This window comes from Bufo gargarizans, chromosome 6, assembly GCF_014858855.1.
Source record: "Bufo gargarizans isolate SCDJY-AF-19 chromosome 6, ASM1485885v1, whole genome shotgun sequence".
Lineage (NCBI taxonomy): Eukaryota > Metazoa > Chordata > Amphibia > Anura > Bufonidae > Bufo > Bufo gargarizans.
The window spans coordinates 176,238,657-176,382,835 of NC_058085.1; the positions used below are offsets into that span (position 1 = coordinate 176,238,657).

At 44.4% G+C, this 144,179-nt stretch overlaps 1 protein-coding gene across 1 annotated transcript; it reads right to left on the bottom strand.

Annotated features, from left to right (window-relative positions):
* Window positions 1-25,293: 25,293 nt before the first annotated feature.
* WAPL (WAPL cohesin release factor) lies at window positions 25,294-116,716 on the bottom strand. Its single transcript, XM_044298645.1, has 20 exons — window positions 116,466-116,716; window positions 100,057-100,592; window positions 77,727-78,803; window positions 72,317-72,426; window positions 71,940-72,035; window positions 70,477-70,629; window positions 67,380-67,516; window positions 64,249-64,360; window positions 63,314-63,538; window positions 61,640-61,751; window positions 60,504-60,601; window positions 57,224-57,300; window positions 56,938-57,113; window positions 56,634-56,749; window positions 49,939-50,097; window positions 42,685-42,892; window positions 41,797-41,885; window positions 39,675-39,770; window positions 35,280-35,345; window positions 25,294-25,429 (listed from the first exon to the last, which is right to left on the bottom strand). Exons 2-19 carry the CDS (start codon window positions 100,568-100,570, stop codon window positions 35,280-35,282), a joined length of 3,621 nt encoding a protein of 1,206 aa, XP_044154580.1. The 5' UTR covers window positions 100,571-100,592; window positions 116,466-116,716; the 3' UTR covers window positions 25,294-25,429.
* Between the last annotated feature and the right edge of the window lie 27,463 nt (window positions 116,717-144,179).

Sequence of the window (144,179 nt, forward strand, 5' to 3'; positions counted from 1 at the left end):
TGAATACTGAGTAATAAGGTTGCTACTGGCAGTTTATATGTTACAGTAAATGAATAGATGTGGGTTGCACTCATGTAGAAAACTATGGACAATACAATACTGTATGAAATAATTAAAGAAAATTTTAAAAGACATGACTATTGTTTACTCCTTTAATGTACATCAGAGATGTGCGAACTTCTTGAAATTTGTTTATTGTCTAATTCACAGAATCGTAAAAAGAAATTGATTTAGGTCTGAATTACATCTACCTGAATTGAATGTGCTCCAATTGGCCTGAAAATTGGTATATGACACTCTGAGTTCTCCTAGGACTAACATTTTTTTTCTTGTCCTTCTCCCTTTTTTAGATTTTTTTTCTTTCAAAATGTTGCCCCCGACCCCCCCCCCCCCCATCAAATAAACACTTTTAAGCTCTTTAACCCCTTCCAGACCAGCACCGTACATGTACAGCACTGGCCGGGATTCTAAAGATGGAGCGCGCTCACGAGTGTGTTGGGTGCCTGCTGAGTGCCTGCTGTTTCATACAGCAGAGACCCGCGGCTAATGCCCACGATTGGCGGTAATGCTGGTCCCAGACTTTTATCTATGGTTATATTATATCATGAAAGTAGGGCATTTAAGTAGAAGTATGCAAGGGGAATTTCCTCATCTCAAACAATTTATTTATTGAAACAAAAGCCAATAACAGTGGTGGGTATACCACTACAAAAATGTCAATGTCTTAATAACTTGTCATGTGGCCTTGAGCATCAATTACAGCTTGACAACATCTTATGCTGTTCACAAATCTACTTATTGTCTGCTGGGAATGGCATCCCGCTCTTCTTGAAGGGCAGCCCTCAGTTCATTGAGGTTCTGGGGTACAGAGTTACGAGCCTCTACATGGCAACTCAGCTGATCCCATATGTTTTCAATGGGATTCAGGTCTGGAGAAAGTGCAGGTCACTCTATTTGAGGTATCCCAGTCTCCAGCAGCCGTTCCCTAATGATGCAACCTCGATGAGCTGGCGCATTGTGATCCATGAAGATGAAATTAGGCCTGTGTTATTCATGCAGAGGCACAATGACTGGATTAATGATGTTATTCAAGTAGTATGGGCTTGTCACTATACCATTCACAAAGTGTAGGGCAGTTCTGTATTGACTAGACACACCTGCCCACACTGTAATACCACCACCACCAAAGTCTCGTCTGGTGACAACAGTGGCTGATGCATGCATCTCCTTGATGTCTCCAACATCATTCACTGCCATTTTTTCTGCTCAGTATAAATCGACTTTCATCAGTGAACAGCACTGAAGGCCACTGGTCCCTCATCCAGCATACATGCTCCCTGGGGCATGCAAGATGATGATGCTTATGCTTGGCGGTATGGTCAGGTATCCTTGCAGGTTGTCTAGCAAGCAGACCACACTAATGTAAATGATTTTAAATGGTGTGGACGTGAAACTTAGGTGCCTCTTAAATGTGTCTGGAGTTGTGTGGCATTCATCATCTGGTTCCACAGAGCATTTTTCACAATTAGGCTGAAACGCCGCCCCCTTGGGCAGAAAGACAAGCAATTCTATCAGGTTATAAAACATCATTTTACAGTCTTCATAAGGTGGACAGGGGTTAGAATTATATGTTTTTATTACACAATAGAAGACCTGTGCATACATATATACAGCTAATTATGCTTATTCGGCCTGTCAGTGTCCCTTTAAATACCAATTCTAATTGAACCAGGAAATGTATTGGGGCGATTCATGGATCAAACACCTGTTGTGAATTTTGTTGTTAAGCTCCTTGTTAGAGAACAGCAGGTTGTGCAAAAAGTACTGAAACATTGAAGAGCTAGACATGTTCATTCAAAAGTTTACAGGTCACATTAAGTTCATCTGTAAAGGTTAGAGTTTATCCTGAAATTTCACCCACAAGCCAAATATCCCCTACTTTTTGTGAGTAGTGTATACAGCTACAGGTAACTGCATGGTTGAAGGTGGTAACAGCGCATTTAAAAACATAATTTGCTTGTTTGTGTGTTTAGTATGAATGAAGATGAAAGGAAATTAGCGGAAGAGAATACATTTTAATTAGTATCTGACATGTATCTGTATCTGACATTGCAGAATTTTTTCCTTTTTTGTTACTGGATTGTAAAAGAAATCATGTCATATTGTATTTTGTAATAATTCTTAATGGATTAATAAAGAGTATATTAAAAGGAAAAAGAAAAAAACAATGCGCAATCACATTTGTTAGGCTTTTTAATATTAGAAACATTCCCAAAAATGTCCCTTACGCTGGGTTCAGACCTGAGCGTTTGCGATGGAGCGCTCTGTATGCGCGATTGTACCGGCGTTTGCAATCGCGCATACAGAGACAAGCGAATGCCCATTGTCTTGCATTCCCGAAAGTCTATGTACGGGAACGCATGACAAGACGCCCCAAAGAAGCTCATGTACTTCTTGGGGCGTTGGGCGTTTTACAGCGCGATCGTACGCACTGTAAAACGCCCAGGTGAGAACCATGCCGATAGGGAAGCATTGGTTTCTCCTTGTTGAGCGTTTTACAGCGCTTAGGAACACGCTGTAAAACGCTCAGGTGTGAACCCAGCCTTACTGTGGACACCAAAGATATACTTATAGGGAATTGGATTGTGAGCTCCACTGAAGACAGCAAGCAATAAAGCACTGCGGAATATGTCAGTAAAATAAATAAATACATTGTGGCAGATGGTGTTCAACCCATTTCCGACTGCCTTAAGTATATGTTTGTCTACGTCCGTTTGTCTACGTACAATGATGATTGGTCATCATAGCCAGTGTCGTCAGCATCATCATTATGAGTCTCTTCCTTCAATGGTAGCTCCTCATCTTCCACTTTCTTCTCCATGGAACCGGAACTATTGGGGACAGTGTGGGTCCCCAATAGCTACAAGGCAGGCTGCAAGATGTGTAAATTGTTATTCTTCCACCATTGCTTGTTGCATCAGCATGACAATTTGCACTAATATAACTTCAGGGGGATGAAATCTTTGATGCTGCAGTTGTCCCTACTAACAAATCTAGTGTCCTCTTCGAAGTACGCGACACGCGTCTCTGATGAGCTGCCACTGCCTGACTTCAAAACAACCAGATGCTTCTTGCTGAGGTGGTCTGGTGCATGAATAAATTAATAACTCTCCAGCATATGCAGGGTTGAATTCCAGTAAATTGCAATGCTGCAGATCAAGCGGTGCAATGTAGACCATTCTGTCACTGCAAGCCCAGGAGGGAGTTACTTGCCACATAAGAATGACTGAAATATAGGGAAAGTCTCCCGGACATGGCCTACAGCTTCTGCAAGCCACACAGGGCCAGCCTTAGGGTTATACGACCTCCATGGCTGCACAGGATGCATCACCCATCACTCCTGCACAGGACATCAGATGGTTCCCTCCCCTGGGCCCCCGGTCACCAGGCACCCCTGCACTCAATTGTATCTGCATCCATAGGATGCAGATATAATTGAGCACTCTGCTCAGCCCTTGTAGGACAAGGGAACTATTGGTTTCTTGCCCTTCCATGCGGCACTTTGTTGTGACACAGGTGGCACAATGTCATCATTGCACCACCTGTGACATTCTGCAGATGTTGGGCTGGCCTGAAGAGCCGAGGACTGCATCACTGGAGGATGTCCTGGGATCAGGGAAAGGTAAGTATTACAGTATGTGCACTGTATACTGGGACAAAGAGCATGGGGGCACATAGCATGGGGGAAGAGAACAAGGAGGCACAGAGCATGTAAGACTATATAAAGGGCATGTGGCACACAACATTGGGGCAAAGAGCGCGTAGCACTATATAAAGGGCAAAGGGCATGTGGCACTATGTATGAGAGCACAAAGCATGTATCACTACATAAGAGGACATGCATGTGACACAGTATCAGGGCACAGAGTGTATGACACTATCTATATGGGGGAACTACCAATTCGGGCACTGTATGGTACATTATTTTCAGGTGGCATAGTATTTGACATAATCTTATTCATGGTTACAATGTATGTTGCTATAATGTCAAGATCACAGCGTGTGGCACTAAGATGGGTTTGTGTTACTAGGATGCACTGGATGAGTTGGTTAAGCGAGTGGCTGAATACATCTGCAAACTCTGCTGCTATGAATTGTAGCTTGGAGAAGCCAACTATGATGAACTGAAGAGATAGAAAAGGAAAGAGAACTTACATCACCTGTAAGTCACTAAATGCAAATAATTATTCTGCCAATGACTGTGTCTGATCAGTGCTGCAGTTGTTTGTATGGTCCCCAGCAAGATGATGGATGGTATCTTTCTCTTTTGTGAGAAACAAATCCCAGGATACTTTTACACCTGTTCAGGACATACTGGGAGCTGAAGTTTCACACTGTACCATGCTGTACTTATGTACCGTGCTTGGGTCTGGTGCTGTACTTATGGTCCAGTGACTGTCTTCAGCGGTGATGTGCTGCTTGTGGCCATGTCACAACAGAAGCCCGTCATTGTGACCATGCCCATGCTGCGACAGATGTCAACACTTGCGGAGACTGGAGCGCCAAAGATCAGGTTAGTATGAATCTTCTGTTTAAAGAAGCAGGCTGCGGCACTTGATAAAAACTTGTTATCCCGTAGAAACCATTTAAAAGTTATTTGATTAGCAAGTGCAACATTTTAATTCCAAGTTGGTGTAAAATGGGATAAAATTTGAGACCAAAATGTCTAAAAATATTGTAAATTTGTCTAAAACAGACTGAGACTGGACACATCCTCTTAATATGAGGGTGATGGGGTTTAGTAAGTTTTATTTAAATGTTCCTTCTAGTGTCCTGTCCTGTAAGTGTGCCATAGTGAACCAAAATTTGAGACAAAATCTAGTCGCATAATCAATAGTAAGAGCTGATTCATACAACAGCGTTTGGTCTGGGAAACGAGGACCGTGTATCGGCTGCATCTTCCGGGCCAACCACGGCTCCCCTGACCTAAACTGACTGTATCATAGTAATTTACGATAAAGTCAGCTCATAACTAATTGCGACTATTTTACTTGCTGGGTCAGGAAACAGTGTCTACACAAACCATCAAAAAGTGTTTGCATGAAATTGGACTACATCCAGCTACAGGTGTTCCATTGACCTCACGCCATTGTTCTCAAAGGCCCTCTTTAACAATGAGTCTCACTTTTGTTTTGGCTGCAACAATAGTTGTAGATTGGTCTGGGGACCACGTAGACAACGCCATGAAGAGGCCTTCACTATGGGAATGTTACACCAGTCCTACTCCTGGGATCAAGGTGTGGCATAATGTACAGTAGCTGAACCCTTCTAGTCTTCATTTCAGGTACACTTACAGCCCAGCCTTACATTCATTTGGTCATGGAACCAGTTGTACGGCCAGTTCTCCAAAGCGTAGTTTTTCCAAAAGGACACCACCATGTTTCTTGCGTGCACTACTTTGAGCAGTCTACATGGTCTGCAGCGTCTCCAAACTTTTCTCCCATCGAGCACATTGGGATGTCATTGGTTGGCAATTGCAAAGGAAGCTGTATTTCTGTGCATGGCTGGCATATTCAATACTGGATAAATCAAGCTGTTTTGCTTCAATTTTTTTTATCATCTGCATATTATTAACATATCTATCAATCCATAACTCCACAACCTTCTTTTTGGTGTTGTGGTGTATATTAAGGTTGGTGTATTAAATATCAGTCTTTTGTAAATGAGCTCCAATGTCCCAGCCCAACTGCAGGTCTACTTACACCAACTCAGACCATCATACAGATCTTATTTTTGGGGTAAAGTTTAGCGGAGGCGTTGCAGGGTAGCATAATAAAAAACGAGCCGTCTTCCATAGTTTACATGCTCACCAAGCGGTACCCAAGAGTTATACTTTTCTGGGTAACCTATCCACTTTACAAAATAGAGCGTTTTTCCCCTAACCTTCTTCTTTTTCACGATTATTTATATCAGGTAAACACAACGTTTATCAAGGGGTACTTTTTGGACTTCATCCGCGTAGAACGATCCTTCACTGATCTCATTGGCTAGGTCTTTCAACTTATAAAGGGGTCTGAGCCCCCCTAGTGTTTACGGTGTAAATGGTAAATATCTCGACAGTATAGGTTTGTTCATAGCCCTTCGCAAATTTCCCTTATAGCTTACAATCCTGACGTGGTCGACTATTTTTAATAATGGTTTAACTTTTCTAATAGCGACATAATCGCCGTAGATATTTTTCCAAATGGGTAAAGAGTTTTCTTTTGTTACAGGTCGACACCGTATGGTTCTGTGGTACGTGCGATTATAACTATACACCAGGTCTTGTAACTTGTCAATTTATCGTATAAGTTTTGTTCTCTAATATACTGCTACACTCTTGTTTTCAGCGTTCTATTAAAATGCTCCACCAACGACACTTTGACCGTATTAAAAATTAAAATAAGTTATGTATTTTAAAGGCTTCACAAAGTTTTCTCATAGGTTTGTTTATAAACCCTCGACCCCGATTTGTCTGAAGTTTCCTGGTGGACCGCCCGTTTAACGTAAATATCTGTTCAAAAGCGGCTGCCACTGTCGCCCCGGATTTATGGGCACCCAAGCGTATTTCAAAAGAATATCAGCAACTGTTAGCAAGTATTTTACACCGTTATTTTCTTTAGAAAAATCTATCATCGACACAAGATCGGCTTGTCATTGGTCATCTATATCAGACACCAAGACTTTGTTTCTTTTAACCTCTTCAGGACACAGCCTTTTTCACCTTAGGACCAGGCCATTTTTTGCAAATCTGACCAGTGTCACTTTAAGTGCTGATAACTTTAAAACGCTTTGACTTATCCAGGCCGTTCTGAGATTGTTTTTTTGTCACATATTGTACTTCATGACACTGGAAAAACAAAAAAAATATTATTTTTTTGCATAAAAAATACCAAATTTACCAAAAATTTAGAAACATTTGCAAATTTCAAAGTTTCAGTTTCTCTACTTCTGTGATACATAGTAATACCCCCAAAAATTGTGATGACTTTACATTCCCCATATGTCTAATTCATGTTTGAATTATTTTGGGAATGATATTTTATTTTTTGGGGATGTTACAAGGCTTAGAAGTTTAGAAGCAAATTTGGAAATTTTTCAGAAATTTACAAAAACCCAATTTTTAGGGACTACTACAGGTCTGAAGTCACTTTGCGAGGCTTACATAATAGAAACCACCCAAAAATGACCCTATTCTATAAACTACACCCCTCAAGGTATTCAAAACTGATTTTACAAACTTCGCTAACCCTTTAGGTATTGCACAAGAGTTATGAAATTTGAGAATTTAATTTTTTTGCCTAATTTTCCATTTTAACCCATTTTTTTTTCCACTAACAAAGCAAGGGTTAACAGCCAAACAAGACTGTATATTTATTGCCCTGACTCTGCTGTTTACAGAAACACCCCATATGTGGCCGTAAACTACTGTACGGCCACACAGCGGGGAGTAGAGTGAAAGGTGCGCCGTTGGGTTTTTGGAAGGCAGATTTTGCTGGACTGGTTTATTTACACCATGTCCCATTTGAAGCCCCCCTGATGAACCCCTAGAGTAGAATCTCCATAAAAGTGACCCCATCTAAGAAACTACACCCCTCAAGGTATTCAAAACTGATTTTACAAACTTTGTTAACCCTTTAGGTGTTGCACAAGATTTAATGGAAAATAGAGATACAATTTCAAAATTTCACTTTTTGGGCAGATTTTCCATTTTAATATTTTTTTTTTCCAGTTACAAAGCAAGGGTTAACAGCCATACAAAACTCATTATTTATGGCCCTGATTCTGTAGTTTACAGAAACACCCCATATGTGGTCGTAAACTGCTGTACGGGCACACGGCAGGGCGCAGAAGGAAAGGAATGCCATACGGTTTTTGGAAGGCAGATTTTGCTGGACTGTTTTTTTTTACACCATGTCCCATTTTAAGCCCCCCTGATGCACCCCTAGAGTAGAAACTCCAAAAAAGTTACCCCATTTTAGAAACTATGGGATAGGGTGGCAGTTTTGTTGGTACTAGTTTAGGGTACATATGATTTTTGGTTGCTCTATATCACACTTTTTGTGCGGCAAGGTAACAAGAAATAGCTTTTTTGGCACCGTTTTTCTTTTTGTTGTTATTTACAACATTCATCTGTGAGGTTAGATCATGTGGTAATTTTATAGAGCAGGTTGTCATGGACGCGGCGATACCTAATATGTATATAATTTTTTTTATTTATGTAAGTCTTACACAAGGATTTCATTTTTAAAACAAAAAAAAATCTGTCTCCATAGTCTAAGAGCCATAGTTTTTTCAGTTTTTGGGCGATTATCCTAAGTAGGGTCTCATTTTTTGCGGGATTGGATGACGGTTTGATTGCCACTATTGGGGTGCATATGACTTTTGGATCGCTTGCTATTACACTTTTTGTGATGTAAGATGCTTTTTTTACACCGTTTTTTTTTTTTTTTTTTTTTTACGGTGGTCACCTGAGGGGTTAGGTCATGTGATATTTTTATACAGCCGGTCGATACGGACGTGGTGATACCTAATATGTATACTTTTTTTATTTATGTAAGTTTTACACAATGATTTCATTTTTGAAACAAAAAAAATCATGTTTTAGTGTTTCCATAGTCTAGGAGCCATAGATTTTTCAATTTTTGGGTGATTATCTTGGGTAGGGTATGATTTTTGTGGGATGAGATGACGGTTTGATTGTTACAATTTTGGTGTACATGCGACATTTTTCATTACTTTTATTACCTTTTTTGGGAAGGAAGGTGGGCAAAATCAATTTCATAATAGTTTTTTATTTTTTATTTTTATGGCGTTCACTTTTCGGGTAAAGTAACATGACCGTTTTATAGATCAGGTCATCACGGACGCGGCGATACCAAACATGTGTAGGGAATTTTTTTTTTTTAATCAGTGATAAATGTGTTTTTAGATTTTTGCTTTTTTTTTTACCCAGACCCACTTGGTTCTTGAAGATCCAGTGGGTCTGATGTCTAAATAATACAGTACAGTACCCTATTTAGTGTACTGTATTTTAAGGACCGCGGTATGGAAAGGGTTAAACGGCTGACATCGCATCACAGATGTAAACCGTTTATACTAGGGTGTCAGCAATGTGCTGACACCCTGGTATACCCACTGGCCACCAACGATTATTCAAGGGGAGGCAGGAGGTGCAGCAGGCGGGATCGCGATCCCGCGCCGCCCCCCAAGGGACCGCGGGGATCAGAAACGGCAGAAAGCGCATCAAACCGCAGGTCTGAATTGACCTGCGGTTTGTTGTGATCGCCGACATGGGGGGGTCACGGGACCCCCCCCCCCCCCCCCCCGCATTTAGCCGAGGTGCCTGCTCAATGATTTCAGCAGGCACCTTGTTCCGATCACCGCCGGGCGGCTGTGATTGGAACAACACATGACGTACCGGTACGTCATGTGTCCTTAAGTACCAGGACATCATGACGTACCGGTACGTCATGTGTCCTTAAGAGGTTAAATGATTTTTTAACCAGTATGTACAATGTGTAAGTATCCTCGTTGTTCAATCAATTTTTTACAGCGTCTTTTCTTATTCCAACTTTTCGTACTTCTCTGAATAAGGGTCCAATGCCGCCATAAGAACTGACAGCTTTTGGTGTCTAGTACTGTTTTCTCAATATTTCTGCGTTTGCGGTCATTTTAGCAATGTTTTAAGTACCTGCTATCACTGGTGCTCCCTTGCGATTTATGCAATTTTAACTAATTAAGATAGTATAATTATTGTAAAAAAGAAAAACAGACAAAATTATTATTTAAAAAGTAATTTTATGTAAAACATTATCAGGCACTACATGCAAATACATTCAAAGTAAAAGTTACGTTAACCAAGACATCTGTAACAAAGACGGCGTTCTCTTTTTAGGTAAAAAAAGAGCCGCTCATTAAGACAGGGGTTGTTGTTACGAACAGCTGCTACCTAAAAGGGGTACGAACCGCTTCAAAAGATTCACCGGTCGACCCCTTTTTAAGATTATCGTAAAGTTTTCTCGTTCTTGTATTACCGATCACAGTTGATGGCACGTTCAGGTCGGCGATGGTTTCTATGAAGAAGTCCCACCCGCGAGGCGTTTTAGCCTTAAGCAAACTGTGACTCTGTGTCGCAACGCGAATGTTGGATGTTGGATCCTGGTATAACTTTGTAAATGAATTCACCCCTAGCGTTCCAGTACAGCTTGTTACCTGATTGTCACAGTTTGTTCAACAAAAGTTCAGCATTTTTCCTATACCTTATATTACCATTGTCAAGTATCTCTTTAACATCGTCTCCGCTAGAAGCGTCATTTGTCTATCGTTGTTGATCGGGTTGCAGCTACGTAATCAAAGTTAGGGTTGACATTTCTTTACCGGTCTGTTTGTTGAGCATCAAGTATCTCTGTAACACATTAGTGTATCTCTTAATTTTTTTTATCATCTAAAAGGTTATTTCTGTGTAGTATTTCGCTAATTTCGACGTCTAAACGCTGCGTAGCGGTTTGGCGAATGTCTGGTGTTTCTATAGATTTTTTTTTTAGGCGGTCCAGCTCGTGTTTGTAAACCAGGAACATTTTCTCCGCATACTCCATTATGAGTGCCGACTCTATTAGCTATCAAGCTAAGTGATTAAAGGTATTTCAAAGCCGAGCAGCAAGACTATAAAACTGACGCTCTGGTTCACATTGCGCTTATTGTCTTTAATAGGGTGACTTTTATTGCTTCATGTCTTTATAGCCTTGCGCCACCTTTTCAGTATACAGGGAGTGCAGAATTATTAGGCAAGTTGTATTTTTGAGGATTAATTTTATTATTGAACAACAACCATGTTCTCAATGAACCCAAAAACTCATTAATATCAAAGCTGAATATTTTTGGAAGTAGTTTTTAGTTTGTTTTTAGTTTTAGCTATTTTAGGGGGATATCTGTGTGTGCAGGTGACTATTACTGTGCATAATTATTAGGCAACTTAACAAAAAACAAATATATACCCATTTCAATTATTTATTTTTACCAGTGAAACCAATATAACATCTCAACATTCACAAATATACATTTCTAACATTCAAAAACAAATCAGTGACCAATATAGCCACCTTTCTTTGCAAGGACACTCAAAAGCCTGCCATCCATGGATTCTGTCAGTGTTTTGATCTGTTCACCATCAACATTTGCGTGCAGCAGAAACCACAGCCTCCCAGACACTGTTCAGAGAGGTGTACTGTTTTCCCTCCTTGTATATCTCACATTTGATGATGGACCACAGGTTCTCAATGGGGTTCAGATCAGGTGAACAAGGAGGCCATGTCATTAGATTTTCTTCTTTTATACCCTTTCTTGCCAGCCACGCTGTGGAGTACTTGGACGCGTGTGATGGAGCATTGTCCTGCATGAAAATCATGTTTTTCTTGAAGGATGCAGACTTCTTCCTGTACCACTGCTTGAAGAAGGTGTCTTCCAGAAACTGGCAGTAGGACTGGGAGTTGAGCTTGATTCCATCCTCAACCGGAAAAGGCCCCACAAGCTCATCTTTGATGATACCAGCCCAAACCAGTACTCCACCTCCACCTTGCTGGCGTCTGAGTCGGACTGGAGCTCTCTGCCCTTTACCAATCCAGCCATGGGCCCATCCATCTGGCCCATCAAGACTCACTCTCATTTCATCAGTCCATAAAACCTTAGAAAAATCAGTCTTGAGATATTTCTTGGCCCAGTCTTGACGTTTCAGCTTGTGTGCCTTGTTCAGTGGTGGTCGTCTTTCAGCCTTTCTTACCTTGGCCATGTCTCTGAGTATTGCACACCTTGTGCTTTTGGGCACTCCAGTGATGTTGCAGCTCTGAAATATGGCCAAACTGGTGGCAAGTGGCATCTTGGCAGCTGGACGCTTGACTTTTCTCAGTTCATGGGCAGTTATTTTGCGCCTTGGTTTTTCCACACGCTTCTTGCGACCCTGTTGACTATTTTGAATGAAACGCTTGATTGTTCGATGATCACACTTCAGAAGCTTTGCAATTTTAAGAGTGCTGCATCCCTCTGCAAGATATCTCACTATTTTTGACTTTTCTGAGCCTGTCAAGTCCTTCTTTTGACCCATTTTGCCAAAGGAAAGGAAGTAGCCTAATAATTATGCACACCTGATATAGGGTGTTGATGTCACTAGACCACACCCCTTCTCATTACAGAGATGCACATCACCTAATATGCTTAATTGGTAGTAGGCTTTCGAGCCTATACAGCTTGGAGTAAGACAACATGCATAAAGAGGATGATGTGGTCAAAATACTCATTTGCCTAATAATTCTGCACTCCCTGTATATTTTTTTCGCTCTATAAGAGGTATCTTCCCTTTAAGGATGTTGAGAGCGATCTTGCCAATAGCGGATATCAAATCATTACTGGTGATGAGGAATATTGATCCCAATTACGTCGGCTCCTGTTCGACATCTTTACAGGAGCGACAACGCTACCAAGAATGACCGTTGAGATGCAAAATATCACATTTTAGAGCTTCTTTTTGCACACACAAGCCGCCGGAAGATCTGGCGGGAACCTACTGGTTCTTAGCCATTGTTCCTCGGGCGTATCAGATCTTAAATCTACGAGTAAATGGCCATAAGGCACGTGTGTAGCATCTTCAAAAGCTAAAAAGAAACGTGTTTTACAGAGGCACATTTGCTGAGCCAACGCAATAACTTGTAATTTATCACGCGGGTTCTTAAAAACGACCGTGTATTTAGTGTTTAAATTTATGGTCCTGCTTTTCTTACCACGACAAAAAACATTTTGAACGAGATACAGGATGCTCAAATTTCGGTAGTGCACTTATTTGGTGAAAATGTTTTAACTTTGTTGTCTTGTCGCCATTTGCGCCTAGACCCTCTGCTGCTCTGCCTCCTTAAACAGGGGGCCTCGCAGCATGGAACCCTGAAACATGAAAACCAATGCAAGGGGGAGAAACCGAGCCCAGACCAGCCACAGCCTCCCCACAACCGGACTATTCGCTTCAGACTGATATTCTTCCTGTGCCGCCCTGAATCACTGGTACTCCCGGCATCACAGCGCCAGCAGAAGGAAATACTGAGCGATATCTGTAAGCACCTGCCTGCAGGAGGTGCTGTGGTCAGTTGGTTATGCTGTCTGGCAGTAAGGTGAATGGCCCGGTGAGTGCCAAGTCTGCGGTGTCCACTCTCCTCTCCCTACTCCGCTCCATCTTCCTGGTGACCGCTGAAGTCTGGGCCGCCGCTCTCACACCAGGACACGAGGAGAGCTGTCGACAGCTCTAGATGGCGGTGTGTGAGGCGCTCACTGCGGCAGGTAGGAGAGGATGGTTAGCAGTTGCCTTTGGCAACCAATGGGACCCGTTCATGTTCTCTGAGCTGCAGACTGACTGGTTGCTATGGGCAATTGCCGCACAGAAGATATGACACCCCAAAATGTTCTGGTCTGGTGGAATAATTGGGGGTGACTGTTTAGGCTGGACAGCTGCAGTCTTTGGTGCACCTCAGCGGTGATGTGTGCACTGGTGCATAATACACTGAAACCTACATGCAGCCTTATGAAGGTTTTATGATTCTAGAAAAACCCTTAGGGGGTAATTTATCAAATTGGTGTAAAGTAGAACTGGCTGAGTTGCCCATATCAACCAATCAGATTCCACCTTTCAATTTTCACAGCTCCTTTGGAAAATGAAAGGTAGAATCTGGTTGCTATGGGCCAGTTCTACTTTACATCAGTTTGATGAACTCCCTTAGTTCTTAGTAAATTCTTTACAGTAATTCTGGTTTACAGTAATTCTGGTGTTTAAGGGTGTGTTCACACGTGGCAGATTTATTGGAGACATTTCTGTGACTGTCCCATTCAACTGAAGGCAGTAAACTATGCACCTGCTGCAAGAGCAACCCCATTCAGCTAATTGGAAGTGCGTTTTGGTCACAGAAATTTCTATAACAAATCTGCTGCGTGTGAATACACCTTTAGGCTACATTCACACAAACGTATTTTGTTTCCATGTCCGTATTTCCGTTATGTAGCCCTGCAAAGAAAAAATAGAAATTGTCCGCTTTGCGGACAAGGATAGACATTGTTACAACAGATCCGCAAAAAAACGGATGCCATCCGTTTTGAGGATGCCAGTGCTCCAGATGGTGACTAAAATGTTAACCAATGTGACTTAGAATTGCAAAAAAGCGACAAGACGTTGTTGTTTTGTCGCCATTTGCGCCTAGACCCTTTGCTCTGCTTCTTTAAAAAAAAAAAAAAAAAAAAAGCCTTTCATCCAGCAGACGTCGTTGGTGGAGCATTTTAATAGAACGATGAAAACAAAAGTGTGGCATTATATTAGAGAACAAAACTCATACAGATACATTGACATCCGCTCCTAAGCATCCCAGATATTAACATTAAGCGGGCGGTCCCCCAGGAAACTTCAGACAGATCGGGGTCGAGAGTTTATAAACAAACCTAGGAGAAAACGTTGTGAATCCTTTAACCCCTTAAGGACACGGCCCTATTTCACCTTAAGGACCAGGCCATTTTTTGCAAATCTGACTAGTGTCACTTTAAGTGCTGATAACTTTAAAACATTTTGACTTATCCAGGCCATTCTGAGATTGTTTTTTCGTCACATATTGTACTTCATGACACTGGTAAAATAAAGTAAAAATAAATAAAACATTTTTGCATAATAAAATACCTAATTTACCCAAAATTTGGAAAAATTAGCAAATTTCAAAGTTTCAAAGTTTCAGTTTCTCTACTTCTGTAATACATAGTAATACCCCCAAAAATTGTGATGACTTAACATTCCCCATATGTCTTACTTCATGTTTGAATTATTTTGGGAATGATATTTTATTTTTTGGTTACAAGGCTTAGAAGTTTAGAAGCAAATCTTGAAATTTTTTAGAAATTTACAAAAACCCAATTTTTAGGGACCACTACAGCTCTGAAGTCACTTTGCGAGGCTTACATAATAGAAACCGCCCAAAAATGACCCCATTCTATAAACTATACCCCTCAAGGTATTCAAAACTGATTTTACAAACTTCGTTAACCCTTTAGGTGTTGCACAAGAGTTATTGGCAAATGGGGATGAAATTTGAGAATTTAATTTTTTTGCCTAATTTTCCATTTTAACCCATTTTTTCCACTACAAAGCAAGGGTTAACAGCCAAACAAGACTGTATCTTTATTGCCCTGACTCTGCCGTTTACAGAAACACCCCATATGTGGCTGTAAACTACTGTATGGCCACACAGCGGGGCGTAGAGTGAAAAGTGCGCCGTATGCTTTTTGGAAGCCAGATTTTGCTGGACAGTTTTTTTTACACCATGTCCCATTTGACGCCCCCTGATGCACCCCTAGAGTAGAAACTCCATAAAAGTGACCCCATCTAAGAAACTACACCCCTCAAGGTATTCAAAACTGATTTTACAAACTTTGTTAACCCTTTAAGTGTTGCACAAGATTTAATGGAAAATAGAGATACAATTTCAAAATTTCACTTTTTTGGCAGATTTTCCATTTTAATATTTTTTTCCAGTTACAAAGCAAGGGTTAACAGCCAAACAAAACTCATTATTTATGGCCCTGATTCTGTAGTTTACAGAAACACCCCATATGTGGTCGTAAACTGCTGTACGGGCACACGGCAGGGGGCAGAAGGAAAAGAATGCCATATGGTTTTTGGAAGGCAAATTTTGCTGGACTGTTTTTTTGAACCATGTCCCATTTTAAGCCCCCCTGATGCACCCCTAGAGTAGAAACTCCAAAAAAGTGACCCCATTTTAGAAAGTACGGAATAGGGTGGCAGTATTGTTGGTACTAGTTTAGGGTACATATGATTTTTGGTTGCTCTATATTACACTTTGTGCGGCAAGGTAACAAGAAATTGCTTTTTTGGCACTTTTTTTGGGGTTATTTACAACATTCATCTGACAGGTTAGATCATGTGGTAATTTTATAGAGCAGGTTGTCACGGACACGGCGATACCTAATATGTATACAATTTTTTTTATTTATGTAAGTTTTATACAATAACTTCATTTTTAAAACCAAAAAATTGTTTAGTGTCTCCATAGTCTAAGAGCCATAGTTTTTTACAGTTTTTGGGCGATTATCTTGAGTAGGGTCTAATTTTTTGCGGGATGAGATGACGGTTTGATTGGCACTATTTTGGGGTGCATATGACTTTTTGATCGCTTTCTATTACACTTTTTGTGACGTAAGATGGCACCGTTTTTATTTTTATTTTTTTACGGTGGTCACCTGAGGGGTTAGGTCATGTGATATTTTTATAGAGCCGGTCGATACAGACACGGCGATACCTAATATGCATACTTTATTTTTATTTATGTAAGTTTTACACAATGATTTTATTTTTGGGGCGATTATCTTGAGTAGGGTCTCATTTTTTGTGGGATGAGATGACGGTTTGATTGGTACTATTTTGGCATACATGCGACTTTTTGATCACTGTTATTACCTTTTTTGGCAAGTAAGGTGGGCAAAATTTCAATTTTCTCATAGTTTTTATTTTTTTAATTTTATGGCGTTCACCGTGCGGGGAAAGTAACATGACCGTTTTATAGATCAGGTTGTTACGGACGCGGCGATACCTAATATGTGTAGTGTATTTTTATTTTTATTTTTTTTCAGTGATAAATGTTTTTTTTTTATCTTAACTTTTTTTTCATTTTTTTGACCCAGACCCACTTGGTTCTTGAAGATCCAGTGGGTCTGATGTCTTTAAAATACAGTACAGAACCCTATAGGGTTCTGTACTGTATTTTACTTACACTGAACAGATCTATGCTTTTAGCATAGATCTGTTCAGCACCATGGACAGCAGGACACCTGCACCAGGCGTCCTGTTGCCATGGGAACCTTCCCTGTCTGCCACAACTTCGCAGATGGGGAAGGGTGAGGACGGGGCTTCGGGGGGTTCTCTCCCTCTCCATCGGGGGGGCTGCAAAGGCACAGCAGCCCCCTGATGGGAGAGGGAGGGAGCTCCCTGACCGATGACAGTTAACCTTTTCCATACCACGGTCCGTACGGACCGCGGTATGGAAAGGGTTAAACCGCTGACATCTGCACAGATGTCAGCCGTTTATACCAGGGTGTCAGCAATGTGCTCCACCCTGGTATAACCACTAGACGCTAACGATTATTCAAGGGGAGGCGGGCGGGGGATCGCGATCCTGCCTGCCACACCGCCCGCCTCCCGCAACACCCCCACCGCCTGCGACACCACCCGCCGCCATCAAATCGTGCAGGGGTGCAGAGGGGGTGCAAAATCTCTAATTTAGACACTCTCAAATTTCTGATCCCTGCGGTCAGGGACCGCGGGGATCAGAAACTGCAAGAAGCGCAGCAAACCGCAGGTCTGAATTGACCTGCGGTTTTCTGCGATCGCCGATAAGGGGGGGTCAAATGACCCCCCCCTGCGTTGTTACGGGATGCCGGCTGAATGATTTCAGCCGGCGTCCCGTTCCGATTAACCCCCGCGGCGCCGGAATTCCGATTTTACCGGTACGTCCTGGGTCCTTAAGGACTCGGGAAATAGGGCGAACCGGTACGTCCTATGTCCTTAAGGGGTTAAAATACATAATTTTTTTACTTTTAATACGGTCACAGTGTCATTGGTGGATCGTTTTAATAGAACACTGAAAACAAGAGTGTGGCATTATATTAGAGAACAAAACTCATACAGATGCATTGACATCCGCTCCTCAGCATCCCAGCTATATTATATGTATTTTAAAATTGACGACTACAAATTTTATTTGGCTCCTAAATTTTTAAGGTTAGGAGCCAATGGCTCCTTGATATTTTTTTTTGTCTGGAGCACTGACATGTATAAACATTGTTGGCTTCTAAATTTGGTGGGTGTTTGTACAAATTGCTGGAAGGCCGGTGTATTAGAAGATAGATACGTGTTATCGACACCCGAGAAAGTTGGGTGCCGCAATTAGCTATTTTTAGCATTTATAAATGCTACATATCTGCGTTAAATAGCTATATAGAATACCTGCGATAGATGCGACTATGAAATAGGACAAAATGTGAAGACAGAATCTGCACCCGGAAAAGTTGGGTGCCGCGGTTGACGCTCTTAAATAGCATCTTAGAGGACATCTGAAATACTGACAGTACATCTTAGGACATGCCCAAAAATGTCTTTGACGTGTTATTGGCAACCGGGAAAGTTGGGTGCAGCAATTACCTATAGTTAATATTTATAAATGATATATATCTGCGTTAGACGTGGTGATCAAATATTTAGCTTAAATCACGATTTTTATTAAACACGATCGTATATAATTAAAGCAAATTTCATACATCGCAGGTCCACTAACAAAGGGAATGCAACAGTTAACTTTTAAGGACTTGCGGTGACATCAGCTTTGGGCGGGGCTGTGTGGGTTTATGGGCAGGGACAAGGACTCATCAAAGGTCCTTTAGCTAATAGAAAGAGAGATGCTGGATAGATAGATTATCTAGATAACTTCATATTTTGTTGATATATTTTTGCTGAAAATTATGTACACCTTCGGATTTTTATTAAACACGATAGTATATAATTAAAAACAAATTTCAAAGATCGCAGGTCCACTAAAAGGGATCGCAACAGTTAACTTTTAAGGATCTGCAGTGATGTCATCAAATGTGTTTTAGTTTTAGGATCCTAGATGGATCAAATAGCTATTGTCAATATTTATAATGGCTTTTATAATGCCTTAGTAAGAGGTTAATTCAAGCGTAATATTTTAAAGATACTAAAACTTAAATTACCAACATAATATCAGATCTAACAGAATTAAAGGGGCATTGAATGGGCGGTGTTTAGGCTTAGTTTGGGAAGGGTTGTGGGCGGGGAAAGGTGCATGTCAACCTGTCACTTTTAGTTTGATGAGAACAGTGGCTCTATACTACTCAGGCTTCAACTGAAATGCCTCAAGACAAGGAAATTAATCTCAGTAGGGTGTGTGGCCTCCATGTGCTTACAACGCCTGGGCATGCTCCTGATGAGGTGGCAGATGTTCTCCTGAGGGATCCCCTCCAAGACCTGGATTAAAGCAGTCAACTCCTGGACAGTCTGTGGTGCAACATGGTGTTGGTGGATGGAATGGGAGACCTGATGTCCCAGATGTGCTTTAGTAGCTTCAGGTCTGGAGAACGGGAAGAAATGTCCATAGCATCAATGCCTTCTTCATGCAGTATCTGCTGACACACTTCCGCCACATGATGCCTAGCACTGTCATGCATCAGAACTAACCCAGGGCCCACTGCACATACATATATTCTCTCAATGGGTTTGATGATCTAACCCTAATGGCAGTCAAGGTACCTCTGGCTAGCACAGTGAGGAATGTGCAGCTCTCCAAATAAACACCTCCCTACACCATTACTGACCCAGCATGACCGGTTTGGCAGTGGAGGATGATGCAGGCAGCAGAACATTCTCCACATGTGCTCAGTGCGAACCTGCTCAATGTCAAATCTGCCAATCTTAGTGTTTTCTGGCAAATGTCCTGAACGGTGTTGGGCTGTATGCACAACACTGACTTGTGGATGTTGGGCCCTCATGGAGTCTGTTCCTAGCAGTTTGACCAGTTAGATGGATATTAGTGGCCTGCTGGAAGTCATTTTGCAGGGCTCTGGCACTGCTCCTCCTTGCACAAAGGAGGACGTAGTGGTTCTGCTGCTGGGTTGTTGCCCTCCTATGCCCCCCTCCAAGTCTCCGGGTGTATGGTCCTGTCTCCTGGTATCTACTCCATGCTCTGGACACTGTGCTGACAGACACATCTAACTCATGCTACAGCTTGCATTTGTGTGACATCCTGGATGAGCTGCACTACCTGAGAAACTTCTGTGGGTTGTAGACACCGCCTTATGCTACCTCTAGTGGTGAGAGCAATGACAAAATGCAAAAGTGACCAAAACAACAGCCAAAAAGGAGGAGAACAGAGAAATAGTCTGTCGTCAGCACCTGCAGAACCACTCCTTTATAGGGTTTGTCTTGCTAATTGACTATCATTTCTACCTGTTGTCTGTTCTTTTTGCACAACAGCATGAGAAATTGATTCCCAAGACCTGTTCCTTCATAACTGGACATGTTGATTTCACAGAAGTGTGGTTGACTTGGGAATTACATTGTGTTGTTTAAGTTTTTTATTTTATTTTTTAGCAGTGTATAATACCACAATCAGTACTATAGCTGGTGCAGTTACCAATTCTATATTTTGTACCATTATTAACTAGGAGATTTCTTTCAACAAAATGGCACTGGGTAGACAAAGTTTGCCCAGACTAAACCGAGCAACCTCCTCAAATTCCTGGCTCATATGCACTAGCATTAGAGGGGGCAGTGGGACGAGACATGCTTGCAGCCTGAGAATAACGCACTGCTTTTCTAATTTATTACTCATGGTCAAACTGTGGTATCTGACGTAGGCCTCATGCACACGACCATTGTTTTGGTCCACATCCGAGCCGCAGTTTTTGCAGCGCAGATGCTGACCCATTCACTTCAATGGAGCCACAAAAGATGCGCCGTTCCATGGCCCTACAAAAAAAAAAAAATATATCTATATAACATGTCCTATTCTTGTCCGTGCTTTGCAGACAAGAATAGGCAGTTATATTAAAGGCAGTCTGTGCCGTTCCACAAATTGCACGGACGACATCCGCAATTTGCGGACCACAAAACACCCCCCCGGTCGTGCGCATGTAGCCTTAAGGTACTATTACACTAGCAGATGTACTACAGATTACAATAAATGATGCAGTGATTCTTCAGCGACAACTTTCACTTTATTATACACAAAGATAATCATTTGTACCTGCGATCATTCCTCATTCGCTTTTAAGTCGTTCGTTATTACATGTAAAGATGGTGGACAGATGCTTAGTCAAGAGGTTGGTTTCAGGTGGAATAACAAGATTTTTGTAAAACTTACCAGTAAAATCTCTTTCTCGCTCTTCATTGGGGGACACAGAAAACGTGGGTATAGCTATGTCCTCTAGGAGGCGTTAACACTAGTAAAAGCTGTTAGCTCCGCCCCTGGCAGCTATACCCCCTCCAGCCTGGAGAGAGAGCTTCAGTTTGTGAGAAGCAGTAGGAGAAGCAAGTAAACCAACAAAAAAAACGTGCAACAGCAACAATGCTAAGAACTGAACTAGGTTCTAACCAGCAACAGCCATAACTGTGGCCGAACAACCATACTGGGTGGGTGCTGTGTCCTCCAATGAAGAGCAAAATAGATTTTACTGGTAAGTTTTACAAAAATCTCTTTTTCTCACCCATATTCATTGGGGGACACAGAAACCGTGGGGCATCCGAGAGCAGTCCACAGGAGGGAAAACCACAGTCCCATGGAGCAAGCGCTCCTGCAGGCAACTAAGAACTGTCGCCTGCAAGACCACGCAGCGACTGTCGATGCACAAGTATGCACCTGGTAATTTCTTGTGAACATGTGTAAGGAGGACCAGGAGCCACCTTACACAACTGTGCAGCCGAAGTGCAATTCCTCCAAGCCAAAGATGCGCCCACCGCTCTGGTGGAGGATTCGTGACACCTAAGGTCGGAACCCTGCCTCGGGCACAGTATGCTTCAGCAAATGTAGACCGAATTCTGCATGCGATTGCCACCTTGGAAGCCGCCAAACCCCTCCGAGGACCCTCCGGAATGGCAAAAAGGGGATCCGTACGGCGGAAGGGACCGGAGGCTGTTAAACAGATCTTCAGAGCTCTAACAACGACCAATGGTGTAACTCCATTTCCTTAGGGTGAAGGAGATGGGCACATTGGGGGGAGGACAATTTCCCGGTTTATATGGAAGTCAGAGACCCCGTTCGGAAGAACAGAAGAGACAGGCCAGCGAACCACCTGGACCCTATGAAGAAACAGGAAGAATTCTCTGCAGAGAGCGCCGCCAACTCAGACACCCGTTTGATGGAAGTGATAGCGACCAGAAAAAACTACCTTCCAGGACAGGAGTTGGAAAAGAAAATCCCTCCCACAAGGGCTCCAGGGAACCTGAGAGCGCTGGAAAGGATAGAAGGCGACGACGCCTGACTCTGCAAGAACTAAGGGCCAGACCAAGGTCCAACCCTGATTGTTGGACAGGACCGTGAGGGACAAAATATACCCTCCATCCTGATCTTCCGTAGCACTCTGGGTAGGAAGGGGAAGGGGGGAAACGCAAGGAGGGAGAACCCTAAGGGCCGCTTCACACGAGCGGATGCCTTGCGTGGCATCCGCTCCGTGACAGAGTGCCAAGACCCGCTGCAGACTGCAGAGGCACGGGGCAGTAACATGACTGTTAATGCTCCGTGCCTCTCTGTGATCTCTTTACTACGAAATCACAGTGACAACTGTGATTTCGTAGTAAAGAGATCACAGAGAGGCACGGAGCATTAACAGTCATGTTACTGCCCCGTGCCTCTGCAGTCTGCAGCGGGTCTTGGCACTCTGTCACGGAGCGGATGCCACGCAAGGCATCCGCTCGTGTGAAGCGGCCCTTAACAAGAAAATCAGGGCATCCACGCCGCAAGCTGCCAGATCTCTGCTCGGGAGAGAAAGGTGGGAAGCTTCCAAGTCTCGAAGCCAAGTCCACAAGTCTGGGTTTGAACATCTTCCGCAGTCCAGGAATACAGAAGGAAGAGGCTGGCAGCTGTTTGTTCGAGGGGGAAGAAGAAATAGACGGGTGTTCAGTACCAGGAATGAAACATTTATCAATACGGCAAGACGTGACAGCAACCGCGCTCCGTCTGGTGTGGGGAGTCTCACAGTCTACCCCCGGAAAGGGCGGTGGGAAGTATGATCACCAGAGGGCTGATGTGACCTTGACATTAGTGATGTCTTGAGAGGTAATAAATATATACAGGTAACGCACCCAGGACCAATGGAAGGATTCACCTGCAAAAGGAGAGATGTGGAGCGTGCCACATCTCACCAGCCGGGTCCAAAACTCTGGAATAGAAGGCCACTAAAGAATACCCTGTGCAAATGCCGATGTAGCCAAGGATTGAGTGGCTGTGCCAAAACTCCGCCAGAGAAGGAAGTCAAGTAAGGGGAGCCACAACTGTATCACTAGCCCATATTCCAGCAGAGGAGGGGGCCACACCGCAGAGGCCACCAATTCAGATCTAGAAGAATCCGACTCGCTGAAACATACTCCCCAGAATATGCGCAATGCATTAGGTATTGATAAGGACAATGTCCTGAATGACTGGAACCGAAGAGGCCCATGGAGAAGGGTGGTCTCTAGGACACAAGTGTTGCTAGGCAACCCCTCAGAGACACAGAGGATGTCACAACCATGCTCCAAACCAGCACCAAAAGATAAGGATACCAAGTGGAAACAGCGACCGTATCCACTGGCGGCACCCATACACCGCAGATGCAGAGCACCGGCATCCGCGGGTATCGACTGTTGCTACGCCTCCCCAAAGAAGCTAAGGCATCTAGAGCTGCAGCGTAAATGAACTGTAGCAATCTAAGCTGCTCAGGTATGCCCCTGTAAGTGGATAACTCGTGGAAGGGGAATGCAACAGGAAGCACAGTGATGGGAGAAAAACTAATGCATACAGCAGGGACAGAACCCAGAGGAGATGCAATGCCGCCGCCTACAGAAGGGGGATGCATAAGTCCAGCACTAAACCCAGTGAAACTGTACTTGGTGCACCTACCGCAGGGGGCAGAACATAAGGCAAGCACTGTATCCGTAGTAGTGCAATTACTCCACCTATGGAAGGGGTGATGCCTACAACAAGTGCTGCCAGCGGAATTGGTCATGCTTACGGCAGGAACAGAATGCAACGGTAGGGAGATTGCGCAGTTTATGGAAAGGGCAATGCATATGGCGAATCCAGTACCCAAGGAAGGGGTAATGCCTACAGTAAACACTGAGACCGTAGGGAGGTAAGGGAGGGGGGGGGGGGGGTGCGGAGGTGGCCGAGGAGACTGTTCTGTAGGGTGAAGTGGGAACTAGAGGTCCGTTCACTGGAGTGCCTCGGCAGAGCCTGTATCAACCAAACAACCCGGAGGATGGATGGGAACTTCCAGAGGTTCTCCAGTGGATCACACAGGTGGAGGATTATCAACCAGACGACCCCAGGAGGATGGAATGGGAACTTCCAGCGGTTCTGTGCTGGATGGCACAGGTGGATTTGATCAACCAGACTACCCCGGAGGGTGGAATGGGAATACTCCGACTGTCCTCCCAGGATCTGCGCAGGTGGAGGATTATCAACCAACGACCCTGGAGGGCGGATATGGAACTAGGAGAGGTCCTCCTGCCCAGCTTGGTACCACTCAGACAGGAAGGGCGGGGAGGCCTGCAGTGACTAGGCAGAGTAATGCAATACCGTCCCTGTAGGTGGGGCCCTTATGAACGCGCATCAATTTTTTTTTTTTTAAAGAAAACTAGGATGCCCAAACGACAAGTGGGCAGAGAGGCAGGAAGCGGTTAACTAAGTTTTAACTTACAGGCACCTTGTAATGAAAACATAATCCTCATATCTGGAGCAGGCTGCAGGAGGTGGCTGGCCAGAAAGGGTTAAGCTGCCCTGAGGAAGGGGGGCTGGGCCCAGCGCTTCGGGGAATGGGGGGGGGGGGGAGAGTGTGGCGGGAATAATTTGCGCCTGTTACTAACACCCTAGTGCTCTGACACCTGCGATCCTACAGAGGGGGGGGGGGGGGGGGGGGGGGAGCCTCGCGCCGCTCCCTTTCCTGTTTTTCCACCGGTGCATGAATCCCCCCACAGCGGGGGTGGCTGGATCCGCATGTTGCGCACGGCCGACCGGAGTCCGGCAGAGGGACCGGAGCAGTACTCCAGCGAAAAAACCTCAATGCGGGCCAACAGGAAAACACGCGGGCTGCTTCCAGGGCAGGAAAAATCTTCAGGAGTTTCCCTGCAGAGGTCTAGCCTCCTATTGGCACTAGAAAAAACAGAAGCTCTCTCCAGGCTGGAGGGGGTATAGCTTCCAGGAGGAGCCAACAGCTTTTATTAGTGTCAACGCCTCCTAGAGGACATACCCACGGTTTCTGTGTCCCCCAATGAATATGGGCGAGAAAAAAGGTGTGACAATGGATGACCCACTGCATGGCTCAGGGGAGTGGCAAAAGGTAGTTGGCGACTAGACCATTACATATTATACAAACAGATCCATTAATGACTAACTATATTTTTATGAGGAAAATTAGGAAGAAAAATGATGAAAAATAAACACACAACAAATCAAGTACTAAAAGTAGCAATTTTTATTTGAGTTAAAATTATTTACAAAAAAACCCAAAGACATACTTCATGAAACTGGTACAAACTTGATTTTATTTTCCTGCCGTAGGCTTTTGCTCCAAAGATCACAGCTGAGAAATACTGTATAAAATAAAAATAGGATTGGATTCAGAAAAGTACTTTACCATTCTAGTCTCCAATGGCTTATATTTACAGAAATATATACATACAGTGGAAAAAAGTTACTTTAAAAATTTAATTTGCAATTAGGATTCAAGTACCCTTAAAGCAAAATCTTTGATGGGGATTTTCAGCAAACCAAGGTACTGTAATTAAAGTGGCTCCTGGCTGAAACCTACTAGTAAGAGACTGCAACTAGCATAAGTCACCAACATGCCAGAGCACATCCTAAGAACCAGAATTAAAGAGAACTAAGCAAGCATTAATTGAGCAGAAACCCAGCTGGCAAGCCTTAAGTGTTAGTCGACATGTGCAGTGTTAACACACTGCTGATGCATTTGAAAACCATGCGGTTTTACACGTGAAACAGCTTTGATCATTTAGCCATTTCAGAACTTAAAAACCGCAGTGTACGCACAGTTGTTTTAAGACATATCACAGCCATGTCAAGGCTACCTGTGTGGCCTCACCTTTAGACTTCATTGGACATGCCCATATGCATATTTTTATCTGCTAAGAAATGATCCACAAAATATAAATACCTTTCTTGCGCATTCAGTACTTTTCTTTTTCTCACTTTCATCAATTGAAAGGGCTATTCTTGTCTTCAATACTGACAAGAATAGGACACGTTCTATAATTTGTAGAATGGCCATATGGATCTGCCAAAAAATACGGATGTGTACATGGCCACATAGAAATTAAGGTCACTGTGCTATCCACCCAAAAAAAAAATATATGCAGATAGCACATAGATAAGTGATAGTCATGTAGATAAGGCCTTAGAAAAAGACGAGCTCATCTTTTTCATATGCATGGTTAATACAAGGGGCTCTCTGCTTGTTAAAGGGGTCAAGTAGCCAGTACAGGATAGGTCACCAATATCTGACCTGCAGGGGTTCGACACCCTCACTGATAAACTGTTTAAAGAGGAGACTGCTCTCGTACAAGTGCTACTTCCTCTTCAAGATTACAATGTGCATCTCGCTTGCAGTGTAATTACAAATGCTTGTTTGAGTGACGTGAATGGAACAAGCACTTATTACACTGCACCTCAGACATCTGAGCCAATGTGCAGTGTAATCTTGAAGAGGAAGCAGCACTCCTACGAGTGCCGTCTTCTCTTTAAAGAGCCGATAGGCAGAAGTGCCGCGTTTCGGACCCCCACCCAAGGATAGGTCATCAATATGTATTGGCTGCAAAACGCCTTTAAATTACGACAAGTGAATACTATAGTAACGTGGAATTTGGTCTAAATCAGAACCTGTTAAGTTATATAACCTACAAATATAAGTCTTGTAACAACCAAGGTGTTAAGACAATGCACCTCTGATGAGATATTCAATAATATACATATAACTTGAGATGAAAATAGTGAAGACCAAGTGTAATTTGTGGAATATGAAAAAGGTGAGCAGGAAAAAATAAAATGTAATAGGTTCACAGTTTCAGTTTTCCTGATCCATCAGGAGGAAAAAAAAAAAAAAGGAGCAGTCATTTAAGTAAATTCTGTCTGCGATCTGTTATTTTGAAGTGAGAAAAAAATCCTCCACAAAGGACTTCTTCCTTGTCAAAAAGAACAGATCTCAGATGGGACTAAAATGGATGTGAAATGAGCACAACGGATGTTTAAAAAAAAAAAAAAAAAAAAAAAAAAAAAAAGGGACCCTTTTTTGTTCATCTCACAGATCAGAAGAACCGAAAACTAGACAGTGATGTGAACCCAACCCTACAGTGGAAGAATTTTATGTTAAGGGTCAGACATCTGTGCTGCAACTACAGAAATTTGATGAAGAACCCAACAAAAACTCAGATAAAATTTGGTGGCGAATAGTATTCAGTGCTGCATGATTAAAATGGCTCCTGTCCTGTAGCTGAATACTCAAAACACTAGCATAATTATATACATTCTACAATTAAAGGGAACCTATAACGTTGCTCAGTCTGAGGGCAGCAAAAGGAGCAGAGCAGAATGATGTTGGAAAGGATTCAGCAAAACCTGTATTTTATTCATTTAAATCCTTTCTCATTCGATGATTAGGTGAGTCATCCATGACTGGGATCAGTGTGCATACAGAGGTTGCTGTAAATCATGAGTAGAACCCTCCCACAGGACTCCTAACGCCATTGCGGACAGGAAAGTTAATACAAATTATATTAAGGGTAACTGAAAGCAGTGAAGATTTGAAAAAACACACAAATCTATTTTTTGTCGTTTTTCAAGTGGATTTTCAGTGTTCTTTAAAAACCCCATTGAAGTCTATGGGGAAACCATAATAAACTAACCACAATGCCACACAAATAATTGATATGCTGCAGATTTTTAAAATTGCAACCCAGGTCATAGAATATGCACCACGTACACGAGATTTGTAAATTCTCATTAACTTTGCTGGTACTGTACTATGTAGCAAGAAAATCTGTGTGGAAAAAACGTGCCTAATCCCCACTGGAGGAAGGCATCTTATATAGATTCTGTAGACAAGATTATCATTCTGTTCAGCTACTTCTCTGTAACAAATGACCTCAGATCAGACTGCATATTTAAAGTGAAAGTCACTTTAAATGTAGTACCCGTTTCTTCAAAGTATGAATAGAAACAAACTTCAAGCAGCAACGAAGATTCATTTTTTCCAGAAGCAGCACTATTGGTCATGAGTAGAGATAAGCAAATTTCTGCTTATGAAATTCGTTCACGCTTCATTTGGTGGTAAAAGGTGAATTGCGTTATGAATTCCATCACCACGGACCATAACGCAATTCTATGACGGAATGCCTTTAGAGGCATTCTATTATTCATTCCATCATAATAGAAGTCTATGGCCTGCAAAATGATTCCATCTTGTCTCCGTTATGCAGGAGAGGACTCCCCTGCATAACAGAAACGCAAAACGGATTCGTCCCAGCTCATAGACTTCTATTATGCCGGAATGAATAACGGAATTCATCTTTTACCACGAAAAGAAGTGCAAACAAATTTAAAAATATGAAATTCGCTCATCTCTAGCCATGAGCCTCGTCTGGTAATGCAGCTGAGCCCTTTCAAGTGCTCCAGATGAAAGTTTAACTGTACCTACATATGTAGAATATAGGATGCTCCTTAGGTCCACAATGGCATTCATTTCCTGGGAAATGACTGGTCAGTCAATTACTACTGCCAATGATTGGCAGAGTGGTAATTTCCCATGTGAAGAAGAACCAGGAAGTAGAGAGCAGTGGGAACCAGGAAGTGTGAAAAGGAGCACAAGGGATCAGAAGGGGAGACTTTTTAATAGCATTTTTTGGCCCTTTTAAGAATAATTTGATCATCCAGACAGCCTCTTAAAGCTTCAGATACAAAAGCAAAACTCAGCTCTATAATTATAGACTTCAGGTGCGGTAGTCAGTCCATGCACAGACAATGCTTTAACGTGCCTGTATATCCAGCATGAATAAAAGCTTCCCCTTTATTGAAGCATATTAAAACTCCATCAGACACCACCAGTTTCCACTTAACTGCTGACGTGTTTGACGCACACTGCGTCCTTAGTCATGGCGCCATAACTGGAAGTGGTGGCGAGTCCAAAGTTGGAGTTATTACGATCTAATAAAGGAGAAGTTTTTATTCATGCTGGACGAATCATTTATTAAACTTTTCTATTCTGTGCATATACAGAGGTACCTGGACATATGTAGGTCTTCCTCTTCCCATATAATATTATGCCAGAGGGCAACTATCCATTCTTTACCAGGTAAAAAGCTACAAAACAGGATTTTACCCAACAGCAATAATAATAGTGACCAGAACCTACCGACAAAAACGAAGCGCTCAAAAAATGTGATTGTATCTTCTAGACCATCAGAATTTAGATATGGAATCAACGCCAAAAACATGACAACCTGAATATGTTCCATATGCAACGGAATAAAACTGTGGAATAATGGATAAAACGGAACTGCAGAGTTTAGCCCATTGTGATCTGAAGGAACATTTGTGACAAAATTTCGGCCTTAGATTTCTGCTGCAAATTGTTTGAAAAAAATCCACATAGCATTTGTCTGTAGCAAAGCCAACAAGAGTAAGGCTACTTTCACACTATCGTTTTGGCATCTTTAACATTGCCAAGACGGATCCGTCATTAACTCCACTGAAAGTAAATGGTGGACGGATCAGTTTTCTATTGTGGCAGAGAAAACTGATCTGTCCCCATTGACTTGCATTGGGGGTTATGACGGATCCGTCTTGCATCCGCATCCCAGGACGGAAAGCAAAATACAACATGTTGCGGTTTGCTCTCCGGTCTCGGAACGCAACTAAACAGAATGGAATGAATTTTGGAGCATTCCGTTCTGTTCAGTTTTGCCCCCATTGACAATGAATGGGGACAAAACTGAAGCTTTTTTTCCCCCCGGTATAAGGCCCCTATGACTGATCTCAATACTGGAAAACTTAAACGCTAGTGTGAAAGTAGCCTTAACATGATACATGGCGTTATGCCCAGTGTCCTTGTCCTTCAGTGACTGCACAAATGACATTACTGCCCCTTCATGCCTTGTACTAGCTATAAAAAGGTTATAACCCACCACCTTCCAATCTGGGCTGCCCAACTATTTTAATACCATAACAGGAAGCAAGTGCTTGACAGTGAGTTATAGTCTTGCAAGAGTTGGAAAGCCACAGGTTGGAAACAAATGGCCTATGTGAGATAAGAAACCCTCCATTTTAAGAGTAAAGCTCAACTCGCATGGAATTATTAGGGCTCACAGACCTATATATAAAAAAGGTTTTTCCCATCTTCAGAATTTGATCCAATCCAATTTTAGGCACAAATACACAGTCTTTCACTTGTCACAACAATAACATGAAAGCTGGCCTTGTTGCTCAGCACAACCAATCAGATCTCAGCTTTATTTGTAAACTACTTTGGAAATATTAAAGCTGCACTGTGACTGGTTGCTATGGCCAACAAATCCAGTTTCTGTTACACTATTTGGACAAATGAGTCGCAATTTATATGACCATACAATTGTTTACTCGGGAATCAGAGGGCAGGTCAAATAATGGAAAGCATGGAATGACCGTCAAAACAACTTCTTACTTAAAAACACTTAATAAATAAAACTATATGCAGACATTTCAGGTGTCCGACATCCACAAAACTATGACTGGTGCATCAGACACCAAAATAACAGATCTTGGAAAAGTAGGTGTATTAGGGTGGGTTCAAGCCAGAAGTGGGCCCGGCAGTAAGGAGAACTTCTTTTAAAGTTTAAAATTCCCTTCCAACCCACTTTTGGTTTGGCTCACAAAATCTGCTACAAAATCCTGCATGAACTAACTCCAGTAATCCGCTACATGAAAGAGAGCCACGCCCCGTTCCGGACAGCAGAGACTCGGAGCATTAACATGATTGATAATGTTCTGTGCCGGTGATCTTTTTACTGCAAAATCATGGTGACAACTTTATCTCACAGTGATTTTGTAGTAAATGAAATAAAAATCAGAGCGGCATGGAGCATTATCAATCATGTTAATGCTCCGTGTCTCTGCTGTCCGGAACTGGGCTTGGCTGGCATTCATGTAGCAGATTACCCGCACAGAATCTGCTCGTGTGAAACAGCCCTTAAAACTGTTCCTAAAAGGATCTTATTGTAGGCTAAACCATATGCTTTTGGGGGTGGGGTGGGTGGGAGACATGGTCCTCAGTTTCAAACAAACACAGTGGAACACATTTATCAGTGCTGTCTAACCGTTCACATTGCTTTTTCTCCCAGCGGAATTTTAGCACAGACACTTAAAATTCAGCTGATGGCCGTCTAGTTTCTGCCTCCCATTCTTTTCAAAGGGCAGCAGAGCTGTAGATCATGGATCAGCCTTGCCGAGAAGGAACATGTCCCTCCCCAGCATGGTTGCAGCTATAAACTGCTGTGGCGCCCGAAAGAATTTCAGGAAGGTGTCCACACCAAAATTCCACTGGGAACAAATACCCAGTGTGAACAGCCCCCAAGAGGAAAACTGGTCTTGTTGCCCATAGCAACTAACCCCAGATCTGTCATTTTTTCATCAATATTCCAGAAAAATAAAAGCTGCGCTGTGATTGATTGCTATAGGCAAACAAGGCCAGTTTTACTCAGACAGCTTTGATCAATGAAGCCAGTATTTTCAGCCCACGAGATTTTAAAATACCAAAAGCTCTACAATGGTAAATGAGACACTTGTTACAATGAAAAACACAAGATAAGTCCATTTAAAGGCTACCTAAGCCTTTATTGAAAACATGGATGGTGCAGCAGCTCTTCTCCTAAACCTTTACTGAAAGCACAAAATGTTGCAGCATTGCTGCTCAGCACGCTCTGCACCTTTGACGCGAGACGGCTCTCCTCTGACGGCAGAGTGCAGTACGGATCCCATATACTTTCAAAATAGCAGAGCTGATGCAAGCTGGAGCTGCAGAGTGCCCAGAAAAGGACCATTTTACCTTCTGTGCTTTGAGTAAAGGTTTAGGTACTCTAAAGAGGGCGTCTCAACATAGAATTCAGAGCAATCTGGAGGCAGAATGTTCTAGAGCAGGAGAGAGAGTGAGCAGCTTCAGTAAAACTTGCAATTTATTTAAACCTCTACTTTTTCTGAACCACTCTATGTACAACTATCAGCCACTGACAGATCTCTGTATATCGCTGATAACACCTCCCCCGGGAACAAAGTGTAGCGTCAATATTTTCTAATCTGTAGGGGCAGTGATGACCACTTTTGTAGTATACTTTAATTACTGAAATTGTACATTTCTATTAAAAAAAGCTGTAAAGTGGTCCATTTTGTGTCAACGCTCCCTGTCTGTCTCCTCAAACATATATACACATACATATATGTGTATATACAGGAGAGACAGTGGAGTGCATCTCCACAGTTAAATGAACAATACGGGAGCATTGCTAAGGCACAACATGGGCAACTTTTGAGCCCATTTGTAATAGAAATGTACGATTCCAATAATGAAAGCACATTACAAAAATGGTCAGCATGACTGGCCCTACACATTACAAAAAAAATGCAGGAGGTTGCCTGCAGATTGCACTGTGGTGACAGGTTCTCTTTACATGGTTTTCCAGGATTTTCCTTTGCTTCAAGTGGACATGGCTGAACTGCTGGATCCTGTCCAGACCCCTTGATGAGCAATGAAGGTGCTGCTTTGTTTTGCAGATCACCGCGGCTGAAGGGCTACAACACCTGAAAGCCAAATGGTTCTGCTTATCGTGTCATAGCATGCACCCTGTTGTATTGTGGGTATCTGAAATGGGCCTTCTAAAAGACTGAGCTAAAAAATTTATTTGCAACGGTATCTTAGCAAGGCTAATATTAAGCAATCTCGACAACTAGTCAAAGACAAACTTGTATGGCAGCTCCCCTTCGATGTTAACCTCCTGGAGATACGAGGCTACCCTTGATGTCACTTCTAATGTCTATGGCAAGCTTAAGGGCCATGCAGATAATTTCTGTTTAGGCTAGTTTTTACACTAGTGCTAAAACATGCCATCAGGCTGTTCAGGTAGAGGAACAGCCTGCTGGAGTTCATCACAGCCGGCATAGCCAAAAACTGCCAAAGCAGCACCAGGCCCCATTGTGTATAATTTTTCCGGTATTCGAGCAGAGATTCAGCCAAATACAGCTGCAAGCAGCAATTTTTGCCCGGTAGAATCGCGGCACTAATGGAAAGGAACAGCCTGCCGGAACTGTTTGGCGCAAGTGTGAAACTAGCCTTACGTCACTAGTGGAGACATGCTAATTAGATTGTTCTACAGCAAAATGTTCCAACATTTTCTTATGTACTATAATAATGCTGCTTGTGGTTAACATAAAAATTCCTCAAAGAATTAAGCTTCACCATTCTTTACAATGTTCTAACCATACAAGTAAATTCTTGAAGTTAAGAGTCTTAAATTAGGGTCCTCAGAATAATATTACTTCATTGATAGCCCAGACTTTTGACTGAGGAACTACTCAACATCTGGGCCTGTTTATATACAAATGAACCAAGCTATAACCTGCAAATAAAAATGTGAGTGAAATAATTCCAACACGTATATAAAGCCACTCTTTGGAAAGTTAGAATTTCCTTGTGACATCCCCCAAAAATGAAAATCATATACAACCTTCCCTTACTCTTGTTTTATGAAGAGTATCATTGTTTGCAAGAGTGCAATATTAGCCGATTCTATACAGTCTGAAAATTAATATATCTTATTAACATTTTCACATAAATATTGCTAAGAAACTCAACAAATGATTTTTTATTTTTTTACACAACCTTAAACTACCTACATTGCTTCTCTTCCTTGAACAAAAGGCAGAGATGCCGTTTGGCTGTTAACTATATGGCTTAAGAAAGATCTCCTTGTTACAGTCATTCTTGTATGATCAGGGGTACCCTGGTAGAGGAAATGGAGTCTGGGATTATGTATACAGATGTAAGCTCTAAGTTTGCCTCAAACGTTCAACCTAACATAAATGATCCTCATGCATCTTAAGTAGGCTATCAAAGAGCTCCCTTGCTTTGAGCTTTACTGGACTTTATTAAGGAGTGGCATGAATAGGTCCAACACCAAGGCTTGAATTTCGTGTGAAGAGCGTCCAGTGTTTATGCAGGTTGACAATAAATTTGCAATATGAATCTATCTAAAATGTGTGAAAAACCTGTGCGTTTCAGCCAAATGTAAGAGTCACAAAATGCATCCAGGACCCTTAAACGCAGCTGAAGGCATTTTTTTCCTTGCCACACAAAGCTTTGCAGGTTATTGTGGCTAACACATAGTAACAAGGAAAAAAATACTCCCTGAAAGTAAAGTAAGGGCACAAGCCTTCTCGTTCATATTAGTCCAAGATGACACCTGAGATGGACCACCTGAAAATATAAAAATAGATCCCCACCAAGTTCATTCTGTACAACTGAGCTATTGACATACGTATATCTTAACTAGCGGTCTGGCCGAGCCAACCCTTGCCCCTTCCGTTCCAACTACTTTGAAATTTGGTGCTGCACAGCTTTACAAATTTGACAACAGAACTGCTTTGAAGGTATTCATAAATCTTAAATTAAAGAATAAATGGGGAGGGGAGTCTAGGTGGATATATACAAAAAATACATTTTTGGAACAAAGTGTTATGATTGGAAGCATCTAGTACAAAAGAGTAAGCAAAATAGCCAAGAAAGAAAATCTGTTTACAGTATCCTAAAAAGTTTTACATAACTCTTAACATTTTGGAAGCATTGAACGCCTATTACAAAGCAAAAAAAGAAACATGAAAACAAGAGGGGGAAAATAGAAAAGAAAAAAGGAAAAGCAGCCTTCTGTCCAGAAAGAAACGGCTCGAGCGTTGTTTGGACTCACACCAGCTGAGATATTGTACCTGGCTGCCAAGTTATGCAGAACTTCAACAGTAAAACAGCAGTTGCACGATCAGCAGCAAATAATTCTTTGCAAGTTTACATTTCTTTTAACTGGCCGTGACCAAACCTATCGAGAGGAAATAAATAGAAAACCCCCAATTCCATTCTATACTGATCTCAAATACTGCGGTGATTAAAACAGCCAGGCTTGATTCATCTACAGAACCTCTGGTCCTTATATTTCTTATCCCACGTGTGTTCGGCTGTAATCTGGTTGAAGTGGCAAACTCCAGCTCAACAAGATGGCTAAAAGGGAGTCCTGTTTGCCTTTTCAATGTAAGTCGCACAGAAAATTGCGCTCAGTGCATCTTCATGGACTCTTATACAGGACTTTCCTTCCACAGAAGGAGTTTATCCAGCATTAATAAGTCTGTCAATGTAGATACCTAGCAGTGTTCCAAATACTCAATGACTCTGGAGATTGACTTCTGCCCTGTTGTTCCCACTGCGCACTAAAAGACAAAAGGAAAAAAAATAAACTATTGAAATATCATATTTACTAGATAACACCGTAAGAAAAACCCCTAATACACATTATTATTTTTTTTAAGCTATCCAGTCTTGATTTTGCAGCTGGACTCAACACTGACCCATTCATTTTAATGGAAACGTGCACTACAGCATAGATTTTTCTTTCATTGACCATGTATTTATTCAGGAAAAATTGGAACATTTTTCATTCGTTAGTCAAGCAGGGTTAAAACAAAGGATTCTTTATAATAAGAGCAGTGAGACTATGGAACTCTCTGCCTGAGGTGGTGATGGTGAGTACAATAAAAGAGTTCAAGAGGGGCCTGGATGTATTTCTGGAGCGTAATAATATTACAGGCTATAGCTTCTAGAGAGGGGTCGTTGATCCAGGGAGTCATTCTGATTGTCTGATTAAGGGAAAAAAATCCTTCCCGACTCCAAAGTGGCTTCTACCTCAGTTTTTGGATGGACAGATGTATTTTTTCAGCTTTAAAGGGCTACTTTCACACCTGCGTTACCAGACAGATCCGCACCTATAATACAAACGCTTGTATCCGTTCAGAACGGATCCATTTGCATTATTCTGTACAAAAAAAAAAAAAGTCAAAACGGATCTGTCCTGACTTACATTGAAAGTCAATGGTGGACGGATGCGTTTTCAATTGCACCATATGGTGTCAGTGAAAACGGATCCGTCACCATTGACTTACGTTACATAAGTCAGGACGGATTAGTTTGGCTCCGCATTGCCAGGTGGACACAAACACTGCAAGCAGTGTTTTGGTGTCCGCATCCAGAGCGGAATGAAGGCGGAACGGAGCCAAAACTGATGCATTCTGAACAGATCTTTATCCATGAAGAATGCATTGGGGCTGAACTGAACAGTTTTGAAACGGATCTCACAAACTGAATTCAAAACGCCAGTGTGAAAGTAGCCTAAATTATGTTACTATGTTAGGACTGGTACATTCAGGTCAACAGGTCAGTGAACAAAAAAAAATAATGCACAGAGACGTCAAATCTGTATGCAGCCCATTTTCCGCTGTTGGTTGCTAGATGTGTTATTCCTCAGTATGCATAAAACATTGTCCAGGCATGCTGGGAGTTGTAGTTTTGCAACAGCTGGAGGCACACTGGTTGGGAAACACTGGCCTAACCCAGTCTATCCCGGGAATTTTTTGCAAATCTGACGTGTCACTTTATGTAGTAAACTTTGGAACACTTCTTTATCTAAGCCATTCTGAGATTGTACTTCATGATGGTCATAAATTTGAGTCAATATATTTTCACCTTTATGAAAAAAATCCCAAATTTACAGATTTTTTTTTTTAAACTAGCAATTTGAATGTATCTGTTTTTAAGGCAGATCGTAATACATCATAAGACAGTTATTACCTTACATTCCCCATGTGTCACTTTCATGTTTGAATCATGTTGTAAATGTTATTTTATTTTTTAGGAGCTTATAAAGCTTAGAATTTTAAAAGCAAATTTAAAATTAAGAAAATTTCCAAAACCCATTTTAAAGGACCACTTTAGTTATGAAGTCACTGTGGGGCTTACATAGTGGAAACCACCCATAAATGACCCCATTGTTGAAACAACACCCCTCAGGTGTATTCAAAACTGATTTTACAAACTTTTTAACCCTTTAACCCACAAGAATTAAAGGAAAAAGGAGATAAATTAAAATTGAAAATATGCCCAAAAAGTTATTTCCTGTAACACATCAAGGGTTAACAGCCAAATGAAACTCAATATTTATTACCTCCGATTCTGCAGTTTACAGAAACACCCTATATGTGGTCATAAACTGCTGTAAGGGAACACAGCAGGGCGCTGAAGGAAAGGAATGTCGTATGGTTTTTGGAGGGCAGATTTCACTGAGATCATTTTAAGTTGCAATATGACATTTAAAGACCCCCTGATGCCCTACAGTTAAAACTCAAAAAAACTGACCCCCTTTTTGGAAATTATAGGATAAGGTGACACTTATATACCATAAAATAGTAACAATAAATTACTTTTATTTGCTCTATATTATGCTTTTTGAGAGGCATAAGAAGCAAAAAATTGCTATTCTGGCACAGGTTTTATTTTTTGTTTTTTTTACTGTGTTCACCTGACAGGTTAGATCATGTGCTATTTTTATAGAGCTGGTTGTTATGGAGATGACGATATCTAATCTGTCTACTTTTATTTTGTTTCAGTTTTACAATATATATAGCATTTTTTTAAAAAAATTAAAAAAAATCATGTTTGTGTGTTTTTTTTCTGAAAGCCATATTTTTATTTTTGGGGCGATCTTGTGCAGGGGCTCCAGTTTTTGCGGCATCAGGTAAGGCTACTTTCACACTTGCGCTTGATCGGATCCGTTCTGAACGGATCCGATCATATTAATGCAGACGGAGGCTCCGTTCAGTACGGATCCGTCTGCATTAATAACTTAGAAATGTTTCTAAGTCTGAAAGTAGCCTCAGACGGATCCGTTCAGACTTTCAATGTAAAGTCAATGGGGGACGGATCCGCTTGAAGATTGAGCCATATGGTGACATCTTCAAGCGGATCCGTTCCCATTGACTTACATTGTAAGTCTGAACGGATCCGCTCGCCTCCGCACGGCCAGGCGGACAGCTGAATGCTGCAAGCAGCGTTCAGCTGTCCGCCTGGCCGTGCGGAGTCGAGCGGAGCGGAGGCTGAACGCTGCCAGACTGATGCAGTCTGAGCGGATCCGCTCCATTCAGACTGCATCAGGGCTGGACGGAGGCGTTCGGGTCCGCTCGTGAGCTCCTTCAAACGGAGCTCACGAGCGGACCGACGAACGCAAGTGTGAAAGTAGCCTTACGGATTGGGATACATACTACTTTTTGATCATTTGGTATTACACTTTTTACGATGCAGGGTGACCAAAAAAAATTCTATTTTGGCACTTTTTTTTAGGGTTTTCACCTGACATGTGATATTTTTATAGAACAGGTCATTACGGACACAGCGATACCCAATGTCTCTTTTTAAATATATTTAGATTTTAAACAATGAAAGCATTTTTTAAACTAAAAAAATTATGTTATGTCTCCATTTTCTGAAAACCATATCTTTATTTGTTGGCCAAATGTCTTATGTAGGGACTCATTTTTTGTGGGATGAGATGACGGTTTGATTGGTATTTTTGGGTACATATGACTTTTTGATCGCTTGGTATTACACTTTGTGATGAAAGGTGACAGAAATGGCTTTTTTTTAGCACAGTTTATATTTTATTTTTTACGGTGTTGACCGAACGGGGTGGATCATGGGATATTTTTATAGAGCAGGTTGTTACAGATGCGGTGATTCCTAATATGTGTTTTATTATTATTATTTTTTTACAATTTTATATGTCTCTTTATGGAGTAGGGGCTTTTTTTTTTTTATTGAAACAATTTTTTTGTTTGTTAAAAACACTTGCACTTTTTTATATTTCTCCCACTACGGGACTTCAATATTTCAGGGTCTGATCCCTGTTTCAATACATCTATATTGTGCTGTATTGAACAGTCTTACACTGTAAGATGCTGACAGTTGCCTAGGGGAGACTTGGGATCTCCTGGGCTTCTGCAGTTGGCAGTCCCGATGCCTGTGCAAGGCATCGAGGCTGCCACAGCAACCATCAGGTCCCCGTCACCGCAACACAGGGACACAATAGGGATGTACAAGCTTCCGCAAACTCCCTGTATCAGCGGTCAGCGTGACTGCGGCATACAGGGGGTAATCGGCCAGCATCGGTGTTTTCACTGATGCTGGCGGATACAGCTGGGGCCTGGCTGTCCGTATCAGCCGGGCCCCTGCTGCTAATCGCGGCAGCACGTGTTGGGCAGCCGGTTAACCCTAGGACGAGAATGCTCGTCCTAAGGCGTAAAGTACCAGCCAGTTAGGACGAGCATTCTCATTCTAGGTTGGAAACCTGTTAAATAATTCCATTATGTAAAAAAAAAAAAAATACAAACCCTCACATGGTTATGATGCAAAAAAACCCACTTTTTTTTAGTTATGACATTTTTCAATGCCAGGAAGGAAAAAATAAAATACAAATAATTTAGCTTGCTCTTTAAGGGGTTTAAAGACAATTAATAAGCACAAAATGCATGCCAACTGTAAAAGTGAACTAGATTTCAAGTAGGACCAAAAATATTTGCCCCCCTGGTAAACTATGGGCGGCTGAAATTTATAGCGAACACAAGATTCAATTCACAGTATCTGTAATCTGTTACTTTTCAATGAATAATTCATCACCTGGCTTATCTGTTCAATTGGAAAAAAATGTTACTTACTGTAAGATTCATGAAACTGAGAAACTTCTTCAGCATTTCAGTCATTATTGAGAAGTCTCCATTGGGTAAATGGCTCCGCACAGTAGTCACATTGATCTGAAAGGCACCAAATATGTTACTTTTACTTCGCTGACAATTAAACAGATTTATTAATCCTGTAGTCGATGTAAACTTAGCTGAACTGTCTAGACATGCAGCAGATTTAGCACAGGCTGGATGATAAATGTCAGGCTGGGTGATATTGGAAATTTGGTGCAGGAATAGACACTTGCTTAACTTTATACCAACCATTGGCCAGCTTAGGCTTCTTTCACACTAGTGTTAGGCTTGTCCAGCAGGCTGTTCTGGCAGCGCACTAACACCCGCACACGTGTGCTGCCAGCCCAGGCAGGCCCCATTCACAATAATGGGGATGGGCTGGAAATGCAGCCATGGTTAGTACTGATCCGGCAGGCTGTTCCCCTGCTGGACAAGCCTGAACTTTTCTGAATCAGCTAAAGCATTCATATCCATGGCAAAGGTATATTGGGGACAAGCTATAGGAGATCTGGCAGACCCTATAAACGGCTGTGTGCAAAATCTAAGGGATGTCACATCTTAGGCCATGAACCTTGGTGGGCTAGGCACAGTGGATATTTCTAAAACTGGAGGAGTTAAAAAATGAAATTGCACTAAGGCTGGCGCAGGCTACAGCTATAACTTACGCCAGTTTCTGCCACAAGTTATAGTAAATCCAGCAGGCCAAGCTAAGCCCCGCCACTTTAGAAAAGTAGTGAGAGGTTTAAAAAGAAACTGTGGTGTACATACACCATGCCACATGTAATGTCTTTTGAACCACAATAGTGGCGTAAAGAGCTTTCTAAATATCGCTCACTGTATTTGTGATGCAACCTTCACTTCAATTCATGTCTGTGAAAGTAAATGTATGGGATGCTGGCGGACATTCTTCAAAGAGCTGAACACTCAAAAAAGGAGCAAATGGATGCTTATTTTGGGGAGGACATTTGGCTTCAAAAGAATCACCATAAAAATCCAATTATTTTGACAAGTTTTCTTTGGTGAATTTTATTTATTTTTTTGGGGGGCGGTCTAAATGCTTTTGTTTAAGATTTTTTTTTCCCTGTAGAGAAGCCTAGAAAAAAAAAATTTGCAAGAAAAGTGTCTCAAAAAGTAAACAAAAAAGGGTATGAATTCTGAAAAAATAAAAATTATAATGTGAAGCCAACTATAACACAACTGAATTGCTTTAACCCCTTAGTGACCACCCATAGGTGTTTTTACGGCGGTCACTAAGAGGTCTTGGGCTGGAGCGCCACCTTTTTACGGCAGCACTTCAGCCCAAGCTAGCACAAAAAAAAAAAAAAGGCGCAGAAGCTCCCTGCCCGCAGCTACAGAAGGTAGCTGAGGTCTGGGGGCAGTGATCAGAGACCGTGACAAGCAGTCTCTGATCACGTGATCGCCATGATAGAGTATTACGGTGATCACAGAAGATGCCGGCAGTATGTGACGAAAAAACAATGTCAGAATTACTTTGATGTGCAAAACATTTACAAAGTTATTCTCTGCTAAAGTGACACATTTCAGATTTCCAAAATCTGGCTTGGTCATTAAAGGGGTTATCCCATCTTAGACAATGGGGGCATATCGCAAGGATATGCCCCCATTGTCTGATAGGTGCGGGTCCCACCTCTGGGACCCACACCTACAACGAGAACGGAGCCGGGGAGAGTTGTGGCTGGAGGACACCGGGTTTCCCAGGGTCCGACCACCACCAGGCGCAGCTCCCCGCCTCTCCCATTGAAGTGAATGGGAGAGCACCGCACATGCGCGGCCAACGCTCCCATTCATTTCTATGGGGCCGACAGAAATAGCCGAGCCAGCGCTCGGCTATTTTCGGCGGCTCCATAGAAATGAACGGAGGGCGGCTGCGCATGCGCAGTGCACCCCCCTCCACTTTCTCTGCTCCGTTCTCCTTATAGGTGCGGGTCCCAGCGGTGGGACCCGCACCTATCAGACAATGGGGGCATATCCTTGCGATATGCCCCCATTGTCTAAGATGGGATAACCCCTTTAAGGCACAAATAGGCTTGGTCACTAAGGGGTTAAGTAAATATAAACTTACCGGACTTTCCTGACAGAGGCACCCCAAAAGCAAAGCTGTGTAAGAGGCAACAATGCAGTCTTCCATGTGCTTGCCGGCATGCTGGAGGGCTGCAAAGAAAATATCAATATTAAAGTAAAGGGGTTGATCAGATCTGTACCCAACATCCCTCCTTCAGCTAACCAGTAGAACGAGGACACACTGACCAGTAGTTAGCCGTCTGTTGCTCCGAAGATTATGTGATGCCGGCTGCAGTCACCTAACCTCCTCTGATGCAACGGTCGGATGTGCTCCCCTTTCTTCCTGTTCTGCTACAATTACATTATGTAGCTCAAAAAGAAGAAAGAGGAGCATGTCCTGTCACAACGTCAGAGGGACGGCCACCAGCCAGTCAGATGATCCCAGCACTGCTCAATGTGTCTTCTCTCCACAGGTTAGCTGAAAGAGACCTTTTAGGTACAAGCCTGTGGAACCCCTTAAAGTGTCTAAGCAATAAGAAAATCTATATGGTTACATATTTCTGTAAACTAAGCTGCGCCTATTGGTGGGAATATTGGAGGTAATGCTGGCCGCACAGTTCCTGTGGGAAGCCACAGGTAATGACAATGCAAGTTAACAACACTGCTTTATTTCCATTGCAACCTTGTCCCCACTGAAAGCATTAGGACAATATAACAAATGTCAAATATAATGGAGTCTGTATGTGGCTTTAAAAAAATATATATATAAAAACCATGAAACTCATGAAAACATTCTCAGCGTTAATGAAATGCTGGTGTTCCCACAGCATAAAGGAAGTACAACTTTAACGTCAGTAAGTCTCCACTTTCCACAACATATGGTTTTATAAGCCCCTTTCTACAAATTTCTTAGTACACCACTGCAACTTCATATCACTGGAAAAATTACCTTTATTAAGGTCAAGTTCTTCCTCCTCCTCTTCCTTCTTTGGAGGTTCCTCTGAGTTTGGGCTCTTTTCCGCTGAGACCCACTGGATCTCTCCGCTGGTTTCCTTCCATTCACCACTCTTGTCATGCTGCGCTGTGGGGACTTCTTTGATCAGCTCATCTGTTTGACTTTCAGCTAACAGGGCAGCTTTCTCCCGCTCCAGGAAAAGCTTAAGCAAGGAAGTTTTTTTATTTACTTTACTGAAGATTTTCATAGTTATGTCAGAAATAAACGCAGAAACATTCAACTCTGACACCTCTCCATCCCCAAAACACAAAGCTAATGACTGTTCACAAGCTTTATTTCAATAGTATACCCCTCAAATGTAGTACTATCGTTTTTGTTTTCACTCTTAAAACCATATATTAGGTCCAAAATTCGGGCATTTTATAATTCTTTAGCAGATGGGCTATACAAACAGCCTGCATAGAAATTGCATGATGAACTGGCAGGTTAGGAACTTACTATACACCGTTTGTCAATGAGTTCAGTGTATAAAAACAGCACACTAATGGACGTCACCAAAAATGTTATCTGCCAGTTAAAAACGAGATTTTTGTATAACTTACCAGTAAAATCTCTTTCTCGCTCTTCCTTGGGGGACACAGGAACTCTTGGGTATAGCTTATCTCCATAGGAGGCGTGACACTAAGTAAAAGACTGTTAAGCCCCTCCTCCAGCAGCTATACCCTCAGCCTGGAGAGAGAGACTTCCAGTTATGTGCCCAAGTAGTGCAAGACAAAGGCAAGGAGTAACCAAAACCAATACCAACAAGCCAGAAAAAAACACCCGAAGGCCAACAAAAAAAACAATGGGCGGGCGCTGTGTCCCCCAAGGAAGAGCGAGAAAGAGATTTTACTGGTAAGTTATACAAAAATCTCGTTTTCTCGCCCAATTCCTTGGGGGACACAGGAACTCTTGGGACGTTCAAAAGCAGTCCACAAACAGGGAGGGACCACAATCAAACGCGAACCAGGCACCGTAAACATCAAGGCACCGCCGCCTGCAAGACCAAGCGGCCCAAAGCAGCATCCGCCGAGGCATAAGTGTTCACCCTGTAAAACTTGGTGAACGTGTGCAAAGAAGACCAGGTGGCCGCCTTGCACAGCTGTTCAGCCGAGGCACGATTACGCTGAGCCCAGGAAGCCCCGACCGCTCTGGTAGAATGAGCGGTAACACCAAGGGGCGGATCCCTGCCCCGAGCACGGTAAGCCTCAATGATAGCCATCTTGAGAAAGCGGGCAACAACCACCTTAGACGCCGCCAGTCCCCTGCGCGGACCCTCCGGAACCACAAACAGAGAATCCGTACGCCGAAAGGGTCTGGTCACATCCAGGTAGATCCTGAGAGCCCGAACAACATCCAGACGGTGAAGCTCCCGCTCCCGGGGATGCGACGGGGCCGGACACAGAGAAGGAAGGACAATATCCTCATTCAGGTGAAAGGCGGACACCACCTTCGGAAGAAATTCCGGAACAGGACGAAGAACCACCTTGTCCTGGTGAAAAACCAAGAAGGGCTCCACGCAAGAAAGAGCCGCCAACTCAGACACACGCCGAAGGGACGTGATAGCGACGAGAAAGAAAACCTTGCAAGACAACAAGCGAGGGGAAACCTTGCGCAGAGGCTCGAAAGGGGAAGATTGGAGAGCCGCCAACACAATGTTGAGATCCCAAGCAGGAACAGGAGGGCGATAGGGGGGAGCACAGTGAGCAACCCCCTGAAGAAAGGTCTTAACCGGACCGAGCGGAGCCAGCGGACGCTGAAAAAGGACCGAAAGAGCCGAAATCTGACCCTTCAGGGTACTGAGACCCAAGCCCAGAGCCAGACCAGACTGCAAAAAGGATAAAACCGTAGGAAGGGAAAACCTCAGAGGGGGAGTCCCCAAGGCCTCACAGAAAACCAAATAGGCCCGCCAGGTACGATAATAAATCCTGGCCGAGGCCGGTTTTCGTGCACGAATCATGGTACGGACCACGTCAGCCGAAAACCCCCGCCGCGTCAGGACCGCGGTTTCAATAGCCACGCCGTCAAACGTAGCGACCCTAAATGCTGGTGGAAGATCGGCCCCTGAGAGAGGAGGTCCTCTCTGAGAGGCAGAGGCAAGGGAGCGTCTGCCAGAAGCAACATAAGGTCGGCGTACCACGGACGACGCGGCCAGTCCGGGGCGATCAGGATAGCTGGCGTGCCCTCCGCCGCAATCTTCCGAAGGACCCGCGGAAGAAGAGGCAGGGGCGGAAACACGTAGAGGAGCGAAAACTCCGTCCAGGGGAGGACGAGCGCGTCCGCGCCGTAAGCGTCCGGATCTTTGGCCCTGGCCACGTAGATGGGAAGTTTGTAGTTGAATCTGGAGGCCATGAGATCCACGTCCGGACGACCCCAACGGAGACAAAGAGACTCGAAGACGTCGGGGTGCAGAGACCACTCCCCCGGGTCGATCGTCGTCCGACTGAGGAAATCCGCCGCCCAATTGTCCACCCCCGGAATGTATACGGCCGAAAGGGCCGGAACATGAACCTCCGCCCAGCGAAGGATCAGAGACACTTCCCTCATCGCCGCCGCGCTGCGAGTGCCCCCCTGGTGATTTATGTACGCCACAGCCGTGGCATTGTCCGACTGGACTCGAACAGGGCGACCCTGCAGCAACGAAGTCCAGTGTCGGAGCGAGAAAAGAATGGCTCTCAGCTCCAGAACATTGATCGGCAGTCTGGACTCCGACGGAGACCAAGTGCCCTGGACGGACCGGGGAGGAAACACTCCCCCCCACCCCCGCAGACTGGCATCGGTGGTAATCACCAGCCAAGTCATTGGCAGGAAGGACTTCCCCTGAAGAGGGGTCCGCAGCCACCAGAGGAGAGAGGAACGAACCTGGGGGGAAAGGGGAAAATGCCGATCCAGACTCTCCTGGGACTTGTCCCAAGCGGACAGAATGGCCGTCTGAAAGGTGCGGGAGTGGTACTGCGCGTAAGGAATCGCCTCGAAGCAGGACACCATCTGACCCAGGACACGCATGCTGAACCGGAAAGAAGGACGGCGGTGGGACAGAAGGCTCCGAACCGACCGATGGAGGAGCAGGCGCTTCTCCAACGGAAGACGAACCACCGCTGAATCGGTATCCAGCAGCATCCCCAGAAAGACCAATTGCTGGGAGGGAACCAGAGAGGATTTGGGTAGGTTGATAACCCAACCAAACTGGCGCAAGGTCTGCAGCGAGAGATCCACGCTGGCTGAAGTCAGTGACAGAGAAGGCGCCTTGATCAGGAGATCGTCCAGATATGGAAGCAGAAAAACTCCCCTGGAACGAAGTAAGGCGAGGACCGGGGCCAGGATCTTCGTGAAAACACGAGGGGCCGTCGCCAGCCCGAAGGGAAGGGCAACGAACTGGTAGTGTTCGGACCCCACTGCAAAACGCAGAAAGCACTGATGACACCGTGCGATTGGAATGTGAAGGTAGGCGTCCTGGATGTCGATGGAGGCCAGGAACTCCCCCTGTTCCAGAGAGGCCACCACCGACCTGAGCGACTCCATCCGGAACCGCTGAAGACGAAGGAAGCGGTTCAGTCGTTTCAGATCCAGAATGGGTCGCACCGAACCCTCCTTCTTGGGGACCACAAAAAGGTTCGAATAGAACCCCTTGAACCTGTCTCCCATGGGAACCGGGATGATGACCCCTTTGTCTAGAAGAATCTGAACGGCAGCAAAGAAATCGGCCGCCCCTCGGGAATCCCGGGGAACCCGAGAGCGAAAGAACCGAACTGGGGGAAGGGACGCAAGCTCGAGTTTGTATCCGGAAGACACAACCTCGAGAGCCCAGGCGTCGGAGACGTGCGCCTGCCAGAAGTCCCTGAACAGGAGGAGACGTCCCCCCACCCGGGTGGGTGGGGGCGCACCTTCAGGCGGGGGGCTGCTTGGTCGCGGGAGCGCGAGCAGGTTGAGATTTGCGCCAGGAGGGCTGGGTCCGAAAAAAGGGTTTCTTACGCCTGTCCTGGACAGGATTAGTGGACGGACCAGAAGCGGAGCGAGGAGCGGAAGCCCTACGAGAAGACCTGAAACGGGGGAACGAGGGACGACCACGAGTGGAGCTCCTAGCTTTGGATTGGGGAAGATGAGTACTCTTCCCCCCCGTGGCTTCCGAAATGATTTCATCCAAACGGGTTCCGAACAAACGAGCACCAGAGAAAGGAAGGCTAGTAAGAGACCGCTTAGACGCGGCGTCCGCCGACCAAACCTTTAACCAAAGCTCTCTCCTAGCCGACACGGCCAGAGCAGATGAACGGGCAATAAGAGCTCCTGCATCCAGGGATGCTTCGCATACAAATTTTCCAGCCTGAACTATAAGTTGAGTCAGGGCACGGAGGTCTTGAATAGGGACGTCAGATTCAAGCTCCAGATCCAGCTGAGATGCCCATTCTGAAACCGCTTTACCCGCCCAAGCGGAAGCAAAGACTGGCCGAAGTGCGGATCCGGAGGCCGAAAAGATACCCTTTGTAAGGGTCTCTACACGGCGGTCTTCAGTGGATTGTAATGAAGAACCATCTGCGACGGGAATAGCCGTGCTCTTGGACAAACGGGCCACAGGGGGGTCGACCTTGGGAGGAGACGCCCAGTTTGTGATGCAATCCGCCGGAAACGGATAACAAACATCCAACTTTTTTGGCGGGGTAAACCGTGCATCAGGACGGGCCCAGGCCTTAGAAACCACTGACGAAAAGTCAGCATGGAGGGGAAAAACCGCCGAAGCCTGTTTCTGGCGAAAGAAGGAAACACTGGTTTTCTCAGGATCAGGAGGATCATCGCGAATTTTAAAGGTATCACGGATACTGTTTATAAGGTGGCCCACAGCAGAAGCCAGCTTTGAAGGCAGCGCCGAATCCATATCCCAATCGGAATCAACCAGCTCCCCCTCAGAGGGCAAATCCTGCAAGGAGGAAGGGCCCGACTGAGAACGCACCCTTGGGGGGGATACCGAGGCATCCGAGGATGACCGGTGATCCACCCTAGGCCGCTTCTGGGATTGGCGGGCTCTAGAGGAATCGCCTGCAGAGAGAGACTCAGACGGGTCGGCCAGGACAGCGGACCCGGAGGGCCCAGCAGGGGAATCATCCGGCTGCGACAAGGGCAACGCATCTGCAAGTCGGCCCACAACGCTAGTGAGACTAACCACAGCCTGGGAGAGGGATCTAGCCCAGTCAGGGGGATCCAAGAGGCCAGGGGGTGACACAACAGATGGCGGACCCTGCGATGGGTCTTTGCAAAGCGAGCAATGCGGATCAGACTGCCCTTGAGGAAAGGGCGCCTTACATGCGGTGCAGGTATGGTACCAAGGTCCCACTGGCACTAAGGGGTCAGACATGTTGGTAGAAGCAAAGAAAAAAAACCCGAGTCCAGGCCAGGGGGCTACAGTGAGGAAGGGTCAACAGTCCTACCAGGTCACAGAAGGAAGCTGCAGCAGCAGAAGAGCGGCGGTGTGCAATCAGAGCAACGGTCCGTCCTGCAGTGAGCTCCCAGAAGCACGCCGGCACGAGAGTGGGCGGGACTAAAGAGGCGCGGGAAGAAAGTCGTGCGGCCTCTGAATGAAGATCCGAAACTCCGCCCCCCGCCGAAAAAATTATCGCGCGCGCGCGCGCGATTCAAAACCCGCGCTCCACCATCACAGGACCCCCGAATGGCCCCCGCCGAGCGGAAGCAAGGTAGGAGCCCAAGGAGGAGGGCCGGGAGCCGGCGTCCTGCCATGCAACGGCACAGCGGTCGCATACCCGGCCGCCCTCAAACAAGTCTCCCCCATGAATCATTGCCGCCGCGCCGCTCCAGACAAAGCAGGGCGCCCGGCCGCCGAATCGCGCCTGCAACAAGGCCATCAGTAAAGGGGAGTCAGAGAGGAGCACCGAACCCTCCGGAGAGGGGAGAGAGGGAGGGGGGGAGGGGGAGGGGAGCGGAACGGCTGCACTAGCCACCTCACCTGCGACGTCTTCACCCTCTAGTCCATCCAGCTGGGACGCCCCTTCAGCCACTGGCACAGAGTGACAGTAGCTGGAGAGGGGCTTGCAGGTGGGCGACCCAGAGCTGGCGGGATACAGGGGAGCATGAGCTGCCCTGGTCCTCCTTTTCTTCTGTGGGGGAGGCAGCAGGGCGGATAACCGGCCCTGGTGCAGCTCAACCCCGGGAAAACAGAGAAGTCTACTGCGACTCTGTTGTCCCTGTGGAAAAATCCAAGTGAAAAAAAGTAAAAATAAAAAAATTAAAAACTCTAAGTCTTCACAAGACAACTCTGCAGTGCAGAGAGTGTCTTGCCTCCTTGACACTAAGCAAAAAACTGGAAGTCTCTCTCTCCAGGCTGAGGGTATAGCTGCTGGAGGAGGGGCTTAACAGTCTTTTACTTAGTGTCACGCCTCCTATGGAGATAAGCTATACCCAAGAGTTCCTGTGTCCCCCAAGGAATTGGGCGAGAAATCAAAATGGTACATCTACTTTTTTCTAACCTGTTTTTATTTTCGGACTACAGATTTTTGTAATCCATTTCCTGGACGCGATTATGGGGGCTGCCATCTTGCTGGAGCTTTCGCCATTAAAGGGGTTGTCCGAGTACAGAGCTGAAGGCGGACATAAGCTGCCCTTCACACATTTAGCCTGTATCAGTGGAGCATCACAGCATTTCTTGCTCCAATGTGGTGGTAAAAGCAGAACTGCGTTATGGATTTCGTTACCACGTACCGTAATGCAATTGTATGACCAAAAGCATAACAGAATGCCTTTAGAGGCATTCCGTTATTAATTCGGTCACAAAAGAAGTCTATGGCCTGCACAACGGATCCGTTCCATTTCCGTTATGCAGAAGACTCCCCTGCATAATGGAAACAGGATGGATTTGTTTGGCAGCCCATAGACTTCTATTATGACCGAATGAATAATGGAATGCCTCTAAAGGCATTCTGTCATAGAATTGCGTTATGGTCCATGGTAACTGAATTCATAACGCAATTCTGCTTTTACCAAACGAAGCGTGAATGAATTACAAAATTCGCTCATCTCTACCTGTTAACCTATCCTGTTTTAGCAACTACTTGAATTTCCCATATAATAACTGGGAAACATCTACTCTTATGACTCTGGTGTGCTATTCGTTTATTATACCTTCCAAAAGTTATAACTGAATTACTGGCAGTTTGCAAGGTTAACATGGTCAGACGTGCAGTAGTAAAAGGGAAAATCTCTTACCTGAACCAATGCGTGCACTGCACCAATGTACCTAATTTCCACAGAGAACTCCTCTTCTTCCCCACTAAATGAATCGTATGATTGTATTGTTTGCATGTTTACAAGGCAGTGCCGATTTCTAGCGCTGTATTCCACCAAATTGATTAACAAACCTAATCCCTGCAAGGTAAAAGTAAACCATGTAAAATTAAGCAGCTTTTTTTGGGCCTTAAAGGGAACCTGTCACCAGGATTTTGTGCATAGAGCTGAGGACATGGGTTGCTAGATCACCGCTAGCACATCCGCAATATCCAGTCCCCATAGCTCTGTGTGCTTTTATTGTGTAAAAAAAACGATTTGATACATATGCAAATTAACCTGAGATGAGTCCTGTATGTGAGATGAGTCAGGGACAGGACTCATCTCGGGTTAATTTGCATATGTATCAAATCGTTTTTTTTCCACAATAAAAGCACACAGAGCTATGGGGACTGGGTATTGCAGATGTGCTAGCGGCCATCTAGCAGCCCATGTCCTCAGCTCTATGCACAAAATCCCGGTGACAGGTTCCCTTTAATGACCAAATTATTTTGTGGTTCAGTCTCTTATTCTAAGAGCTATACCTATTTTTCTGTTTATATACCATATGAGGGTTTGTTTTTTGAGGCACAAGTTGTAGTCTTTAGTAGTGCGATTTTGGAGTACACAACTTATTAACTTTTATTAACTCTTTCTGGGAGGCGGGTGGAAAAAAAAAAAAAAAAAAATGCAAATATGCCAGAGTTTGTACATTATAAATTTTGCAGTGTTCATTTTTTAGCATAAAAAAAATAAAAAACACAAACTATTTTCCGGGTCAGTACAATTACAGTGCTACAAAATAGTCATGTTTTAATACTTTTTCACAATAAAAAAAAAAAAGAAAGTTGTGTCAGGAAGTTTTTGCATCACCGCATCCCAAGACCTTCGTTCTGAGGGACGACATGTAGTTTTCATTGGTATAATCTTGGAGTACATAACACCTTTTCATCGCTTCTCAAATAAGCAAACTGCATCAAACATAGTAATTTTTTTTTAAGGTGTAAATTACACGATAATTATGTAGTGCGGGTCATTACAGAAGCAGCAGCAACGAATACCTGGAGATTTTATTTTTACTATTTTTCCCATTACTTATTTTTCCATTGAAAAAGCTTTTCTATTTTTTTTTTTACTACAAAAACTAAAATACAACAGCAGCACAGTTAGAAAAAAATGTAAAATCGGGTGAAAATCCTCAGGGAAGGTAGGCAACCATTCCTCTGTCCAATATTTCCAAAAAATTAGGCCGCATTCCAAACCAAAGTGAAAGGTGATGACCCAATTTTTTCCCAATTATTTTTTTACTAGGAATTTTTTTTCTTCATAAAAGTTCAAGGGGTTGTCTCACATCAGCAAATGGCATGTATCGTTGTAGAGAAAGTGTCACGGATGTTCCCGTGACAGGAGATCAGCGAGTCTGGAGCACCTGGTTTGATCTGCCATGTTTTCCGTTTGGATCAAAAGATTCATCTATAAAATGTCCCCTTTGTCTGCAGAAAAACAAAAAAATCCTTCCTACGACTAATACGCTTAAAAGCGGATCCAGGAGCAGCTCCCCCTAATTGCATGGGTTCGTCCACAGCCATAAACCCAGGAGTATCGTCACCCAAAGTGTCAGAGAAAGACTATACATTATGTGACAGTACGTTCTGAGAGCGGGGGTCCCTAGATCTCTCTCAGGTGTCGATCGATGTGTACTGCAAGAGACATAGCGGCTTCCAGAGACTCAGGATTCTCATGAAAGGCCAAAGCGTCCTTCAGCCTCTCTAATACCTGACAAAACGGACCACAGAGAGCCGGATCGTTCCATTCAGTATCCGTAGCCCACCACCTAAACTCAGAGCAATAGATCTCAGCAGAATGCTCTCCCTGACGAAGGCCACGTAGCTTGGTCTCGGCCAGGGAGGTCCGATCCGAGTTATCATAGATGAGACCCAGAGCTTTGAAAAATTCATCCACTGACAGGAAAGGCTGCGATCCGGTCGGCAGAGAAAAAGCCCATGACTAAGCGTCCCCCTTTAAGCAACAAAATAACCACACCAACTCTCTGAATCTCATCCACAGATGAGTATGGACGTAGTCTAAAATACAATTTGCACGCCTCCCTAAACAAAATGAAATGATCACTTCCTCCAGAAAATCTGTCCGGGAGGGCAACTTTAGGTTCGAGACAGGCCTAAGACAGGTAACCACCACTAGTACCAGCAGCCTGTGGTCTCGGGATCTGCGAGACAGTCGCACGGAGGTCAGCTACCTCCAAAGACAGCCCCTGCAGCTGTCCGGCCAGTGCAGCAATAGGATCCATGGCTGTACTGAAACATGCACAAAAAAAACACGTTTCAGCGGTTTATTATATGACATTCAGGTGTGGGAGGGAAAAACACACCAAACATAGGAGGGAAAGTGAGGGAATAAGGCCTGGGAACTAGGGACAGGAGATGGACACCTCCTAGTAAAACCATAATCAAAGTCCTGACTAACTACCAGTATGAACAGACTCCAGAGGTAGGTGAGTTCATACACAGGAATACCTAATGTCCTAACTCATCCTAGTACTCACTATTAAGAGCTGCTTAAGAGTTTTCCCAATATGTTTTTATGTATTTTCGCCACTTATACAGGGCTCCGACGGTCCCGCACGCATCGTTTATCATCTAGGTTTATCTTTGCCTAACTTCCTGCCGCACTGCCCTGTGGATCCCAGCGCAGTATCACGTGGTTACAGCTGACGATCTCCACCGTAACTCCGTCTACTCATTAAATATTCCACCTCCTTCATTCATTAGAAAGTGCCATGCCCAGTGATGTCACCGAGGGGTGTGGCTTATCACAATGTCTTCCAGCCAAGTCACCGCCCCTCCCTACAATCACTGTGGCGGAGGGGGCGTGGCTTAGCACAATGTCTTCCAGCCTAGTTACCGCCCCTCCCTGTGATCTGAATAATTACGGAGGCTGTTGGTGACGTCACCGGGCTCCCTGCGAAGCGGAAGAGGCTTCGCTCTGCAGCAAGGGACCCGGTACGTCACCGTCTATGAGAAAATAGGCACTTCCGGCTGAGAATTTGCTATATTGGCACTTTCTGCCTATACTCACACAGGACTGTAGTCATCAGCCCTCACTGCAGCACTACTGCCAGAGCTTCTGCAGCAATCTCCATAGCCACACCCCGAGGGCGTGGCTTACACGGCTCTCCTCAGCAAGCTGGGGAAGAAGACTGAGGTCGACGCTTCCACTTGCAGGAGTTGGTGACGTCATTAGTGACGATCCGTCTCCTGCTCAAGCCAGGAAGAGAGGAGTGGAAGATAAGACGACGGATTATTCCGGAAGCAAAGACAAGACATCTTGAGGGACCACATGACCGGAAGGCAGATCTCAGAAATGGCTGCACTTTGGAAGGTAAGTATCTGGTAACTAATCTTTCCTCCACAGGTTTGATTTTTTTTTTATGCAAAAAAATAAAAAAGATTAATCCCGGAGAACCCCTTTAATACAAATGACAGGGAAAGGCAACACACAAAATAACAAATAAAATACAAAAGGTTAAGAAAAAAACTTCAAGTGGCTATGGCAGCACCAGGAACTCCACAACTCAAACAGAAGCTATAAACCGCATAGCATAGTGGGAGAAACAACATCAAATAGAGAAGGTTAAATGACCCTAATAGCCACACCTGGGGAAAGAAGGTGTGGCAAGCACCAGAAACAACACAGACGTCATTTGATCTAAACTGAAAACATGGTAGATCAAGCCACGCGTTGCCAGTCTCCCCGATCTCCTGCCACCTGTCTCGGGAAAGTCCATGAAAGTTAATACAAGACAAGACACTTACTAATGTATTGTTATAGTCCTTATTATTTCCTTTGCTGGGTTGATTCATTTTCCATCACATTATACACTGCTCGTTTCCATGGTTACCACCCTGCAATCCAGCAGTGGCGGACAGGCTTGCACACTATAGGAAAATGCACCAGTCTATGCTTACTCCCGCAGCCCCAGCCACCCGAGAAGCCAGCAACTTTTCCTACAGTATGCAAGCACGACCACTGCTGATGGATTGCAGGGTGGTCTTATCCCCTGGATACGAGCAGCATATAATGTGATGGAAAAATTAATCCAGCCAGCAAAGGAAGCAATACGGACAATTACAATATATTAGAAAGTGGTTTGAATTAACTTACTCTATATGATACATCCACCAGCTAGCTGCGCCAAAGAGGCAGGCCTCAAGCCTTCAAGGAGTTGTCCGGGCTTTTATTATTTATTTATGACCTATCCTTAGGATAGGTCATCAATAACAGATGACCTTTGCCATAAACGGTAGCAAAGAACAGGAAAACCAAAGGAGACAGCACATGCGTGCCATCTCCTACAGTTTATCGATGGGGGTGCCATATTGTCAATCCCCCGCCAATCTGATATTGATTACCTATGCTGAGGATAAGTCATCAATAGTTAAAGCTCAGACAACCCCTTTCCCTAAGCGCTGGCCTGCATGCACAAACAGCACCCCATGATCTCATTCAAGGGGTGCCAATGGCTATAATCCACTCCCTCTGTAGCCACTTACATGATGCTATTCCCCGTGGAATCTAATAGGTTAAACAGCCTAGATCGGCACTTCTGCTGTTCCCGGCCTTTGGAACAGGAAAACGGCTCTCATGCATCCCAGCCTAAGACCCTTTAGTGACCTCCATAAAAAGACGTACTATGGTCACAAAAAAATAATAATATGAAACCTCACTTAAGCTCCAGACACCAGAATACTCATAGTGAGAATCTGTCGCTGTATTTCCTACATTCCTTAACCACGTAAGGACTGAGCTCATGCTGCATTTGTTTTTTCCTCTATACATTCCAAGATCCATAACTTAATTTTTCGTTCACATATATGCAGGCTTATTTTTTGTGGGGCAAGTTGTACTTTTTAATAGCTTACAATGATACCAACTTTACATAGCTTTTTAATGAGTATAAAATCTTTTCTGTTTATTTTAAAAAAATTCTAAATGGCCTAATCTGTTTTTGCCATTACTTTAATAATGGATTTTGCAGTTTTACCAAGCCTATCATGCTTCTGAATCAGTATGCTTGTGTATGGATTCCATAGTACTGATGGAATAGAGGCTGTAGCAAAGCTTAGGCTAGTTTCACACTAGCGGCAGGCTGTTCCAGCGGGTTAACAGCCTGTCGGATGCGTGCTGCCACTAGTGTGAACGTACCCGTATACAGGCAGAAGCACACACTGCTGTTCCTGCCTGTGCCTGCTCAGCTAAATCAAAGCACATCTGTACCACATACCAATGTGCTAAGCCAGTATTTAATGAAGGGGGCTCCTCTCAGCAAAGCACCTCTGCAAAGCACATCAGTGACCCTGTACCCATTAAAATGATAAAGTCAATGGTGTCTGCTGGGGTCTGACTTATTTCTGCTACAATGAGAAAAATCTACAGAAGTTGGGGTTGCACAGGGTACTGAACTATCGATACCCAATCAATACTTTTAGACCCCGATCGAATCTATACAGGGATTTGCTATTCTCTGATACTAGGCTGCACTGTCTAGTATCCGTTAGAAAGCATGGCGCAGCTCTCAGAGCACACCATGTTCTCCTCAGCAGCACAGTGTAGAAGGAGACAGTCCCTCCCTCCCCCAATGTGACACAGCTGTGGCTGCCACCAATGAAGAGATAGCACTGAGGAGGAGGGGAGGGGCTGCGCCAACTATGAATATAATTAAACCATTATTACAAATGTAGGCTATGGGCACCAGTTGTATCACACACCCGGGACCCGGCCTTAATGACAGAGCAGGGCGATCTGCGTCAATTAACCCAGGCGTGGAAGTGGCACCCGAGGTGTTAATTGACGTGGAACGCAGCACCCTGTCAGATGCCGGGTATGTGATACGGCTGGCACCCGTAGCCTATGTTGGTGGTGCAGCGGACTCCCCTTCCCCCCACCCAGCATTATATTTAAATCGGTGGCAGTGGCCACAGCATCCCCTCCTCCTCAGTATCTTCATTGGTGGCGCAGCAGTTGCTTCCGATAGGAGCCACAGTAGTGAAATCACGGGCTCTGATAGGTTACCAGGGCATCCAGGACGCTACAGAAGCCCTGGCTGCCATGGTAAGCTCCCTGTTGCTGTGTGCACAAAACCAGTGCAGCAGGGACAGTTTAATTAGGGTGAATAGGACAAGGGTTCCAGCCCTTAAGGGGGATAATGGTTATTAAAAGTAAAAAAAAAAAAGAAATTAAAAAGTTTTAATCACCCCCTTTCACAATTTTACATATAAAATATATAAGCAATAAAAAAAATAAACATAATGGGTATGGCCACGCCCCAAAAGTCCAAGCTATTAAAACATTTTAAAATATCTCCTATGCGGTGAACGCTGTAACAGAAAAAAAAAAAAAAGCACGATTATTAAACAGGATAGGACTGTTCTATTACGGGCTGGACGTTACATAAAAATGCGGAATGCACTCGGCTTTTTCACGTGGCACCGAATGGTATAGAGTATAGCAATACATTTTTAGGGTATCAAAATCGAAAACAGAAATATGAACCTGAGTAAACTCAACGAGGATTTATTAGACCAGTTTTTGTGCAGATGACAGACCGGGTACCTACTTACCAAAACTCTAATGTCAAATCTCTGTTCTTGAGGTAGGTACTTTGGAACTTGAAGAACACAGTTCATTGCAGTGTTTATCAGATTGTCCTGCTCACCAGTCTTTGTACTGCCCCATTCTGTGGAACATAAATGCAATATCAATTTTACTACTGCTGGAAAGGGTGCTTTTCTACATTTCAGACCAATATGTGTTGGCACTACCACCATCAACATAGCCACCATAACCCCCCCAGTCACGACCTGGAACAGAGAAACATTCTCTCCACAGACATTTGTCCAGCTAAATAAAATGAGAGGTTCCTACCATTGTCATTTGTTAAATTGAGCAGCACGCCAATGATGGCTCTCATGCAGTCTTCCACAGCCTTGCCAACGTGGCCTCCTGCACTGTGGTATACAAGTGGCTTATTGTAAGGAATGCAGATGCTCTCTTCAGCTCTGTTGTATCGCTGAATGAACTCCTCACAGTGTCTAAGAGCTCTGTAAGAAAAAAAAAAAAACACCTTAATGTAAAAACAGAAGTTCGTCAACATAAGCGAACGTTTCCACAGAATATGTCATCAATATATAAGTCATCAAGGTGAACTTACTTTGCTGAAGACGCAATGAGCTGGGAATCTTTGTATGCTATTAAGTAGCTCTGGTTTTCCGGATTGTGCACTGTGACCTGAAAATAGCAGAATAAATAACAGTTATCTTCTGAGTATACTTCAAGTGACACTAGAACATCTACCACAGGATAACAAAAGGGCTACAGGATGTTTGATGAAAATTATGCATACACAATTTGTTATTCGTAAGCGCACTCAAGATAAAAATGGCTACCTAAAAAGGGAAAAATGGGAGGACGGACCAGGGAGACGAGTAAGAGTTAGGCCTCTTGCACACGACCGTGGTTCGGTTCGCGGCTCGGGTGCAGACCCATTCACTTCAATGGGGCCGCATAAGATCGGACAGCACTCTGTGTGCTGTCCGCATCCATTGCTCCGTTCTGTGGCCACGCAAAAATAGATCATGTACTATTCTTGTCCGTTTTGTGGACAAGAATAGGCATTTCTATAATGGGACGTCTGTTCCGTTCCGCAAATTGCGTAAGGCACACGGGCGGCATCCGTGTTTTGCGGATCCGCAATTTGCAGACTGCAAAATATGGCACATTCGTGTGCAAGAGGCCTTAGGCTAATTTCACACAAGCATGTTAGCTCTGTGCGATAGCCCATTTCCCGGACCAAACACTGCTCCTCTGACCTCCCGAGTGACCACGTCTACTGTTCTCATGCCATTACATCAGTACAGCACAGCAGTTCAAGTCACAGGAGCAGTATACAGTCCGGGAACCGCCGTTGAAAGAAGTGCGTTTCTTAGACCAAGCACAGTCCAGAATAAAAAATAAAAATTAAATTAAAAAAATAAAATGTAACAAAAACATCTGTTAAGACTTTAAAGCATCAAATGTAGACAAAAACATAATATTCAGACTTAACACCCCTTACCTATCACCACCATAATGTACGGCAGAGGTCAGGACTCTAAAGATGGCACCTGCTCAGGAGCTGAGCGGGCGCCATAGCTACAGAGTTTCTATTTTAAACAGCGAACATCTGGAAGCAATGTCCGTGACCGATGCTTATAAACTTAGAGGACCTTTCAGGTTTTTTGTTTATTCTAGATAAATACCTTTACTTGCGGGGTACCCCCCACTGATGCTGCCACCCTGCTTGTTTTTTTAAAATATGGCTCCTACGCCCTGCTATGCCCCCCCAGTATTATTCCCGCTAAGTATTTTAATACTGAGTATCGGTACAGGGAGGATGAGATGCCAGGGTTTCTTAAAGGGCGTCTCCTTCTCCCTGGCCGTGCCGCAATCCAATCACAGAGGAGAGCGGCACAGCCAGGGAGAAGGTTTCTCACCATGAAAATGCAATGTAAGCTACAAGCAGAATGTTTTAGAGCAGGAGGAGCTGAGCAGATTGATATATTTTGTGGGAAACGATTCAGTAACTTGTAATTTATTCATTTAAATTCCAGCTCATTCTGTGCTTTGAAGTCAATGAGATGGTCCGATCAGTGAGTGACAGCCTTCCCTCTATGTATACAGAGATAGCTGTCAATCACTGATAGGACGCCTCCTTGACTTCAAAGCCCAGAATGAGCAGGAATATAAATAAATGAAATTTAACTTATGTGGAATCTTTTCCAACTAAACTATATATCAATCTGCTCAGCTCCTCCCACTCTAACATGTTGTAGCTTAAACACAATGTTCAACATGACAGGCTCCCTAAAAAAAAAAAAAAAAAAAAAAAAAAAAAAAAAAGTTAAAAACACGCACCTTTTTCCATTGTAAAAATGCTTTTCAATGAAAAAAATATATAAAATCCCCTCCACATATTCGGCATAGCCGCATCTGTAACAACCCAAACTGCATGCAGGGGTTGCCTGATTCTCGTCATGTTTGCCAGGTTATGCCCAAATCTCCATCGGTAAAGGGTGCCAACGGGTGTCAGCTAGCATCTGGCAGTGCAGGATCCAGATATCTCCGACATGCTGCTAGAGGTGCATAACGGTAGAGTGAAACTTGCCTAATCTGCTGTGGGCCCGTAAAATAACTTACCTTCATCAGCTCCTATCTAGACCCGCTGCTCCTTCCTCTTACCTAGGCTGCTGCAGTGACATCTCATACATCCAATCACTGGCCTCAGAGGTCAAAGGCCATACACTGCTGAGGTCAGCGATTGGCTACAGCAGCATATGGGATGTCACAACAGCTACATCAGTACGTCACTAACTGCCGTAGTGACATCCCATATGCACCTGATTTAAAATTGATTTAGCTTAGTCTCTGTGGGAAGGGTATAGCTGATGGGAGGTGCGAACACGATGCTTAGCGTGTGCTTCCTAGTGGCAGCAACTACACCCATGGGCTACCCTGTGTACCCCAGTCACACAGATATGAAAAGGATCTAATATTAAAGTCAGTAAACACTTAACCACTGAGGAAGGGAGAGCGACAACTCCCGAAACGCGTCTGGGTTTCTGCGCCATACACCTGTCCGAATTTCCTTAACTGCATGGCCATGCAAACAGGTTTTTAAAAAAGCTGGAAATCAAAATTCTCTACGAACGAAAAACCATAGTCCGGAATCATTGGACATAATAGGAAGGAACACGTCATTGCAGGAAGTGACGTCGGCAGTATCCCGCAAACATTCAACGCGGATACCAAGCAAAGCAACGTGAGACGCCAGCCCTTCACACCAACAAGGGCTTTACACGCTGCCTCTGCACCGTAAGACCAAGAGTGTTCAGAGGTGAGCGTTCGGCAACCCGGTTATTTAATTACCGAAAAAAGCTGCACCCGATGAGCCCTTCCTACCCAGTCTGAAGCATTCTGTAGGACTAAGGAGGTATATGAAGGAGAGGTAAGCAGCTGCAAAGCTGACAGATATTATACCGTTGTGATATATAGTTTCACTGGTCAACACCAACAGATGTGACGGGACTAGCAATGCTTTATCCAATCTAATAGATCATTAGAAAGTGTGGACTTATACTCGTACTGATTCCACCTCTTGGGATCCTCCCTTGGTTTTTCGGACAATAGGCTATCAGGTCACGATCATTTCCATTCAGGATTGCCTTAGAACCATCTGATACCAGCACTATTGTATTTTGTATTTTTATATATTTTTATTTTTATTTTATTGATCATTGTTTTATTGTAAATCGATTACACCGTTATTAAATTATATTAAATATATGCCAAATATATGCCAATTGCTAGAGTGCTTATCCTTATATCTTTACTAAACCATTTAAACTAGAATGATGTATTTATGATGAAAAGGAAATAAAGATCAAGATACTCACACTCTCCAAAACGCGTAAGCATCTTTCAGCTCCCCACAAATACGCGACTAGTTTTTCTTCATTTTCTTCATTGTCAAGATGATTTGCACATTCTTTAACTGAAAGAAAAATGATTGTTCTGTTCTAATCATGTTTCTACAATATGCTGTTACAAATCTGATTATCTGCCATAGCAATATGTCAACAGATATAAGTAGCGGCAGCCTCCAAAGTGCCATGCTTTTACGGGTAGTCACACGTTTCCACAGGAAGCACAGCTGTCAAATGTGCATAAATCCTTAGAAGACGTGTTCTGGATTACAATTGTTTTTAACAGATGTGCATGAGGTAAGTAACCAAACAAGCATATCTTCCCCATTCTTATTTTAATTTGGGCTCTCCCATTTCACCAGGTAAACCAATTGTTGGTTTCCATCCAGTGTGTAACACTGCCTGTTGCTGTATCCAACCAAACCCATGATGCACTTCTTTCACTGCCCCTAACAATTCCCAGCTAGTTTCCAACTCCTCTAAGCTCTCTGGTTACATAGACTCCCCTATCACTGCTGTGACACACATCTGAGACATAATCTAAGGAAATAAGAAAGAGCTGCATAGACATTCTGACCACGTACTAACCCATGGTGCCAATCAGTTGGAAGTCTGCATTAAAGGGGGTCTTCGAGGAGTTGAAAATTCATAATCTATCCTCAGGATAGGACACCAATTGTGAGCACTGCATCCTCGTCCTAGGTCAGTGATGTCATGTTCTTCAGTCACATGGCTTATGTGCAGCTCCGTCTAATTCAAGTGAATGGGACCGGGCTGCAATACCAAGCAAACCAGCTATACAATGCACGGCACTGTGCTTAGCATGCCATGAGGAGGCCTCAGCGCTCATTAAAGCGCCACAATCTCTTTAAACAGCTGATTGTTGAGGTGCTTGGCATCAAACTCCCACCAATCAGATACGGATGACCTATCCGGTAAATAATGTCTAATATTCTACTCCCAGAGAGCCAAATCAATGTCCAGATTAATGTACTGGAAACGTAATTCAAGTCAATAGGGCATACACAAGCGATAAAATTACAATTTCTGCAGCATGGCATGCTTGCCCTTGGCTTGTCTACTTAATCGTATTCTATTGAACATACCTTTATCTACAATATGATCCAGTCCGCCTAAGAGTCGAAGTTCCTCTTTAAACCAATCTCCTGCACGTTTGGAAGTCAAAGATAACAAAGTCTCCATAGCTAAATGGCCACTCTGAAAAGCAAGAAATTGTGCAATTATACATACGGACGCAAACGGATGGCATTTGTCAGACAGATCCAGATGCGGATCCGTCTGACAAATGCATTGAAATACCGGATCATTCTCTCCGGTGTCACCCGGAAAAACTGATCCGGTATTTTTTTTCTTTTCACAGATTTCAAGGTCTGTGCATGCACGGACGGGAAGAACTGATCCGTTTTGCAGAAACACTTTTGGCCGGATCCGGCATTAATGCATTTTAATGGAAATTAATGCCAGATCCAGCAAGTGTTCAGGATTTTGGGCCGGAGAGAAAACTGCAGCATGCTGCAGTATTTTCTCCGTCAAAAAAAGGTAAAAGGGACTGAACTGATGAATCCTGAATTGATTGCTCTCCATTCAGAATGCATTAGGATAAAACTGATCAGTTCTTTTCCAGTATAGAGCCCCTGTGACGGAACTTAATACCGGAAAAGAAAAATGCTAGTGTGAAAGTACCCCAATAATTGGCTGCCGTGGTCACTTGAAAGCACTGCACATATCACATCAGTGGTGACCAGATAGTCTTCAGTGCTAGAGAGGAGCGAGGTACGATTTTTATATTTTTTTTTTATGTTTCCTGCTACTAACCTAAAGGGGTATTCTGGTTGGTTAAAGTTATCCCTTATCCACAGGATTAGGGATAACTATGAGATCATTGGGGGTCCTACCACCGAGACCTCCACCGATCTCACGAACGGGAGACCCCAAACCACACGCTGCCCTCCATTAATTTCTATGGCAGTTCCAGAGATAGCAGGGGACAGTGCTCGGCTATCTCGAGAACTCCCATAGATATGAATGGAGCGGCCACGCACATGTGCGACCAGCTGCTTCGGTCTTTTCAAACTTGCTGCAGGAGGTACGGGGTCCCCGTTCTCGTGATCAGTGGTCCTAGCAGTAGGACACCCACCGAGCTGGTAGTTTTCCCCCTATCCTATCGATAGGGGATAACTTGAAACAACCGGAATACCCCTTTAATTTTTAGGACGCCATTCAGAAAGTCCCAAAATTTTTACTTCCCAGTTTTGTTTCATGAGATGATTAGAACCTCTTTCTGGACAATGTGATAAGTGCATACTCATGTGTACTAACATACATATGTGTACTCATCGATCGCTTCATACATGCTAGCTGAAGGGGTTAGGCCTCTTTCACACTACCATTCTCCCCCCCCCCCCCCCCCCCCGCAAAAAAACCTGAATGTACTCTATGCGTTCCGTTGAACTATAGAACATGTCCTATTATTGCCCACAAATCTGTATGTCTTCCGAATCCGTTCCGTTTTTTGTGGAATCTATTGAAAATGTTATGCCCAGACCAATTTTTTCTATGTAATTACTGCATATGCGATATGGAAAAATGTAACGGAAAAACGTAACAAACAAAAAACGGAACAACGGATCCATGAAAAACTGACCGCAAAACACTGAAATAGCCATACGGTAGTGTGAAAGAGGCCTTATTCTGTTAGAAAGCTAGCTTGACAGCGAAAGGCAGCGGACATGTCCCACTGCTGCTCCATACAGACTTACCGTAATATTTTCCAGGTCTAGATGTTTGTTGTGGACTGTTTCACACAGCTTCCTGATTTTCTCTTTTATTTTGTTCATATCTTTCTCATTCATATGTCTGGAGGTGGTATCTTGCTCCATTTCTAAAAGTCGGATCATAAGGTCTAAACTAGCTCGGTCGAGGTCCATGTTTAAGCGGTCTCGGCTTAAAATGTACATAAGTGCAGCAGTACAAAGTGCTAGATTCTGACAAGAGAGAAGAATAATAATCAGCACATATTATACTACTGACAATGCATCAAACTGCTAATTCACTCAAACTACGTGCAAAAGGGCAGAACAGACATGTTGGGTACTTTTACACTTGCGTTTTTCTTTTCCGGCATAGAGTTCCGTCACAGGGGCTCTATACCGGAAAAGAACTGATCAGTTTTATCCCCATGCATTCTGAATAGAAAGTAATCCGTTCAGTTTGCATCAGGAAGTCTTCAGTTCAGTCGTTTTGACTGATCAGGCAAAAGAGAAAAAAAAACAAAAAAACGCAGCATGCTACGGTTTTATCTCCGGCAAAAAAACCCGAAGACTTGCCTGAATGCCGGATCCGTCCTTCCGGTCTGCGCATGCGCAGACTGAAAATAATGTGAAAAAAATAAATGCCAGATCCGTTTTGCCGGATGACACCGGAAAGACGGATCCGGCATTTCAATGAATTTTTTTCGACTGATCAGGCATTTTTAAGACTGATCAGGATCCTGATCAGTCTTACTAATGCCATCAGTTAGCATACGTTTTGCCTGATCTGGCAGGCAGTTCCGGCGACGGAACTGCTTGCCGAATCCCTCTGCCGCAAGTGTGAAAGTAGCCTTAGTAGTGGAGTAGAGGACAACTGGGGCCATTGCTGAAAGGCTCTCTACAGATGCAGACAATTATGCAGTTTTCACAAAATGAAAAAATACCGGTTGATGCTGACTGTCATCCAGTGTTTTAAAGACCATGGCTACCATTCCATGTGCTCGCAGGTGCATTCGGAAACTTGGCATTGCACACTTTGTCGCCAAGCTGATAACACTGTGGAAAAAAAAAAAAGGTATTTTGAATAAAACCACTTCCATAGCCACTAATACAGTGTAAAGTATATTTTAAACTGGGGCAAAATACACAAAGCCTGGACAGTATAGTGTGAGAATGTAATAAAGGCAAAAACAGGGTCTGCTGTGTTACATAGCATTTTCCGGAACCTGAGAGAATGCGCCATTAAAGAGGGAGGTCCATTACAGACATTTTTTGCTATGTCTTAGGACATTATAAGCAGAACACAGATAATCTGCAAAAACTCGAGGAAAATGTTCAGCAGAAAAGGTATTTATTTCAAAGGATGCCACATAATGTGTAGTTTTCAGAGCCTGAGGTAAGGAGCCAAACTGGAAAAATCTGACTGAACTGACTGAAGGAGGCTCCATTACATCAAGGCAGGGGAATTTCAGGTCTGGAGACTTACCGGAGTTACCCTTTCAGCCCAGAGACGTTCCATGTCGGGCGTGTTCTCACTACTGAGGAAATGTTACAGGCATGAGGCAGCACCCATAGTGATTTTGTGGACCATTCATGGCTGTGTTCACACATGTGCTGGCTCGGACATTACTCTGAGATTCTACTAGGGCCCCAGAAAGATAAAGTCTGTGACAGATCTTGTGGATGTTTGCATTTACACTTACAGGTCCTCCGAATAAACTCCAGAACATCTCTGCATGTATAAAAGGGGCTTCTGTCTCCCAATCTCTCTATATACTGACACCTGTGTAAAGTGGTCCCTCAGGATACAAGATCTTTCCTGGGCCGCTGTAAGCTGAAACAAGACCATGTCAATCTCTCAACCTTCGATCCAATCAACATTGCTACTTTTCTGGTAAATGCTGTATAGGTTGTTCTCAGCGTGGTACTACAACCTGTACTGTCCTCTCTCTATGCCAGGAAGAGTTGCTCCTTTGGATGGCAGGTGAGGGCAGCTCCATTTTGTTCCTGGTACACTGCACGCTACACAGGACCTTGAAGACGCACATATTCTCACTATATGAAGTGATTTAAAGCTCACAGCATCTACTCCTGCCTATCCTAGGTTAGTTATTGCTATCCTAGGTTTGTTATCTGCAGCCAGTCATTGGCTGCAGCAGTCACATGACAAGCAAAAAACAAGATGTTGATGTAGGGAGATCTGGGACCTGCAGAGCCAGGAGGGCAGCAATGGAGCTGGAAACCAGCGGCTGGGATCAAGTACGTACAATTACCACCTCGGGTCGGGCCTCACTGGTGAATAACCCATTTAAAATGTAATTTTATCTAAGGATGCCATTTTGTGGCATTAGAACCAATTACTGATTTTCCATAGAGTAAAAACTGTATTAGACAGCCCTGTTCTGGAGACGATGGTCAGAATGGAAGTGTTCCATCCCGGCAGTCACCTTCTCACTAGCGAAGGAAACCACTGCTATTACATGCAGGGATGTTATCCTCAGCATGGGGAGGAGTGATTGCAATGCCTTCGCTCGTCCCCATGCTCTCTAGTTGTGTGCCGGCAGCAGATCGCGAGTACACAAAAAAAAATTCAAATTAAAATCAAACACCATTTATGGACTCAAGGTGTAATGGTTTCAACTAGTAGGTTTGAAACATCCGAAGTCGATTCGCATAAAATCATGTTCCAATACTGTACGGAGCATGAGCAAGGTACCACTTGGAACCGAACCAGAGTTTGGGAAATGGTTTTTACAGTACAAATTAATTTATGAAGTTATTATGCAAAGTCTTGAGAGATTTCAGGAAGTAATAACTTTGGCTCATTGGAGCCAATACAGTCTAATACTGCACGGAGCTCCTGCACCGTACAGTATAGGAGCGAAGTTTTAGGCGAATCGACTTCAGATGTTTCATCCAAAGTCGATTCGCTCATCCCTAGTTTCAACATACAATAGTCGTCCCGGAACCAATATTGTAATTTGAGGGCCCACTGTAAATCAATTAGAGTGAAGCAGATGAGCCTTTGTATCAAACTTCACTAATCAGATATTTTGCGTATAAAAAAATACTGTACATAAAAACTGCTTTCAGAATACACTTGTTGGATGTCCTGTTATGTAGCTGGATGAACTCGCCCCTGAACTTTCTTTGGAAAGGCTTTTGCTCCCAAAAATTTGTGCTCATTCAGCATTGGTGGGTCAAGAAGAAATGAAGAAAAAAAAAAAGACCTGCCTTGTAATTGGAGCTCCAATTAATCTCAAAGGTGTCTGATCAGGGCACATCAAACTTACCATGTCTTTATGGATGGTGGTTTGTGCACAGGAGCAGGAAGAGGCAGATCAGGCTGCCAGTGAGAACTCAGTTGATTGTTGGAGATCCCACTGAGTTTGTGTGGGCTACTGCTTTGTGGCTAAGCTGTTCTACTTCATACTTAGGACCCCTACTCACAAATCTGCCTTCGCATTTATTTTAAATTTAAAAAAAAATAATATTTTTTTAGGGGGGGGGGGGGCTCCAGAACAGGAAGCCACTACTACAACAGTCCTATCCTTGTCCATAACGCGGACAATAGGACGTTTCTTTTTTTTTTTTTGTGGCCCCATTGAAGGGAATAGTTCCGCATACACACAGAATGCAGCATTTTTTTAAAAGCCCAGAAAGACAGAAAAAAAAGGCACAAAATTAACAAAAATGCTCATCTGTCCTGCCTTCATATTCCCCATAGACCTTCTGCTTACATGCGAGGCTGCTGTATTTACCACAAACCACCACTAAAATTGCAAAAAAAATGCAAAGAGTGCAGAAAAATTCTAGCAAAAACCTACATGTGAACACCCCAACACCACTTGTGGCAAAGGTGGCATTTTATGTCATTAACCAGCATTTGATGACATGAATGACATGGTTGTGTGCTTGATGTTTGAACCTGGATGAGTTGTGCCTTCATACTTCTGACCATACAGTGGAGCTACTTATGAGAGTAACAGCCAACATCTCCAAGCAGCATGGAGTGCAGAAGCTCTGGAAACGACTTCTTGGTAACATTCATCAATAGCCAAATCTTCCATCTCACCTAAGGCATCTTGTGTTTATGGGCTGATTACTCTTCAATCCACTCAGCAGGTACTCAATGTCATCTGTAAACTCCTGATTTTCGCCAAACTCTACCACATCATTGAAGTGCTTCACATGCTGAACAACTGTGTACAGCTGAAAGGAAAAATTTCAAGTTTCATTATTTCTATTCAATATCAGTTAGTAACAGACATTCACTGCATATTCCCATGGCAAAACGCCACTTCCTATCAGTTCCCGGAGAACAAACTGGCAGAGAACAACTCCTGACTACTGATATGCTGGCACGCAAGCTGTGCCAGCTTTTAACGTGTGCCAGCTCCGTTCTTGAATATTGGACTAATTACTAGTTTGGTAAAATAGTTCTAGCATACCTAAGTATATTAGGGCAGATCTGAAATTGCCAAAAAGCAAAACCCTTTGTTGCCCACAGAAACCAATTAGATTTCACCTTTCATTTTACAAAGCTCTGAAAAATGCAAGGTGGAATCTGACTGGTTACTATGGGCAATTAAGCCAGTTCTACTTTACACCAGTTTTGATAAATGTTCCCAAATGTGTTTTTTTTCTAAGTACGCTGTAAGAAATGAACATTGTGCTTTGACTGGTTCATTATTGTGTGTTTTAGTTTAATTTTTAGTTAATTTTAGTAAAGGTCTAGTTCAATAATTTTACTAAACCTCCTAATGAAAAAGGGTAAATTATTGTAAACAGATTTTTCCTTTAAAAAAAATAAAAAATACCAAAACAATGGACGACTTATAGGCATCTTTCTACAACTATCTATTGCCTACTCCTAAAGAGATCTACGAACGTGCGTGTTCCTGACTGGACCTCTTTCACCTTAGGTAACTTTCAAACTAGCGTTAAAGTTTTGCGATATTGAGTTCCGTCCTAGGGGCTCAATACCAGAAAAAAGAATAAATAAATCAGTTTTATCCTAATGCATTCTGAATGGAAAGCAATTAGTTCAGTATGCATTAGGATGTCTTCCGCAGCATGCTGTGGTATTTTCTCCAGCCAAAAATCCGGAACGCTTACACTTATGGAATGCCGAATCCCGCATTAATTCCTATTGAAAAGTATTAATGCCAGATGCGGTACCAAGTGTTCCAGAAAACAGGAGCCGGTTTCCCGGTCTGCGCATATGCAGACCTTTAAAAATGTGAAAAAAATATAAAAATACCGGATCTGTTTTTCCAGATGACACCAGAGAGACAGATCCGGTATTTCAATGCACCCGTGGATGGCACCGTTATGGGGAGGGGGACCCGTGGATGGCACCGTTATGGGGAGGGGGACCCGTGGATTACTATGCTATGAGGGGGTGGGGGGGGGGGGGGGACAGAGGAATCTATGGATGACTATGCTATGGGAGGGGGGGGGAAATCTATGGATGACTGCTATGGGAGGGGGGGGAAATCTATGGATGACTGCTATGGGAGGGGGGGAAATCTATGGATGACTATGCTATGGGAGGGGGGGGGGGAAATCTATGGATGACTGCTATGGGAGGGGGGGAAATCTATGGATGACTATGCTATGGGAGGGGGGGGGGAATCTATGGATGACTATGCTATGGGAGGGGGGGGGGGAAATCTATGGATGACTATGCTATGGGAGGGGGGGGGGAAATCTATGGATGACTATGCTATGGGAGGGGGGGGGAAATCTATGGATGACTATGCTATGGGAGGGGGGGGGGAAATCTATGGATGACTATGCTATGGGAGGGGGGGGGGGAATCTATGGATGACTATGCTATGGGAGGGGGGGGGGGGAATCTATGGATGACTATGCTATGGGAGGGGGGGGGAATCTATGGATGACTATGCTATGGGGGGGGGGAATCTATGGATGACTATGCTATGGGGGGGGAATCTATGGATGACTGCTATGGGGGGGGGGGAATCTATGGATGACTATGCTATTGGGGGGGGGGGGGAATCTATGGATGACTATGCTATTGGGGGGGGGGGAATCTATGGATGACTGCTATGGGGGGGGAATCTATGGATGACTATGCTATGGGGGGGAATCTATGGATGACTATGCTATGGGGGGGAATCTATGGATGACTATGCTATGGGGGGGAATCTATGGATGACTATGCTATGGGGGGGAATCTATGGATGACTATGCTATGGGGGGGAATCTATGGATGACTATGCTATGGGGGGGGAATCTATGGATGACTATGCTATGGGGGGGGGGGGAATCTATGGATGACTATGCTATGGGGGGGGGGGGAATCTATGGATGACTATGCTATGGGGGGGGGGGGGGAATCTATGGATGACTATGCTATGGGGGGGGGGGGAATCTATGGATGACTATGCTATGGGGGGGGGGGAATCTATGGATGACTATGCTATGGGGGGGGGGGGAATCTATGGATGACTATGCTATGGGGGGGGAATCTATGGATGACTATGCTATTGGGGGGGGGGGGAATCTATGGATGACTATGCTATGGGGGGGGGGGGGAATCTATGGATGACACTATATAGCATCTTATGCTATGTGTGTCATCCACAGATCTCCCCCATAGCAGTGTCATCCACAGATTCCTCCCCCCTATAAAAGCCCTGGCCTGCCGCTCACAGCAGTATTCCTTCACCGGCAGTAACTTTTACTTTAAATCACCGCATCTTTATTACCTTACAATGAAGCTCCAGTAACAGGTGTAACGTCACTTACGCACATGATACGTCTGCTCCACCTACTTTATGAATGAAGCAGGCGGAGCTTGTGCGTCAAGTAAGTGACGTTACGCCGCCGCCCGCTCTGCCTGTTACTGGAGCTTCATTGTAAGTTAATAACAATGCAGTGATTTAAAGTTTAAGGACCCGCAGGCATAGCGCCTGACCGCCCGCATAGCAACGAATCGGCCAATTATTTGATAACGGGATTCGTTGTCAACGTTGTCATCGATTATCAATAACGTCGATTAATCGTTGTAGCCCTAACTCCAATACTGATCAATAAATCCAATAGACACATTTTTATAATCAGAAAACCCAATAGTTACTTTAGATACAGAATGCAAAGGGTCAGAAAGCAGCAACACTGCAAACATTGAGAAGACAGCTCACCTCTTTGTGCTCCTTCCTGCATTTCAGCGCAGTTACTATGTCTTGATACGGCTGTGTTGGGATCGTCACAGTCTTGATAACTTTAGGAGGAGGAGCTGGTGCTTTGAAAACACCGTCATCCTTTGGAGCTGAAGAAGTTTCAGATGGCTTTGTCTGCAGACAGAAGAAACATTTTAAAAAAATCATCCCACAGGCACTAGAAAAACCTGGTGAGTTTCTGCACTTAAAAAGGGTTGTCTTACTTCAGGAAATGACATTTATAATGCTAAATTAATGCAAAGCACTTACTAATGTATTATCCATTTTACCTCCTTTGCTGGCTGGATTCATTTTTTCATCGCATTATACATTGTTTCCATGGTTACGACCACCCTGCAATCCAGCAGCAGCAGTAGTCGTGCTTGCACACTATAGGAAAAAGTGACTGTGCAGTCCAGCGGTCCCCGCCACCAGAGAGGTTGGCACTTTTTCCTATAGTATGCAAGCACGACCAATGCTGATTGATTGCAAGGTAGTCGTAACCCCTGAATACAAACAGTGTATAATGTTCTGGAAAAATGAATCAAACTAGCAAAGGAGACAATATGGATAATAACATTACATTAGTAAGTGGTTTGAAAGAACTTTCTCTACATGATACATGTCATTTGCTGAAGTGAGACCACCCCTTTAAATGATTCAGCGTGCTGCCTCCCTGCACGCCGACTCATAGAAGCCACAGTGATTATGTTACAGCCAGAAAGTCAAAGGAAATAATCATGCTTATGGATATCAATTCAGTGCACAGGGAAAGGAATCAGGAATCAAGTCAGAATTCACTACAGAAGGTCCAGAAAAATCCCCACCTCTATGATCACTACTTAGTCTCTCACATTTCCATTCAGAGGTCCCCCAGAAAGATAGAAAATAATAAGCTTTGTAAATTAGATACAATTGCTTTTAAGTCTGCCACCTAATAAAATCTTTCCATATTTGTTAAAATGAATAATATATGGACTTCTCAGAAGTGGCTAAAAACCAGAACAAGTCTGCCCATGTCTTCATTCTTTGGAAGTCATCACAAGTGTGGATGGGGAGGACTTTTTCAGGGGTCAAGCAGAAAAGCTGTGCCCTGGCGTCAATTCTGATAAACGGAGACGCTGCCAAGTGGTTTTAGACTTGCAAACCTCATTAACTGAGGGCCGCTTAACGGGAAGGAGCAAAGCCGTCTGATGCAACATGCCGTGAAAGATCAAGTGCAAGGAGAGCTAAACGCATGCCGATACGGGAATTTTACATGATGTTTGGACAAAAGCCCGGATAACTTAACAGGAAATGCAGGAAACCCAAGGGCAAAAATGTGTCTTTCATTTTCACTAGTGGAGGCCTGCCAAACTCATCTTCTACAAAATAAGAAATAGCTAATAATCATCAAAATGCTCCCCATACAGTGCAAACATTCCTACAAAGCCACTTTTACTTACTGGTGCAGACTGAGCTTTCAGGACAGGTAAAGAAGGAAGTTCCTCCGCTTCGGGTTGGTTCCAGTGGCGTGCATTATAGACGGCTTTTGTTGGAGACTAGAACAGGACAAGAAGCAATGAAATACATTCATTCTGCAATGCATAGCAATGTGCAGCATCCATACTCTGTCCTTGGAAAGAACTGCTGAGGTCCCTTCCATATAGCTGATGGTCATTTAGATGTACGGGATGGTTTTCTGGATTTCTATAGGTTATTAGCAAAAGCAAACATCTGGCAGAAAAGCAGCGACAATACCACACACTGTTGACTTCTATAATTGTAGAATAATTGTTTGGACAGTGTTTATGAAAAAAAATAAAAATGGAAAAAAACATACCCGCTTTGGTGCACTGAATATTTTTCGGGTGCCATCTTTATTTTTATCTCCTTGTCTGCTAGCAGGTTTTTTAAAAACTTCAGGTACAGCGTATGGATCTTCCATGGAGTCTAAATGAATAAAAAAAATACTGAAGAAATAGTGCAGATCAAAAATCACATTAAAAACAAATAAAAAGTGAGCGAGATGAATTAACAAAATATATTCCTGCAATACTCTTGGATGGATTCCACATTGCTTTGTTCTTCCTCACTTTGGCACAGAGAAGTACACTTTTGCCCTCTTTTCCTTGCCAGAACTGGAATACAACCTGGCAGATTTACAATACTCTCAATCTCACTCCTTGGACACATTCACCATGCTGGAAACCCTCAGACAATAGTTTTGGGTTTTTACACTATTTTCTACATAATAACCCAGTATCTTCTCTGATGTGCTGACTGCTACCGAGTAGATCCTTTCTTCTTGACCATACTTAGGCAATTTCATTAAAGAGGCTTTCCAGGACTTTAATATCAATCAGCTGACCGAGCGTTGTATCCCCGTTGTTGTTTACACAAGTGTCAAAGTAGCCTAAGCCCAGCGCTTAGTCTCATCTCACTATGGAAACTGCAAGAAAGGACACCCCTTTAAAAGGGGTTGTCCAGCTTCTGATATTGAAGACCTATTCTCAGGATAGATCATTAATAGGAGATCAGAGGGGGTCCGACTCCTGGCACCCTCACCAATCAGCTGTGCTCATAAAACCGCTGCGTTCTCTTCACTGTTTTCACAGCTTCACTTGAATGGGATGTACCTCAAGTGAATGAGATGGAGAAGCTGTAATTCCACTTCCCGCGGCTGCAATCTCAACGGCAAACAGTGAAGAGAAGCACAGCAGTCTCTTTAAAGAGCGGGGCTGCCGGGAGGTGGCTCCTGCCAATCTGATATCGTTGACCTTTCCTGAGGATATGTCATAAATATCAGAAACCAGACAAACCCTTTAATGCTCAACATTTATTTTTTCCGCATTTCCTATAGAGATATGCACATGACCATGTCCATATTGTGGTCCTAAAAGAATGGATCTGAAAAACGCTAATAACTTCAGTCAGCAATCCACATTTCTGAATTTTGAATACCCAGAGAAATGAATGGGCCCATGTTTTATCTGCAAAAACAAGTGAATCTGACATCAATGCAAAATATGATCGTGTACATGAGTCCAAAGTATTGGGAAATGTATTTATTTTTTACCTGCTATTTTTGATCATTTGCATTACACACACTGATACTTCTGTATTATGGTGCAGTGATTCTGATAGGTAGTCTGTTACATCCTGCTAAAGGCATGATGCAATAGCAGTTGGAATGTTAACTATGGCATCTGAGGGGTTAGGGAGTCAGTGTACTTTCAGCCTACTTTATATAAAGTACAAACTACCTTTTATCAGTGAGAAATGTAAAGCTGTCATGTTACCAGCTAATTGCTTTTCACTTTGAAAAATGCTTTGAATTCTGTCAGACAGATGAGCTCCATAGGACGATCATACACATCAATACAAGTCCAAGGAGAGGGAAGAGGGAGTAGCAGCATGAGAGACACAAAAGGACTGCACAGATCTATAGAGGATTTACACTCACCTAAAGAATTATTAGGAACACCATACTAATACGGTGTTGGACCCCCTTTTGTCTTTAGAACTGCCTTAATTCTACGTGGCATTTATTCAACAAGGTGCCGATAGCATTCTTTAGAAATGTTGGCCCATATTGATAGGATAGCATCTTGCAGTTGATGGATATTTGAGGGATGCACATCCAGGGCACGAAGCTCCCGTTCCACCACATCCCAAATATGCTCTATTGGGTTGAGATCTGGTGACTGTGGGGGCCATTTTAGTACAGTGAACTCATTGTCATGTTCAAGAAACCAATTTGAAATGATTTGAGCTTTGTGACATGGTGCATTATCCTGCTGGAAGTAGCCATCAGAGGATGGGTACATGGTGGTCATGAAGGGATGGACATGGTCAGAAACAATGCTCAGGTAGCCCGTGGCATTTAAACGATGGCCAATTGGCACTAAGGGGCCTAAAGTGTGCCCAGAAAACATCCCCCACACCATTACACCACTAGCCTGCACAGTGGTAACAAGTCATGATAGATAAATGTTCTCATTCTGTTTACGCCAAAATCGGACTCTACCATTTGAATGTCTCAACAAAAATCAAGACTCAGACCAGGCAACATTTTTCCAGTCTTCAACAGTCCAATTTTGGTGAGCTTGTGCAAATTGTAGCCTCTTTCCTATTTGTAGTGGAGATGAGTGGTACCCAGTGGGGTCTTCTGCTATTGTAGCCCATCCGCCTCAAGGTTGTGCGTGTTGTGGCTTCAGAAATGCTTTGCTGCATACCTCGGTTGTAATGAGTGGTTATTTCAGTCAACGTTGCTCTTCTAACAGCTTGAATCAGTCGGCCCATTCTCCTCTGACCTCTAGCATCAACAAGGCATTTTCGCCCACAGGACTGCCGCATACTGGATGTTTTTCCCTTTTCACACCATTCTTTGTAAACCCTAGAAATGGTTGTGCGTGAAAATCCTAGTAACTGAGCAGATTGTGAAATACTCAGACTGGCCCGTCTGGCACCAACAACCATGTTACGCTCAAAATTGCTTAAAATCCCATTCTGACATTCAGTTTGGAGTTCAGGAGATTGTCTTGACCAGGACCACAACCCTACATGCATTGAAGCAACTGCCATGTGATTGGTTGACTAGATAATCACATTAATAAGAAACAGAACAGGTGTTCCTAATAATTCTTTAGGCGAGTGTATATCTCAGCACAAGTACTAGTGTTGAGCAAACCTGTTTTTTTTTAAGTTCTACGTCCAAACTTTGGGTTATCGAAGAATCCCGTTATGGATTCCAAATTCCGTTATGGTCTGTGGTAGCAGAATCCATATCGGGATTCTTCGATAACCCGAACTTTGGACGCAGAACTTAGAAAACAAGTATGCTCAACACTAGTCAGTACCCCTTTGTAATGTCCTTCATGACCCTGGGGCATACTATTGAGTAAGAGAAGGGTAAGAAGCAGCTTCTCCTCTACTTTCTGTGTGCAGTGGATGGCAGCTAGTCTCCACCCACAATGTCAGAGATCTGCTAGAACTAGATGTACAGCACTGCAGCCCGAAAATCGGACAGGAACACGGCACATGAACTGTGTATGGAGCCTGAAGGATCAGCATTACAACTTGCAGTTTGCTTCTGGGACGGTGCCAGGGAACTTATCTCCCATTTTGTTGATCCACTAGGTAGTGGCAAGTTGCTAGTAGCCATTTGCTGATACTAACTGGAACGTGATTGATATGGGACATTCTGATTTTAGTGTCTAAATGCCATCACTGTGACTATTATGGCAATAAGATTTAACTACTTGTGCTAAGCCATGATATCACACAACATAATGGAAAGAAATAAACTGATTGCTTAGGACCTTTTGAGGCTGTGTTCTTACTTTCAAAACCCATTTTTATTTTTTCCTGCCTGGTATTATAATGCTCATTTTGAAATCAGTCAGGAAAACTGATAGGAATTTGCAAAGTAAGAACACCAGCCTCATTAGGTCTAAGACTTATAAACGCAATTTGCATTGTGAAATCTTGCAGGGCATCTGCTTCCAATAAACTGATAAGTACTTATCTGACAGATCCCTCTTCGCGGCTCTGGTTCTATTTACCCAGCTATAGCATTGAAGTCATTTCAACAACACACGACCACTGACCTGCTGAAATCAGTGACTGGCTGCAGTGATCACATGTCGACGTGACATCACTGCTGCAGCTGGGTATACAGCCTGGTGGAGTGATCCTGAGCAGCTGTGCAGTTCCTTATTGCAGGCTGATCCTGAAGATGCCATAGTCAACAGCCCCTTGATGTACTGAACATCAAGGGGCTATATTGACACTGTGTAAGGTAGCGATACTGATGTTTTAATTTAGAGGTTGGCCTTTACAAATAGCTACTGCAAGACCTGCTTGATAAATCTGCCTAGGTATAGCCAAGGATAAATTTTTTAGCAGTCAACAAACCAGGGGCATGGAGAAAGTCATGGATTATCATGTAACAATATATAATGGTCATAGGAAATTAGCAACATCTGTGCAATATAATGAGGACATGTGGAGCCAATGGGTACAAAATGTGGTTTGAGTCTTTGTCTCTCAGGGCGAGATGACTGCCAGAGGCATTAAAGGGGTATTCCCATCTTCAGTTTTAATACTTACCTTCGTCCAGCGCGACATCCACTTCCTGGATTCGGCTGTGCTTGAGTGACGTCTTCTCCCGGCCAGGCCGCTCTTGCGCAGAAGATTGAAGAAGCTTTTCTCCCGGCCGGGCAATGTCCTGAACGCGCACGCGCCATGGTGACTTATTCCTGGCCTGTATAGTTCAGAGCCGGCGTGGCTGTGTACTATACTGGCCAGGAAGAAGTCATCATGGCGCATGCGCGGCGGCGTGCGCGTTCAGGACATTGAAGATTCTCTCCCGGCCGGGCAATGTCCTGAACGCGCACACCGCCGCACATGCGCCATGATGACTTCTCCCTGGCCAGTATAGTACACAGCCACACCGGCTCTGTACTATACAGGGCAGGACCAAGTCACCATGGCGCGTGCGTGTTCAGGACATTGTGCGGCCCGGCCGGAAGAGAAACTTCAGTCTTCTGTGCAAGCAAGTTCCGGTGGGGTTCGACAGGAGAGGTGGCCGTAACCAGGGGAGACGAAAATCAACATCAGGTAAGAGGGGACCTTTTTTCTCAAAAAGGGTGGGAATTGGGTAATAAAATGTATTTAGAAAAATGATCACTGTCAAATCATTAACAGATTTAACAGTGATCATTAAGATGGGAATACCCCTTTAAACATAGAATTGCCTGATGTGTCCGTTTTAGTAATATACTGGGGTATCTTCTTTTAACTAGACAACCGGGTGTTACTATTCCCTTGTCAAAAGGGATGAGTCCTTAGAAGCGGTCTGATTGAACAGTATCAGACTGTGCAGGATCTAAAAGCATACGGCAGTTTCTGCATATATAGAGCAATCTGTAAAGTATATAATCTTATTTCCAAGAAACCACAAGTGACCCACTCCACTTTAAAAGACTACAGAAGGAAAAAAAAGGAAGCTTTGATACACGAATAGCTGGAGCCCACCACCTATTTACGGATGTGTGCAGCTACTTGTGGGTCACTTACCTGTGTGTTTGCTAGGAAGTCGACTACTACTGCTGCTGGTTTGAGTGGCGAGTGGCTTCTCTGTAAAACGTGGTGCAAAACGTGCATTTTTTGCTTATTAAATCTACACAATAAAGTCTTGTACAATTTTACATCAAACATTTTAAGTCTATTTTTCCGATTTCACTTACCATAATTATTTACAGACTGTACACTCTGCATATTTGTACTGACTCCTAAGCTAGATGCACTGGAGTCTGACGACATCAATGTACTCTTGGTCTTCTTTTTCAATTTCCTTTCTTTTTGATACCATTCATCTTCGTCCTCATCATCACTTTCACTCAAGTCATCAAATCCAAAGTATTTAATTCTGTAGCTTGATTGCCCAAAAGGTTTAGACCCATCATCACCACCAGCTCCATCATCCTGGTCATCAAATCCAAAAAACTCCAATTTGGCATCCTTTTTAGATTTGGTATTACCAGGGCGAAACCTTGTGGTGGTTTTTGCTGTTGCAAGATCAGCTTTCTTTCTAAGACGTCCTGCCTCCCCTAAATCTGTAGAAGGGCTTGTGGTAAACTCATCTATACTCCGATCCATGCTGTCCTGTATGGTGACATTACATACAGATAAACATGATGGGTGGAGAACTGTGTAATCTCTAGTCCGACCAGTGGGTCTGGGACCACTGCTTTTATTCACAGCATTTGACTTGTCTGTCGCATTGTGAGATCTGCCTGTGTTATAACTCGAACCATCTAACAGTTTATCAAAGTTTGAGGAACCACATGCAGATCTTGCTTTGTTAGACCTACAGTATGTCCTACAGTTACCAAGTTTCACACCACCTTGGAGAACATCTTCACTCATCTGCTCATCAGGGTTGAAGGGTTGTTCTGTCATTTGGATGCAGTCATCTTCAGCCTTAGGACTTTCAACTATAGGACTACTCGCACACAAACTCAATTCAAGGTCAGGCGTTTCTGAATTCTCCTCAGTCAGATCATCAAACTCAAACAGTTCAAGTTTCAGTGGGTCTCTAGTTTGTTCTTTCTGAACAGGAGAATCTGATTTCTGTACAGGTGCAAAATCCCAGTCATCCGTGTCAGCGGTGAAACTAGAGAGGATTGATTCCACAGGTTTTCGGCTATTGCAAGAGTTTGTGGAAACCCCAAAATGTAACGTATCAAACGTTTTCTGGTAATCATAGTCACTCTTTTTAATAGTGAAGCTATTTTTATCTTCCGTGATACTCTGTGCATTACCTGAAGAGACAGAAGAACAATTTATGAAAACCATGTATAAGGGTTTACACCCAGGTTAAGGTTAACCTCATTCTTGCACCATTTAATTACAAATAAATTATTGAAAACGCCTTCTAAAACAGCATTCAAATTGTAACTAAGCTGCCAACAAATGTTGACTGAGGCATAATGAGTCATGCGAGTTATAGGCAATTCTGTGACCGGCTAGGCTTCTTAGTCATGTTCCTAAACTTGAGGATAATAATTAGTTTAGAGTAAATGATGCAGGAAACATCCCAATAATAAGCTTATACTCCTGCGGAGAATACATTGTTACTGTCACGAATATGGCAGCTATGTCCTGTAATATCTATGTGCTCTTCAACTATCCCCACTGTTAATATAAATTATGCTAACCTTGCATAGGGTAATATCTACAGGACCGGGCTCGGGGGGTTTCTAATACAAAAACGTTGTGCCATCCACGTCTTGAAAGGGTTTTCCTAGAATTTTATAACGATGGTCTCTCCTCGATATCAGGGTGGGCCTGCTGATCAGCTGTGACAGTGGAGCTCCAGCAGTGATTTCTCCTCTGTTGCTTGGACTTTAGCTGCCATTTTGGTCTTTTATGAACGCCTGGAATGTCAGCTTTCAAACAAGACCAAGTTTCTAGCTGCTACCACCCAGGAGATGGTAAAGCAGCCCTCCAGTTAGCTATTTTTCTCACCAAAGCTGGACTCGGGCAAAACAGGTGGTTAATGTTAGGCCTCGTTTACATTTCCTTTAGTCACCGACGTGAGCTGTCTGCATTTTCCACGGACAGGACACGTACCCATTGATTCTCATATGTCTGTTCACACATCAGTATGTTTTTTTTTTTTACTGACTCAGTGGGACGACATGCACTACTTTGGTCCGTGATGTGGACCAAACATGCCCATTATAGTGTCTGGGTGCGTAAAAAAAAAAAATTAAAGAAAAAAAAAAGAAAAAGGCTCAACACGGATGGCATACGCATTGCGTCCATGTTTGGGTCACCTGGATTTTGGGTATAGAGCTGGGGATATGGGCTGCTAGATTGCTGCTAGCACATCCGCAATATCCAGTCCCCATAGCTCTGTGTGCTTTTATCGTGTCAAAAAAAGATTTTATAGATATATAAATGAACCTTAGATGAGTCCTGTCTCCTGCATGCTTGAGAGATAAGTCCAGCGTTCTGACTGACCCCAGCGATGCCCACTGTGAAGGAGTCCAGCACCGCCCTGCATCCTCCAAATCTCCTCCTTGCTCCCCGACGTCACAAAGCTAGAGCGTGGTAATCTCCCAATTCGCGAGCTAGCGCATGCGATGTTCGTTCCCTCAGGCTGATGCCAGCATAGGGAAGAAACAATGCCGACACTGCGCATGCGCTAGCACGCAAGATTACGGCGCTCTACCTTTGTGACGTCGGGGAGCAAGGAGGAGATTCTGAGTATGCTGGGCAGTGCAGGGCCCTGGAAACGTTAGTAGCCTAATTAACATCTATAAAAATCTTTTTTTTTTTGTTTTACATAAAAGCACAGAGAGCTATGGGGAATGGCTATTGCGGATGTGCTAGCGGCGATCTAGCAGCACATGTCCTCAGCTCTATACCCAAAAAACCAGGTGACAGGTTCCCTTTAAATTAACTTTCAGCTGAGCATTGTCCATGGAATAGGGATGAGACACTGAGGGCAAAAAACGAACACACTGGCATCTTCAGGGATGAAAAACTTTTTTTTCTCAGACGTCAAATGGACGTGGAAATGTAAACGAGGCCTTATGTCATACTGTAAAGTAAAAGGAGTAGGTATTTTACCAACGTTAGAAAGTTAAATTAAACATTAATCCAATTTGTTTTCTGCAATATAAAATCTTAACATGCACATCCACCTCTCCATTCAGCGAGTTTTCTAAGAATGTCATAATAAAGGCATATCCTCAGGATAGGTCATCGATATCATATAGGTGGGAGTTTTGCAGGGAAGATGGGATTTTTTTTTTTTTTTAAGGGGTTACCCGGCTATGCCCCTCCCCCATATGAGGTCACTCACTGTGGTGAGTCTTACAAGACTAAGGCCCCTTACACACGGGCGAGATTTCCGTGCGGGTGCAATGCGTGAGGTGAACATATTGCACCTGCACTGAGTGAGGTGAACGCATTGCACCTGCACTGAATCCGGATCCATTCATTTCTAGGGTGCTGTGCACATAAGCGGGGATTTTAACGCATCACTTTTGTGTTGCGCGAAAAATCGCAACATGCACTATTTTGTGAGTTTTTCACGCAACGCAGGCCCCATAGAAGTGAACGGGGCTGTGTGAAAATCGCAAGCATCCGCAAGCAAGTGCAGATGCGGTGCAATTTTCACGCACGGTTGCTAGGAGACGATCAGGATGGGGACCCGATCATTATTATTTTCCCTTATAACATGGTTATAAGGGAAAATAATATTCTTAATACAGAATGCATAGTACAATAGGGCTGGAGGGGTTAAAAAAAAATAATTTAACTCACTTTAATCCACTTGTTCGCGCAACCTGGCTTCTCTTCGGTCTTCATCTTTGCTGTGCACAGGAAAAGGACCTGTGATGTCACTGCACTCATCACATGGTCCGTCACATGATCCATCGCCATAGTGATGGACCATGTGATGAATGCAGTGACGTCGCCTTTTCATCACAGATGAAGACAGAAGAGAAGCCGGGCTGCGCAAACAAGTGGATTAAGGCGAGTAAATTTTTTTTTTTTTTTTAACCCCTCCAGCCCTATTGTACTATGCATTCTGTATTAAGAAGGCTATTATTTTCCCTTATAACCATGTTATAAAGGGAAAATAATACAATCTACACAACACCTAACCCGATCTTCTGTGAAGTGCAGGTTGGGGTCTGGGTACCAAACATGCCGATTTTTCTCACAATGTTTTGCACTCGCACTGAAAAATTGTGCATTTTCCCGCGACGCACCGACATCTTATTCAGCCCAAAAACATGACACCCGTGTGAGAGAGGCCTAAAAAGGTTAAAAACACCCCCCACCCCCTCTACCAGTGCTTCCCAAAATAATAAGAGTGAGAGGTGGAGATAAATCTAAGCAACTATTATATAATTAGAAGGTATTAATTCATACCCTCAATGAAATTAAGAAAATAATAATTGGGGCGGTAATAACGGGCCATCATGGTGATCTCATGGAAACCGAATTATCGGTAAGTCCAATTCCGACTTTCCATATCACCATGACGGCCATAAGGAGATATCCAAAATTATAACATCAAGGAGCGGCTACTGCCTGAAGGACTTTACGTCCAAAGGACAGTTCGGAAGAATTTGAGAAATCTAAACAGTAATGCTTAATAAAAAGGTATGTACACTATACCAGGTTGCCGCCCTACAAATGTCTTCCATGGAGGCACCTGCTTTTTCAGCAAGAGAAGAGCACATAGCTCTAGTTGAATGCACTTTTAAGTTGGCTGGACAAGAGAACCCCTGAGTGGCATAACAATGGGTAATTGTGCACTTAATCCTCCTAGCAAAGAAAGACCTAGACAAACTCTTCCCCCTGTTTTTCCCTGAGAATTGAACAAGACTACTATAGGACCTCCTGAATTCCTTAGTGACCTCCAAGTATTTCAGAACCATACGTCTTAAGTGTGAAAGGAACTTTTCCTGCTATTTTATGTGTTATTACAAAAAGACAGGAGGATGATCTCTTGATCCCTGTGGAAGTCAGATACCACCTTAGGCAGGAACCCTAGTCTGAGTACTATCCCATCTTCCAGGATTCTAAGAAAGGGTTCCATAATTCACCCAGCCTTCTTGCAGACGTGATCACAATCAGAAATGCTGTCTTGAAAGAAAGGAATTTGAGCGGACAGTCTTCCAGAGGTTCAAACTGACTCATAGTTAAGACATTTAAAAAAAAGTGTTAAGGTTCCAGGAAGGGACTCTTGATTTCAAAGTGGGCCTCAATCTTGATGCTGTTCTCATGAATCTTCTGATCCATCTGTGACTTGCCAAGTCTGCATCGAAGAAACAGCTCAGTGCCGATAACTGTACTTTTAGAGTAGATGGCCTAAGACCCAGTTTTAGACCGTGTTGAAGGAAATCTAAGATTTATTGAATCTTTGGTCTAACTTTAGGAGAAGATTCCCCTGACCAAGAGCAGAATCTCCATCAAATTTTTTGGTATATGGCAGATGTCACCTTCTTCCTACTGGATCTGAGTGTAGCGATGACCCTGAATGAAAGTCCTTGACGCTTCAGTATTTCGACCTCAGGTTCCAAGCGGTCAGTCTTAAAAACTCTGGGTGGGGATGAAAGATTGGTCCCTGATGTAGAAGATCTTTGCTGAGCGGAAGAGTCCATGGGCTGGAGATTTAAAGTTTTTTGAAGGAGGAGAACCAACTCCTCTTTAGCCAATAGGGGGGTTTATCAGAATAACAGTTGAATTCCCTTGTAAAATTTTCTGAATTACTCTTGGAATAAATCGGTATAGGAGGAAACGCATAACACAGATTCCAGACTTATGTCGTGGCAAATGCGTCTATCATCCAAGGATTGCCCCTGGGATCTGTTCACTTTTATGGTCTTTTGACGCAAACAAATCTGTGTCTGGTGTCCCCCATCTGTCACCTATAATTCCGAAGACATCCAGATTTAGGGACCATTCTGTTTGGTCTATTGTGTGTCGGCTTAGATAGTCTGCCTCCTGATTGAGGGTCCCTTTGACATAAGTTGCCGAGATAGACCTCACGTTCCTTTCGGCCCAGTAGGATATTTTGTTTGAAAGGTCTAGAAGCTTCTTTGATTTTGTTCCTCCCTGATGTGAGAGGCAAGCCACTGTCGTTGTGTTGTCCGACAGGATCCTGAGGTGGTGATCCAGAAGATTTATTGGCAGAATGAGGTGGCTCTACTAATCAATCAATGGGGATGGGATGGTGCTCTATATCTTAGTGTGAACTCCACACACCAAAAAGTTAATACAGAAAAATAGTCAAGAAAGATATTAGGGGTGCACCGAAATGAAAATTCTGGTCCGAAACCGAAAATTCAGGATGCCCTTGACCAAAACTGCCTTTTTGCCCAAATACTTTTAAAATACTTTTAAGTAAAAAAAAAAGGAAAGTGAATTAAAATATAAAGTTAAACAGATACATAGATATTATACACACAATGCCACCCAAAGTGGTTATTTTAAAAAAAAATGTCACTCCCCCCCTCCCTCCCCACTCATTTCCCCCCTTGTCACTCTCATTCTACTCCCCCCCCCCCCCCTCGTCACTCTCATTTTACACCTCCCCCTCCCTTGTCACCTCTAGTGTAGCCTGTGTAACGTGGCAGAGCTCTGTTCGGTCCGCGGTACAGGAGCATTTGTTTCTTGTACCTGGCCGGACGGAAAGGAAGTGCACACTAAGTGAGCACTTCCTGTCAGTCCGGCCGGGTACATGAAACAAAAGCTCCTGTACCGCGGAACGAACAGAGCTCGGCCACGCTACACTAACAACAGCAGTAGCACAGAGCAGACACAGCAGGCTGCGCAGCACTGAGCCAGAGATTCTTTAGAGCGGCAAGCGTTTAGGAGGCACAGCATGAGGGGCGCCGCCGGCCGGCCGGCCGAACGTATATAACCAAGCATATTTTCTGCCGATATGTACCAATATCGGCCTAAATGGATTAGGCCCATTTTCGGCCGCCGGAATTTCGGTGCACCCCTAAAAGATATGGCACTCATATCCGGAAGACTGCTTAAACATTTGATTTTATTATATTTAAATAGTCTGCAGGTGACAAATTACTAAAAATCATGCATCTAAAATCAACATACAAGATATGTAAATTGCAGTAGAAATACACAATAAAACCATTAAAACGTCACTAAAATGACGATTATTACGTAAAAAAGCTGAGGAATAGGGTATTCGTTGAACCTATGTGCCTAGCAGCAATTGTAGTCAGGTCATCAAATAAAGGTGATCGTTCAGGCTGGGTGTCGATCAGACCATCACCATATATTCGATAACCACAAAAATTCAATAACCGCAATCCACAATATACTCTGGTTAACAGATAGAATAGTCATTCAAACCAGAATCTCGATTAGATAAGTCACCAAATATTCGGCATTAGTAGTCGCCATTGAACATAGTTGGAATGCATTTGTATAATTTTCCCAGATAGAAGGACGTGGTTTCAGTTTGATTATTGGCTGTGAGTTGCAAGTGTTGTATCGATCCAACACTATATATTTGGTTGGCTCACAAAGTCAATATTTCGTTATAGAAACACTGTATCAATTTCACAGATTAACATGAATAATTCGGGATTCCAGCTCTCTGCTGGCGTCCCACCTCTTTATGAGCTGTACTACTCCCTTACCTCCAAAGCGCAAAAAAGGCTTTCCTCTGGTCTCTGCTGTTTCAGCGTCCCTTGTGCTTTAATCCTGGGTTGCTCCAATTAAGGTGGAGTGGAACAGTGTAGCTCCAGGGATTTCTTTAGCAGGCACGGGGCAGTCTGTTCTCAGCCAGCAGATAAGAGAGAGGTGCAGGTCCTGGTGGTCTGTAGCGTACGCAGAAATGGTGGTATTAGAGGGTCCAAATTTCTCCCAGACGCATTTCGAAGTCTTATGGGTTCTGACTTCTTCCTCAGTGGTAATCTGGAACCCACCTTACCACCTTTTTATATCCCATTTCCTGATTGAAATCTGGTGAAAACGAAATCCTGTCTTGGACCATGATAGCGGTTAAATAGAAAGTCTTGCCTGGATTTTGATGTACAAAGTCACTTTGATGTTATTCGTGTTGTTAATCAAAAATATTGCATCTATCCATGGTTTTTTGACTAGCAGACCAATGTAGTGTCAAAATCGTACTTTTGGGAGAAAAAAAAAAAAAAAAAAAACACGCATGGTGCAATAACAGTGCGTTTTTCATGCGTTTTTTTTCCCCAATGCGTTTTTGTGTGCAATGCTGCTGAAAAGATATTCCTAACAAACTGGATAAAGGATTTAAAGTTATCTTAATTCTTTCTCAAGATATACCCTTTTTTTGTTTCTAAAATAATCCTCATCATGTGAATAATCCCATAACTGATTGTAAAATATACATGAATAGATAAAAGCATGTTAAAACTTTAATAATTAAAACTTAGTAGTTGGAACTTTCATAAGTAAAATTTTTGGACTTCTATGTGATGCGAAGGCTTGTTTTGATGAATATGAGAATATGGTTGATAACGAGGTGGGTGCTTTCCACCAAGGAGCAGTCGGACCTACGTAATAAAAATACCATCCGACTGTGCATCAGTGGACAAGCACCCACCCAGGAGCTTCTTATATTTACAAAAAAACTAAAATTTCAAGTTCGGCATTTAATTCGTGTGGGATAAGGGTATCCAACTCAAAAATCCATCTCGATTCTATTCTAGACATTTTATCCACATGGTTCCCACCCCTCCAATCCAATTCGACCTTTTCTATTGCTGTAAAGCTCAATTTTTTGTTTGTTGGTCATGGTATTCTTTGAAGTGTTTTGACAGTGGGTGATCCATGTGGCCTTTTCCGATATTATTTAGATGTTCCGCAATCCTTGTCTTTAACATCTGTTTAGTCCTCCCTACATAGATTTTATTACAAGGGCATTTTATTACGTAAATGACACTCAGTGTTACACGTGAGATATTCCTTTATTTTATGTCCAAGTTGGTTTGTTGGGGATATTATCTCAAGAGTTTTTCGTGGAAACCATGTTGTTCGGCAGTTAAATACACACACCACACCTATAGAAACCATGGATTTGTAACATTCTGTATTGTATTTTTGTTGGTCTTCTTCCTCTTTATCGTGGGGGCTACCTTATGACCTAAATTAGGAGCTTTACTGTACACGATCTGCGGTATGCTCCAAAAGTAAGATTTTGACACTACATTGATCTGCCAGTCAAAAAACCATGGATAGATGCAATATTTTTGATTAACACCACGAACAAAGTGACTTTGTACATCAAAATCCAGGCCAGACTTTCTATTTAACCGCTATCATGGTCCAAGACAGGATTTCGTTTTCACCAGATTTCAATCAGGAAATGGGATATAAAAAGGTGGTAAGGTGGGTTCCAGATTACCACTGAGGAAGTAGTCAGAACCCATAAGACCTCGAAACGCGTCTGGGAGAAATTTGGACCCTCTAATACCACCATTTCTGCGTACGCTACAGACCACCAGGACCTGCACCTCTCTCTTATCTGCTGGCTGAGAACTGACTGCCCCGTGCCTGCTAAAGAAATCCCTGGAGCTACACTGTTCCACTCCACCTTAATTGGAGCAACCCAGGATTAAAGCACAAGGGACGCTGAAACAGTAGAGACCAGAGGAAAGCCTTTTTTGCGCTTTGGAGGTAAGGGAGTAGTACAGCTCATAAAGAGGTGGGACGCCAGCAGAGAGCTGGAATCCCGAATTATTCAGAATAATCTGTGAAATTGATACAGTGTTTCTATGACGAAATATTGACTGTGAGCCAACCAAATATAGTGTTGGATCAACACAACACTTGCAACTCACAGCCAATAATCAAACTGAAACCACCTCCTGCTATCTGGGAAAATTATACAAATGCATTCCAACATGTTCAATGGCGACTACTAATGCTGAATATTTGGTGACTATCTAATCGAGATTCTGGTTTGAATGACTATTCTATCTGTTAACCAGAGTATATTGTGGATTGCGGTTATTGAATTTTTGTGGTTATCGAATATATGGTGATGGTCTGATCGACACCCAGCCTGAACGATCACCTTTATTTGATGACCTGACTACATTTGCTGCTAGGCACATAGGTTCAACGAATACCCTATTCCTCAGCTTTTTACGTAATAATCGTCATTTTAGTGACATTTTAATGGTTTTATTGTGTATTTCTACTGCAATTTACGTATCTTGTATGTTGATTTTAGATGCATGATTTTTAGTAATTTGTCACCTGCAGACTATTTAAATATAATAAAATCAAATGTTTGAGCAGTCTTCCGGATATGAGTGCCATATCTTTCTTGACTATTTTCCTGGTGATCCAGAAGAGCCAATTTTGCAGTCTTTAAGGCTTCCCATACAGCGTTCAGCTCTCAGAAGTTTGAGGATTGGCTGCTTACCGAAGGGGCCCAGGAACCTTGGTAATAGGAGTCCCCAATTTTTGCTCCCCAGCCCAACGGACTTGCATCCGTTTTGATCTGAATATACGGAGACTTCCTCCAGGCCACTCCCTCAGAGATTGTTGTCCACCTTCCACCAGCTTAAGGAGGCTTTTACATAGGCTGTAATTAGAACCTTGCAATCTAGCGATTTCTGTTGCTTGTCCTAGATGTCCAGAATTCAGGACTGCATAGGACAGGAATGTAGTTGACTCTACATTACTAAAGGGAATGCAGGCTGTCAGTTCCCAGCAAACTCATAGCTTCTCTTATAAGAGCAGATAGTCAAAACCTTCCAGAGTAATACTCTCATTTGGAGATTGAATCTTGTGGGTGGGCGAGAAAGTGGTCTGTGACAGAGTCCAGGATGACTCCCAGAAACCGTACTCTGGTCAATGGCTGTAGACAGGATTTCTGTGGATTAACAATCCAGCCCAGTTCTTTTAGAGTAGATAAAAAGGTATCCAGATCTGTTAGCAATTGGTCTACTGCATCTCCCACTAGAAGGAAGTCTTCTAAGTAAGGGATCAAGTTTAGCTTTTTGTCTCAGGAATGCTACCATCTCTGATCACCAGCTTGGTGAATATTCTGGGAGCCGAGGAAATCCCAAACAGAAGAGCTGTAAACTGAAAATGGCGAGTGTTGCCTTGCTGGTCTTATGGCAAATCTTAGGAATTTTTTTTAGAGTTGTGGTCGATCGGGATGTGATAATACACATCTTAACTCCACTGTACACATCACAGCATTCCTTTTTATTAGGGGGAATTAAAGATCTCAGGAATTCCATCCTAAACTTTGTGTAGGAAATGTAATTGTTGCTGAATTTCAGATTTATAATCAAACAGAAAGAGACTGGAATAGAATCACTGGCCCTGTTCTGAAACTGGGACCTGAATTACAACCCCTATCTGGGGCGGGGACTTGTGTATGTTCATACGTATACGAAATTATCTAATGACATTATAAAAATGAATGCTCATTGCCTTTAAGAATAAAATCAGCCTGAACCAAAGTTCTATTATGTGGCTGAAGAGGCAAAGATGAGTTCATGGCAAGTTCAGTTTATATAAAAATAATTGTGAACATGAACGGACATTACATTTAAAAGTTATTGCTAAAGATATGGGTTTATCTATGGGGAGTACACCAGCTTCCTCAGACATGTCTGTCTGAAGGAAACAAGCTTGTTTCATGGATAAGCCATGACGAGATAAGAATTTATATCCTTGAGGCTGGTATATTTAGTTTACAACATATTTTACCAATAATCCATATAATGTGTTATCCATGTGAAACAATGTATTGATTTATATAGCTATTATACCATGTATTTATCATTTAGAATGTATTGTAGAAGGTACAGAAACATTGAAGTTTATGTTAATTGGATTTCTGAGAAGAGTAAATGTTATTTCAAAACAATAGTTATTCATGGATGTAGATAAGTTAAATGTACAAGTTCTGATGCCAAGCATGAAAGCCATTATAATTATTTTTTTTTCAAGACAACATACATTTCAAAAAGATAGACAATGACTCCAAGTTCAGGATATAGGTAATTAAAAATGCCAGGAAAAGACCTTCCTCAATGATGTATATTAAAAAGGTCATGTGAACATATGAGATATTTAGTTTTAATGCTTAAAAGTTGCTACTGTGGGAATTTATAGTGTTAGGCACCTCCATAATGCTCATTATTCTCTTAGCAAAGAAGCATATTGTTAATGGAAGATCTGACATTTGAAAAGAGGACTAAAACCCTCGGGAAAGTTATTTTTCATAGTCTCATTGCTGAGCTGAATATTTTATCATATTTTTGAATGGTCATAGTAAAACAGAGTCAAGCATAACAGTTATTTTCCTGTATATCAGTGTTTTATTGCTATAGCCCAGTGATGGGGAACCTTTTAGAGACCGAGTGCCCAAACTGCAACCCAAAACCCACTTATTTATCGCAAGGTGCCGACATGGCAATTTACCCTGAATACCACAGTCCAATATAGTATATCTTCAATGTACTTTATCATTTAGCTATAACAACCTGCCTACATTCAGTGCGCTACCTGCGTTGTTCATAATGCGCCCTGCACTGATGAATGGCAGGAAAATTCTAAGGAATATTGGTACACCATAGACTTTTTTCAGGGTGCGGGTGCCCACAGAGGGCTCTGAGTGCCGCCTCTGGCACCCATGCCATAGGTTCGCCATCACTGCTATAGCCTTTTTGATAAACAGAAGATCCTAAGTTTCTATTGGTATACGAGTTAGTTTGTTAAAAGTATGACACTGGTTGTCATAAATCACCAAGTCACACTGTCCTGATCAGATAAGGGTGTGTTAGCACCGTGTGGTACATTTTGGGTATTATTTTGTAACTTCATCATCTGTTTTGCAATTGTATTGATTTTATATCCTTTGTTTTTATTATAAACAATTATATATTTTTCAATATACAGTTGTCCCTTTGTTTCACTGCTTGCACAAATCAAATTAAGATACCCGATAAAAGAACTTAGAGGCGATTATGTCCGTCTGAAGGATAATATAATTTTTATGTTTTTTTTTTTATCCTCTTTTATATGAAGATATATGACAAACTGAAGAAAATTCTATTTTGTAGCCTGCTCTTACTACCTCCTGAGCCCAGAGATTTAAAGTTACCTTCTCCTAGGAAGATAGAAATGTATTTAGCCTTCCCCCCACTGTCATTGTTTATCAGCGGGTTTACTCTGGGAATTGAAGAGAAACCCTTTCCCCTTACCCCCTTTGGGGTAACCCCAGCAGCCCGACTTCGCTTTCCCTCTGTAAGATCTCTCTTGGCCCTGAAAGGAACGAAAGGGAATTTTCCTCCTATAAAAAGGTCTATCCTCCGGAAACCCCTTTTTATCAGACGCCTTTTCCCAGGATCTCATCTAAGACTGCACCGAAGATCTAGTCACCTGAAAAGGGGGTAGAACATAACTTCATTTTTGAAGTCTTGTCCCCTGACCACGTTTCATCCAAAGGACACGACGTGCCACATTAGAAAGACCTGCATCCTTGGCCGAGAATCTAAGACTTAGAAGACGCATCCGCTAAAAAGGCTGTTGCTGATTTTAGGAGAGGGATGGAATTTATTATTTCCTCCCTGGGGGTCTTATCCCTCAAATGGGACTAACTTATTTAGCCAAAGATACAAAGACCTTGCGACCGAGGTTGCAGCAATGTTAGATTTAAGATTAAACATAGATGCCTCCCAGGATTTACATAATACGTTGTCTGCTTTCCTCTCCATGGAGTCCCTCAATTGGGATGCGTCTTCAAAGGATAAAGAGTTTTTTTTATTTATTAACCTTGGTTACCTGTACGTCTATTTCGGGGATCTCGTCAAATAGTCTTGACTCTGCCGGATCAAACAACAGGCGATTCTTGTATTCTCTAGATACCCCTAGCCTCTTCTCAGGGTCTGACCATACCTCCAAAATCATATCCCGAATGTTTTTGTTAAAATCGGGAAAACTGCTTCTTTTTGTCCTTAGTCCCCCAAACACCTCCTCCTGAATGGAGTGAGTTTTTTTTTTTTTTTTTTTAACATCCTCCACATCACTCATGCATTCCGAATCAGAAGTGGAGGGTGGGATTAACTTTTGCTTTTTCGGGGGGAGGGGGCTGTTTTAACCTCTCTGTTCCTGCCCCTACAGAGGTCAGGGGGTAAATCTCCTTGTTGCCATCATGGCGATATGGAAAACCCCTTTTATAAAGTATAAACCAAGTAGATTATACACATCATACCTCTTAAAAATAAAATCTCAACATGTGCAGGGTTTGCATATACCACTCAGGCCTACATTTTAATGCACATCTTTTTAAGAACACCAAAAATACACAAATCTGGTTTTAAAGGAGGTGTCCGTCCTTGGAGCAGACAACCCTTGGGGTCCTGTCCTCAAACATTGCTCCTCTGCAGATGGTACCACCGCTGCTCAGTTCCTGACCCTCTTCCAGTCCCCACAGGACTAGGAAGACACTTAGTCTCAAGACCTTTAAGGCCAATCAGATACATTGGACGAGGTTGTGAAAATCTGAGTTTTGGCATCACTAAGGGTACATTCACACAACCGTATTTGTGGGTCTGCATCCATTCTGCAATTTTGCGAAACGGATGCGGAACCATTCATTTCAATGGAGCCACAAAAGATGCAGACAGCACATCCGTGTGCTGTTCACATACACACTTCCTTTCCGTGGACCCGCAAAAAACGATAAAGCATGTCCTATTCTTGTCTGCAATTGCAAGACTAGGCATTTCTATCACAGGGCTGGCTGCATATCTGCTTATGTTCCAAAAAACAGGGAACGCACACAGCCGGTATCAGCGTTTTGCTGATCTGCAAAACAAATATGGTCGTGTGAATGTAATCTAAGGTTTATTTCAGATGAGCGAGTTTTCTATCCAGCTTCGTTCTGTTTTGACAGTGGATAGCATCAAGAGCAAACGCTAAACTAGGGGTGGGCGGTATAGGCGATATGAATTTGGGCCACGATATGGATTTTCGCCATATCGCCGGACCGCGATATGATCGCGCGCACCATTTTCTCCTGAGCCGGCCGGCACAGCGGAGGGAGGAGGAGGGAGTCCCTCCCTCCCCACTGTGCGCGGCTGCCGCTGAACACCAATGAGGACAGAGTAGGAGGAGGGGAGGGACTGTGGCCACTGCGCCACCAATGAATGTGCCGGCCATATCCCACAGGGTCCCCCCCCCCCCCCCCATCATTGGTGGCAGTTTGCAGTTCCGATCGGAGCCCCAGCAGTGTAATGCTGGGGCTCCGATCGGTTACCATGGCAGCCAGGAGTCACGCTACTGAAGTCCTGGCTGCCATGGTATGTTAGTGAGCAGAGAACAGCGCATTATACTCACGTGCGCTGTGGCCGCCGGTCGCTCCTTCTGTCTGTGCGGCGGATTGCTAATGCTTACAGCATTAGCAATGCGCCGCACAGACCTATGAGAAGGAGCGACCGGCGGCCACAGCGCACGCGAGTATAATGCGCTGCTCTCTGCTCACTAACATACCATGGCAGCCAGGACTTCAGTAGCGTGACTCCTGGCTGCCATGGTAACCAATCGGAGCCCCAGCATTACACTGCTGGGGCTCCGATCGGAACTGCAAACTGCCACCAATGATGGGGGGGGGGGGGGACCCTGTGGCCACTGCCACCAATGATTAATACTGGGGAGTGAGGGGGGGGTTGCGTTACCAGAGGGGGCAGATCAGAGGCTGGGGGGGGGGAGGCAGATCAGAGGCTGGGGGGGGGGGGGGGGGGGGAGGCAGATCAGAGGCTGGCGCCATGTGGTCAGCTCCCTGCTGTTGTGTGCACAAAGCACAGGGCAGCAGGGAGAGTGTAAAGTCCTATTCACCCTAATAGAGCTCTATTAGGGTGAATATGACAAGGGTTCTAGCCCTTGAGGAGGCCAATAGTTAATAAATAAAAAGTAAAAAAAAAAAAAAAAGTTTAAACACCCCCCCCCCCAATATAGAAAACAATATATCGCAATATATATCGCACATGCTTAAAATTATATCGCAGTATAGATTTTAGGCCATATCGCCCACCCCTAACCTAAACTATTCATTTCAATAGGTATATGCCCATGAGAACTTTTTCACTGTCCATTAATAAAAATTCCATGTTCTATCTTAATCTGTTTTTCGCACAGGAATATTCCACTCAAGTCAATGGATTAGTCGGGGAAAAAAAAAAAAACTGGAAGCACACCCTTGGAATCCGGATGCAATCTGTTCTTCACTAAAGAGATGCTGTGTTGTTCCACAGATTTTCTTCATGTGCATAAAAAAAGGATGCAAAATGTATGCAGTCCTCACACAAACACGCTCAGCAATTGCAGACAAAACAGATTCAACTTGCGTGCAAAATCAGTTTTCACCAGACCCTGATACTGAACAGACACATTAATGTGAAATAGGCCTAAACTGTCTAATTCAGTGCAGATGGACGATTAAATGAGCAAGAATTTTCTCACTACTTTCTAGAGGAAAACAGCCCACCAGAAAAAATAAAATAAAAATAAGGCCTCATGCACACGACTGTTGTGTTCCGTGTCAGTTGTTCCGTTTTCCGTGATTTTCTGCGGACCCATTGACTTTCAATGGTTCCATTTAAAACTCGGATAATGCACCGTTTGTCATCCGCGTCCGTGTTTTCAGTCCATCAAAAAAATATGAACTGTCCTATTTTTTTTTCGCGGACAACGGTTTGCGGACCCATTTAAGTCAATGGGTCCATGAAAAAACACAGAGGCACACAAGATTGTCATCCGCGTCTGTTTTTTTCACTTTCCTTCATGTCTGGTGATCCTCCAAAAATCAAGGAGGACACTGAAACAAAAACGGAACCCCGTTTTGCGGACCGTGAAAAAATACTGTCGTATGCATGAGGCCTAAAAAGTAGTATATTCTCCGATATTGGAGGGGTGATAACATGCACAGAAGTTCATGCTACCCTTCTCCCTGGGGGTATGCATTTACACAAGTAGAGGAGAATCCATGCCTCTCCCTGCAATTTATCAATACTTCCTCCTACTGCTCCGTATGCTGGATGAATGGGGACTTACCTCAACCTGCTTTTTCACAGGCTGTATTGTGCTAATCTCGGGGAGGCTTTTCGAGGCTACCACGCCTATCACAGGAATATGCCAACATAGTCATGCCGGTGGCAGTACTCCATTGGAATATACTGAATTTCCAATACACTAATGTATTAAATCACAATAGTGTACGGTTTAAGCAATCTAATGATTGCACTTTCAGAAAAAGTTACATTTCTTGAAATCACTCCCTTTTTCTCAGGAAAAATAAATATTTATGAACCGCCGAGTTCCAAAATGCCCGAAGCATTAAAAGGGTTTCTGTCACCAGAATTAACCATATTAAAACTAGCTGACATTAGCGATGTGCTAATGTCAGCTGAACCCAACTAGCCCATTCCTACTTTTATCCATGCCCCCATTACTCCAGAAATCTAACTTTTATAATATGCTAATTGGTCGCTAGGAGGAGGGGACGGGGTATTGTTCCTGCTCCCAGAGCAGCAGTTCTCAACCTAGGTGTCGCGACCCCTTTGGGGGTCAATCGGCCCTTTCCGGGGGGGCCAGAGGCTTCCTATTGTGGGTCGCCCGCACAATGGCAGCGGCCCCTTATCCTCACGCACAGGAAGTGATGTCCTATCACTGCCTGTGCTTGAAGGAGCCTGACGTCTGGACGGGTAAGTCGGGCCGCCCGTCTGCTGAGGTCCGAGTTTTTTCGTTAATGACACCGCCGCTGCGCACCACTGCCACCAATGATTTAATTGAGCCTGGCTAATTTTATTTTAAATTATTTGGCTGAGCAAGGCTTAATTTGGGGGGGGGGACGGGGGGGGGGGGGGGACATGAAGCACCGCTGATTTATTTATTTGGGGGACCATGAGCACCATTGATTTATTTATTGGGGGGGGGTGGACGGTGGACGGTGGACCTGAAGCACCGCTGATTTATTTATTTGGGGTACCCTGAGCACCGCTGATTTATTGGGGGAGACCTGAAGCCCCGCTGATTTATTTATTTGGGGGACCCTGAGCACTTCAGATTTATTTATTTGGGGAGGGGGACTTGAAGCACCACTGATTTATTTATTTGAGGGGTACCCAACATTTTGTCTTTGTGATTAATTACTCTGCTTTAATTATGTTCAATTTGTAGCAATAAAAATACATCCTGCATATCAGATATTTACATTACAATTCATAACAGTAGCAAAATTAGTTATGACGTAGCAAGGAAAAAAAAAGTAATGGTTAGGGGTCACCACAACATGAGGAACTGTATTAAGGGGTCACGGCTTTAGAAAGGTTGAGAACCACTGTCCTAGAGGCTCTGTTCTCCCACCTTTGGCCACGCCCTGCTACACTTAGATTGACAGGGCCAGGCAGCGTTCATTTCTTACTGCCAGACCTGTGCGCAGTGAGAAAGCCAGCGAGCACCCATCACTCACTGGGCCTGCAACGAATACTGAACGGGACAGTGCAGATGCGAGATTTCCCCAGCGCACAGGGCCGGCAGTAGGAAACCAATCTAGTGTAGCAGGGCGTGGTCAGCGGTAGGGGGGGAGAACAGTATCAAAACAGGGAAAACTAAAAAAGGAGGTATTGCTGCTGACCCAGAGAATAAAGAAAAAGGTTTAACCACATAGGAAACGCTGTAAGAACAAAACCCATAAATTTAACCATTTATTTTTCCCCATTTCCACCCTGTTTAGGATTTGTTACAGCTTCCCACTACATCATATGCACAATTAAATGGTGAAATAAAGTGCAACAAGGCCTCAAACGTGAATAGAGCAATTAAAAAATGAAAACGTAAAAACTGAAAACCACCGTGTCCTCAAAAGGAACATACAGTCTAGGTGGACCAGGCAGGGAGAAGATAGCCAGGAGTGTGACTGTCTGTACTGAGCTCAGCTTGATTGACAGGCCCCTATGACTATTCTGCCCATTCCTTGTTCATTATAAAGACATGTTTTCTCTGAAATGCAGCAGCAAGGCACAATAAAACTGCTGGAGTCACAGGCAGCAAGAAGCTCCTGACCGGTTCCCTTTTACAAGGGTTTCCAACCTCAACCAGGAAACAGTGGTAACTTAGATATACCGTAATACCAGTATCAGATGTAACATTAAATATGCATCAGCACTTATTAGCAAATTAGGGATTTTTCTCCATATTTAAAGGGGATGTCCGACCCCCACATTCAATCAATGAAGGCCCAGAATAAATTTAAGCTCCTTGTGCACTGGGGTGCTCTTGCAGCACGGAGTGCCACATACCTGAGAGCAAAGGGTCTCCTCAGTGCTGGAATGGAGGGCCAATGACCAGATGAGTGTATTACCTATGGGGGGGGGGGGGTTGGACAAGCACTTTAAAGGCCCATTCACACGTCTGTGGTGTATGGCGGATCCACAATACACCCGGCTGGCAGCCCCATAGAACTGCCTATTCTTGTCCCCAATTGCTGACAAGAATTGTACAGGTTTGATTTTTTTGCGGAGCCGTGGCCCAGAAGTTCGGGGCCCCACTCCGGAAATGTGGATGCGGAGAGCACATAGTGTGCGCTCCACATCCATTCCTCCCCAATTGAGAAAGAATGGGTCCGCACCCGTTCCGGATATTGCGGAACGAATGCGGGCGTGTAAATGGACCCTTAAAATATGAACAAACAAGAAATTGCTAAATTGATAACATTTGCCAATATGTATTTGTGTTAAATTTAATACGGTATATCTGCCAAATTACTACAATTTTATTTCAAGGCTGGAATAGGACTTCAACAATGTTAAATGCCAGAGCATACGGTAAATACATAGGGGAAGCCAAGTCACTGGTTCGGAGGGACCACAGCTCTACACAATAACAGTCAACACTAACAGGACTAGGGGGGTCCGACACCGGGACCCTCACCCATCAGCTGTTTGAGAAGGCAGCTGTGCTGTAGCCTTCTTGCAGCTTAGCTGCTCAGCCCCACTGAATTGAATGGTCCTGAGCTGCAATATCAATTCACTTCAATGGAGCTGAGCAGCTTGGCCTAGGCTAAACTAAGGCCACAGCACTACTGACAGCACAGCTGACTTCTCAAACAGCTGATGGGCAGGGGTCCCGGCTGTCTGACCCCGACCCAAAAAAAAAAAAAAAAAAAAAAAACAACAACCGTCGCCTGTTTTAGACGTAAAAAAATGGTCTAAATATAAGACAGCTAGGAAGCTGTCTGACATTTAAAACTGGCGCTGGATGCGCCAATGTTATGGAGACTGGCACCAGCTATGGGCCTTTATGCAGACTGGCGTCTAAAACGGTCTTAATGAATGTGCACGTAAATCTGTGGGTCCTACTTTAGGGCAGTGGTTTACAACAACTTAACATAAAAAGATAGTTGTACAATTTTCACAAACCTAAAGTTTAAGGCACACAGAAGACAATATATGAAGATATGTGTTTAGTCTAGGGTTGTTTTGATCGCAAAATTTTGATTCGGTTTCGATACCATAAAAAAGTATTGCGATGCTCGATGCCACGAAAAAAAAAAAAAAGCTGCGTGCATTCCGCATTTTATAGAACGTGCGGCCCATAATCGAACAGTCCGATCCTGTTTTTTAGGAGGCAAAGAGAAAAGATAAAATAAAAAAATTGCAGTTTTTTCCTGTTACTGCGTTCACCGCATAGGACTTAATATTTTAACAGTTTGGACTTTTCGGACGTGGCGATATGTAATATATGTTTATTTATTGTTGGTGTATTTTATATGTAAAATTGGGAAAGGGGGTGATTTATACTTAATATTTTGGTGTTTTTTTTTTTTTTTACTTTTTATTTGATAACCATTTCCCCCATTAGGGTCTAGAACATGGATCTTTTCATCCCTTGTCCTATTCACCCCGATAGAGCTGTATTAGGGTGACTAGGACTTCACACTCTCCCTGCTGCCCTGTGCATAGTACACACAGCAGCAGGGAGATTACCATGGCAGCCAGTGCTTCAGTAGCGTCCTGGCTGCCATGGTAACCGATCGGAGCCCCAGGATTACACTGCTGGGGCTCCGATCAGAAGCTGCCACTGCCACCAATGAGGAGGAGGGGACCCTGTGGCCACTGCCACCAATGATTATAATACTCGTGGGGGGGAGGGGGCGCACTGCGCCACCAATGATTTTAATATTAGGGAGGGGGCACACTGCGCCACTAATAATTTTAATACTGGGGGGGTGGGGAGGGTGCACTGCGCCACCAGTGATATTTAACATTTAATACAGGAGGCGGCTGTATTAAAGCTCCCCACCAGCACCCACCTCCTGGATTTGTATTAAACGTTAACTTTAATTGGTGGCGCAGTGCGCCCGCCCCTCTCTTTTCTTATTGGCAGAGCGGCACAGGGGGGAGTGCTTCCTTCACCCCAGTGCTGCTGAGAACACGGAGCATGCTGAGAGCAGCGAAAAAAAGGCAAATCCGGTTATCGAGGTCAATGCCATACAAAAGTATCGATTGGGTATCAAAAATTCAATACCCAAAGCAACCCTAGTTTAGTCACGACATTTTGGCATACTGACAACATTTTCTTGATTTTGTTACTTTCACAAGAAAAGTTCTTATTCTCCCGCTACCAAGAAAATAAGAATCAATCTAAACTGCATTGACTTCAGGAGAATATGGATATCGAATCCTTCATTTGAGTCGCCTTCTGGCAGAAATAAGGCATCTACATACTAAACAGATGATGCATCAAGTAAATAGCTAAATAGGAATCCACTAGACCAGTGATGGCGAACCTTTTAGAGGCCGAGTGTCCAAACTGTGACCAAAACCCATTTATCGCAAAATGCCAACATGGAAATTTACCCTGAATACTACACTCTAGCATAGTATATCTTCCATGTACTTTATCATTTAGCTATAATAGCCTACTGCATTCAATGTGATGCCCATGTTCATAGCATGTCCTACGCTGATGAATGGCAGGAAAAGTCTAAGGCATATCAGTACACCGTAGGGTCCCATTCACACTTCCGTAACTGTTTTGCAGTCCGCAAATTGTGGACCCGGTGCGTTCCGCATTTTGCGGACCGCACTAATAGAAATGTCTTTTCTTGTCCGTGTCTGTGGACAAGAATAGGACATGTTCTATTTTTTTGGGATGCCTCGGAACTGAAGTGCGGATGCAGACAGCACACTGTGTGCTGTTCGCATCTTTTGCAGCCCTATTGAAAATAAATGGGTCCGCACCCGTTCCACAAAATTGCAGAATGGATGCGGACCCATTTTGTGGACGTGTGAATGGAACCTTAGACTTTTTCCAGGGCACGCATGCCCAAAGAGAGGGCCCTGAATGCCGCTTCTTGCACCCGTGCCATAGGTTCGCCACCACTGCACTAGACACTTATGCTGACCCACCAGCTCAGGGTGTCTGGACATCTACGTTAAGCAAAATGTCATTTTAAAGCATTCAACAGGTTTTTGCACAGAAGACAAATCTAAGAATACATGGTAATACCTGTGAAGGTTTTCTTAGGAGAATTTAGATGCTTTTTATTGGCCTCAGTGATCTTGTTTGCATTTTTTTCTTTCAATCCATGTAATGCACTGTCAAAAGATATGCACTTGTATGACACTGTGGACTCTGAAGCAATGGGATGATCCGTTCTGCTGTTTGCATCTAACACAGGTGTGACATTCTCCGATCCTGCTGCACCTAGATGTTCTGAGGGCTGCTGAGAGACACTCTTAGACTGGGAGATGCTTTTTGATGACACTGGCTTGGAATCTTCATCACTGTCAAATCCAAATGGATCCTCTGCATTGTCCTCGCCCTCGTCAACTCTGGGTCTCTTTGGGAGATCGGCAACTTCTGGTTTGTGATTCGGTCTCTTCTGTCCTACTTTGGCCACAAATGTGGTCTCTCCCCATTTTGTGCTAAGAGTGGTTCGTTTATTGGAGAACACTTCATCAAACTTAGAGCTTCCATTTCCTCCCTTGCGGCTGTACGTTTTCCCAAATCTGGATGTCATGTTGAAGCCTGTTTCATATTCTCTGTGAAAAAAGAAGAAACATAGAAGGTGACATTAATACTCTGAACACAGCCCAGTTACCAATACTAATAAAACCAGTTTAGGTATGGCCACTGAAGGAGAAAGAAGTAATACCATGAGAAGTCCCCGGGGGCACGCACCTTTACAAGACCAGCAGCAAGTGTAACCCAACAGCAACTTAAGAAAACTGTTTGATTTGCATCCTTGTTGGACTAATGGGGTCAGTCGGCTTTTCATCACTGGGGGACATTTATCAAATTACAACTCAAAAGTGTTTTACCTCATAAGGCGCACGCAACAGGTAAAGTTTGACTTAAATCTGATATGCCCATTTCTTTAAATTTGCAACATTTTAATGTCAGTAACACTAAAATAACTTTTTTTTTTTTACTAAAATGCGCCATTCCAGCCAACCCTGCCAGACCGCACTTACGACTTTTGAAACACATTTGCAACATTTCCTGTCGTAAATTGCGTCTCAGACTCTGGATGTTTTTGTCAATTTACTGACAAAACCCAGTTGTTTAGCTCATTTACATTAAAATTAAAATAAATGCAACCTGTTTGAAAGGGGTTAGCCAACCCCTATAAAGCCCCCCAAAATGCCTGGGTACCTCATACAGGTTATACTTACCCTGCTCCCTGGCACCCGCGTCGCACCTGCTCCACGCAACAGGGAGATGTAGCAGCGGCAGTGTGGGCACCAGGAGCGACGCAGGTGCCAGGGAGTGGGGTAAGTATAACCTGCATACGGTGCTTGGGCATTTTTTTGGGGGGGGGGGGGGGGGGGCTATACCCCCCCGACTCCACCAGGAGGAACTCAGGCGTTGCACAAGCAGTAGAAGGAGCAAGAAAAAAATTATGGCTTGGCCGATGGTTTCAATAAGGTCCAACCACAAACAGACCCCTCCTGCAACCGGCAGAATGGTTGGGAGCTGTGTCCCCCAATGGAAAAGACGAGAAAAGCATTTTACAGGTGAGTTTCACAAAAAAAAATCTCCTTTTCTCATACTTTTTTCCATTGGGGGACACAGACCATGAAACGTCCTAAAGCAGTCCATGGGGTAGGAAAAAAAATATCAGCACCGCCAGGAGGAACATCCAACGGTCAAACAGGAACCACAGCCTGCAAAACCCTGCGGCCAAAAGACAGCATCAGCCGAAGCTAGTGAATGCAACTGATAAAACTTCGTAAAGGTATGCAAGGGCGACCAGGTGGCCGCTTTACACAGCTGAGACGCAGAGGCTCGATTGCGTCTTGCCCAGGAAGCCCCCACCGCCCTAGTGGAGTGAGCGGTAATCCTAGCCGGGGGAACTCTACCACGAGCGCGATAAGCCACGGAAATAGCCAAGCGGATCCATCGCGCCACAGTGACTTTGGAGGCCGCCAGACCCTTGCGAGGCCCCTGGGGAATCACAAAGAGGGAATCTGAACGGCGGACGGAAGCAGTAGCCGCGAGATACACCTTCAGGGCCCGTACGACATCCAGAGAATGCAGAGTGCGTTTCTTGGGGTTAGCCGGAGAAGGGCAAAAAGGAAGGCAGGACAAGATCCTCGTTAAGGTGGAAGGGAGAGACCACCTTGGGCAAAAAGGAGGGGACCGGACGAAGCACAACCTTATCCTGGTGGAAAACCAGAAATGGCTCCTGGCAGGAAAGAGCAGCCAGCTCCGACACCCGTCTGATGGAAATTATGGCCACAAGGAAGACCACTTTCCAGGTGAGAAAGGTCAGAGACCTCCCTCAAAGGCTCAAAGGGGGCCGACTGCAGAGCACGCTGGACCAAATTTAGATCCCAAGGAGGCAAAAGGGGGAACATACGGGGGAACCGAATATGCCACCCCCTGAAGAAAGGTTTTCACAGGACCCATAGGAGCAAGGGACCTCTGAAAAAAGACGGCCAGCGCCGAAACCTGACCTTTCAGGGAACTCAGCGACAGTCCCTTCTCAAGCCCGGACTGAAGAAAAGACAGCACCATCGGGATGGAAAAGCGAAGGGGAGGGAACCCCCAACTCACAAAAGGACAGGAAGGCCTTCCAGGTACTAAAGTAAATTTGGGAGGAAGCAGACTTCCTCGCACTGATCATGGTCCTAATCACTGAATCCGAGAACCCGCTCTTCTTCAGGATGGCGGTCTCAACAGCCACGCCGTTAAACGAAGAGACCGTAAATTCTGGTGGAAGAGCGGGCCCCGAGACAGCAGGTCCTGTCTGTCGGGAAGAGGCTATGGAGCGCCCGCCAGCATCCGAGCCACGTCTAAAAACCACGTGCGGCGAGGCCACTCTAGGGCGATGAGAACGGTCAGGATTCCTTCCGCCTCGATCTTGCGTAGAACCTTCGGTAGGAGAGGAAACAGAGGGAAGACAGAGGAGACTGAAGTCCTGCCACGGAGACACCAGCGCGTCCACCCCGTACGCCTTTGGATCCCGGGCGCGAGCCAGGAATACTGGGAGCTTGTTGTTGAGCCTGGACGCCATCAAGTCCACATCCGGGCGGCCCCATCTGTGGCAGATTTCCTCGAACACTTCTGGATGCAGAGACCACTCGCCTGGATCCACCTTGTTGCGGCTTAGAAAGTCCGCTGTCCACTTGTCCACTCCCGGAATGTAAACTGCTGACAACACCGGAACGTGCGACTCTGCCCACGTCAGAATTCTCGTCACCTCCTGCATCACCATACGGCCGTGGCATTGTCCAATTGAATCCTCCCTGGGAGGCCCGCAAGGAGAGGGGTCCAATGGGAGAGAGAGTGGAAAATCGCCCTCAGTTCCAGAAAGTTTATTAGAAGGCGAGAATCCGCCGCCGACCAAATCCCTTGAACCGTGCGAGAGTGGAGAACGCCGCCCCAACCCAGAAGTCTGGCATCGGTGGTGACGACCGTCCAGGAGAAAGGGAGATAGGATTTCCCCAACCTCAGGTTCATCGGGGATAGCCACCAAGGGAGAGCTGCCCGAACCCACTGAGACAAGCGGCTGCGATCGTCCAGACCCCGAGAGGTTCTGTCCCAGAGGGAAAGGATCTCCTGTTGCAACAAGCGAGTGTGAAACTGGGCCAGAACCCGCATGCATTCCCGTATGGAGAGGAACTGGGAGTGCAGTAGATGCGACACCGCCCCCTTGATCTGGGAGGACTTGGAGAGAGGCAGGAACACTCTGGAGGATGAGGTGTCCAAAATCATCCCCAGGAAGGAGAGCTTCTGGGATGGGAGGAGAGAGGACTTTGGGAAATTGATTATCCCGCCGAACTGTTCCAGAGTCTGAACAGTCACCCGGACGCAGTCCTCGGCCTGCGGAAGCGAGGGGGCTTTGATCATGATATCGTCCAGATAGGGCAGCAAAGGAATGCCCCTGGTACGGAGAAGCGCCATGATCGGTGCCAGGATCATGGTAAAGACCCAAGGGGCGGTTGCCAACCCGAAAGGAAGGGTGACAAACTGATAGTGACGACCCCCAATGGCGAAACGCAGGAATTGTTGGCGAGATTCTGCGATCGGAACATGCAGATAAGCGTCCTGGATGTCCACGGACGCGAGGAACTCCCCTGGAAGAAGAGAAACAATAACGGAGCGGAGGGATTCCATTCGAAACCTCCGAACCCGTAGAGATTTGTTGAGCAGTTTTAGGTTCAGGATCGGACACACCGACCCCTCTTTCTTTGGAACCACGAACAGGTTTGAATAAAAACCTGTGCCCTGTTCCTCTGCGGCAACGGGGGTAACAACCCCCCGGTCCAGAATGGAAGAAACTGCCACTAAGAGGTCTGAGGCTCTGGTCAGATCCCCCGGAATGCAAGAGGAGAAAAAAAACTTTCCGGCGGTCTGGACGCGAACTCTATCTAGTAACCAGACGTTACAATCTTGAGAGCCCATGCGTCCTGAATATGAGCCCTCCAAACCTGCAGATAAGAAAGCAAGCGGCCCCCCCACCCCTTCATGCAGAAGATTGCTTGGGAGCGGCAGGGCGGGTCGACTGTGTCCTCAGGCGCCAGGAAGGCTGGGGTTTGAAGGAGGGCTTCTTGCTGGAGTCCTGTGACCCTCCTGCAGAGGAAGCAGGCGACAACTGTTCGAAGAGAAGCGGCGAAAGGACTGGTACCGAGAACCGGAAGTCCTCACCCGAAAGGGGCGCTTAGCCCTAGGCTGGGGAAGGTGGGTGCTCTTGCCCCCCGGAGCGGCAGAGATTAACTCATCCAGTTGAGCCCCAAAAAGTCTGAGCATGCTTCTAGCCGACGAGGGGGAAGCGGAGTCATCCGAAGAGGGGAGGAGGGATGCTATCGCTCACGCTGCCTCTTAACAGTCAGGCGTCCTCTGCGGGAACCACTGTGAGGGGACGGAGTGGTTGGCGCCGCAGGATTGGAAACGGACATGCGTCCCATAAAAGACATGGCTGCCTTGGCGAACAGGGCCAAATCAGCGGCCGCGCTGGACATGGCAGATGCCCAAACGGGGGCCACAGGCTCCACAGTGACTGGGGGCTGGTCTGGGCAAGAGAAAGGGGAGAAAGGTGATTCTGTCCAGGGGCAGGGCAGGAGGCACAGGCACCAGTGACTGAAAGTGGGAGCAGACACTCCATACAGGACCCTATTGGGATCTGAGTAGGTGCAGCTTCATACTTATCTGCTCATGCAGATCTTCTCTCTCGACTCCAGGACCAGCAGGGATGCACCTCTTACCTCTTCAGACTTCTGACTCCTTACTCAGGAGTGCAGAGCTCTGGTGGAGGGTGCCAGCAGGTGACCCAGGAGCTGGTGGGATGCCGGGGCTGACAGGTCGAGCCCGGATCCACTTGCCTTCTTGGGGGGATAATAGAGGCAGCCTAGCAACGTCCAACAGACAGCAGCAGGTACTCCACGGGGGACCAGGAAGGCGCAATGCCGACCTGCGTCCCCAGCTGGAAGAAAATAACAAAAGGGAGACGAATGAAAAAGTGTCAACCTCCTTCACCAGACACTAAGCAAAGACTGAGTTCCTCCTGGTGGAGTCGGGGGGTATAGCCCGAGGAGGAGGAGCTCTTTTGTATTTGCATAGTGTCCCTCCTACTAATACCTCTAAGCTATACCCATGGTCTGTGTCCCCCCCCCCCCATGGAAAAAAGTACGAGAAAAAGTTGCATCTTCCTGCCATACATGCGCTTATGCGCAAACTTTATAGCCCCGCCCACTGATAACTAATTTCTAGCATGATGCATTCTTTATGGTGAGAATTCTGGAGAAAACAGTTGATAAAATTTGGTGCAAATCAAAACGCCATTCTTTTTGGAGCATTTTACCCCATAATTCGGCACAACATGCTTAGTAAATGTCCCCTATTGTGTCATTACAGATGTTGTCATTTTCGACAGTATCTGTACAGACTAGCAGGTGTGAACAAAGCCCAAGTTATGCTGACCGTGTACATAACTATTACTGCACACTGAGTGACACACGTCATGTGAACCAACATTTTTCCTTTGTGCTATTCAGTAAATTGAGACAAAACGGAAAGCAAGTGAGAAAAGTCAAACCACAAGATTTTTTTTTGCGTTAAGGCAAACCCTTGTGTATGATGGATGCTGACTGTGCATGGTGTGCACCAGTCTGTACGGAATACACCGTAGCTCACTGCAGCTAACCATTCGAGGCAAAGGTATCAGACATCCACAGCATAGCAACATCCGCCGGACTACATGGCGATCTCCCCCTGCTGCAAGTGATCAGTCACATTACTACTAGGGCTGCACGATAAATCGAAAAAAAATAATCGAATCACGATAATCGGCAAATGCGATATGGCCGACCCGAAAATGCAGCGATTATATATAAAGGGGCCCTGCGCACATAACTGCCTTGTGTGTAAAGTGTTTTACTAGTGTGTGTGTGGGTGAAACAATCTCTCTCCTAACAGGTCCGGCCTCTGTACTCACTATGAATGCAATGCACTGCAGCGAGGTGGCCGGCCAGCGCGTGACTGACGTCACTTAGTAATGCTCCTCCCACTTCAGGAAGCAGGAGCGTTACTAAGTGACGTCAGTCACGCGCTGGCCGGCCACCTCGCTGCAGTGCATTGCATTCATAGTGAGTACAGAGGCCGGACCTGTTAGGAGAGAGATTGTTTCACCCACACACACTAGTAAAACACTTTACACACAAGGCAGTTATGTGCCCAGTTTAGGACACATGAGGGGGACCAGCATAAGATGCTATATGTCCTCCACAGATCCCCCCACAACACAGCGTCCTCCACAGATCCCCCACAACACAGCGTCCTCCACAGATCCCCCACAACACAGCGTCCTCCACAGATCCCCCACAACACAGCGTCCTCCACAGATCCCCCACAACACAGCGTCCTCCACAGATCCCCCACAACACAGCGTCCTCCACAGATCCCCCACAACACAGCGTCCTCCACAGATCCCCCACAACACAGCGTCCTCCACAGATCCCCCACAACACAGCGTCCTCCACAGATCCCCCACAACACAGCGTCCTCCACAGATCCCCCACAACACAGCGTCCTCCACAGATCCCCCACAACACAGCGTCCTCCACAGATCCCCCACAACACAGCGTCCTCCACAGATCCCCCACAACACAGCGTCCTCCACAGATCCCCCACAACACAGCGTCCTCCACAGATCCCCCACAAGTGTTTTGTTATAGAGTTCCACCCTAGGGGCTCAATACTGGTAAAAAAATGCTTCCGTTTTATTCTAATGCATTCTGAATGGAGAGCAATTCGTTCAGTATTCATCAGGATGTCTTCAGTTCCTCTTACGGTATTTGGCCGGAGAAAATACAACAGCATGCTGTGATATTTTCTCCGGCCAAAATTCCAGAACACTTGCCGAAATGTCGGATCTGGCATTAATGGGAACCTGTCATCTGGATTTTGGGTATAGAGCTGAGGACATGGGATACTAGATCGCCGCTAACACATCCGCAATACCCAGTCCGCAATCTCTGAAGCATGGAGGAGACAGCACTCATCTAAGGTTCATTTAAATATCTATAAAATCGTGGTTTTTTTTTTTACACAAAAGCACAGAGAGCTATGGGGACTGGGTATTGTGGATGTGCTAGTGGTCATCTAGCAGCTCATATCCTCAGCTCTATACCCAAAAACCCAGGTGACAGCTTCCCTTTAATTTCAAATGAAATGTATTAATGCCGGATCCGGTACCAAGTGTTCCGGAAAACCGGATCTGGTTTCCTGTTCTGTGCATGCGCAGACCTTTAAAAATGTGAACAAAAATAAATAACGGATACGTTTTTCCAGATGACACCAGAGAGACGGATCCAGTGTTTCAATGCATTTGTCAGCCGGATCCGCATCCGGAAACAAATGCTATCCGTTTGCATACGGACCTGCCAGAATCCACCAACGCGTAGTCGAACCCTTAAAGGGAACCTGTCACCATGAAAATGCAACATAATCAACAGGAAGCCTGTGATACAGCAGGAGGAGCTGAGCTTATAATTTTATAGTTAGAGATTCAGTATAACCTGTATATCAGTCATGTATATTCCTGCTCATTCGGTGCTTTGGAGTCCAAGAGGTGGTCATATCAGTGATTTACAGCTATCTCTGTATACACAGTCATAGAGGGAAGGCTGTCGCTGATAGGGCCTCCTCCTGGACACCATGTATAAATTACAAGTTTTACTGAACCTTTTCCCATAAAATGATACACCAATCTGCTCAGCTCCTCCTGCTCTATAACCTGCAGCTCAGATTCCATGTTCAACATGACAGATTCCTGTTAAGGAGTTTTGAAAATTATCTGGGAGCAAACAGGCTCGCAAAACTAAGCTGTACCCCACCTGCTCCGGCAGTTCAGGCCCGATACCCGCATGTCTCGTCTATCATTCACAGGCCTCAGTGGTCATGTGCTTAACAAGCATTTAATGAGCACCAGTCAGCAGGATCAAAACTATTTAACCAGGCATGCTGTCTTATAGGAACAATCCTGCTTATTAATGCCCGTCTTCTGACAATCAGCTGTGGGGTTCATTGTTTATGCAAATTAGGGCATTAGTGCACTATGGGTGTCACCAGCACTGAAAAGCTAGGCCACGCCCCTCATTTTCGGTGGAATGTCAACCAATCATCACAAGACCGACATTAATTTAATCAGCATCAATCCCATCATGCAGTATACCTAATTTAATAGGTTGATCCTGCTGTTTTGAGGTTTTCCGAGATTTTACTACTGATGACCCATCCTCAGTATCTGATCTGTGGGGGTCCAACGCCCGGGACCCCACAGATCAGCTGTTTGAGAAAGCACTGGAACTGCAGCCTTCTCAGCACTTCCTAGGCCTATGCACAGCTCAGTAGAAGTGAACGAGCACAGCCGCTATACAATGCCTGCCTGGCAAGTTGCAAGAAGGCTGTACCGCTCACAGGTGCCTCGTCAAACAGCACATTGGCAAGGGGCGCAAGTGCTGGACCCCCATCCCCTGATCACATGGGATAGGTCATCAAAATCTTGGAAAGCTCCTTTAAGCAGGCCATACATGTCTGTCAAAACCCAAAAAGTGTACAGGGGATTCCCGATTCTAACCTAAAGCTAGATGTGGAAAGAAAGATAGATGGGGGGGGGGGGGGGGGGGGGGGGGAGGGGGTGTATTAGACACCCGGCAATCACCTGCTTACTAATGAGGGGGAATAATGGCTATTACATGCAGTAATCTTCTCCACAGCATGGGGAGGGGCAATCGCTATGCCATCGCTGGTCCCGATGTTTAGTGGTTTGCTGGCAGCAGATCTTAATTAGTGCGATCGGCCTGCGGCAAACTGTTATTTTTAAGCATGCTTAAAAGTCACAAATGCCCAATGAATGAGTGTTTGCTTGGTCATCAGGCAACCGTCGGCAGTATTACAGCGCAAGATGACTAGCATTCATACAAACGCTTGCTAGCGATCATCGGGCGGAAAATCTGCCCATGCAATACACCCTTTCATTTTGGGCCAGAAGCAGCACTGAAGTCGAGCGGTGCTTCACACGCTCCAGATACGACAGCAGTAATTTCTGGTACCAAGAATCCGTTCTACTCGTGTGAATGGGGCCAGTTGGCAGCTAACAAATGGATTTATTTGCAAGCGTTATCCACCTGAATGGAACGATTTTCAGTTGCATAAGTTTCTGAAATAAACTCTGCCAAGATTAAAGGCACCTGAAGGGATTTTGGGCTGATGCAACTTGTATGAGGCAGGAACCATCAATCACACTTCTGATAATTTGGCACACCTTCAGTATCATTGTGGTTTATCGGAAAGGGGAGAGATGTTACCAACAGATGATTTCTCAGCCCCCATAACAGATGCTGCCAGCCGTCAACTGATTGCTGACTGTTTCCACACAGCAATGACTGGGAACTAGGCCTGCACAATATATCGCCGAAGCAATCGCAATTAATCGCCATATCGCAATCGCCAATTGGCCGACCCAAACTCCCCCCCCCCCATTTATTTCTATAGAGTTCTGAGAACAGTAAAGCAAGCGTACATCTTGGGAGTCGTAGTTTTACCACAGCTGGAGTGCAGGAGGTTAGCCATCACGATTACAGGTGAATAGCACCAAAGTATTTGGTAGTTGCGCACTTCCCACACCTACCAAAATGACACTATAAAAAAAGATACTGCTAAATGATCATGCCAGCTGAAGTTCACGACTACCTAAAAGTGTCCAATGATAGCCTCCACTAGATGAAATTTGGCCGTACCTATTAAAAGGGGTATTCCTGCCTCTCATGCTCCCCAACGTATTGCTGTTGAAGCCTAAAGCATCGTCACCATTATTGGTCATTTTGTGTGAATTTTCTTGATGTCTCCATACCGGTAACTGCCCCTCTTTCTGCTCTGATCTCTGATGTGGGCTCAGGTACTGCAGCAGCCAAAAACAATGGGTATTACACATGGGGGTTGATGAGGTTATTCTCACCCCCATCAATAGAAAGGACTGTTAACTTCCCAAAACACAGACAAGAATAGGACCCGCACTGAGATCTGTGGTCGATACAAATGAATAGGTCAGAGGGCTAACCGTGCAAAAAACACTGTAGAGTCCATGAGCCCTTAAAGGGGTACTCCCATCTTGGACATTGGAGGCATAGCACTAGGCTATGCTCCAAACAATAGGTGCGGGACCTACCACTCTAAGGCCTCTTTCACTCTTGCGTTATCTGTATCAGGCGTGTACTCCACTTGCCGGAATTACACGCCAGATTCGGAAAAACGCAAGTGTACTGAAAGCATTTGAAGACGGATCCGTCTTCAAAATGCTTTCAGTGTTACTATGGCAGCCAGGACGCTATTAAAGTCCTGGTTGCCATAGTAGGAGCGGAGAGCGGGGGAGCGGTATACTTACAGTCCGCGCGGCTCCCGGGGCGCTCCAGAGTGACGTCAGAGCACCCCATGCGCATGGATGACGTGCCATGTGATCACGTCATCCATGCGCTTGGGGCACCCTGACGTCACCCTGGAGCGCCCCGGGAGCCGCGCGGACGGCAAGTATGCTGCTCCCCACTACACTTTACCATGGCTGCCAGGACTTTAGCGTCCCGGCAGCCATGGTAACCACGATGCGCTGAAACGACGTTTAGCTTAAGGCCGGATCCGGATCAATGCCTTTCAATGGGCATTAATTCCAGATCCGGCCTTGCGGCAAGTCTTCAGGATTTTTGGCCGGAGCAAAAAGCACAGCATGCTGCGGGATTTTCTCCGGCCAAAAAACTTTCCGGTCCGGAACTGAAGACATCCTGATGCATCCTGAACGGATTTCACTCCATTCAAAATGCATTAGGATAAAACTGATCAGGATTCTTCCGGCATAGAGCCCCGACAACGGAACTCTATGCCGGAAGAAAAGAACGCAGGTGTGAAAGAGCCCTTAGACCAGTGCCCACACCATGCAAGCACAGCCGCCCTGGATTCATTTCTATGACAATGCCAAAAATAGGCAAGCGGCCTGCTCCCATGGGTATGCGTGACATGAGCTTATAGCACCCGCACTGAATCCTGACCCATTCATTTCAAAGGGTCTGTGTACCTTAACTTTTTTCACACATCAGTTCTGCGTTGCATGAAAATCGCACCATGTTATATATTCTGCGTTTTTCACACAGCCCTGGCCCCATAGAAGTGAATGGTGCTTCAGTGAAAAATGCATTGCATCCGCAAGCAAATGCGGGTGCGATGCGTTTTTCACCAATAGTTGCTAGCAGATGTTGTTTGTAAAGCTTCAGTTCTCGATCACGCACGTGAAAAACGCTTCAAAACACATTGCACCCACGCGGAAAAAACTGAACTGAACGCAATCACAGACAAAACTGACTGAACTTGCTTGCAAAATGGTGCGGGTTTCCCTGAACGCATCCGGCCCCAATACATCACGCTCGTGTGAAAGAGGCCTTAAGCCCCTTTCACACAGGCGTGTTTTACGAGCGGGTGCAATGCGCGAGGTGAACGCATTGCACCCGCACTGAATCCGGACCCATTCATTTCTATGGGGCTGTGCACATGAGCGGTAATTTTCACGCATCACTTGTGGGTTGCGTGAAAAATCGCAGCAAGTTCTATATTGTGCGTTTTTCATGCAACGCAGGCCCCATAAAAGTGAATGGGGGCTGCATGAAAATCGCAAGCATCCGCAAGCAAGTGCGGATGCGGTGCGATTTTCAAGCATGGTTGCTAGGTGACGATCGGATCGGTTATAAGGGAAAATGATAGCCTTCTTAATACAGAATGCATAGTAAATTAGGGCTGGAGGGGAAAAAAAAATAAACTCACCTCATCCACTTGTTCGCGCTTCCCGGCTTCTCTTCTTCTTTGATGACCTGGGAGGAAAAGGACCTTTGGTGATGTCACTGTGCACATTACATGGCCCATCACCATGGTGACGGACCATGTGATGAGCGCAGTGATGTCACCAAAGGTCCTTTTCCTCCCAGGTCATCAAAGAAGAAGAGAAGCCGGGAAGCGCGAACAAGTAGATGAGGCGAGTTTATTTTTTTCCCCCTCCAGCCCTAATTTACTATGCATTCTGTATTAAGAAGGCTATCATTTTCCCTTATAACCATGTTATGAGGGAAAATATTAAAATCTACACAACACCGATCCCGACCGAACTTCTGTGAAGAAGTTCGGGTCTGGGTATCAAACAAGCAGATTTTTCTTACGCACGTGCAAAACGCATTAAAACGCTTTGCACTCGCGGGGGGAAATTGTGCATTTTCCTGCAACGCACCCACCCACCCGTATGAAAGTGGCCATACAGTTTTTCAGCCCCTGGGTGGGTGTGGCGGGGGAGAAAAGCATGCAGTGTTTTTTTTCTGTCTAAGGCCTCAGGCACACAGCCATTGCCCATATTGCGGCCCACAAACACCGGGTCTGCAATATACGGGCACCAGCCGCGTGCTTATCGCATCACGAGTCCGAAATCCGGAAGGTCCGGTGTGTAACGGAGGTACAGAAGCACTGCAGAGTGCTTCCATGGGGTACATCTCCGTGTCTCCGCTCCGCAGGGGGGGTGCGGACGGATCACAGACCCATTCAAATTGAATGGGTCTGGACACGTCTGCGGAATCCGCACAAATGTTTCCTGTGCATTGGCAACCGCAAATTGCTGTCCACAATGCACAGGACGGCTGTGTGCATGAGGCCTAAAAAAAAAATAAAAATAAAATAATTATATATATATATATATATATATATATATATATATATATATATATATATATATTACACACACACACACCTTATTACCACTCCATGCAACCACTGGCTTGTACAGAGTGGTATTAGGGCACCCACAGACTTCTAGTAAGTCGGCCGGCCTAGGGTCCAGAGTGAATGCACAGCAGGTTATTATAGCCAAGTGATAAAGTACAGCCCAATATGGTGGATCCTCCCTGTACTTTATCACTTGGCTATAATAACCTGCTGCGCATTTACTCCAGATCACTCCCAGGGGCTTATTAACCCTATGCTGGGGAGCAATGTTATTCACGTGGGACTGCATGTTGGAGAAGCCGATGGGAGGGGGTGGTTATTCACATGGGACTGCATGTTGGAGAAGCCGATGGGAGGGGGTGGTTATTCACATGGGACTGCATGTTGGAGAAGCCGATGGGAGGGGGTGTTTATTCACATGGGACTGCATGTTGGAGAAGCCGATGGGAGGGGGTGTTTATTCACATGGGACTGCATGTTGGAGAAGCCGATGGGAGGGGGTGTTTATTCACATGGGACTGCATGTTGGAGAAGCCGATGGGAGGGGGTGTTTATTCACATGGGACTGCATGTTGGAGAAGCCGATGGGAGGGGGTGGTTATTCACATGGGACTGCATGTTGGAGAAGCCGATGGGAGGGGGTGGTTATTCACATGGGACTGCATGTTGGAGAAGCCGATGGGAGCGGGTGGTTATTCACATGGGACTGCATGTTGGAGAAGCCGATGGGAGCGGGTGGTTATTCACATGGGACTGCATGTTGGAGAAGCCGATGGGAGGGGGTGGTTATTCACATGGGACTGCATGTTGGAGAAGCCGATGGGAGCGGGTGGTTATTCACATGGGACTGCATGTTGGAGAAGCCGATGGGAGGGGGTGGTTATTCACATGGGACTGCATGTTGGAGAAGCTGATGGGAGGGCACATTCACACTGCACCTATATAATTTATGTTAAATGTGCAGAACAAAAATAACGGCAGTGCTGGATCGGGCACGTAACTGACAGGAACAGAGTTGAGCAGACTGCACTGACTATAATGGAGTCTGTTCAGTTTCTGGTCTTTTTTATCAAAGTCCTACAAGTTTTTTTTTGTCTGATCTTTTTGACAGAATCTGCGATTGAGGTCCCGAAACCGAGCCTCCAACGCTGATGTGAAGCCTATGTATTTGAAATACCGCAAATTTCGTACTCCTCCTTGGCTAAAAATACTCCTCAAAAACGGTAAGAGGGGCATTTTTACTCTTCCAGAAAAAATGTAGTGCGACCTCTGGTCCCCTCCATCAGGAGGCGCGTCTGAAAAGGGGGTCCCCCATCAACATGCGTGTCAGCACAGGGGTCCCCCCCTCAATGGCAGCCAAGCATCAGAATGCAAGTGAGTGTGAAGATTAAATTACAGAACCGGTCTTGGCGTCACTTACACTATACACCGCTTACTCTAGGTTGGTGGGTGTTTTAAAGTGGATAGACTCCTTTTAAAAAAGAGAAGCTGGCAAAAAACTGGGGATGCCCCTATAACATCTCACACCACTTTTAGTTGTCCTCTGACAAATAGAAGCCTGAGCTCTACATCCAGGAGACAACCACTGGGACCACACAGCTGGATGTCTGGGATGTTCTTGCTTGTGGTATTAGAAGGGGCCAAGCTGCAAGGAGAGAATTTAGCGTCTCGCTGCCGGTTTTATTGACGATTATCAAGACACTTGACAACACAGAACCAGCCACTGAGCTACCTACCGGATGACGGGTGCCACAAACCACAGGCAGAACATCAGCCTACATAAGCTGTCCATACAGGTCACCTATATAGCGGCATTTCACCATTCAAGCCGGCGATCATTTACAAAGTACACACTTACACCAGCCTCCATTATGCCACCGTATACTTTCATCACCAATTCTGGGGGTCACTCAGCCTTCTGCCCTTATTATAATAGATGTCCCCAGCAGCGTATTGTCAATGCCCTGCACCCGCCGCTCCGGCTCCATTTAGTGATCTTCTTGCCACCGCTCTGTAAAATTCTCGACAGGGCCACGGTGACCAATCACTGGTGTCAGCAGTGATGTGTCCCCAAGCAGCACATGTCCCAGCAGTCACATACCGCTTGGGAACAAGTCACTGGCGGCAGCAACGCACATGACCCCATCCAAGAGTTTACTGGAGCAGTAGAGAGACGAAAGGATGGGCGAGGAGGTAGGATTCAGTTTATTATATGTAAAACACGCCGATGAGGACAGTGGAAAAACAGGCTGCAGAAGTAATTGACGTCCACCGAGTCAAAAAAGGAATGCCACAGGGCCAAAATATGTATGGCATGAACAGTAAAAACACAGGTGCCACTCTGCACAAGCCCACAATTTTTATATAACCTATCAGTCCAGTCGGCTCATTCATACACCCGGCTGTATGGCAGCTTCTCTCTGCTGTTTCCATATCCCCCCCCCCCCTTCACGTCATCACCTCCCTTTAGGGCTCCCATGATCTGAACTTGGCCATCGTTCATCCAGTAACGTAAACACTCGCAAGTTTTTAAAGTGCACATGGATGGCGGACCTGATGGCTTGAGTGAATTAATCAATCTTGCAGGGAAAACCGCAGCAGGGTGGCGCACACTGCAATTTTCTTGCCATGGACAGGTGGACTAATGGGTCAGGGTTCAGACCATTCTACACACCGTATCACTGTCTGAACGAGCCTTTATCGCTGCCGGACGGTAAGCAGGCGGCCTATAGGCCACTAGTATCTCAGGATGTCACTGCTGGATGCATCAGATCTGACACAAGAGCTTGCCATCAGATCTGTACAAACACTGCCCAACTCCCTGAAAACCGCGTCACTGCAGCGTCAATAACACATCCGCGGCCTGTGAACAGCCGCCACCAACACAGAGCTGTCAGAGGCGCTGAGCCGGTGCCCAGGCTGCGGGCGGGAGCCACCCCGCGCACTGCCACCGTCTGCAGGACCCTGAAGTTGATCCCAAGGCCGCTGCAAAGTTTCCTGACCCCTCCCGCGGGCCACACTCACAGGAAACTTCCCCAAAACTCGGCCACAGGCAGCGCTAGGCCGCACGGCCCACGGGAGAGTGACAGAGCGGCAGGCGGGCCGCCTCCCCGGGCGTCATGCATGCGTCTCCCCCATTCCTAACCCTCCGAGGGAGAACTCACACGCTCTAATCCCCTGGGCTCCACTCAAGAGCTCGGCGTCTCACACTCCACCGGCGGCCGGTCTCCACAGAGGCGTGCCCGGCTCCTCCTCCGCTCCCCGGCAGACAGGCGCGGCACGGCACGGCAAAAAGAAAACCCAGAAGATATATCCGGCTGTTATTATTCAAACAGGGCCCGGGAACATCCCTCCGCCATTTGCCCCCTTTCCGTCACTACGCTCACACAGCGCCCAGCCGGCCAATCAGCGAGCGCCTTACTCAGCCATTAGCCAGCAAGAAAAACGGCGCATGCGCCTCACAGGGCGGGGACCATGAAGTGACGCATTACTGTCCGCGAAACCAATAGGCCGATCACCAGTGCGGAAGAAGCACGGCATTCTGGGACTAGTAGTTTTCTGCACAATTTTTAATCTGTTGTTGGTTATAATAGTTATTTAATCGTTCGTTTATTTGTTTTGTATGTTAATGAAGAGGAGTAAAGTGTGTGTAGTATGTATTACAGCGCCACCAGCCTGGTGTCTGTATGAAGAAGCGTGCCTCCAGTTATAAATCCACAGGCTGCCTCCCTCTGAGAAAGTTATTGAACCATGCCTTACCTCAAGAAATGGGAGAACCTTTGCTTAGTGGGCGTTTGCAGTTGAGATGCTTTCTATTAATGAAGCTGTACATCCCCCATATAAGACAGGGATCCAGATGTATTATAGCATACCTCGCAACTATTGAAAAGAAGGAAGAGGGGCAATGTATGTGAAGCGGGCCGCGGCAGATTTCTCCCACGCTAAGCCGCGCCTCTAACTTCGCCCAAAACATAACTATTCACCAAATCCCACCCAGTCCCCTAAATGCCCCCGCACAGTAATTATTTCCCCTTCATGCCATCACACAGTATTTATGCCCACATTGTGCCCCCTTCACAGTAATTATTCCCAAATATGTGCCCCCTCACGGTAATTATTCCCAAATATGTGCCCCCTCACAGTAGTTATGACATATGTGCCCCCTCAGTAATTTAGCCCAGATATGTGCCCCTCACAGTAGTTAAGCCCAGATATGTGCCCCCTCACAGTAGTTATTCCCAGATATGTACCCCCTCACAGTAGTTAAGCCCAGATATGTGCCCCCTCACAGTAGTTATTCCCAGATATGTGCCCTCTCACAGTAATTATGACAGATATGTGCACGCTCAGTAATTTAGCCCAGATATGTGCCCCCTCACAGTACTTATATGACAGATATGTGCCCCCTCACAGTAGTTATGACATATGTGCCCCCTCAGTAATTTAGCCCAGATATGTGCCCCCTCACAGTAGTTATTCCCAGATATGTGCCCCCTCACAGTAGTTATTCCCAGATATGTGCCCCCTCACAGTAGTTATTCCCAGATATGTGCCCCTTCACAGTAGTTAAGCCCAGATATGTGCCCTCTCACAGTAGTTAAGCCCAGATACGTGCCCCCTCACAGTAGTTATGGCCAGATAGGTGCCCCCCCCCCCCCAGTAGTAACATTGTTTATAGTATTTAGTAATTAAATGGCCAAAGGCTAAAGTGATCTATCTGTAAAACATAACTTTTATTTAATTATTATAATTAAATCTGAAATATACCCCCCAAAAAGTGTAATCATAATTACAGTTGTCTGATCACTGTTTTTATCATTTAATGTATAATATATGTATTGGTGCGGTATGGGGAGTAAACTCCACACCGACCACAAGAGGGAAGGGAAAAGGTACTAGGCCTGGAAACTAGGGAAATGGGAAAGGTCACCACCTAGTGAATCCCTAAACCAAGCCCTGACTACTATCAGTATGAACAGACCTCAATGGTAGGAATGTTCATACGCTGGAACCTAGAGCCCTATGTGACCCTAAAGGGCCCTAGAAATAGTATCAGGACAAGAGATGACCTGTTCCTTCCGAGCTGAAGGAACAGGAGACTCCCTCAGGCCTAATAAAAAAAAAGGTAGGGGAAAACAAGGAATAGGGAAAAGGCACTTAAAGGGCTTCTGTCACCCCACTAAACGTATTATTTTTTTTGTCTACTTATAATCCCTATCCTGCCATATTGCCATACATTATGTTATTAATAATTTCCGTTCAGTAGATTAAGCCAAAAACGTACTTTTATGATGTGCTAATTACCTTTCTACCAGCAAGTAGGGCGTCTACTTGCTGGTAGCAGCCGCAGAAAACCGCCCCCTCCTTGTGTTGATTGACAGGGCCAGCAGCGATCTCCTCCGACCGGCCCTGTCAGCATTTCAAAAATCGCGCGCCTGTGTTGATTCGGCGCAGGCGCTCTGAGAGAAGGAGGCTCGCCTCCTCAGCACTCCCTCAGTACGCCTGCGCCGATGACGTCTTCTCTTTCGGTGACGTCATCGGCGCACTGAGGGAGTGCTGAGGAGGCAAGCCTCCTTATCTCAGAGCGCCTGCGCCGAATCAACACAGGCGCGCGATTTTTGAAATGCTCAAAGGGCCGGCCGGAGGAGGAGATCGCGGCTGGATAGGGATTATAAGTAGACAAAAAAAATTATAATTTGTTTAGTGGGGTGACAGAAGCCCTTTAACTCCAAAGTACTTGGACAAGCAGGAACTCAGAGGAGAGCCAGACACCAGCACTTCAACACCAGAAAGGAGCTATAAACCTCATAGCATGTTGGGTGAGACCAGACAAAATAAAGCAGTTGGAAAGGCCCAATGACATAATTGATATAAAGAAGAAAACTGATTTATTCATCATATCAACGCATAAAATTATCTGCATTTGAAGATGCGGTAAGTCATAGAGGACTCTCTAATTGTGTATTAATACTACTATGTATGCACTAACCTATTGCAGTGACATTAATATACTAATATTCATACCTTTTTAGGACAATTGTTTTTTTTATTGCAGAATAGGATATATAAAACTTAGCTTTTATTGTTAATCTATTATATAAAAAATTGCCCCTTCGATTGATACAGTGGGATGCGAAAGTTTGGGCAACCTTGTTAATCGTCATGATTTTCCTGTATAAATCGTTGGTTGTTACGATAAAAAATGTCAGTTAAATATATCATATAGGAGACACACACTGTGATATTTGAGAAGTGAAATGAAGTTTATTGGATTTACAGAAAGTGTGCTATAATTGTTTAAACAAAATTAGGCAGGTGCATAAATTTGGGCTCCACAAAAAAGAAATGAAATCAATATTTAGTAGATCCTCCTTTTGCAGAAATTACAGCCTCTAAACGCTTCCTGTAGGTTCCAATGAGAGTCGGGATTCTGGTTGAAGGTATTTTGGACCATTCCTCTTTACAAAACATCTTTAGTTCATTAAGGTTTGATGGCTTCTGAGCATGGACAGCTCTCTTTAAGTCACACCACAGATTTTCAATTATATTCAGGTCTGGGGACTGAGATGGCTATTCCAGAACGTTGTACTTGTTCCTCTGCATAAATGCCTTAGTGGATTTTGAGCAGTGTTTAGGGTCGTTGTCTTGTTGAAAGATCCAGCCCTGGCGCAGCTTCAGCTTTGTCACTGATTCCTGGACATTGGTCTCCAGAATCTGCTGATACTGAGTGGAATCCATGCGTCCCTCAACTTTGACAAGATTCCCAGTCCCTGCACTGACCACACAGCCCCACAACATGATGGAACCACCACCATATTTTACTGTAGGTAGCAGGTGTTTTTCTTGGAATGCTGTCTTCTTTTTCCTCCATGCCCCTTGTTATGGCCAAATAACTCAATTTTAGTTTCATCAGTCCACAGCACCTTATTCCAAAATGAAGCTGGCTTGTCCAAATGTGCTTTAGCCCAACTCAAGCGGCACTTTTTGTGTGTGCGCAGAGAAAAGGCTTCCTCTGCATCACTCTCACATACAGCATCTCCTTGTGTAAAATGCGCCAAATGGTTGAACGATGCACAGTGACTCCATCTGCAGCAAGATGATGTTGTAGGTCTTTGGTGCTGGTCTGTGGGTTGACTCTGACTGTTCTCACCATTCGTCGCTTCTGTCTATCCGAGATTTTTCTTGGTCTGCCACTTCGAGCCTTAACTTGAACTGAGCCTGTGGTCTTCCATTTCCTCAATATGTTCCCAACTGTGGAAACAGACAGCTGAAATCTCTGAGACAGCTTTCTGTATCCTTCCCCTAAACCATGATGGGGAACAATCTTTGTCTTCAGGTCAATTGAGAGTTTTTTGAGACCCCCCACGTTGCTACTCTTCAGAGAAAATTAAAAGAGGAGGGAAACTTACAATTGACCCCCTTAAATACTCTTTCTCATAATTGGATTCACCTGTGTATGTAGGTCAGGGGTCACTGAGCTTACCAAGCTAATTTGCGTTCCAATAATTAGTTCTAAAGGTTTTTAAATCAATAAAATGACAACAGTGCCCAAATGTATGCACCTGCCTAATTTTGTTTAAACAATTATAGCACACTTTCTGTAAGTCCAATAAACTTCATTTCACTTCTCAAATATCACTGTGTGTGTCTCCTATATAATATATTTAACTGACATTTTTTATCGTAACAACCAACGATTTATACAAGAAAATCATGACGATGAACAAGGTTGCCCAAAATTTCGCATCCCACTGTATGTAAGATATACCTAGTGCTGGCTATATCGGGCCCAGAAAGACCATATACATCTTATTAGGAGACTTAGTGGGGATTATCATCTACTACCCCCACCCTTTTTCCATCCATTGGTTATTAGCTTACTGGAGCCGTATCAGGTCTCAGGGCTTATAATCTGTTAATGTGGGGTGCACAGCTAATATCGTAATGCATGCACTCTGACATGTCCAATTGCCTAGCTCCCTGTTGTTTCCCCTGATGAGTCTTACTCTCATCTGTAAGTGAAACATGCATGTAGGGATCTTTTAGGAGAGGGCAAACTACGGTCTTTAATTCCAGGGTTAGGTTCTGGACGGGGCGTGCTTGCTTTAGTGGGTGTACCGTGGTTAGGCTTTAGGGCTATTGTAGGACCCCCTTTAGGGTAATTATAGGGAATTCTAGTCCGGATCCCTACCCGTGTGCAGCAAGAGCACTATCAACTACCAAGGATTCAATACATCATAGATCCGTGAGGTAACTGCGGCACAATTGAAGAGGTAAGACAAACGAGTTATCATTTTTCGAGTGCCGCCGTGCACCCCTTTTCCTACTTGTTGAGGTGGTATGTTTGCTGCAACTTTATTATGAGTCAGTAACACACTTCCATAGGAGTTCTGTGGTGTTAGTAATATACTTTCAGAGACGTTCTATATATTGCGGATTATTTGAGGTATATCTTACATACCAATCGAAGGGGCAATCTTTTATATAATAGAGTAACAATAAAAGCTAAGTTTTATCTTTTACAAATATTGATCACTTTCTTTCTGTACTTTCTGGATTATACAGGTGGTCCTCTAAAATATATTCATCATACACTTCATTTTTAGAATAGGATATATACATATATCCCTTAGCGTATCCTATGGGCTGGCAACGATGCAGTTTACATCAGGTTGAATACGCTCACATGACCTCGACGGGGAGTTACGATATTGTGAATCTGGCTGAGAGTGACTCAGGTGACTCCAACAGAGAGTTGTGGTAGCGTGACCTCGGCTGGGAGGTCACGTGTGCGTTCTACCTTGGTGACGCAGTGTGCAGCCCATAGGTTACTTAGCTGATACGTAACATCCATGCGCAAGCGCATTTGGACCTATAAAACGTCGGGAACGCCGTGGGGTCCATGCTGATTAGTTCCTTATGTTGATTTAATTAAATTGCTTTTAACTTGCACCTGGGTAGGACACAGGTAATCTGTATTCACGTGTGATTATCGATTATGTCACTTTGATTATGATTAGTAAATATCAAAATGAATTTATGTAAGCACACTATTTACATGACATTAATCACTGAATACTGAGCAATCATGTTTGATGATAATTTGATGTGTTGATATGATTTAAAAAAAAATCATTTTTTTCTTTATTATATTGGTTAATTGTATATGATTATCAATTATAGTTACATAGTTAATACGGTTGAAAAAATACATAAGTCCATCAAGTTCAACCAAGGGATAGGTGGGTACGCAAATCCCAGAAGGAAGTGAGACTCGGATTTCTACACGTTTTCATAAGCATCAATGTTTTTTTACTTTTAAGAATTCGTCTAAACCCTTTTTGAAACTGTCCACTGTTTCTTCTGTGACCACGTCCTGAGGAAGTCTATTCCACAGATTCACAGTTGGGGTCCATTCCGGCAATGTGCGATCCGCACATGAGGTCTCTGATTCCTTGAAAGATTTAAAAAAGAGCCTCCCCTCTGTAGCCTCAAGCTCCCTTGGAACCAGATCAGGCATGGCTAATAAATCTGACTCAGATCCTTTAGAAGAAAGTGAAACGGGGGAAATACTAGATATCCCAGACTCGTCCCAGGATGAGGAATCCACTGGCAGACCACTTTTTTCCCCGGAGGATACGGAAACTTTACTAAAAGCAGTCCGTGCTACCATGAAGCTAGACGAATCCAGAGACCCGAAATCCGTTCAGGATATCATGTTTGGCGACCTAGGACAGAAAAAATCCAGAGTTTTTCCCGTGAATGAGAATATAAAATTTTTGATACAGAAGGAATGGAAAAAACCTGATAAAAAAAATGGTGTCCCTAAAAACGTGAAAAGGAAGTATCCTTTTGATGAGGCGGACTCAGTTAATTGGGACAGGCCTCCTAAGTTGGATGCACCTGTTGCAAAGATCTCAAAAAAATCGTCTCTACCGTTTGAGGACTTGGGTACTCTTAAAGACCCTATGGATAAGCGAGCAGAAGTTTACCTAAAAAAGGTTTGGGAGACCTCAGCTCAAGCTTTTAAACCGAATATTGCAGCCACATCCACTGCTAGGTCGCTAAAGTTATCGCTATCAGACAAGCAATGGCGGTCTTGGGCAGAATGACTTCCACTATACCAGCGGTCAGCTGGAGCCAACTTCACTCCAGACCCCTACAGTGGCAAATCCTGAAGGAATGGCAGGGTACCCTCCGCCCATTAGATACACCCCTCACACTCACCCCCCAGGTGATTCAGTCTCTTCGCTGGTGGCTGAATCCTGTAAACCTGTCCTGGGGGCTCCCTTGGAACCAACAGAATTTTGTTACCCTTACCACCAACTCAAGTCCTTTCGGCTGGGGGGCCTGTTGCCAAGGGTACTTAAGGCAAGGCGTTTGGGAAAAAGAGCAGAGTCTAGACTCTCAAAACATGAGGGAACTGAGAGAGTTTTTTCTCGCCTTAAAAGAGTTTCTTCCACTACTTCAGGGAAATGCTATAAAAGTTTTTTCAGACAACGCCACAGTCATCTCCTATTTGAACAGACAAGGAGGAACCAAATCAGAAAATCTTATGCAGTTGGCAGCAGACATTTTTTCCCTTATAATTCCTTGTGTTCCGTCCCTTACGGCAGTATATCTAAGGGGTACGGAAAACAAGGTGGCAGATTTCTTAAGCAGAAACACACTAGACCAGGGGGAATGGTGTCTGAATCAAATGGTCTTCGATCAAATAATTCAAACTTTGGGGTCCCCCACATCTGGACTTATTTTCTACCAGAGAAAACAGAAAATGTTGTCTTTTCTTTTCCCTCAGCGCGAGAGATTCACCAATGGGAATTGATGCCTTCTCCCTCCATTGGCCAAACCAGCTCCTCTACGCCTTTCCTTCGTTGAGACTTCTTCCAAGATTCCTTCAAAAGTTGAGACAAGAACGAACGACGGTGATCCTAATTGCTCCATTCTGGCCCAGAAGAACCTGGTTCACCTGGTTGAGGAAGCTATCCCTGACAGACCCTTGGATTCTCCCGGAGAGGCAAGACCTTCTGTCTCAAGGACCTGTCAACCATCCGAGCGTGAGGCAGTTACACTTAACAGCATGGCTCTTGAGGGGGAAATCCTAGAAAGTAGAGGACTCTCCAAGAAAGTAGTTTCTACTTTGCTATCCTGCAGAAAGGAGATCACCTCTTCCATTTATCTCAGAATTTGGAACACTTTCCAGAAGTTTGCCAAGGATCTGGTCAATCCTTTAAATCCCCCGCCTATGTGTAAGATCTTAGATTTTCTGCAAGCCTGTCATGAAAAGAGTCTGAGGCCGAGTACTCTTAAGGTACAGGTATCCACTCTAAGTGCTTTCTTTGATTCCCCCATCGCTAACCACCCCTGGGTCCAAAGATTTTTTAAAGCCATCAGCAGACTTAGACCTATATCTGGTCCTTCAGTCCCCCCCTGGGACCTCAACTTGGTTCTCACTAGTCTCACAGAGCCTTCTTTTGAGCCACTACAAGAATTACCCATAAAAGTCTTGTCCTTCAAAACTGCTTTCCTTGTGGCAATCACCTCAGCCAGGAGGGTCGGCAAAATCTCGGCTTTCTCTACTTCGCCACCTTACACTAATATCCTAGATGACAGGGTGCTCATTAAGCCAGACCCTTCATTCTTACCGAAAGTGGTTTCTATGTTCCATAGAACTCAGGACATTATCCTTCCTTCCCTGTGTCAAAGTCAGAGGAATGAATAGGAGGAAAAGCTCCATTGCTTGGATGTAAAGAGATGCCTATCTTATTACCTGGAGGTTACTAGTCAGTGGAGGAAAACCTCAAAGCTGTTCATTCAATTTAGTGGGAAAAATAAGGGTCTCCCAGCCTCTACTAAAACCCTTTCCAGATGGATTGTGAGGGCCATTACTTTGGCCTATTCTTCAGCTGGAAAGACTCCCTTAAAGGGTTTTGGTGCTCATTCCACAAGATCAGTTTCCACCACTTGGGCAGAAAGGGCTGACGCTACCTTAGAACAGAATTGTAGAGCAGCCACATGGCAGTCACCCTGCACCTTCTTTCGTCACTACAGATTAGACCTAGGCGCCAGAGAACAACTAGCTTTCGGTAGGAAAGTCCTCCAGGCAGTAGCCCCCCCCCCCCTAAGAAAAGGGATTTCTATTCTAGTCGTCTCTCAAGGGTGCTGTCATGGGCGTAAGGGAAATTTTAGATTACACTTACCGGTAATCACTTTTCCATAAGCCCATGACAGCACCCGGGATTTATTCCCACCCTATATGGAGATAAAAAATAATAATGATAATAAAAATAAAATAAAATATGTGTATATATAGAGAGAGAGAGAGAAAGCAAATGGCGGCACCGGAAAAAAAACAATGTGGGTGCTAGGTCCAGGTTTACATGGACATGCGCACATACACTGTTGGGAGGTTTTTTACCTTTTGCAAGATGGCTGACTGAGTGATTTTCTAGTTCTCCGCATGCTCTCGCTATTACATGCGATGATAGTATGCCGTATTGTTGATGCGACTTAGTGCCTGCGCAGTGTTTCCATTGGGAGGCTTTTACCTTTTTCAAGATGGCCGACTGAGTGATTCTACACTTGTGCGCATGCTCTTGCAACCTCATGTGATGACATCATGCCGTAGTATTGACGCGACTTGGCGCCTGCGCAGTGTTTCCATCGGAACGCCGGACTCGGCGGCATGTGACATGTGTGGCACGGGGAACAGCACTGGGTATGTCACCGCTCCCCCCTCCCCTCTGCAGCATCATTTCTTCTCCCTCCTCCCACACTTTGTGCACCTGTATTCACTTATTAATCATTGTACTTTTTTGGTATAATATATTTACCTCGTACTGTATTTTTGATACAATATTAATGCGCTTCACCGCTGATGAGTAAGACATATTTGTACATGTATTTTGACTTTTATTTATGCACTATTTGCACTTTAATTTTATACTTTGTTGTTAATTGATTATATTGTGTTGTAATAGGGGTTGGACTATATATACCCCACTATGCACTGTGTTCATTGATTGAAAAAGGCTCTTGTATGAGCTGAAACGTTGCCATCCACATGGGTGAATAAACACCACTACTTTTACTTGGAGTGCTGTCCGTCTTTCATCTATATATATATATATATATATATATATATATATTTATTATAATAAATAAAATATGTAAGAGTGTGTTCTAAGACAAGTTCTTGCAGTTAACTCCTCCTTATGAGCTCTCCACGAAAGTTCCTGTTTCCTCTCCTGGATGGAGGCGGTCTCTCAAGGGTGCTGTCATGGGCTTATGGAAAAGTGATTACCGGTAAGTGTAATCTTAGATTTTTTTGCGAACCACGGAACGAAGCAACGGATGCGGACAGCACACGGAGTGCTGTTCTCATCTTTTGCGGCCCCATTGAAGTGAATGGGTCCACATCCGAGCCGCCAAGACTGCGGCTCGGATGCGGACCAAAACAACGGCCGCGTGCATGAGGCCTAAGAGGACTGAAATGTCGCTCTGGTGATTAAAGAACACCATTTTGAATCACATCCTTGGGAGTGCAATGGAATTACATGTGTATATATATATATATATATATATATATATCCACACATACACAGCAAAAAAAAAAAACTGACTGCACTCCAAGCGGTTCTTCAGTAAAACAGTCGTTTTCTATTCACCCATGTGGTGGCAATAAGCGACGTTTCGGCTCGTACATGAGCCTTTCTCAAGCATTGATAAAAATTACACAGCATACATATAAAGGTGTGCCAATCAAACCAATTAATACATCAACATAATTGATACTTTACAAAAGTCTGTGTAAAAACATCCAAATAGTCATAGAAAGTTCATAGTCATAATTAATAAAGTGACTAGTGCTATAAGTGAGTCAAGTGCATGATACGGCAAAATATCATATATTATTACATCAAAAACATGATTATACACAGCCGTTCCATATGCATACATGATTAGTGCTAAAACTTTGATTATAAACATGTGTATAGAGAATAGACTAATGAATTAGTACCTGGGGAAGTGATGATGCCCACATATACTATCGTCCCTGGGATGTTATCGCGCATGTCCAGATCGCATATACGTCATCGGCAGGCGTCCGAGCGATGACGCACGTGACCATTAATGTCACACATTAGTGACGTAACCGGCACACATTGCAGTCACTCGCCGCGTCCATCCACCGATGACAGAGGAAGGCGGCGCAAGCGCATTGTCGTCATTGGGCTAGCCACCACCATGTTGAGAAAGGGAACATAGTCAGTTCATGTGTACAATCATCGTAGTAAATGCTGACAGCCTGCACCGTTCTACATAGAGTCACTATGGGTGAATCCCACTACCAGCAGTATAAAAGAGGTCCCCTCTTTTCCAAGATGGGAAACCCTCTTCTAATTGTTACCCCAATGCTGCAAGCACGTCAGTGCCATCCGCATCGTGGGTCACATTCCTGCTACAATACATGACTTAGAGGGTTCTCCTCAATTAAATGTAACAGAACGGTATCTTACAATAGGTCAGAAGTCAGCAATATAAACTATATCATAATCTTTAGAAAAACATCTTCCATTATATACAATCGGGACATCCGCACAAACCCCCAGAGAGTAAACAGAACATTATCACAGTAAAAGGGGAAAGTTCATTGTGGGCTCCTCATCCACCATCCAGGCTCCTCAGTTTTCCATAATATCTTCCCCCAAAGTTCAAGTGTTCCTGAAATGATACAGAAATATTAGTGATAAATATGACCCCCCAAAAACTTTATAACCTTGTTTTACTTATTTTTGTTGTTTTTGTTAATACTTTTCCCAATTTTCGTTTTTTTTGTAATATTTTTATCAATGATAACATAACCCTACCTGACTTATAGCACCGTTCACACACGGTACCAACATGCGGCTTTCTTAGCCAGTACTCCAGCACTTCCAGGCTGTAACAACGTCCAGTACCTTTGGGGGATTGTCCGCCTGACTCTGACCTAGCGACCTTCGATTCCCAGACCTCGCGGAGTCCCCCAAAGTTCAGCCTAACACCTAGCCCCGTGGCCCCTCAGCCAGCCCGGCTGAGACCACCCTTCCAGAGCCTCCAGCAGGCCTCTGTGGCACCAAGATTCTCTCTCTCTTTGGCCTCTTTCACACGAGTGTTTTTTACCGTTTACGGGCCATTTTTTGCGTTCCGTATATGGAACCATTCATTTCAGTGGTTCCTCAAAAATAACGGAATGTACTCCGTATGCATTCCGTTTCCATATTTCAGTTTTTTCTTTCCGTTGAAAGATAGAACATGTCCTATTATTGCCCGCAAATCACGTTCCGTGGCTCCATTCAAGTCAATGGGTCTGCAAAAAAAGGAACACATAAGGAAATACATCCGTGTCTTCCGTATCCGTTCCGTTTTTGCGAAACCATCTATTGAAAATGTTTTGCCCAGCCCAATTTGTCTATGTAATTACTGTATGTATACTGTATATACCATACAAAAAAAGTAACGGAAACAAAAAACGGGACAACGGATCTGTGAAAAACAGACCTCAAAACACTGAAAAAGCCATACGGTCGTGTGAAAGAGGCCTTTGACTGACAGTCTGGGCTGTTCTCTTATCCCAGACTGATTGTGTCACCTAGTGCTGCCTCAGACCTGATGACTGACGGGGAAGACACAAAAACTCCTGCCATGAATCTCCCCTAGCAGCTATGAGGCCTGTCACTGCCTCACTATATCTATATCTATATATATATATATATATATATATATATATATATATATATAGATCCAGAAAAAGGACGGCACTCCGGTCTTGAAAAAGTGAAATTATTCTTTAATCAACCTTGCGGTACAACGTTTCGGCTCCAATACTGAGCCTTTCTCAAGCACGTGCTAAGGTTGATTAAAGAATAATTTCACTTTTTCAAGACCGGAGTGCCGTCCTTTTTCTGAATCTATTAATTGGGGTAAGAGGTCGATTCCCCTGGAACGTGCACCCATCTTCTCTGCCCGCAGTCAGTGCCGCCATTTTTCGTATCTATATATATATATATATATATATATGTATATATATATATATATATATATACCACAAAACAATTGGATACCAGCGCTGCCGCTGTAAAAGCTTCACCAAGTTGTAAAAAAGAAAGTTCTGTCGCTGCTGGGTCCGTGAGGGTTAACTGCTGGTACCCTTAATGTTGCAAAAGACTAATGGTTTAAACGGGGGAACCCGTGCTGAATGTAAATAAATCCAACCAATATATATATATAGAGAACAATTACTTGCCGTTAGTGAGGAAAAATAGATCCCGTCCAGATTGCTTTCATTTTCACTATCGATTGAAGGGATTGTGCTGTCTTCAGCTTCCTCCTTCAGGCGCGCGGCTCCGGCCAGTAGCTCGAGCACATGGGGGGGAAGCCGCACTGTCGTTTCCAGGAGAGAGGACCTTCAGTGTGACGTCACATGCTCCTGTATAAGGGTGCCTCCTGATTACACACTTCCACCAACGCGTTTCGGAATGCTCGGATTCCTTCATCAGGGATAGATGTGGTTCCTACTACCTGAGGTTTTATAGGCGTCTGTCTCTATGGTAACCAGTCCATTGTGGAACTACTCTAATATGAGTGACCCATAAGCGCTTTGTTTTTCTCCCTTTGAGCTGTATATTCTGCCTCCCTATGTTATAAAAATATAGTATATATGTATATGTATTTACACATTGTCACCTCCTCTATATTTTTATGAAAAAGCAAAAAGCTCTATTTCCTGATTCAGCCCTGCTGGTGCAAGGCTGTTTAAATTGTAAAGCCATTTACTCTCATTTCTGGACATCAATTTTTTGTTGTAATCCCCTACTCTTGGATCTGGTTTAATTTGTTCAATACCCCCAAAAGTAGAGCCCCCAAATTTCCCTCCATGTTTTTCTCTAAGTGACGTGAGAGTGGATGACCATCACATTTTTTATTTCTAGTCTTTGTATGCTCACCTATTCAGATTTTTAATGATCATTTCGTTCTTCCCACATATAATTTCTCGCAGGGACATTAGATATAATAAATAATTCCACTTGAGTGACATGTAAGGTGACTCATAATTTTATATATTTTCTGTCCATTATTCAGTTGCATAATAGGTTTATTACATTTTACAGATTGGCAAGCGTTACACATTTTACAATGAAAAAAACCTTTCATTTTATTTTTAATAATTAGATTATTTTGATCATCAGCCATAATTGTATTCATTTTAATGGAAGGGGCTATTACATTATCTAGATTTCTTGCTTTCCTAAAAATGAAACTAGGGTGTTGGGATAATTTTTCCCCTAAGACTTTGTCAAAATGTCCCAATGACGTTTTACTATTAAGCTTTTCTTTTTCATTATATTGGGTAATTATAGGGACTTTGAAATAAATGTCATCCTTCTCTTTTTCTTTTACTTTACTTGCTCTCTCTCTCTGGCCCCCTTTTGTAAAAGGTTATTCCTTTCAATTTGCTTAACTGCTTGTTTTATTTTTCTAATGAATTAGAAAAAATAAAATAAAACAAGCAGTTAAGCAAATTGAAAGGAATACCCTTTTACAAGAGGGGGCCAGAGAGAGGGCAAGCAAAGTAAAAGAAAAAGAAAAGGATGAAATAGATTTTAAAGTCCCTATAATTACCCAATATAATGAAAAAGAAAAGCTTTTTAAAAAAAATAGTAAAACGTCATTGGGACATTTTGAAGAAAGACAAAGTCTTAGGGGAAAAGTTATCCCAACACCCTAGTATCAAATTTTAGGAAAGCAAGAAATCTAGGGAATGTAATAGCCCCTTCCATTAAAATGAATACAATTATGGCTGATGATCAAAATAATCTAATTATTAAAAATAAAATGAAAGTTTTTTTTTCCGTGTAAAATGTGTAACACTTGCCAATCTGTAAGATGTAATAAACCTATTATGAAACTGAATAATGGACAGAAAATATATAAAATTATGAGTCACCTTACATGTCACTCAAGTGGAATTATTTATTATATCAAATGTCCCTGCAAAAATGTATAGGTGGGAAGAACGAAACGATCATTAAAAATCAGAATAGGTGAACATATCGAATATATAAAGAGTAGTGTAGAGTGTGTATGTATGTCCGCTAAAGGAATCCACACCGTCGCATTTACAATCACAAAATTTGGCACACAGGTACATCAGGTGTCCGGGAAGGTTTTAGACCGGGTCTCAGCTGTCTGGGATGTACTGTTCCTGAGATATTCCCAAAAAATGCATTAGCCAATAGAAGCTTGGTCACATGACTAGTGTTGATTGAGCATGCTCGGCCGAACACCAGTTCAGCTCGAGCAGCGCGATGCTCAGCACATAGCGGTGTTCTGCCGAATACCACGTGTGCTTGAGCGCGATGCTCGAGTCTCCTCCCCGCACGTTTGCTGCTACTCAGCCATTAAACATGCAGGTAAGTACTGCCACTCACTGTAATGCCGTAGCAATGTTGGTTACTGGCATTAAAGTGAATGGCTGGCCAGAACGCGTCATCCGGTGCTATAAAGCACCCGATGAAACGTGGTTCGGCTCAGTCTTAGTCAGGGAGAGCTGTGCTGTAGAAGGGACAGATAGTGTAGATAATTGAATTTTATTTTTTTGTTAGGCAGGGTTGATGTTAGAGACACAAACGTTATTTTAAGGACTATTGTTGTGTCTGGCAGCAATATATATTTTTAGCGCAACCTGCTCTAAATTGTGTGCAATTGTTGAGACCCGAAAGTCCTTTTAAGGACTATTGTTGTATCTGGCAGCAATATATATTATTAGTGCAACCTGCGCTAAATTGCATGCAATTGTTAGAGACCCAAAAGTCCTTTTAAGAACTATTGTTGTATCTGGCAGAAATGTATACAGGGAGTGCAGAATTATTAGGCAAGTTGTATTTTTGAGGATTAATTTTATTATTGAACAACAACCATGTTCTCAATGAACCCAAAAAACTCATTAATATCAAAGCTGAATATTTTTGGAAGTAGTTTTTAGTTTGTTTTTAGTTTTAGCTATTTTAGGGGGATATCTGTGTGTGCAGGTGACTATTACTGTGCATAATTATTAGGCAACTTAACAAAAAACAAATATATACCCATTTCAATGATTTATTTTTACCAGTGAAACCAATATAACATCTCAACATTCACAAATATACATTTCTGACATTCAAAAACAAAACAAAAACAAATCAGTGACCAATATAGCCACCTTTCTTTGCAAGGACACTCAAAAGCCTGCCATCCATGGATTCTGTCAGTGTTTTGATCTGTTCACCATCAACATTGCGTGCAGCAGCAACCACAGCCTCCCAGACACTGTTCAGAGAGGTGTACTGTTTTCCCTCCTTGTAAATCTCACATTTGATGATGGACCACAGGTTCTCAATGGGGTTCAGATCAGGTGAACAAGGAGGCCATGTCATTAGATTTTCTTCTTTTATGCCCTTTCTTGCCAGCCACGCTGTGGAGTATTTGGACGCGTGTGATGGAGCATTGTCCTGCATGAAAATCATGTTTTTCTTGAAGGATGCAGACTTCTTCCTGTACCACTGCTTGAAGAAGGTGTCTTCCAGAAACTGGCAGTAGGACTGGGAGTTGAGCTTGACTCCATCCTCAACCCGAAAAGGCCCCACAAGCTCATCTTTGATGATACCAACCCAAACCAGTACTCCACCTCCACCTTGCTGGCGTCTGAGTCGGACTGGAGCTCTCTGCCCTTTACCAATCCAGCCACGGGCCCATCCATCTGGCCCATCAAGACTCACTCTCATTTCATCAGTCCATAAAACCTTAGAAAAATCAGTCTTGAGATATTTCTTGGCCCAGTCTTGACATTTCAGCTTGTGTGTCTTGTTCAGTGGTGGTCGTCTTTCAGCCTTTCTTACCTTGGCCATGTCTCTGAGTATTGCACACCTTGTGCTTTTGGGCACTCCAGTGATGTTGCAGCTCTGAAATATGGCCAAACTGGTGGCAAGTGGCATCTTGGCAGCTGCACGCTTGACTTTTCTCAGTTCATGGGCAGTTATTTTGCGCCTTGGTTTTTCCACACGCTTCTTGCGACCCTGTTGACTATTTTGAATGAAACGCTTGATTGTTCGATGATCACGCTTCAGAAGCTTTGCAATTTTAAGAGTGCTGCATCCCTCTGCAAGATATCTCACTATTTTTGACTTTTCTGAGCCTGTCAAGTCCTTCTTTTGACCCATTTTGCCAAAGGAAAGGAAGTTGCCTAATAATTATGCACACCTGATATAGGGTGTTGATGTCATTAGACCACACCCCTTCTCATTACAGAGATGCACATCACCTAATATGCTTAATTGGTAGTAGGCTTTCGAGCCTATACAGCTTGGAGTAAGACAACATGCATAAAGAGGATGATGTGGTCAAAATACTCATTTGCCTAATAATTCTGCACTCCCTGTATTTTTAGCGCAACCTGCGCTAAATAGATTTCAATTGTTTGGCCGCTGCAGACAGCGACATTATATGCGCTACATCTCCTGTATAACGTTTGTGCATCCTAAAAATATCTGTGACATCCAGTGTAGTTTTTCCGTAGATACTGCGGACAGCGACATTATCTGCGCTACATCTCCTGTTTAATGTGTGCACATACTAAAAATATCTGTGCCATCCAGTGTACTTTTTCCGTAGATGGTGTCTACTGCGGACAGTTACATTACCTGCGCTACATCTCCTATATAACGTTTCCGCATCCCAAATATCTGTGACATTGACTGTAATTTTTTCTTAGCCGCTGGTGACAGCAGCAACATTACCTGCGCTACATCTTTTGTATAATGTTAGCCGCTGGTGACAGCGACATTACCTGTGTTAAATCTCCTGTATAACGTTAGCCTCTGGTGACAGCAGCGACATTAACTGCGCTACATCTCCGGTATGACGTTAGCCGCTGGTGACAGCAGCGACATTACCTGCGCTACATCTTCTGTATAACGTTAGCTACTGGTGACAGCAGCGACATTACCTGCGCTACATCTCCTGTATAACGTCGTTAGCCGCTGGTGACAGCAGCGACATTACCTGCGCTACATCTCCTGTATAACGTTAGCCACTGGTGACAGCAGCGACATTACCTGCGTTATATCTCCTGTATAACGTTAGCCGCTGGTGACAGCAGCAATATTACCTGCGCTACATCTTCTGTATAACTTTAGCTGCTGGTGACAGCAGCGACATTACCTGCGCTACATCTTCGGTATAACGTTAGCCGCTGGTGACAGCAGCGACATTACCTGCGCTACATCTTCGGTATAACGTTAGCTGCTGGTGACAGCAGCGACATTACCTGCGCTACATCTCCTGTATAATGTTTGCGCATCCCAAATGGCTGTGACATTCCCTGTAATTTTTTCTTAGCCGCTGGTGACAGCAGCAACATTACCTGCGCTACATCTTTTGTATAATGTTAGCCGCTGGTGACAGCGACATTACCTGTGTTAAATCTCCTGTATAACGTTAGCCTCTGGTGACAGCAGCGACATTACCTGCGCTACATCTCCTGTATAATGTTTGCGCATCCCAAACGGCTGTGACATTCCCTGTAATTTTTTATTAGCCTCTGGTGACAGCGACATTACCTGTGCTACATCTTCTGTATAACGTTTGCACATCCTAAATATAAGTGACATTCAGTTTAATTTATTTGCGCACACACTTACAAAACCTGCGCTACTGTACGTGTGACATACTTTCAAGCATATATACCATTTAATATGCAGAAGGCGAGCAGTAAGGGATGGGGAAGTTGCCATGTTGCTGATGGGGCACGCAGAGGCAGTGGCCCTGGGCACGGTGAAACTGTGCCTGCTGCCTGAGCACAAGAAAAACAATCATCTACGATACCTAGCTTCATGTCCCAGTTTGCAGGGCGGCGCAGGACACCACTCTCGAAGTCAGACCAGTGCGACCAGGTGGTCAGTTGGATTGCAGCAGATAATGCTTCCAGTCGGTTAAGCACCACCCTGTCTTCCACAAAGTCCAGTCTCAGTAGCTAAGAGTCTGGTCAACAGAATCCTCACCCTGATCCTCCTTCCTCCCACCATAGAGAGTTTTGCCAAACAAGTGATCCCACACTCGGATATTCCGAGGAGCTCTTTTCATCGCCATTCCTTGATTTGAGCCTCTCACCAAGCCCGCTTGAAGAGGGACATGCACTCTTGAGCATCCACAGTTACAAGAAGATGATGGTAGGGAACGGCAATTAGTGTTTCACAAGGTGGATGATGATGATGAGACACAGTTGCCAATAAGTCAACGCCAATTAGTGTCTCAAGAGGTTGAGGATGAGACACAGTTGTCAATAAGTGAGGTTCTTGTTAGGTCAACAAGTCAGGAGGATGACCAGAGTGAGGAAGTGGAAGAGGAGGTGGTGGATGATGAAATCACTGACCCAACCTGGGAAGGTGGCAAGCTGAGCGAGGACAGCAGTAAAGAGGGAAAGGGATCTGCAGCACCACAACAGGCTGGAAGAGGCAGTCAGGTGGCAAAAGGGAAAAGGCGGGCCACACCAAACAGGCCTGCAACTGTTCCCCGGAGCACCACCTTGCAGCAATCTCCCTTGCCAAGGGGTAGGTGCTTTTTGAGGAAAGTGCAGATGATAAAAGAATTGTCATTTCCAACCTGTGCCATACCAAAATGAGCGCAGGGGTGTGAACACTAGCAACCTCACCACCACCAGCATGATCCACCACATGGCATCAAAGCACCCTAATAGGTGGGCTGAACGCCTGGGTCCAAAATCAGTTTCTGCGGGTCAGACCACTGCCTCCTGTTTCCCTGTGTTACATGCTGGCCAATCCCCTGTCCAAGAGGCAGACCCGGATGCCTCCTGCCATGCACCTGGACCTTCACAAGCACCATCAGCTAGCACATCCACTTCTTTGTCCCAGCGCAGTGTACAGATGTTCATACCCCAGGCCTTTGAACAAAAGTGCAAATACCCAGCTACCCACCCACAGGCCATAGCACTAAATGCACACCTTTCCAAATTGCTGGCTCTGGTAATGTTGTCATTTAGGCTTGTGGACACTGAGGCTTTCCACAGCCTGATGGATTGCGGGCCCTACTTCCATCCGGATTTCCGCTACCACCTACATTAGTGGTTGCAACCCCCCCTCCTCCTCCACCTCCTCCTCCACCTCCTCCTCCACTTCCACCTCTGAATTCTCATCTTGCAGCACCAGTCAGCCATCAGTTAGTAGCTGGAAGCAGTGTAGCACTGCAGTGGGGAAGTGCTTAGGTGACAAACAGCACACCGCCGCAGAGCTGTGGCAGGGTATAAGGGCCCAGACTGAGCTGTGGTTCTTCCCACTCAACCTACAACCAGGCATGGTTGTGTCTGATAATGGCCGTCACTTGGTGGCGGCTTTGGAGCTCGGCAAGCTCACACACATACCATGCATAGCCCACGTGTTCAACTTATTGGTTCAGCAGTTTCTCAAAACCTACTGGTGAAGGTACACCGCGTGTGTGCCCATTTCCGAAAGTCATCTACAGCTGCCGCCGGTCTGGCAATGCTACAGCAGCACTTGCAATTGCCAACTTGTGCGATGTGAGCACACGCTGGAACTCCACGTTCCACATGTTGGCCAGGCTTTGTGAGCAGCAGAGGGCAGTAGTGGAATACCAGCTGTAACATGGTCGTCGCCTTTCCAGTCAGCTTCCACTCTTCACAAGCAACGAGTGGGCATGGATGTCTGACTTTTGTGAAGTTTTATGCAACTTTGAGGAATCAACACAGATGGTGAGCGGCAATAACGCTATTATCAGCGTAACCATCCCACTTCTGTGTCTACTGTAATGCTCGCTGCTCACAATGAAGGCGGACACTTTGTATGTGGAAGAGGTGGAAATGGGGGAATACGGTACACAAGGTGATAGCCAGACCACTCTCCGTTTGTCTTCTCAGCGCGAATTGGATGATGAGGAGGAGGAGCAAGAGACAGTTGCCTCCGCTACAGAGGGTAGTACCCACAGCAAGTTTATTCCATCTGTTCAACATGGATGGGCTGAAGAGGATGAGGAGATTGAGAGTCATCCTCCTGATGTGAACAGTAAAGTCTTGTCTGTTGAGACTCTGGCACACATGGCTGACTTTATGTTATGCTGCCTTTCCCAGGACCCTCGCTTTATACGCATTTTGGCCAACACCGATTACTGGTTGTTCACCCTTCTTGACCCCCCGCTACAAAGAGAACTTCTTAGCTCTCATTCCTACTTCCTACATCTCCTATATAACGTTTCCGCATCCCAAATATCTGTGACATTGACTGTAATTTTTCTTAGCTGCTGGTGACAGCAGCAACATTACCTGCGCTACATCTTTTGTACAATGTTAGCCGCTGGTGACAGCAGCGACATTACCTGTGTCATGCGGCCCCCACAGTGACCGGAGGCCTTAGGCCTCTTTCACACAGGCGTCAGTTTTTTTGCCCGGATAAGAGGCGGGTGCGTTGCAGGAAAATGCGCAATTTTTCCGTGCGAGTGCAAAACATTGTAATGCATTTTGCACTCGCGTGAGAAAAATCGCGCATGTTTGGTACCCAAACCCGAACTTCTTCACAGAAGTTCGGGTCTGGGATTGGTGTTCTGTAGATTGTATTATTTTCCCTTATACCATGGTTATAAGGGAAAATAATAGCATTCTGAGTACAGAATGCATAGTAAAACAGCGCTGGAGGGGTTAAAATAAAAATTGAACTCAACTTAGTCCACTTGATCGCGGAGCCCGGCAACTCCTTGTGTCTCCTTTGTTGACTAGGACCTGTGGTGAGCATTAAATAGAGGTAAAGGACCTTTGATGACGTCACTCCGGCCATCACATGGTCTTTTACCATGGTGAATCACCATGGTAAAAGATCATGTGACGTACCATGTGATGACCGGAGTGACGTAATCAAAGATCCTTTACCTCTATTTGCCGGGCTTCGCGATCAAGTGGACTAAGATGAGTTAATATTTTTTTTTAACCTCTCCAGCGCTGTTTTACTATGCATTCTGTATTCAGAATGCTATTATTTTCCCTTATAACCATGTTATAAGGGAAAATAATACAGTGAATAGACTGTCACCTAGCAACCATGCGTGAAAATCGCACCGCATCCGCACTTGCTTGCGGATGCTATGCGATTTTCACGCACCCCATTCACTTCTATGGGGCCTGCGTCACGTGAAAATCGCACAATATAGAGCATGCTGCGATTTTCACTCAATGCACAAGTGATGCGTGAAAATCAATGCTCATGTGCACAGCCCCATAGAAATGAATGGGTCAGGATTCAGTGCGGGTGCAATACGTTCACCGCACGCATCGCACCCGCACGGAAAACTCGCCCGCATGAAAGGGGCCTTAGACTTTTCCCTGATTTTTATCAGCGCAGGGTGTGCTGTGAATGGTGCCTGTGCTTGCAATAACCAATAGCAAAGCTCCAGGCAGCAAAAGAGCTTTGCTATTGGTTAGATTGGGCGGGCGCCGGAGCGATACAGCGTCCTGCAGCAGGGGAAGCCAGCGGGAGCTGCAAGGAGGAGGGGCCGCCTCCCGAGTCGGGGCTGAGGCAAAGACTGCCAAGCGCGCTGCGCAAGGACCCCGAGAGGCATGGCGGCTAAGGAGCTGAAGCCTACAGCCCAGACATCAAGATGGACCTGCAAAAGAAGGTGACAGTGCAGGGTGTAATGTATCGATGTGTGTAATGTATGTAGAGCAGTGTGTGATCATCACATACTTCACTACATACATCATGCACATGTATACATCACATGCCCCTCACAGTAATAATGGCCAGCTATGTGCTCTCTTCACAGCAGTAATGCTTACACGTGCCCCTCACAGACAGTGTTTGCATTTCTTTCTGGCAAAGCTACCTGGTTCTGGCCCGAAAAATGATTGGGCACCACTGTTTAGATGGTCTGCTTGGCAGCAGGCCCTCGCCCATGATGTTTTAGATGGTCAGCTCAGCAGCAGGCCCTCACCCATAATTTTTTCCATGGTCAGATCAGCAGCAGGACCTTGCCCCTAATGTTATAGCTGGTCAGCTCAGCAGCAGGCCCTCGCCCCTAATGTTTTAGATGGTCAGCTCGGAAGCAGGCCCTCGCCCATAGTGTTTTAGATGGCCAGCTCAGCAGCAGGCCTTCTCCCATAATTTTTTTATATGGTCAGATCAGCAGCAGACCCTCACCCCTAATGTTTTAGATGGTCAGCTCAGCAGCAGACCCTCACCCCTAATATTTTAGATGGTAGGATCAGCAGCAGGCCCTCGTCCATAATGTTTTAGATGGTCACCAGCAGGCCCTTGCTCCTAATGTTTTTGAGGGTCACCAGCAGGCTATCAATCATAATTTTTCAAGGGTGTGTATAACGCCCTCCATTATGTGTAATAAAGGGTGTATTGGAGTGTTGGTTTCTTGTAATTTTTTGGGCAGCCCTTTCACTTAGTGCATAGGTTTTATGAGTGTAGGAGTCCCCCTACCTGAACAATTGTACCACAATGTGAATGAGGCTCTCCTTTATGTGATATAGAGGTTGTATCGGAGTGCCTCTTCCTTTTAATTTTTGGCAGCACTTGCACTTTATATACAAGTAAATATACAGGAACTAATGTCTCCTAACAATTTTCCCTCTAAAATCAATTTTATCTTCGGTTTGGTGTGTATTATTGTCAGTCTGTAAACTTTGGTGCTTGATCAACACTACACATGACCCTTATCAGCCAATAGAAGCTTGCAGGCCGTTAGCCTACACATACACACAGTTTTACTCCAGGTTTCCATAACAACCCAGCCATTTTTCTTCACTGCTGTAGGTCAACTTTAAAGGAAATCTGTCAACAGGATAATCGTTATTGAAGTAAAGCCATGGCCTAATAGCACTTAGTACCTTATTTCAAGATGTGCCTTTGTTCCAGCAATGGATGTTTTTATCTTCTGAAAATCCAGTTTATTTGGTATGTAAATGAGCCAGGAAGGTGCCCATAGGGGTGTCACTCTTGCAGGAAGGAGCCCAGACACGCTCCCTGCCACAATCTGTCCACCCTCAAAAGACGAACTTAAAACCCTGCCCCCAGGTCCCACTAAGCCACGCCCCTGATTCGGTTAGTCCATGCACCTCACACTCCTCAGCCGATAGGGATTGAAAAAAATGAAGGTAAAAATCAACTTCTCTCAGCTGCAGGGGTGGGAAGGAGGGTAACTTTCTCCCTGTAGCTCACACTCAGACAGCACAGTGCTGCTCTCTTAGAGTGAGCCGTTCAAGAGGACACGCACCAGATCTGGTTAGGCCACGCCCCCTCCCACTCAGCCGACAGGGATTGAAAAAACAAAGAGCTACAGAGGTGGGAGGGAGGGTGAATTTCTCCCTGCAGCTCACACTCAGACAGCCCCGTGCTTCTTTCTTAGAGTGAGCTGTTCAAAAGGACACACCCCCTATCCAGTTAGGCCATGCCCCCTATCCAGTTAGGCCATGCCCCCTCACACTCAGCCGACAGGGATTGAAAAAATGAAGTTAAAAATCAACTTCTAGGACCCGCACAGTGCTGCTGTCTGAGAGTGAGCTGTTCAAAAGGACATCCTTGTGTCCGTTCAGTCCCTGCGCCAGACGGAGGACAGGGAGTCTGAAAGCCGGACTGCCCGGCCTAAAACTGGATCTCTGGCCACCCTAGGGGCAGGCTGCTGTGGAGGTCACAGTTAGGGGGATGGTCCGCTATGGAGGTCAGTGTTAAGGGGCAGATTGCTGTAAAGGCCACTGTTAAGGGGCCGAGCCCCTGTGGAGGTCACTGTCAAGGGGGCGGTGTGCTGTGAAACTCACTGATAAAGGGGAAGACTGCTGTAAAGGTCAAAGTAACGTTATTGGCAAATGGAGATGAAATTTCAGAATTGCAATTTTTTGGCAAATTTTCCATTTTAATCCATTTTTCCCAGTAACAAAGCAAGGGTTAACAGCCAAACAAAACTCAATATTTATGGCCCTGATTCTGTAGTTTACAGAAACACCTCATATGTGGTCGCAAACAGCTGTACGGGCACACAGCAGGGCGCAGAAGGAAAGGAATGCCATACGGTTTTTGGAAGGCAGATTTTGCCGGACTGTTTTTTTTTTGCACCATGTCCCATTTGAAGCCCCTCTGATGCACCCCTAGTGTAGAAACTCCAAAAAAGTGGCCCCATTTTAGAAACTATGGGATAGGGTGTCAGTATTGTTGGTATTAGTTTAGGGTACATATGATTTTTAGTTGCTCTATATTACACTTTTTGTGAGGCAAGATAAGAAGAAATAGCTGTTTTGGCACCGTTTTTATTTTTTGTTATTTACAACATTTTATCTGACAGGTTAGATCATGTGATATTTTTATAGACCAGGTTCTCACGGATGCGGCGATACCTAATATGTATACTTCTTTTTATTTATGTAAGGCTACTTTCACACTAGCGTTCGTCGGTCCGCTCGTGAGCTCCGTTTGAAGGAGCTCACGAGCGGACCCGAATGCCTCCGTCCAGCCCTGATGCAGTCTGAATGGAGCTGATCCGCTCAGACTGCATCAGTCTGGCTGCGTTCAGCCTCCGCTCCGCTCCGCTCGCCTCCGCACGGCCAGGCGGACAGCTGAACGCTGCTTGCAGCGTTCAGCTGTCCGCCTGGCCGTGCGGAGGCGAGCGGATCCGTTCAGACTTACAATGTAAGTCAATGGGAACGGATCCGCTTGAAGATGACACCATATGGCTTAATCTTCAAGCGGATCCGTCCCCCATTGACTTTACATTGAAAGTCTGAACGGATCCGCTCAGGCATCTTGCGCACTTAGAAATTTTTCTAAGTTATTAATGCAGACGGATCCGTACTGAACGGAGCCTCCGTCTGCATTAATATGATCGGATCCGTTCAGAACGGATCCTATCAAGCGCAAGTGTGAAAGTAGCCTAAGTTTTACACAATGATTTCATTTTTGAAGCAAAACAAAATATAATGTTTTAGTGTTTCCATAGTCTGAAAGCCATAATTTTTTCAGTTTTTGGGTGATAACCTTGGGTAGGGTATGATTTTTGCAGTATGAGATGACAGTTTTATTGGCACTATTTTGGGGTGCGCGTGACTTTTTGATCGCTTGCTATTACACTTTTTGTGATGTAAGGTGACAAAAAAATGGTTTATTTAGCACAGTTTGTTCTTTAAACAGTGTTCATCTGAGGGGTAAAGTCATGTGATATTTTCATAGAGCCGGTCTATACGGACGCGGCGATACCTAATATGTATACTTTTTTCATTTATGTAAGTTTTACACAATAATTTCATTTTTGAAAAAAAAAAACATGTTTTAGTGTCTCCATATTCTGAGAGCCATAGTTTTTTCCAGTTTTTGGGCGATTATCTTTGGTAGGGTCTCATTTTTTGCGGGATGAGATGACGGTTTGATTGGCACTATTTTGGGGTGCATATGATCGCTTGCTATTACACTTTTTGTGATGTAAGGTGACAAAAAATTATTTAGCACAGTTTTTATTTTTATTTTTTACGGTGTTCATCTGAGGGGTTAGGTCATGTGATATGTTTATAGAGCCGGTCGATACCTATTATGTATACTCCCCCCCCCTATTTTTTACCCATTTTTTTAACTTTATTTGGAGAAAATGATGTTTTTGTTTATTTTTACTTGAAACTTAATTTTTTGGGAAAACTTTTTTTTTTCCCACTTTATTTTTTGTCCCACTTGGGGACTTGAACTTTTGGGGGTCTAATCCTTTACAATGCATTCCAATACTTCTGTATTGGAATGCATTGGCTGTATCAGTAATACTGTGTGTATTACTCATACAGCTTTCGGCCTGTGAGATCCAGGGGGCTGGATCTCACAGGCTCATCACCGGAAGGCAGCGCGATGCCTTCCTTAGACATTGCGCTGCCTTCCATGCCTTCGGGTCCCCCCTACAGCCGCATGAGGTTAACAACACGAGAAATCCAAATCAGCACAGGAACAAGAACCAGGAACCTAGCTAGTGAGACCAAACAAGACTCTCATTGGCAACAGTGTATGGCCAGAAAGGGGTGTAAACTTAGCACAAAGTCTCTGGATCAGCACTTGCATTCCATTAGTCAGAAACACTAGCACACAAGAATAGACCTCAAGATTGTTAGGATTTAAGACAGAGCAGCATATAACTGTTGACAACTTTACATGAACGGTGCCAGAGCGATCCAGCTGATCACAGTACTTGCCCTTCTGGGCTTGTTACCGGCATTCTCTCTGGCCAGTGAGGATGCCAGTAATTGATTTAAATGCGCAATAGTCAGTAATAAATGCATTTTAAAAATCCTTGATTGTTCCAAATTAAAAAATTGATTTTGTATGCTCAAATACGAGCTTCAAAATCATTACAAAAAAGTTAAAAACTGTTAAAAAATATATAAAAAAATATCAAAGTTTAAATCATCCCCTTTCTATATAATGAAACAAATAAATACCTAAATAACAAAAAATATAAACATTATTGATATCACCGTGACTGGAAACGCCTGTGCAATTAAAATATCAAAATATTTTTCCAATATAGTGAATGGTGTAACGGAAAAAAGGGTCAAAATGGCCAATTTGCTATTTTTTCATTGCTTCTCTTACTCAAAACATTTTTTATAAAATGTCATCAAAAAGTTACACACACCAAAATTGTATCAATAAAAACTACAGATAGTCCTGCAAAAAATAAGCCCTCACACAGCTCAGTAGATATAATTATAAAAACGTTTTTTTTTTTTTCAAAGTTTCAATTTATTTTTACACTATTTAGACATAAAAACCTATACATATGGGGTATTGTTGTAATTATACTGACCCAGAGAA

What these genes read in the sequence shown, in the direction of transcription:
- WAPL (XM_044298645.1), bottom strand. Translation starts at nt 100,570, where the DNA reads ATGACATCCAGATTTGGGAAAACGTACAGCCGCAAGGGAGGAAATGGA. An exon ending in CAGTGCACGCATTGGTTCAG is followed by an intron (nt 42,893 to 49,938) that starts GTAAGAGATTTT and finishes TCCTTGCTTAAG; the next exon opens with CTTTTCCTGGAGCGGGAGAA. An exon ending in TCAGTTTCATGAATCTTACA is followed by an intron (nt 35,346 to 39,674) that starts GTAAGTAACATT and finishes TTTGTCTTTTAG; the next exon opens with TGCGCAGTGGGAACAACAGG.